Source organism: Magallana gigas, chromosome 7, assembly GCF_963853765.1.
Source record: "Magallana gigas chromosome 7, xbMagGiga1.1, whole genome shotgun sequence".
In the NCBI taxonomy this organism is placed as follows: Eukaryota; Metazoa; Mollusca; class Bivalvia; order Ostreida; family Ostreidae; genus Magallana; species Magallana gigas.
In genome coordinates this window covers 43,658,471-43,790,416 of record NC_088859.1, presented here as the reverse complement: position 1 = coordinate 43,790,416, position 131,946 = coordinate 43,658,471, and the positions used below count along the sequence as shown (strand labels likewise).

The 131,946-nt window shown below is 33.3% G+C and overlaps 8 protein-coding genes and 2 long non-coding RNA genes across 19 annotated transcripts; 6 read left to right on the top strand and 4 right to left on the bottom strand.

The window, feature by feature from the left end:
• Positions 1–15,722: 15,722 nt before the first annotated feature.
• LOC105335514 (retinal homeobox protein Rx1) lies at positions 15,723–19,912 on the top strand. The gene is made up of 4 exons (XM_011439424.4): positions 15,723–15,996; positions 16,489–16,623; positions 17,212–17,471; positions 19,520–19,912. The coding sequence occupies exons 1-4, from the start codon at positions 15,865–15,867 to the stop codon at positions 19,716–19,718; spliced, it is 726 nt and encodes a 241-aa protein (XP_011437726.3). The 5' UTR covers positions 15,723–15,864; the 3' UTR covers positions 19,719–19,912.
• Positions 19,913–24,176: 4,264 nt separating this feature from the next.
• On the top strand, positions 24,177–37,988 carry LOC105335515 (probable thiopurine S-methyltransferase). The gene is made up of 10 exons (XM_034458762.2): positions 24,177–24,334; positions 24,641–24,794; positions 31,091–31,205; positions 31,799–31,891; positions 32,090–32,219; positions 36,107–36,162; positions 36,533–36,607; positions 36,798–36,883; positions 36,966–37,010; positions 37,613–37,988. The coding sequence occupies exons 2-10, from the start codon at positions 24,776–24,778 to the stop codon at positions 37,723–37,725; spliced, it is 732 nt and encodes a 243-aa protein (XP_034314653.2). The 5' UTR covers positions 24,177–24,334; positions 24,641–24,775; the 3' UTR covers positions 37,726–37,988.
• A 1,599-nt stretch (positions 37,989–39,587) lies between these two features.
• On the bottom strand, positions 39,588–43,681 carry LOC105335516 (uncharacterized). The gene is made up of 3 exons (XM_011439426.4): positions 43,593–43,681; positions 40,484–40,726; positions 39,588–39,802 (listed from the first exon to the last, which is right to left on the bottom strand). Exons 1-3 carry the CDS (start codon positions 43,603–43,605, stop codon positions 39,594–39,596), a joined length of 465 nt encoding a protein of 154 aa, XP_011437728.1. The 5' UTR covers positions 43,606–43,681; the 3' UTR covers positions 39,588–39,593.
• Positions 43,682–50,086: 6,405 nt separating this feature from the next.
• On the top strand, positions 50,087–54,895 carry LOC105335517 (carbonic anhydrase 1). The gene is made up of 7 exons (XM_011439428.4): positions 50,087–50,250; positions 50,917–51,129; positions 51,837–51,991; positions 52,360–52,452; positions 52,599–52,665; positions 52,835–52,992; positions 53,089–54,895. The coding sequence occupies exons 1-7, from the start codon at positions 50,190–50,192 to the stop codon at positions 53,290–53,292; spliced, it is 951 nt and encodes a 316-aa protein (XP_011437730.1). The 5' UTR covers positions 50,087–50,189; the 3' UTR covers positions 53,293–54,895.
• A 7,656-nt stretch (positions 54,896–62,551) lies between these two features.
• LOC105346802 (carbonic anhydrase) lies at positions 62,552–68,977 on the top strand. The gene is made up of 7 exons (XM_011455522.4): positions 62,552–62,743; positions 65,271–65,462; positions 65,751–65,896; positions 66,005–66,097; positions 66,354–66,420; positions 66,596–66,765; positions 66,902–68,977. The coding sequence occupies exons 1-7, from the start codon at positions 62,680–62,682 to the stop codon at positions 67,094–67,096; spliced, it is 927 nt and encodes a 308-aa protein (XP_011453824.2). The 5' UTR covers positions 62,552–62,679; the 3' UTR covers positions 67,097–68,977.
• Positions 64,006–67,540, bottom strand: LOC117684881 (uncharacterized). Its single transcript, XR_004598600.2, has 2 exons — positions 67,407–67,540; positions 64,006–65,435 (listed from the first exon to the last, which is right to left on the bottom strand). It is a non-coding gene; the product is annotated as an uncharacterized lncRNA (long non-coding RNA).
• A 6,322-nt stretch (positions 68,978–75,299) lies between the features above and the next one.
• On the top strand, positions 75,300–87,424 carry LOC105335560 (extracellular signal-regulated kinase 2). Of its 4 annotated transcripts, none has more exons than XM_034458754.1 (15): positions 75,300–75,441; positions 75,978–76,076; positions 76,247–76,367; positions 76,547–76,677; positions 76,841–77,010; positions 77,202–77,341; positions 77,516–77,573; positions 77,922–78,056; positions 78,610–78,715; positions 80,481–80,706; positions 80,879–80,985; positions 81,427–81,504; positions 82,211–82,363; positions 84,014–84,178; positions 85,276–87,424. In XM_034458754.1, exons 1-15 carry the CDS (start codon positions 75,376–75,378, stop codon positions 85,465–85,467), a joined length of 1,947 nt encoding a protein of 648 aa, XP_034314645.1. In that variant the 5' UTR covers positions 75,300–75,375; the 3' UTR covers positions 85,468–87,424. The 4 variants fall into 4 exon arrangements, with proteins under 4 accessions (XP_034314645.1, XP_034314649.1, XP_034314646.1 ...); XM_034458758.2 differs by lacking the exon at positions 84,014–84,178 and adding an exon at positions 82,948–82,967 and having other exon boundaries at positions 85,276–85,414; XM_034458755.1 differs by lacking the exon at positions 81,427–81,504.
• An 858-nt stretch (positions 87,425–88,282) lies between these two features.
• LOC105340249 (protein turtle) lies at positions 88,283–104,971 on the top strand. The gene is made up of 12 exons (XM_034458753.2): positions 88,283–88,667; positions 97,265–97,387; positions 97,473–97,661; positions 97,761–98,075; positions 98,348–98,567; positions 98,649–98,731; positions 99,144–99,351; positions 99,446–99,537; positions 99,692–99,988; positions 101,613–101,749; positions 103,684–103,735; positions 103,839–104,971. The coding sequence occupies exons 1-12, from the start codon at positions 88,295–88,297 to the stop codon at positions 104,969–104,971; spliced, it is 3,222 nt and encodes a 1,073-aa protein (XP_034314644.2). The 5' UTR covers positions 88,283–88,294.
• LOC136270189 (uncharacterized) lies at positions 103,350–104,612 on the bottom strand. Its single transcript, XR_010707929.1, has 2 exons — positions 104,472–104,612; positions 103,350–104,336 (listed from the first exon to the last, which is right to left on the bottom strand). It is a non-coding gene; the product is annotated as an uncharacterized lncRNA (long non-coding RNA).
• Positions 104,972–112,684: 7,713 nt separating the features above from the next.
• On the bottom strand, positions 112,685–125,040 carry LOC105335519 (beta-1,3-galactosyltransferase 5). 7 transcript variants are annotated; one of them, XM_011439430.4, is made up of 4 exons: positions 124,774–125,040; positions 122,954–123,074; positions 120,232–120,292; positions 118,824–120,064 (listed from the first exon to the last, which is right to left on the bottom strand). In XM_011439430.4, exons 3-4 carry the CDS (start codon positions 120,261–120,263, stop codon positions 118,912–118,914), a joined length of 1,185 nt encoding a protein of 394 aa, XP_011437732.2. In that variant the 5' UTR covers positions 120,264–120,292; positions 122,954–123,074; positions 124,774–125,040; the 3' UTR covers positions 118,824–118,911. The 7 variants fall into 7 exon arrangements, with proteins under 7 accessions (XP_065921528.1, XP_034314642.1, XP_011437734.2 ...); XM_034458750.2 differs by having other exon boundaries at positions 122,954–123,057; XM_020070306.3 differs by lacking the exon at positions 122,954–123,074.
• Positions 125,041–131,946: the final 6,906 nt, after the last annotated feature.

Genomic DNA, 131,946 nt, shown 5'->3' with positions numbered 1-131,946 from the left:
TACACAGATCTATCGCCGTTCTACACAGAAACTGCAATCCATTTAAGATAATGTCTTTTTAAATTTCTGTCGGGGCTTACCAGAGCTGACCCGATGAAACAAACAAGTATACAAGATACATTTTAGTAGTACCATACTAAGTCAATATTTGAACGAACGTCTGGGTGACGACAGTGTGCCTTCACTGGAAATCCTAACTCTTCGCCTCTTTAAAAATACATTGAAACTACAGGTTTCGTTGATAAAAGCCATCGATTTCTCATTGTTCATGATAGTAACACTTGCTTATTATCAGAGATGATTTTATGACGTGCAATTATGGGGCAAAATTCAAGTTTTAGTTCAAAAGCCCTTACAAAACGTCAAATGAGAGACATTGTTTAAGATAAGTATGCTTATTCATGGCTGACCTTCGCAGACTAAAACTGCTGAATTTCACACGGTGGAATTAGGGGGACACCTTTTTCTTCTATTGGGCCAATATCGACCCTTCCGACGAATTGTGAAATTGACAACGTAGATATTGCCCACAAACATTTACAACCCACTGTTTCATTATGCATGCTGTATAGATTTATTGAGCGACGAAGTGGTGTACTCAAAACAAACATTATCACAGAGTACGTCCTGGGTTGTACCAGATACCAAAGCGTTTGATAGACTTGGTTCCAAACCATAAAATTCTGGAGTTAACGGGTGTGAAAAATTAGTTCTCCCTTCCAGAGAGTGTTGCAGATATTTGTCTCGTTAATTAACTTCCAATTCTTTATGCAAATCGAAGTTATCGCGGAATAATTTAGACGTAATTCGTCTGGGGGAAATCCAATTTCGACAAGAATGGTTGTAATCAATTTATATAACAACTTATCAAATCTATTTATCAAATGCCTTAAGAAGGTATTTTCAATCGAGTTGTCAGTCAGGAAATCGCTAGTCCCCAACCAGTGAAACGTGACGTTTTCCTTCCGTAATTCATGGAATGTATTTTTCTTGGACGGAGTTTTTTTTGCATTAAGATATTGAAAATAAAGTCAGATATTTCAATAATTTAGAAAGACTTTTATTTTGTTACACTACATCCCATTTCTTCCATTGGTGGTACTAGCACCAAAACAAATTCTAGCTTCGGTGAGAAACACTTATCTACGATGCATTGTTAAAATTTATTCTACTTCCGACAAAAGAAATATTTCTAATTGCAAATTTTTAAAAAAAATTAAATTTACAATATGGCTGTCATATGTTCAACCCTAATTACGACCAAACGTCAACCAAACCAAACGTCTATTTATTTACCGAACACGGTTTGTTCAACCATCTCTATTTGTTTGACTTGTTTACATTGTAAAAACCTCAGAAATTGTTCTCCTGAAATAAACAGCTACATCTGTATGCTAAAAGGCATACCAAGCGATTTCTTATGCCAAACAAATGTTTGTCCAACGGAATTTAAGAAGATGCCAAACATTAGTTCGTGATTTACAAAATTTATGCAATTAATTATTTATTCCTTTTATTGACTATAACACGTGTTGTGTTCACACTTTTCTAAATCAGTGCTAGCTCTTTAATATATTGAACGAAAGTTCAAAGGCAACTGTTGTGAGGTCTTCAAATATGTATCAGCTTTCAACATAGGCTAGCTTTGCATCCAATTTATAACATTTGATCATATTAGTTTAAACAATAAATTGCTTTCTTTGGACTTTTATGCAGATATACATATATTTATATCTTCAGTGTTTTTGTCTGTGATAACACAACAAATCGATTTTGTAATGTACAGTCTAATAAATTCTAATAACGTATTGCTGGAGCGCAAGCAGGGTTTGCAAAATCAAAAGAAAAGAATCACATAACTTTATGTCAATACCCCAATATCTAATCGTACAAATTGCGAAAAATTATATTAATATATATAATAAGGAATCATTCTTTGAATAATATGAGGTGATTATTTTGGTCGGGGCGTGATCAAAACTATCATAAAACCCGTTGGGCTTTATTGGATTTGACCACGCCCTGACCAATATTATCACCTCATAATATTTAAAAAATTATTTCTTATTACTTAAATAAAGATAGCGATCATTGCAGAAAAAATTAGATAGATCAAGTTTATCCCTAAAAGATAAATAACTTTATAGAAAGACTGACTTTTTAAATGAATAAAATCTGGAATTGTTGTGTCCCTTCAGTCTTTTATTTATCAAAGGCATACTCATCTACTTCCTTTTATCGCTGTATCATAAATCAACCCCCTTCCCTACCCCAAATTTTGAATTTTTACTATTTTCGACTAATGTTTGTTTCAAATGCTGTGTTTCTGCTTGTGTCTGTTTATGTTTTAGAAATATGCAGAAAAAAGCCGTCGTCATGACTCAATTCAGAAGAAGTTATGAAGAATTGATGTGTAACACAGTTTTGACAGTAAAACATTTGCGGTCGGATTCTGTTATATCCAGATCCGACTGCACTTTTACGCTATTTTACCATAAACATTTGTTTTCTTTATCAAAATATTGTTATCTAATAAAAGTCATGACATTTCTGCAAACCATTTGTTTTGTGCCCTATTAATTCTAATTAATCCTTTTTTTGGTATCTCTGTGTTTTGCTTAATAACCCGAATGAGCTAATAATGTATTTTTCTGCAATGTTTGTTACTTTTTTGCCAATACGAAACAGCAAAGAGAGCATTCAAATGTTTACATCTCTTTCTGGTTTCTTACCAAAACCCAAACAAGAAAAGTTTGATGTCGCTAGGATATAGGTTTTCAGTTTTACAAATTTAATTTGTTAATCTAATTATTGAATCTCCAAGTTTCGAATTTCGAATCTCATATTTTGAAAGATTGGGCTTTCGTCCTTTTTAAATATTTCTACCCAAAATAAAACGAGAAGAAGTACGTAAAACGTTTTATTATCGATCACCATGTTACATTGAAAGACAGTTTATGAAAATTTTACTGCCACCACCGTGAAGCCCGCGGAGAAAAAGCATAGATGAACGATGTGAACATGATTTTTGGGGGGTATTTGAATTTAAGTTGATATATAATAAGCGAAACATTGCATTTTTGAAGCAGCTTTTAAAAGTTAAAGGAACAGATTTTTTTGACTGCTTGGAACGGATCGTGTAGATATCTCTGTAAGAATCACAATATTTTATTTAAAAATAAGGGAGAAAATATTTAGATGTACATATAAAAATGTAAGTGAAGAGTGAGTGATTTTTGTAATGTTAGACAACCAAAATATTTTTTCTGTCAAATCACCCTGTCGGTTTATAGCCATACATTGTACTTATTACGATGCTCTGTGTGCAAAAAGAAACTTAAAAAAAAGTAAGTACTGTAGACTTGCGGCAGCAGTGCCAGGGTACGTACGTTTGTTTGAGCTTCAGTTTATTAGTGCTATGGTGAATCAATAAAGCTTCTTGGTCTGAGACGCCCTGTGATCAAGAGAGATTTATCGAAATATGTAAATGTATATATGTAAATATGATCGAAGATAGATTTGCGATTTGCAGTGCAAGTTGTTTGCATTTCAATGCAAGTCTCCTTCATCACCTCTTGTGTAAAACATTATATACAAAGGTTGCGGAGAAGTGCAGACCTATTATTTTTCATCCGTACAAACAAAATCACAGAGGCAAATCAAAAAACAGGAGAGATCATTCAAACTTTTTACTTAGTACGAGTAGTGTCACCTGATGAGCATTTTATCTCATCGTATCTCATAGTTATCAATAGGACAAATTGCATTAAGTAAGTAAAGTGGGTATTTAAACAAAATTGAAGAAGTGATATTCTCAAATAAATATGAGTATGTCTTATAGGTGAATTTACGTCAGAGCTAGTCTTGCCCTTCCTATTTGTACCTATTCGGTGGCTAAGAAACTACACAATGTGTATTGAATTTGTGAATTTAACGAAAGCTTTATTTTGGATTATTTTTACAGACCGTTATGATCAGCAAAAATTGTGAATTTTTACAGAGCATCGTGTTTTCTGCTTAACGCCACCAATCGCCCGTGTTCCCGGTCAAAACAACAAAAAATTGTTGTATTGTGTAGCGTTTTAACAATTACCCAACTGAATCTTTATTACTAATCCAAAAAATAATTATATACTAGTACTTACAAGGTACAAACAATATAACTTTACAAATTTATCTAACTTCACGTGAGCTTCTTTTGAAGAAAAGATAATCAGGAGCTTTGAGTAACAGTGTGTTGGAAAGATAACATCAGTTTTGACAATGGATATACCCGGGGCATATTTTGAAATTTCGACCCAGTAAATGTATATTAGGACATCGCAGGTCATGCACCGGCACAATGTCTTCTCCACTCCTTATGATATGAACGTAGTTTCGAAACAAGTTGTAGAAAAGGGTTATTCTTGAAGCCGAATGACGAAAATGAAAATTTCAATTCTTGGTGAGATTCGGTTTGGCAATGATACTTTTACACTTCTATTAAATTCACCAGGTCGTTCTATTTTAAGCCTTTCTTGAAATATGGTCTAAACTTTTCGAGGCATTTCAGTCTCGCATATCCATTTACATCTCGATGATTCGGATGTTGTTTATAAAAATATAGAATAATTCGATTGAACGGGGCAGATAAACAGACAAACTAATCAAGAAGGGTCTCCATGCATGTACAGCAATTAAAAGGAGGACAACTCTAAAAGCAAAGATTATAATCCTCAAAGGAGACGCCATCCAGAGCCTTCAATGATTGAAAAAAGCTAAGGTTTAATGCTACACATGAATCTGATATTATATATATATATATATATATATATATATATATATATATATATATATATATATATATATGATAATTTGATAAATATCTATTTCAGGTTCCTAGAGTCTTGAAAAGAAGCTGAAAAATGTGTATTTCAACATGCTATTTTATTTAATTGTACTTGATTATGTGTTATCGTTTTGATTGACGAATATTGTTATAAGTTTTGAATATGTAGAACTTAAAAATTAAAGTTTCATGTACACAATAGCAACTTAAGCAGCTAAATTCTTTCGGTTTGTTACGAATTCCTGCAAACATTATATATATACATGTGTATCGATTTCGACTGATTGATTCGATTTGGGTGTAAAATGAGATGTCCCAAAACCTTATTAATATGAAAGAGTAAATTCCATTAATTTTTAAGATATAGACCGTCAAATATCCAATTCATAGTTACTTATGTGATAAAAGTATAAAAACCAATACAATTAAATCATTTTTATAAATAGTTTGCTGTTAGCAAATTTGTGGGAAATATTTGAAAAATTAGCTTGCTTTAAGACTGTTTCGAATAATTTTGCTGTCGCCAAGGTGGTATTTTTCCAAAAGGTGGTAATTAAGGTGCAAAATTTTTCACAAACATCCATGGGGAAATAATATTTTTTAAATTTTTTTTTAGAAGATGTTACAGTTTTATATTTCTAACAGGATAAAAGTATTTCCTACAGAAAATTCATAAAGGAATTTTAAGATTCATTCAAAATCGGATCAATAGAAACGTCTGATGATATATGTAAAATATAGTTTTAAAGGAACCAAGACACGGTTCAAAATTTGTGGATTTAATTTTTCCATTTTCAAATGTATAGACTGGTTCATATGCGTTTTTATAACGCTTTGTTGTAATTATAAAAACAAATATCACGTAAGAAGCAACATACAGAGTTTGAACTAATTTTTTTTAAACAAATCTCAAGATTTGTTTCTGTTTACATATGTTTCGTATTGGTATAAGTTTCAATAAAATGTTGTTTTCTTTTGCTTATAATATTAATATTTATGAACATACCAAATCAGTTTATCTTGTTAGCAAAGAGTCATTTTTTAAAAAAAGAAATGGTAAAAAATCTTTTTTTTTTTTTTTTTTTTTTTTTTAAACCTTTTATTGTCCCATCACTTAATATAAAGCAATATATTTGGTGCCAGGGTTGGGGCCCTGGGATCACCAAGTACTAAGTTACATACAGTTATATATAAATATATAAACTTGTACACTTTCGTGAGAGGTTTTTCTCTTTAACATTTATACATCATTCATCCAAACACATGCATATGAAAATATGTAGACAACTATAATTTTACGTTAATCTTGCTTTTGCGATAGATAATTGTATTACATCATCTGTAACTGCATAAAAAATAATGATCCTTTTTCTTAAAACATTATCAGGTTCCATCGCTTGTTAAAACTTTCCATGTCACCATTTTTTTTATAAATATGTTTCTCACAGTGAAAGTAATAAACAATTTCCTCTTTAACCCTTTCAAATGAGGGTTTACAATTCTTGCTCCTACTTCTATAAATATGTTTTTTAATTATGCATATTATTAAATTAAATATATTGTAATACTTATAGTATTTTCCTAACAAAACATCAACTTTGTTTAGAGATATATCTATTCCAAACTGTTCTTTGAACCAAATCAATGCATTTTCCCAAATATTTTCAACAAATTCACATTCCCAGAAAAGATGACACAGTGTTTCTGGATATATCTTACAAAAACTACATAAATTTGTATTGGTAATGCCAATTTTACATAAGAATGTATTCGTTGCTAAGATTCTATGTATAATTCTATAATTGAACCATCTTAATTGTATATCATTGGTTATCTTAAAAAACAAAATATTTTGTTTTTTCCACCAAGAGTTGTCAACATTTAAGTTTAAAATATTTTCCCATTTGATTTCACTTTTTGGCTTTCTGTACTTCTGATTAATAAAAACATCATAGAAATCTCTACCACCTTGTTTGCTTTTTGTAATCAATTGTAAGAATTTTGGGAAAAAAGGTTGACTTCTTTGAATATTATCATAGTCATAATTCAAATGTAATTTTCTAATACAATCAATTATTCCAAAAAATAATGTAAATGGTGTTTTTAAATCAAATTTTGTACAAAATTCATGATATCCTAGCAAGGTTCCGTCCGTATTGTAAAAATCAAAAACAAACTGAATACCATTTTTTAACCATGATCTATAACAGACACTTTTGCTGTTTATACATATATCTTGATTATACCATACTGGACTTAAAACAGATGTCAGATTATCAATGCATAGCCTTAAGTCTGATAAAGCTGAGAAAACATCAATCCAAAAAGCATTCTTGACATCTTTCTTAAACTTTCTATAAAAATCTACACCATATATAGCTAGATAACTTATATCTGGAATTAAATCCTTTATTAAATCCTTCCATTGTGAACTACAGGAATTATCAAAATATCTGCGAATCCATGTGATTTTTAAACTTTTACAAAAAGAGTCAAGACATGTCATTCTCATGCCGCTGTATTCATAACTTTGGCATATAATGTTTTTAGCTACCCTTGCTGTTTTGTTATTCCATATATAATTAAACAATAAGTTCTCAATTTCTTTGAGTTTTTCTTTAGGTGGGCTTGGTAGCGTCATCAATAAATGACTGAATTTGGGTATAAGCAAAGTCTTTACTACTGTTATGCGGCCTGCAGTAGTTAAAATCCTTCTTGACCATGATGATATTAATTTCTTAACTAATTCAATTTTTGGCAAAAAATTTAAATCAAACATAGTATTTGTATCTAAGTCTATGCAATATGTAACACCTAAGACTGTAAATGGTTCCTGTGACCACATTAGGTTTTTGTATTTTTCATATAAATTATTGCCAGTATAAGCAGTAGATCCAATCTTTATACATTGTGTTTTATCATAGTTTGGTTTCAATCCAGAAAATTTGGAATACTGGTTGACTAAAGATAAAGTTGACCTGATGGAGTCCTCTGACCCATCCATGAATAAGACAGTATCATCAGCATATTGTAATAATTTGTATTCCTTATCTTCAATAACAATTCCCTTAATTAGATTATTATTTCTAATCATTATACCCATTATTTCTGCGCAAAGTAAGAACAAGTATGGTGAAATTGGGTCCCCTTGTCTACAACCTCGTCCCATATGAAAAAAATCAGAAAAAATACCATTTTGAATAACACATAATTTAGGCTCTTTAAACAAAATCTTTATCCACTTTATAAAATTTTCACCAAAATTAAAAAAATGCAATACTTTGTAAATAAATTTCCAAGAGATAGAATCAAATGCTTTTTCAAAATCGACCAGAAGAATAAGACCAGGATTATTATATTCCTTACAATAGTGCATAATGTCATACAATAATCTAGAGTTTTCTCCTATGTATCTACCAGCAAGAAAGCCCTTTTGATTTTCGTGAATTATTTTCGTTAAAGTTGGTTTCATTCGATTCGCCAAGACACTAGAAAGCAGTTTATATGTAATATTCAGTAAGGTGATTGGTCGCCAGTTTTTTAGAGATTCCCTTGGCTTATTGCCTTTTGGGAGAATAGATATAATTCCTAGCTTTTGATTATAAGATAACTGTCCCATTTCATAACTATAATTAAAAGATTTGAGAATATAAGAATCAATATCCCTCCAAAAGAATTTAAAAAATTCTGCAGTAAAGCCATCTGTTCCAGGTGTTTTGTCATTCTTAAAATTTTTGAGGGCTTGAAGCACCTCTTGTTTTGTAATTTCTGCATCTAAAATTTCTTTTATTTTATTATTTATTTTAGGGACCTCTACTTTTTGTAGTAAATCTTTTAGGTTTACATCATCAAGATCTTGATCTTTATTTGCATACAGTTGTTTATAAAACTTTTTTACTTCTTGTAATATTTCTTCTTGTTTATTTATATGTTTACCCTCGATATCCAATTTGCTAATATTTTTGTTAACATAATTTCGTTTTTCTAAAGCACAAAAATATTTTGTAGGTTTTTCTCCATCTTCTATCCACGTACAATGACTTCTTAGCAAAAGCCCCTTTAGTTCATATTTTCTTATTTCTTCCAGATCTCTCTCAAGGTCGTTTATCATATCTAAATATAGTGGCAAATGGTTATCAGAATACATATCATGTAAAATTTTTAAATTATTACTAATATTTACTTTATGTTCTCTCCTTTCTCGTGTTAATTTTGACGACATTTGTATTGCCATATCCCTTATTTTCATCAATAAAACATCTAAAAATAAGTTGTCTGGAATTTCCAGTGTTGATTCATTAATACGGTATTCATTATCAGTTTCTTTAATAATTTTTTTAACATTTGTTACAAAGTCTTTATTCTTGAGTAGTGAATTATTAAAACGCCAGAATCCCTTTCCCTTTTTAAAGTCATTTATAGTGATGTCTAATTCAATAATAGAATGGTCAGTCCTATAACCGGGTAGTATGTGTACATTATCAATAATTGATAGGAGTTCCTCTGACACAAGGAAAAAGTCAAGTCGAGCTTGCTTTACAGGATTTTTTCTACTCCATGTATATTTTCTAACATTTGGGTTTTTGATTCTCCAGGGATCTACTAGATTGAACTTTGATTTTAGTTTTTCTATTTCAATTTTATTTTTTGGATTATTTTCTCTTAGATAATTAAAACAATCTAATTGGTAATCTTGCACAACATTCCAATCCCCACACATAATTATAAAGTCAGTATCAAAAAAGTCATTTATTTTATCACTCAACTCAGAATAAAAATTAGGATTATCCCTATTGGGCCCGTATAAATTGACTAGCGTAATTGAGTACTTGTTATCTATCATTATATTTGATATAATGAAATTTCCTTCATTATTGCTAAAAACTTTTAAAATATTTATTTCATTTGTGTTATTAAATAAGGTTAATGTTCCTCTTGCATCCGATTTACCCGGGCTTATAAGCATCTCATTACCCCATTGAGCATAAACTGAGTTTTTATCTAATTCCGTACAGTGAGTGTCTTGTAAACAATAGATGGATGATTTATGACTTCTTAAAATCTTTACTCTATATTATTTGTTGATAAATATTATAAGACTTGATCTTTGTTTACATAACAATGAATTCTTACCTTTGTATCTCACTTGTAGTAGCTTGTAAACTGATTTTTTCGGTCAATGATTAAAAATGCACAAGTAAACAATTTTATACTTAAAAAAGAAATAAAATAAAACTTTGATCTTAAATCGTATCCATGTCCCTTTTAATTATAATTAAGGTCTGATTCAGTGACCAAAAGGTATACATAATAATACAACCAATATCCATTTTGTTGAATTTTCCTACTTCTTCTAGCATCAAACATTGAAAAAACAGATCATACAATGAAAGGATGAAGTGTAATGTTACAAAGTGCATGATGCACCGCATGAATTCTACCGTCATTTGTTGGGATCTACTCTATATTATTTGTAAATAATTTAATCCTGGTTGTAACGCGCTTTCTGATTGGCTTAAAAAATTATTTTATATTGTATATAGAATGGTGCCTACGTCATAGTAAAACTGACGTCAAAAACGTATTAATACGCCTGACATTACGTTTGAATTTTTTTTTTTTTTTTTTTTTTTTTTTTTTTTTTTACAATTTTACGTCATTTTAAAGGTCAAATGACCGTTTTTATCTACAATGAAGAGTAAAAAAAATTAAATTATAAGCAATGAATTCAATATCTATTAGTTTTATACGATATAAAATTGTTTGAAACAGTTTCGCTTTTTTAATAAACTGCTTTGCGGTTTATAAAGCGTAAACTGCCCCAAACCATTTTATCTCGTATAAAACAAATACATATTGAATTCATTCCTTAAATAAATATAAGACTTGAGCTTTGGTTACAAATATGTAACAATGAATTCTTACCAGTCCTCTGTATCTCGCTTGTAACTTGACAAACATTCAAATATTGGTCAATCGTTAAAATGCACAAGTAAACGACTTTACACTCAAAAGCAAAACATAAAGCTTTGATCTGAAATCGTATCCACGTCGCTTTTAATAAAGGTCTGATTGAGTTACCAAAAGTACACAAAATAATACAACCAATATCCATTTTGTTTAATCTTTTTACATTCTTCTAGCAACAAGCATTGAAATAATAGATCAATGAATGAAAGGATGAAGTGTAATAACAGAAAATTATGGTGCATGGCATCAAATATACAATCATTTGTTGGGATCTAAACACAATTTTACAACGGTATACAGAGATAAGATTTACAAAAAATATTACTGATGCTTACCTATAAATATAAAACGCCCGAAAAAGAATATAAGAGATCAGCTCAAAATACTACAAATATGGAGTGTAGGAATTTTAGATGGGGAGCATATTTCATTTATAATCCTAATTTAAGAGCACGGTTTCCTCGACCAAATAAAAATCTCAGTGGATTTCCCATCCTGTTTCGAGATTTTCATTGTCATAACCAAATGTCAGTGATAACTTCCACAAACAAATAGTATACATAAAAATTCTACTGATTGCTACATCTTAAACGTAATAATTTTTATATGACAATCGACTGAAAAGATGGATGGCCATATGTTTATATACGATCAAATTAATCGTGAAATTATGTTCACGGTTATTCTTTGGATAAATGAAATATTTTCATTTTGTTTCTTAAATGAACGCTATCGAATTAAGCAACTTTTTTCCCTCAGAACCTTTAAAATATAACGGAACCAAGACACGATTAAAAATTTTTCGATTTTTTTACTATTTTTTAAATGTCTAGAATCGTTAATATGGGTGTTTGTAACGCTTTATCAAAATTTGGAAGATCAAATAGTAAGTTACAAGCAAGATACATAATTTGAAATTCTTTGTTTTATAAACAAAACTTAACGTAGCTCGCAGGTTTGCTGACGTCACAATAGGAATCGACGTAAAGAGTTGACCGTCATAGTAAACTCATAATTTTATTTTAAAATGACAAATGAGATATTTAGAAGTATAAAAGAAAATATTTTAAAAAGCTTATATGCGGTTTATGACTGTTTATACAAAGATTTATAATATCAAGTGCTGAAAATTTAAAGATGTCAATTACATTGTCACATTTTGTTTTATAAAGATAAAGAATGAGTGTGCATTAGAAATCTTCCATTTAAAGTCATATTTTATAATAGAATGTATGCATTAACTTCGCTTTTTTTTTGTTTACAATTATAACTTCCGTAATTTGTGCTACCGATTAAATTCTTAAATTTCTTTTGGCTTGAGATAACTGTTTTATTCGATTACTTACTTATAATGTCAGTAGTTGCCTGGCATTTTATTTTTGCATTGATTGACTCAGAGTTTCATAAAAACAAAATTAGCAATTTTCTGTATCTTACAGCCTTACATTAATTGCATTTGATAACATTCACAATAATGTCTAATAAGCATTTACATGTTCTAAAATGTGTTAAACAGATAGTCTTGTCAATAAATGCATTTCAATTTTGGTGTTCTAAGAAGTAAGGAAATGATGACGTCAGGCTAACGTCGTAATGAAAATATAAGGTTTTGAGAAATCTTTTAAATCTTTAAAGTTTTTTTGACAAAAATTGGCCGAAAACACATACTGATATTTTTTTATGAATCGATTCATAATTATCTCCTCTGTTTTTGTGTTGAGTATGATTAATTTCGTCTGAATCGTTAAAAAGTTTGGAGCATAGTTTTGTAATGCATTTCTCGGTTAAAATGTGCATTTTACTATATATTTCATTGAAATGGCGTTGCTTGATTTTATTAATGACACTGTATTTGAAACACGATAAAATTATTACCACGCAGACGAATCTTAAATAAATTTTAGAAATAAAACAATATAACCTATGGATCGCGTGGACAAATTTTCAAGGTAGGTTTTCTCACAAGTAGGTAAACCCGCGAGCTACCTTAAGTCTTGTTACTGTTCACATATGTGTTGTATTGATATAGGTTTCAATTAAATGTTGCTTTCTTTTGTTGATAATATGAACAAATTAAATCAGTTTATCTTGTTAGCTACGAGTCATTGTTCAAAGAAATGGTAATTTCCTTACTTTGCATTATTTGTAAATAAAAATAAAACTCGACCTTTGTTTATCTAACAATGAGTTCTTGCCTCTGTATCTCACTTGTAGTAGCTTGTGACTTGACTTCTAACATTCAAATTTTGGTCATTCATTACAAATTCACAAGTACACGATTTTTACATTAAAAAAAAATAAAATAAAATTTTGATCTCAAATCGTGTCTAGGTCCCTTTAATTTAAATTCTGATTTAGTAACCAAAAGTACATAAAGAAATATATCAATTTTGTTTAATTTTCTTACATTCTTTTAACTAAAAGCATTACAATAACAGATTATAAATGATTAGATAGAGTGTAATACTACAAAATGATACATTGCATCAAATCTACATTAAATGTGTAGTTTTTGGATAGAAACACAATTTTACACAGCTATTATACATAGATTATATTCACACAATAAATTATTACTAATCATTCCCTACAAATATAAAACGTTCGAAAAAGGATATAAGAAATACTACAAATGTGTAGTATAAGGATTCTAGATGGGAGGCATATAATATGAATTTTTTGAATCTTCTTACATTCTTCTAGTATCAAGCATTGAAAAAACAGACCATACAATGAAAGGATGAAGCTCTAATATACTTAGACATTATTACTTTCCCATGCTTTGAAATGTTTTAAAAATTCAATGCTATCATAATGATGAGTTGATATGAATCTGTCTAAATAAAAAAAATACCTGATTTTCTAAATCAAAATTTAAATATTTTGGTAAACAACATTATTTTATTCCAGTTTTCCTTACCATCTTAAAAGATGAGTTTGAAATTTAATTAATTTTCGATAGTTTTAGCAATATTTACCGAATGTATTGAAGAGTAATGAAGACACGCTATCAACAAAAACAAGCATGTGTACCCTGAGCACACGAATTTCAACACAAGCTCAAACACTGTGTTTGAGAAATATATTGTTTGACATTATGATTTTCCCTTACTTTGAAATGTTTAAAAAATCAACGATGTGATGAGATAATTGAAAGAATCTGCCGAAACAAGAAAATATGCCTGATGTATTGTATCTAAATTTTCTTGAAGAAAGTACAAAGAATTTCGAGTTGATTTTAAAGAAAAGAACAGATACTTTGAAAGAGAAGATAGTCACTGCAGTGTGTTACTGGGTATAAAAATCCATTTTTTTTTTTGAAATGTACTGATCCTTTCAGGTAAAATTACAAATGCATGCAAAAAGTATAAATCAACGTTATTCATTAGCGGTGGATAGTACATGTATTACAAAGTTCATATCTTACTTTGGTCCCACTGTTTTCTCGGCATATCACATCTTGCACAACATAATTGAGGTTATCACGGCCACTTGTTTAAAAACATTTTCACTTGTACAATGAAAATGACAATTTCTTTATTCTCTTAGCTGCATAATTAACACTGTTGAGAAAAATACAATACACAATTTTTATAATACAAATATTACAACGCATGCGTTGAATGGCAAAATAAAGAAATAAAGAAATAAAAAGAAATCAAAGGAAAACTGACCTAGAGAGCTAACTGCAATAGAATTCTTATAAAGAATAAATAACTATAGCTTCACGCAATGTAAAATAGCCAACATAGATTAGACGTTATCTGTAAAAACGTACGTTCATTTTTCCAACTGAAGAGAGTCGGTCCTGCAAAGATCAAGTATTATTTGTTTGAACGCTGACATAAATAAACTAAATTTCTCCCTTCTTGTTCATTTAATGAAGGCTAATATTTCATTTCATTTTTCATTAATTTGAAATCTAACCTGGCTAAAAGGTTCAAGATGGCTTGTTTGACATCTCGGGCCTTCATTACAAACAGCCAGTATGATTCTAAGCGCTTTGATTATTTCTTTGTTCTCTTCAAATTAAATACAACAAACATTGATGCTGTTTCTCATTACAAACTTTTCTGTGAATTATGACCATTTGTAGTTCCTAATTGTTTATATTAAATCTTTCTCGGTTTCACAAAGTGATGCAAAATATTGAATGATGTCTACAACGTCAGTAGTTATTAGCAAACTAAAACGCACTGGTGTGCTTATCCCTAATTTCATAATTTTTCATGTGTATATCTTTATATGTATCTGTACAATTTACCTAAGCCTTATAGAAATTGACCTAACTATAATTTTTCAGTTATATTTGGTTGTAATCTTGAATACTAAAAATTACTGAATATAACAATGTCCACTACATCTACCTGTGTGCCAGGGTAACAGATTCAGCAGAAGAAAAATAATACCGGTCTAAAACGAAAGTAAACTCACTTCTTTCTCATTACTTTTCGTAATGAAAATCTGGCCTACTCTTTATCATCCAAATTAATATCAAATATTCCGGTTTTTCGTCTCCATTGTTCTTGATTACAAAGAGGTATCTTAATTTGAATGGTAACCTTTTATTAGGATTCGACAGACATCATTATTGGCTTTGACAGAGCTATCACAACCAGAGAAGTTTGTAAAATCAGGTGTTTGTTCAAATAATTCCCATTAAGTTCTAAATAAAGGGTGCATAATACCTTTAATTAAACTGATGTTGATGAACATTGGGCAGGCAATAAAATACACATATTACAATTTCCGACTACTTTCAGCAGTATTGTGGAACGTTTTTCTTTCAGATATTAGTTTCATTTCTAATAAAGATTGATGTTCTTGATGCGAAATATTTATCCGTTTTCTAATAAGCTGTAAATTTCTTTTACACGTCCTTTCCATATAAGGCGTGGGTCTCAAGCCAACGGCCAATCAAATAAGAAACCATATAGCTTCTAAAAGATATATTTAACTAATTTGTTGCAACTTTCACTAAATACCAGTCGATTTCAGAATTCGAATGATATTTGGCTTCTCAGTTCTGTCCTCAAATAAGACCCCTTGAACCTTGTTGTCTCACAATGGAACCTAAAGAAGCTTCTCTTTCATCAGAGAAACACGACTTACAAAAAGCAACGACCTGTGAACCTCCGAAAGAAGTTTCAGAAGATACAGTTTCCCTTGAACATTTCCTTATTGGTCGAAGTAGACAGGTAAGCAATTTTTACAAATTGAACAAATTGACTATTTTAAAATTTGAAAACTACAGCCCATTTAAAATGTAGTCGTGAATGTAAAATTGAACCAGAGTCGAATGAAATAGAAAAAACAACACAAAAGATTTCTGATATTGTTTCTTTATTCAAGTATAACATATTAAATAGTATCTTTTCGTTAGATGATATTAATGATTTTGAATTAAAAGATGTATAAATTAATTGTTTTCCAAATTAAAGGGATAAAAATTAAATAAATTCAAAGAATTAAAAAAAAATACTTCAAATATTGGTTTTATAAATCAAAAATTAAGTTTCTGATTTTATCAAATGATGAGGGACACATTACCTTCCAAAATGTTTTTTAAAATGCTAATTGTCTAAATATATCTTATTACTAGTATTATTATATCAATTATTTGATAAATAAACTAATGTACGAGTAAAATCACATACGAAAATCTGAAATCTTTATCTCTCTCTGCACAGAGACGACAACGAACCACTTTCACCCCCTACCAGATCACCGCCTTGGAGGACCTGTTCTCCAGGACCCACTATCCAGACATCTTTGTTAGAGAAGAACTGGCTCTCCAAATCAACCTGTGTGAAGCTAGGATTCAGGTATAACTAAAAAGGCACCGTTATTAATAAATGATGCTCTGAACTGCTTCAAAATCCAGTTTCATACTTATTCTTTTTTAAATCAGAAAAAAAAATAATTATCAAGTGTCTTTTTTGGTCCTTTATTGGCATTATTTTTATTTTTTCCCTTGAAAATATTATGGTCATTTAAGCCAGTGATAAACTTAGTTTCAGATCAAAATACTATGAAGTTCTTCAGACTTTTTTTATATTGCCAATTTTGAATGTAACGGTGGCAGTACCGTATATGCGGTAATTTTCGCGATGATTTAATTTTATTTTTATTAAATTTTTTTTTGGCGATGTCTTTCAAATCCCAAAATATTAAAAATCGCAAAAAAAAAAAAATGATCACTGACGCAAATTAAAATGCTTAACATTTTTTTCATTTCCGCAAATTTTATGATACGCTTAAAAACAGGATGTACGGTATATGCAAAATGTGCAATATGACAACTTTGAAAATATTGTAATTACTGGCACCAAGTTTAATCAATATTTAAATCATGACATTTTTGTGAGGCTTTCAACTCATGTCAAATATTACTAGAAAATCTAAAATTTCAGGTTTGGTTTCAAAATCGAAGAGCAAAGTGGCGGAAGGAGGTCAGATCTTCTGGATTAGATTCCTCCATTCGTCTTCGGAATATGATGCAGCAAATTCAGAATCAAGTTCAACCTTTTCAACCACCGATGAAAAGAGGAATTCCCCAAATATCAAATGGTATCTTCAGTTATCCGTTTATGCCTCCAAACAAGATGGATGTTCTGTCTCCTCATCAGCAGACGACATCGTGTCACCAAGAGGAACAAACAGTACAGCAGAAGTAAGTGGAGGCTGCTTTCTTACTAAAGTTTTCTCGTTAAATAAAGGGACATTTGGTACTAGTCAACCCTCTCCTTTCTTATAACAATATAATAATTTTTTTCTATATATAATGGGATTTTATTTACCGAAAATACATGTAGATTTGGATCCCCCTAGCTTATTACCCTATCTATTCAAAAGCATAATACCATCTTTTGCCCACTATTCTTCTAACGTTGATCTATGTTTCCAAATGAATTGACAAAAGTATAGTTGTATTGGTTAAATTTCGTACATGTTTCATATGAGTGAATTATTGTAGAATTCCTTAGATGTGCACAATTTTTGTCAGCAAAAGAGATTCCTTCTTTTGTATGACAAAAACTATAGCTATGTTATCCGAAACTAGTTTCGCTGTTTTTTAAAAAGGTGATGTCAAACTGTGCAAATTGTGACTCTTTTCAAATGTTCTGATCAAATAATGAAATATATGTATTCAAAAGTTGTTTCAATCAAGCTAAATCTTAAGTTGGAGAATTAGTTTTAATTTTTGTACATATTTTAATTTAGAGAAATCTTCGTCTTTTTTGTAGAAAACTAATATCAGGAACAATTATCGCATTAATTTATAAATTGAAATCAAAACAAAGTTTACTATTGTTTGAAAAATGATATCGTTTTTGCGAGGCTCAATTATGATGAAAATTGCAAGATTCAAAATTTATATGTTAGCAATATGACCAACTAGCTATTGACATTGAAGTTTGTAAAAAGTAATTAAACAATACAGGCTTGGTTAATTATCATTAGACATAAAATACAATTTGTTCCCGGATTTACAAGGGGTATCGAACATTGGGAATAGGAGATCCTAAAACAGCTAAATAAAGATCCATTGTGTTTGAAAACATTTTATACAGATGCCATGAAAGAAATCTAATTTGGACAATTTTTATGAAATATTTTCTTTGCCAAAGTCTGATATTTCAACCGCGTGATAATATAATTACAAAATTAGAATATTTCCTTATTTCCATAGTTTATTAGATTTATTATTATTCAATAAAATTCAAATTTTACGCGATAGTTCGTTACAAAATTTCCTATTACATTTTAATTAATTCATGTCTACTATTTTCAGGCAATTTTTACCCTTATAATCTAATAAAATAACTGATAGTTTTAAAAATATGTGAAACTATTTCAGAGAAGATGCTTTAACAATCCATGAAATTACATTAATGTAAACTGGGCTGCAATTTTTGCTTTAGAATTTTTTCTGGTAAAATCATACTTTCTTCTTCATTGAAAGAAATAACTATGATTTATTTACTTTTGTTATTCATATTTCTGTGGGGAAAACTATGATGAATCTCTGATTTATAAAAAAGCACATTAAGTCATTTGCCACAATTGATTTTGATAACATGCTTTATATTGCATGATAAGAAAAATTGTTATTTATTATAATGTGGATTAAAATCACCTGTACTTTCGCAATAGCAAATTTTCATCAAAGCGTAAATTATTTTACTCTATCCGCGGTCCGAAACAATGTTTTGATATTGTAGAATGAACATATAAAAAAACAACAACAAATGAATATGAATTTTCTTTAGCAAATGGGGATATTAAATCGCAATTTATATTTATCACGCCGTCGCATCGCCGTCAGGACCATACATTACAACGCGTTACCCCACAAAAGACCACTGTTGAAGCAACGACGTAAAAAACGAAGTATTTCATGAAGTTACATGTATAAAGGTTACATGTATAAAGGTTTATTAAGCATCAGTTTCTTCTTTTTTTTAAATAAATGATAACGAACTCTTACGGTAAAAATAAGCAGTTAAACCAAGTTTACGAAGTAGTTTATTCACAATTATACATACGTTTATACAGGGAATATGAATTAAACAGGTAATTGGTGTTAAATTTGCTATTGGCAACACTGCATACATTTATGATTATGTACTCTAAGATGTAAGATGAATTTACCAAAAAAAAAAAAAGCTGTTACCTGCAGATTAGCATTGGTCAGTAATTGTACAAACCCATTTTCAGGGCTGTGCATTTACTTCCGGGGTTTCGATCTCATTACGGCGCACTGTGCAATTGTTTACACCACTCCATCTCTCTGTCCACGGATCCCAATGCGCATGCGTTTTCGTTGAAGCCATTGCCATTGATGATGAAGAACCAAATCAACATCGGAAATACTCTGGAAAACATCTTAGAATGTCCAAGTAGAGAGAAAAACTGAAATCCATGAGGCGATAACTCCTCTTGTGCTTAGCCGTAATTTTGTAATTTTGTCCTTTTAATCAACTCTTTTTTTCAAACATTGATTCCGAATCTGTTTATTGTATATTTGTTTATATAGCTTTTTTATTTATGTAATTACAAGTTTCTTCGTCCTTATAATGGTTTGTATGTTGAAATGATATAACATGTTACATTGTATGTACCAGTAAATTGATATTGTTTATATTTACAATAAACTACTATACCATATTAGAAATTGTTGAACCGATCCTATGTTAATATAATAAATTTAATTTTCAAATTAGGGCCTCATGGGGCATGACAAAACAATTATGATTGTATATAAACATGATATAGGTGTAACGCAGCAAGTTTTAACGTCTTTTCAATTATCTGATATCTGCTGTTAAAAGGGAGAAGTATATATACTATAGATGTTTGTAATATGTAGCAGATAGTGGTGCAAAGAACTTCATTTACTAACCACCTCTTCCAAAATATTTCAGGTTCTTTATTTCACAAATGAAAAGGGAGAAGCTGAAGCATTAATAATACGATGCCGTCTAACTAAATAACAAACAATTATTATTCCAATATACGACAAAGTGTATTTTTCATTGACGTAAGCTGTAAGCTTTTTATCCCCCCGTCCAGCATCCATCCAACCTTGTGTAAATATTTCACACAATATTTCACACTTATTTTCTTGAGCAACAAGGCCATATTAAAGTAATTTGACAGAGGATATTCTTTAATGAAAGAAAAACATTATTTTCAAGTAGAGTTTAGATGACCACAATCTTTTCTAAGCGTTAATGATTTAAAAAAGAACTGTATTTATTTAATATTCTAAAAATTCAACAAACGGCTAATGCTATACTGGTATATTAATTTCCATTAGTCTAAAGAGAAGTTATTCTGTAATTGTGTGAAAGTCTGTGTACTTTATCAGGAGACGGACATAAACGTTATTTTTGTCGTAGTTTTTTAATCGAAATTCAAAATGCTTATTCATGTCATCTTGATATCAAACAAAACGTTATCTGAAGGGGTTTCTTTACTACTGCAACAAAATGTTTAATGGAATGTAGAAGCAAATATAATTTGCATATCTATATTAGTTTAACCCGAGCAATGATCTAGCAGTTTTATAACAAACGTTTTATTTTTAAAACTGAATTTTCTTTCATGTGCTCCATTATACTTTGGAGGTTGATATTTCAGTACAGAATATTTCAGATTTTACAAGCGTTCATGAATAGTTTGGTGAGATACCTATACCGAGTACTGATAAGAAAATTCTTCACAGGGTTTAGAATTTCCAGCTTCTGTTATAGAATGACATTGATATAAAATGGGATGTTGTAATAAAGATTTCTATCTACGCCTGGGTATAATGATGGACAAGATGTTGGTACAAAGTACCTCCCCCTCATTATTTTTATAAATACATGATCACGTGACGGACGTTGTGCTTTTTTGACACAAAATGAATTATCCCGTATTGTTCTAGATATTACTTATGACAATATGTACGAGTTTTAACATGACGCAATCACTAAGCCCTGTCACGTTTCCATTGTATCAAGTGTCCCTTTGAAGGACAATTATGACAAAATTAAAACCAAGTCGGATAATTAAGTTTCTTGCTCACGTTTTCCCTTTCTTTATATGGTATAGAAGACTTAACAACAATAAATCAAATAATGGCTAAGAGCCTATGCATTTATTAAATTACACATGGTCATTAATGATAATATAAACTCTTTGTTTATTATTGTCTTGAAATGGGTTATGTAATGTGCTCCTCATTGACTGAATGTCGGTCATGTTCATTTATGAATAAAGATGAGATTTAAAAAATAAATGAAACCACACAAACCACAAAATCTTACAGATAAGTGGAAATTAGACAAATTATTTGATTTGTTGCAGGTACGCGGTTTTGTAGTTTTTCTAAATCATTGTTTGCATAAGAGAAAGCAACACTATCAAGTATTATACTTAATGTTTTATTTTTTCACCAGTTCATATCTGCTGTTTGATAGTATTCCTATATATAGAACTGTGATTTGTAAACAACATCGCCTAGAACAGATTGTCGGTTTGATTTTCTCAGACTGATTTTGTTTTCTCGAATGCATTACAATACATTTCTTTTGATTTTTTTTTGTATTGTACTACTCAATCATGTAACAAACCTGAGAGTTGAAATGTTCATGTACAAAGGCGAAAAAAAGCAAGTTTTGAGAACCTTGTTTTTAATCATTTTTATTCTCATATACAAACAATCAAAAAACGAATGAAAATTCGATAGTTAATGATAAAAATAAATATGAGTTGTGAAAATGAAATTTACATAAATCAAGAAGGATGAATTAAATAGAGGATTTGTTTGTTTGTGTAAGCTATAAAAATATTGTTTATATTCTTCTTATATATTTACCACAAAATTACCATATCAGGTAACTTTATTTAAATGATCATTTGATATGAAAAAAAAATTTTATTCTCTAAATCAGAAACAGAAAATCGAACGTTATTTTCCCCCTTTTTTTATTCGAAATGACTTGTACCTTCATTTTAAACAAAACCTCAGTAAGGGTCGTAATATTGAAAGTTGATTGTCTTGTCTGTTTTGGATTGTGTACTTCACTTCACTTGAAGCATAATTTCAAAAACTAGTTCGACGAAAACCCTGGATTTTTTTTTTTACGAAGTAACAAGGAAATAGGAAGCATGTTTGGAGAGAGGTCGGTCCCGCCGATGTTAAGTTGTGGTGTAAGTGTGATTAAAACAGGGTCAATATTGATTGATACGTTGTCAAATATTTCCATGAAGTACTGTTCAAACACTCATTTCTTTTTGTGTTATTGCTGCATCATGACTAGGCATTTTTATCGGTATTTCTCGGGTTTGGGGGAATGTAAGCTGTCACGGTATCTATTTCAAAAGATCTGTCATGTTTTTTTTTTATATAAAAATGTCTTGGTTCAGCTTCACCGGAATGTATGCGAACTAGTACTTTGTTCTATTTTTAGAACTACATGTAATATGATTTTATTTCGTTTTGAATTAATATATCCATTTTTCACAATACATTAGTTATTCACTAGTATATCAGTAAAAAAAGTAATATATAACAAATTCATTGGGCGAATTTATGTAAATTGGCTCTAAATTACTATCGTATGTTTCAAAATAGTTATTACCATTGTCATCATTTGGTTGATTTTGGGATCGCGGCGGGTAAATGAGGAGTATAAAATCCCGCAATGGCCCGTCACACAACGATCGACTTAGTACCAAGTGTGGCAAATTGATGTGGTCTTCTGCGATTACAAATAAGTAATTGTTTTACCATCGAATTGTTAAAAGTTTATGAGTTCTTTGAAAAATTGCAGTGCGTAATAATCTGTGATAAGACATATTTTGCTAATAAATGATATTTAATTTTACCTACTCGTGGCATCACGATGAAAGAAGTGCACGCAAACGGTACTTACAAAACCCACAGAGATGGAACACAAATCAATTGGCGTTGAAACGGTATTTATAAGTTAAGCTATTTAGTTCATTTTATTTCTGTGAAAATCCCCGTAAGAATGTTTAACAATGGAGGCAATCACATTGCAGGTCATGAACCTTGCTTCTTTTCACGGATGTCCTTTGCAACTATCAAAGCGATACCGTTAAAGAAATCTCCAATCTTTGCCACAAAATTAAATTTTTTTTCAGCATAAACAGATCGCTGGTCACAACCAGTTAAGAACTACATTATAGAAATTTAATATGAAGTTTACCTTAAATTGTAGTTTAGGTCTCGAAGTTATTAGAATGCCAAATACGGTAAAATTAAATCAAACTGTAACTTCATGAAGTCATAAAAATCATCTTGCAACTGGGAAATTCTGGTAAGAGAAGAATCAAAATGTTCTGAAAAATGGTTTCAAACGAAAATTCATATTAGAAAGTCTTAATATCTTTCAGCAGGAAGCTGGTGTAACATTTCCTGAAATTCTATATGGTTTTACATATGATAATATTGAAACAAATGATTTTAACCTTCCTACATTGATACTCTGAAGAGAATATCTTTGCCAACCTAACACTGTACGAAACTTCAAGTGGCAAAGTGGATAATCTAAAATAGAACACGGCCATTTATAAGATAGGATGACAATGTAAATTAAATAAAATTGATGCATTGAAAATGTAAAATATGATGATAGATATTTCACCAAAATGACTCAGCAAGAACCCTATTTCTTTGGAAAGTGATTGGAAATAATAATAGGACCTGATCGCCTTGTGCATAAACTGCATGGAAACGTGACTAAAGTGATCGATCTCCGAAATATTTCATTCAAATCCTCTTCTGTATGAAATTAATATCCCCTACATCGACTTCTGTATAGGTAGGCAGAGCAAGGGGGAATTCTGGCAGGAATGACAAGCACATTGGGCGTGAAATGCTATTTCGTAAAGCAATTGGTCACTCGACCAATCACTGTTCATCCTGCCGTATGTTTACAAGGCAGTCGATCCTAACGGAGTTTTCATATTCAATTCGACCAAGCACTGAATTTCATTCCAGTCTGCACGTCCACGAGGGTAAGTGCATGAGGTTTATTATGTAAATCAGTTCATAAATATCTGTATAACTTTTCCAAACAAGCCTGGTATGCATAATTCGACCTTACCGGGTTCAAATTATCATCCAGTTTGAATAAAAAATTAATCCATAAACTAATCGGTATTTATTTCTCGTCACATTCAAATTAAATTGGTGGCTATCATATTAAATGGCAATCGAATAAACTTAACCGTGCTATTCAATAAGGAAGAGTTAAATCCTTACTCTCGTTTTTTTAAACAGACGTTAGATTATTTAGATAAACAGTATGCGTTCAATTGTAGAGTACATTTAGAGTGGAAAAGACAGACCGTTGAGCGACATCTTAAGGAGAGTGTTTGTACTGTCTTTGTGGCGGGTCATACCTAGGTGTAGATTGTTTACATTGTCATCACACGGATAGCAAGCATACAGCTGACATGAACGGCCACAAGCAAGGTAGGACTGCAGCTTGTTGCAGTTTATTTATTTATTGCTTTTTTCCCCAACGCATTATTCCTTACGCCGGTATGTTTTGAAATCGTGTATATGATAAGATGTGTGACTCAGCAAAACTAAGGGAAATCGCCTTACCTATTATTTATTCATGTCCGAAAGGCTTATGTCCGCTGTGGACTTTAAACAAGAGAACTGCCACGGCCTTATAAACTGATAGGACCTGTCTATGGGACTGTTCGTATTTTGACAGTTGTCTTTTGAATATCCAATATTTAATTGAAAAATGGCAAACAAAACACCATTTACATCTATTGAAAACGGATTTAAAATTCGGTTCAAAATCTGTGCAGCGTGTCTTTTTTTCATTGTGTACATCAGTATCATTTGCATTTAGAGCAATAAACAGCATGATTAATTGAATCGCTTTAAATCAACCTCCTTCCTTTATAGAAAGTAGGTGAACGTTTCATTATCATGCATCTGTCATTTAATAGAACGTTAGTTCAAGTATCCTACAATGTATATGACACTGCAGGATAACCCTTGAATGTCCAATGGTTGAATAATAAGATATAAAATCAATATACATGTATTTTCATTGCTTCACAAACTATATTTAAAAATTTAAAATAATGCGATGCTAGTACATGTATTATATTAGTGTTTTGGCATATCGTACTGAAGAGAAGGTATATCATTTCCAAATTATGTCTAATTCATGTCGTCAGAGTCCCCCCCCCCCCCCCCCCCTGCTCTCTATGTTTGTTGATTATATTGTGCACTGCAAGGTGCGCCAGCACTGACAGAATCCGCATCAAGTATGCGTTAAATAATTCATACTAAACATTTTTTGTTTAGATATATCTTGATAAGGAAGGTTTATTATCCTAAAACCATCCTCCATCAGTCATCATCAAGGTCTTAGCTTTGGATTGATAAGTAAATCGATAGTTTTAATTAAAAACATATTCCGAATTGGCCACACAAGGAATGTCATTCATAAATCTTTGTAATCAGGCTGTGGACTGATTAAGTCGCACCTTAAATGACAGAAATCAGTAACTTGGAGCTGAGAAATGTATTTCTAATCAACCCAGTGCGCATACAAGATCTATGAAGTACTGATATTGTATTTTCCTTCTGGTTTATTACTTGAAATTAAAAATTTCTATGCAAACTTTATCATTGAAAAACTTCACTACCTATTATTCATTGCACTTAGTTAAAATCAAGAAAACAACCCTCAAGCAGTTTGTGTTGGGATATAACAGGAAATAGTGAAACACAATGACAAATAATGCTCTGTATTGGGTGCAAGTACAGCAGCGTCTGTGCTATTTGTGTTTTTGTACTTTAACAGGGGTTACAATAATGGCAGTTCTGTCATTTTTTTTCATTTTATGCCCTAACACTTGTCTCTGCATCCAAAATTTCGCTTATATTATTATTATACTATGGGTAAACTTTATCGCAGACGTGATTTTAATGACCAACGTAAAATATGAAAGACAACAAACTTTTATCTGATTATGATAGTGTATAACCTGGGCTGCGTTTTACAAAAGAACTTACGACTTAAGACCAAATTAATGAATGCTAATTAATCATCAACTAATCAATAATTTATTCTTATGGCTGGAAAGTATAATTATGGGAATTGAAATATTTTTAAATAAATGGTTTTATGTCAATTTTGTTCTCTAAAGATCATTTTATAAGAACGTAAATATTTACGACTTTGTCCTAAGTTCTTTTGTAAAATGCAGTCCAGGATGTGATGACGTAAGGCACGTAACCTCATCGTTACGTCCTCTTGAAGAGCTTGGTAAATAGTTCATGAAGCACTCTATGTGTTTTCACTGAACATACTTCAGAATTAGTTTTTGGCTAATAACGTTCATAAATTCAGATAAATATTACGCGATTTTTCTAAAATAAAATCCATTTTGAAGACGATCGTGTATGCATTGACGTCACACGAAGCGTCATGTTGTAAAAAAAACACTAAAGTACTTGATTTTTTTCTCATGAATATGAATGAATGCAAAATAAACACCTTTAACTGATATGCAAACATGTAATGAGTTGATTTTGAACGTACATGTAATATTCTAAAAACATAACGAACAGCAGTAAGATGGAATATACAAGAACTAGTTATCAAAAGACTGTACTCTTCAAATTGCGTTTGTAGCAATCATCCACACCTTAATTCAAATATATAATGCAACTAATATAACACAGAACGGCGTACTTTGAAAATATATTGAAAAAAAACGGATGTAAGGTACAGGTATTTCACAATGAAAATCGAAACTCTCCCAACCTATAAAGACAAAAAATTAAAAAAAAATCGAATAATTTGTACAGTTACTCTAGATATCATTGCATGCATTGTTTATAGACATAAAATAACGACGCAGAAAGGAGAGGTAATCTGACATACTGATATTATGTGAAGAAATATTATTTCAGTTTAAAATATATTATATATATTATTTTTCTTCCTAAATAATTGTCTGAATCATAACTTTTGGGTATATGGTTATATTTGAAAACATGTATGAACAAGCATGTTTCGTCCGACATATACATGCATATTTTACATATTGTGTGCATTGATACGGTTTAATTTGAAGACTAACGAAAACCATTTGTCTGCTGAGTTAAATTCTTAAAGGCAGAAATATTATACTGACATGGTCCGCTAACGTAAAATATATTTGTAAATGTTAATTCAGGAATGCAGGAAGTCTACATTATAGATAGAGTAAGTGCAAAAGTACGACCAGGGAAAGAGTGCACCACCATCCACAGAGTTGAAATAAAACGACTTGTGTCTATTAGAGATTCGTACTTCTTCTGAAATCTTCTAATCACGTGAAAACAAAATAATTGCATGATGATTAGGATTCTTAATAAAAACCAAACAGAATTTTGGTTATCACAATAATATCACCTAATCATCTCTGAGGTCTTTGGATGATGTCAAATTTTGCACGATGTTGTTGCATAAGGATCGCTGCAACTCTCTGTCGAACAGAAGAAACCGGACTTGATCAAACTTGTAAAGCGCATGTTTTGTGATCTGCATTTGATGACTAAGTTAACACACCCTTTATTTATTCAAATTTCTTTCTAAATTAAAAAAAATCCTTTTAAAAAGAAAAATAACTGTCAATATTTTTTTTATAAAACAGGGCGTTCGATTGTTATAAATATTAATGCACCCTTTTTAAAATTCAATATGTTTTGGGATAACCGAATCTGATGTCAAACTGCAATGGAAATCGGGACGAGACAGAAAAAAGTTTATCTATTTTCCGGGCACTCTATATGCAAATGGCTTTGCATCAGGTATTAAGAATTCAGTTACATTGTTGCATTTCATTCAACGAGTGTTAAACTTCAATGGTATTTTTTCCTCTCGCGCGAAATCGCGGAAAGAGGCCAAGAGAGAAACGATCACCATACGCCATGACACAGCATTTACAGAGTTTTATATTCCCAAATAAAATTTCTACACTGTCTGTCGAAATTTCTTTCGTGACTCAGCAAAAAACATGTTTAAAACGTTAATCTTCCACTAAAACATTGTCGTTCTGTGTAGTGTGATTACAGGGGTTTAATCCAGAAAACGTCTCGACTATAGTATTGAGTGACACAGGGGGTTCTAATTTTTATTAGCTGTACTTGAAAATAGTTTTATGAGAGAAAACTAGCGCGTTTTACCCGGGTCCCTTCTTAGCAATGCAATTTCACTCCTTGTTATTGTACTTGAAATTGAGATTTATTTAATAAGATTATCGTAAAACCAATCTATTAGAGGAGTTTTAATTCAACTTTGAATTGTCAAAAAATTAAAGGGCATATCGATAATTAAGTAAGTCGGTCGGCGGTGGTTTGAGATTTGATTTATATATAACAACGAATTTCAGTGAATTTAATTTCGTTTAACATGTCGAGACTACGTGCAGTACCCCCAGCGTTGGGGGGAAATCTCCCAGGGGTATTGCTCTATCATGACGAGGCATTATCACAAGGCTAACGACAGAATTGCATGTCGGCCTTTTGAAGTCTTTGTTATTCCCCGAGACAAATCGGGAGGACAATCGTTAATAACAAATAACCATTCAACTCTCAACAGTTATAGATAAAAAAAAAAACTTTATTAAGTTTTAATATGACGATAAACGACATATCTTAAAACACGAAGAGTTTTATATTCATTTTATTTAATTTGCAGGCTTTATGATTGACAACAATGAAAGCCCCCCAAATCTTTTCTGATCTTCCGAATAATATGCCCATGATATACCCCCTCTTAAATGGACAGGAGAAGACAGTTAAATTATACTAGATGATTAATTGCAATGAAATTAACTAAATTAGATTATTTTTGTGAAACATCCAGTCACCAATCTGCTAAGACAGATTAGTTGTCCCCAAGTCTATTCAGGTTAAGAAATGGTTCTTGCTTTTAGTATATACAGACTCGTAAGCTAAAGGATCCTATATAATTAAGTGGACTTTAATTTTAGTTTAAATTAAAACTTAACATAAAATAAAATAAACAATTATCGAAAATAAAATCAAAATAATAGTACATGTATATGTGTATTGATTAACAATGGTTTGAAAACAACATTCAATGTACTTTGATACATACAATGATAATCATTGATATTTTTACGATCAAAACAAGTCCCATTAATTTTCGTGTGAAATAAAAGTTTTTCCATTGTAACATTTCATTTTGAAGCACCATCCACATCAAAAAATTTTATATTAAAAAATAAGGAATAAAGATATCAAAAGTGATTTGATTTAAAAACATTACAGTCTATTATGTTTACAGTGTAGTGTTTGTAATAATAGTAATAATTTCATTTTCAAACAACGGTAATTTATTTCGAACGAAAAGCCTGAATTGAATGGAAAAAAACCTTAAACTATTTGTCATTTTAAAGCCATTTGGAATAGAATGTATTGTTTAAAACATGTGTATGAAGAAAGAGGCCATTTTATAACCAAATTATAAAATAATTTCAAAAGGCAGGAGTATGCGCCGGCAAAATTTATTATGCTTAGAACCTTGACTTTTGGATGAAGACACTACCCATATCACATTATATTTCATAAATATGTTTGTAATGCTATTATTGGCTTTTTATTACGCAACCATGCACATTTTCCTCATCAATTCCAATTTCAAAAGCGTTTCAATCAATTTTCCGTCTGTAAAGCATATCCAAGATACTATCAGTTCACAAATCATCGATGACAAATAGAAAAGCCATTGAGGTGAGAAATAAACTCTCCTGACTTTCATAAAACTGTGTTTAAATATTTATCTAACACATAGAAGTAAGGATCAGCTGACATCTTGGTACCTGACGGGTCTACCCTGAGTCTGTAGCGTGACGGGGGTGAAAGCACTCGCTCTCTCACGATGAGTGAGCAAATTCTACTTCATACCGTATAATTATAGAGGCCATCCAGCGTGTAATGCTACTGTGGTGAAAATAAGACTTGGTCTGACGGTTACAAATAAGATGTTTATGGACATTGACATACGATAATTATACTTTACACGCACATTTTAATGAAATTATTTTCAAGTTAAAATATTTTCAAATTTGGGAAAGGTTGGAATGCTGTGTCATCCAGGTGACCAGCATTTTACTACAAATTTCACTTTTTCATTAATGTTATATTGCTATAATAAATAAAAGTCAGATATGAATAAAAGCAATATATGTCAGACTTTATGATATAAGTATTTGCTCTCTAATATTAAATGTATTCGCACTAGAAAAATCTTAATGATGGGTCTTTAACTTTTCTTTACTTCAGGTATAATACATTTTAATTGACAAGTGTGATTTTTTTTTAGCTCATAACAAAATTGTAAATCTTGAAAATTACAAAAGACTTTCGTCATAAAATTGTTATCCTTCAGAATGTTATAAAACGCATTTTTCGTACATGTCAATGAACTACATAGATTTACATAGCAACTTATATGCTAGAATTTACTTTTCTCTTTTGAAAATAATTTTTATATTTCAGTATTTGAATACATTGATGATGACAATGAATAGCAAAATAATAAAAATTAACAAAGGTTCGTTTCAGTCAGGCAGTTTTCCCAATAAACACAAAGTGGGATTTATTAGTGAAAGATAATCTTTTTTGAATTCTCTATCGATGCAAAGATAAAGGAATAGTGAGTAGCCGTTGAGACCTCCCCTGTTACATGAACATGTAATCAGTCATGGAGTCATCTGTTGTAGATCGTAAAATCAACCAGTTCGGAGACTATGAGGACACATCCAACATGAAACCGGAAGATTGGGACTACAGATGGGGGAAATCCCAGACACAATTCCACATGCCCAAGATTCACCCGTATGTATACATGATACGTGCACTTTTAAACTTTTTGTATTCTTTACTGTGTATGAAAGCAGCAACGGGCTTCTCGTTTGGTTAACTCTTTCGTCGATACAAGAAACATTAGCTATTCGTTTCGAATTTCTCGACGAGACGTTGAACAACAAACAGATTAAAGCACGACGATGACTCAGACTGACTGATCAGTTATAAAAATAAAATTTGTTTATTTGAGTATTCATTGTGCAAAGAGTGTGATATTTGAAACAAGTTTTATTTGTTTTCATACCATATTTTATCCTGTTTAGTAGTATATTTTGATGAAATGATATAAAATACGCTTGAATAATCGACAGAGAAACGTATAAAGCCATAATTGTCTCTTAGAACAGCACGTATGCAGCTTGTATCAGGGTAGCGGACCTTTAAAATTGAGACCCATAGATAATTCATAAAAAGTGGCTTTTACTCAATTGATTTCTCAAGAGCAAAGTTTCTTTATTAGAAAAAGTAATACCTTTATGTAACCTATACTTGATATTTTATATATCTGGCACTTTCGTTAATTTACTACGATGCTTTTTAGTTCGAGTTTTTTTTTGTTTCAGGATGCTTTCAAAACATTCTGATACACTAACTGGGAAAAGGAAAAATTTACGTATTTTCCTACCCCTTTGCGGAAAAGCAGTTGATCTGAAATGGTTAGTTAATGTATCAATTAAAAGTATTATAAAAATAACTACTTAACTTTTTAACGTAAAAAATATATTAAATTGTTCATTTATAGTTTTAAGCTTTAGATCAATTTCGACAACTATTTTAGCCAAAATTTACAAAAAAGCTAAATTATATATGTTTACCTTTTCTGTATATAAAACCCTCTTGTATGTGGTTGAAAGGTTAGCGGACGACGGACATGACGTGGTGGGGCTGGAGTGTGCCGAGAAGGGATGCCGGGAATTCTTTGAGGAACAGGATATGCCCTACACCACCGAAAATCTGACCGAGTGCGAGGGCAAGGTCTTTAAGGTAAGATTGATTGATTGATTGATCAATATCCCTATGAGATTGTTTGTTTTACTCAAAGCACCAAATATATAAAGACAGAGTCTCCATGATAAGATAAATGGGCTATGACATAGACAAGTTAACTATATCATGCCCTATTCACATCTCCAACATCAATGCTAACGGATGTCCAACGGATGTTAAACCAACGACCAAACACAGTCCGTTGATGGTTGTCCGTTAATGGACACCGTCCCCGCTGATGCTCGTGTTGCCGCGACCAGTGTATAATTATTGAAACATGTAAAACTGACCACAACCTTATAATTGCTGGAAACGTTTTCCGCAAGCCATGGTCAACTAACGGACTTACTATTTGAGTATCGAACAAACATAAACTACAACAAACGCGAAATCCATAGGTTTTCTTTTTTATGACCGATTATTATTGTATCTCGGGTCTAAAGGACATCTACGAAAATCACAGTAAGTTGGCTGCCAAATTCAGAAAACAAATCGAACAGTTTGCGTGCATAACGGATTCACAACGCATGTAGCCATATAGCTACTGTGCCAATGCTAAACGGGTTTTATCGTGTCATTGAATGCATCTAACGAAAATGGTGAAAATAAAAGCAAAAAAGTTTTCAGTCTATGACAAACGGATGAAAATTGTCGCCATCTGTTGGACGTCCGTTAAGCGTTTAGAAGAAATATTAATTGCGTTTCTGGCCGTTGCAACTGATTTTTTGCCTCTCATACATTTGAAGTGCTATTTATGTGCATGACCTGTCGACTCCTAAATTACCCCGAAACACGGTTAAGTGCACGTGTTTTCACGATTTTTGTATAGGTAAACTGAAAAGACCAACTGTTTAAATGTCTGCACAAAAATTAGGCATTTCCATAAAAATAATCTCGGTAAGCTTAATTGACGGGCGATGAATGAACATGATTACGTGTTGTCAATGATGTTAGTTTTCAATGAAATGTATCAAACAGGCCAATTGTGGGCACGGAGAACTCAATTACCAGAAAGTGCAGGAGTCAAGAAATGTCAATTCACCTTAAACGACTGTAATGAAATTTGTTGCACAATAACTGACCTTCATTCTAAAATCTGATGTTCTACTTTTGGAATGATGTGTATTAGTTTTTAACGAATAAAGATTGACTATTAAAGTATGTTAAAGTTCATTCAAACCGGACCAAAGACTTGCATTGCTTATAGGGTTTCTGTTTTTGCAAACGCGCTGTGATTTTAGTAATCAGAAATGACTTGGCGATTTTTTTTTTACTTTAAATACGGGTTAAGCTATCAAAAGGCGGCAAACATCACACACTTCCAAATGTAGGCTTAAAATCTATTAAGAAATACTTTAAAACGTATTTTCATGTGTTAATAATGCCCATATTTTGTCAGGCTTAAAGCAAATACACGTATATCATACGTTAATCGTATAAAAAGATACACTAGTATTCTACAACATGTAGTTCTCTGTTATATAACATACAACGACTTTTATTTCATATACTTCATGTATGTAAAAACCCCTGATTTCAAAATAAAAATACTACAAGTATCACATACGCCACTTTAATATACAACATCAAACATAATAGCTGCTTCTTCAATATAACAACACATGATTCTACAAAATATACAACTATATCAAATATAACATTATATCTGTTATTATATACAATTATGTCAAATATGAAATGTTACAATATACAATTATATCAGATATTGCATGTTACTATATACAATTACATCAGATATTACATGTTGCTTATACTAAATTATACAACTTTATTAAATATAACAAGTTACTATAATATAAAACTATTTCAAATATTACATGGTACTTTATACAGCTATATCAAATATAACAATCATGTTACTATAATATACAACTATATCAAATATAACATGTTACTATAACATGTTACTATATCAAATATTACATGTTACTATATACAACTATATCAAATATTACATGTTACTATATACAATTATATCAAATATTACATGTTACCCTATAAAAGCAGAAGTACATGTATAGATGGTTACATATATTTTATATTTTATATACTTGTATATTGTAGTAACAAATATAACATATATGTTACCATCTACATCTATCTATGCTCGTCTTTTTTTTGCCTAGTGACTTGCATTTTCACCTTCTCACTACCCGGTCTGTTTGTTTTATCCCAGGAGTCTGACCCCCCTCCTCGACTTGTACAATCAAAGGGCGATGCTTCTAGGGGTCCCCTTTTGCTCTTTTGACAGTTTAAGTACAAAAAGGTCACAGTAGGAGATCTCGCGGCGTTGAGCTCGTCCTTTGGGGGACACATAGTCAATATTGGATCAGGCAATCAGTACACAATGGCGTCATTTATCATTCATTATAACAGCTACACTGAGTACCCGTTATATTGAGTAGAGTTTTTGAAATACTCAAATTTTTAAATAAAGCCCGTGAATCTTCTTATCTCAGCTTGTCTAGGTGGGTCGTTTACTTTCCTAAGAAGGTCGGCGAAAACTAGTATTTTTATCTGGGATCGAGTGGCCAGGCTAGAGTTTATTTTTTTGGAGGTCTGATATAGAGGATGTAAGCTCTGTATTGTTTCATACTGTATATATGTGTGTGTATTTGGAGGAGATGCGGTAGGGGTGTGGAACCTATGGGGAAAATTAAAAAACTTATGAAATTCAAATTTCAAAATTCCCTAAAAGAAATAGGTATATATGAAGTCTAGGATCTGACTTTATAGTTTTGAATTCGACGATAATGTCTCGTATTTTTATTCTCTCCTCGTTAGTGAAGCTTTACAACTTTGTGCAAAGGACATTCACACTTTGAAACTCTCTTTCGTATGCTCGAAAAAAAACCCAGGTCTGGCATATGTACTATACAGTATACAAATTGCTGTATCACTCCTGAAATATTTACACAATAATTGCTAATATACCTGGCTTATCTAGCGCCCCATTTCTGCACCTATGGTTGATGCGATCAATTGTGAATGTCAACAATCTCGTTTGCCGATGTCTGTCATTTCAAAAATGTGATCGAATTAAGTGATTTTATAACGCTTTATATCATCTTTCTATAAATATCCATAAATTATGAATTCGGCAGAGTTTTTTCTTTCTGTGTCATGAATTTTTATTACTTTGATTGTATACTTCTTTAGTAAAATGTTCTGTCGGAACAAGAACTAGATGTATGAAAGCAATTCGAATTCAATATTATGAATGATTTATAAGCCTGTCCCAAGATATTGCTTCCATCACTTTTTGATGATTTTTAATAAAAATACACATACCTGTAAAAGAAATACAATTGAAATCGATGAAAGGGAATATATCCAAGATATTTTCATTGAACAATTATCCCTTTTCACTCATAAAATTTCACAAGAACGAAAACAATTTTCATACGGAGATTTATAATGGGAAATGTTTACATCTTTTCTCCATTCGGAATACACTCGGAATACATCGAGCAATTTTTTAACGCTATCATCCGGGCTTATTAATGGCTGATGCAATGCTAAATCTCCGTAGACTTTCAATTTTTTGATGTGTATTGAAACCTGAAGTGGTAGAGGGGGCGTTTCAAAACAGATAATCTGGACATTTTTCATATTAGCGGATGAACGTAGTTTGAGCACAAAGGTATTTACTATTATTGAAATATCAAGCAAAAGGTGGTGGAAGCAGAAACTGGGGACAGAGTATAAAATGTACATCGCGAACGTCGGCCATCATCAATGATATAATATGTATTTATAGTAAGTTCTTGGTGATAGAGAAATATACATAAAGCAAGTCGATGGAATAAAAAAGGAATTTATCTGTTCAAAGTTCTCTATTTTGATTTTTTTTTCAATTTCAGGCTACAACTGATAAGAAGATAGCCATATACTGTTGCGATTTCTTCAAGATTTCCAGGTAAATTAATAGTTAATAGCTAGAAAAGTTCTTTTATACAGGTATAGTCTATTCATTTATATTTCAGAATTAAAATACAATTTTATAGTAACTAGTGCACTTAATCAAGATGAAAAGAATAGACACTACATGCTAGTATTTTTTCTGAGACAATAATATATTTTTTTTTATAAAATAAAAATTCTAAGCCACTTTAATTCGATTATTTTGCATTATTTATTAAAATAATTCCTTTGCGCAAATCTCCATACATACAGTATTCAGAAACCACTACTTTTGAACTCTATTAGAAATGGCTGAAACGGCAGGAATTTTGCAGACGCGTTCGAGGTGAGTTTAATAGAATGATATTGTATGACCTCTTTTTCAGCAAAACCCTTGGCAAGTTTGATTGTATATGGGACAGGGGCAGTTTTGTTGCGATTCCAGTTACACAAAGAAAACAGTAAGATCTTTTTATGTATAAATAAAATTCTAATAAGACAAACAGCAGATTTTTTCGGTCTTAAAAGATAATTATGTACTGGACTTAAATTGACAATTGTTCATAACATAATATATTTAATAATTAAAAGTAATATTGTTATTTTTGTTGAGTTGGTAATAACTACATGTATGATAATTTAATCGTTTAGGTATAGTAATATCATCACCCCCACAATGCATAAAGACACTGTCTACCTTTTGGACAGCTTTCTGGTCGACAACACAGTGTTTGGAGGTAGGCTGTGGTGGATTAAGTATCATTCTCAGAGATTTTCTCCTATAATAACGCTTGTTATACCTATGCTTATGTATTACAGGTCCACCATTCAATTGTACAGAGGATGATATTAAAAAAGCATTTGGTAAGAACAAATTTTACACCCCCTCTCGATTTTATAATGTGAAGTATCGCGGCCAATTGGAGTTAAAAATGTGCTTATACATGTAGTATATACATTTACTTGTAAAATAAAAGTACGAAAACGGTTAAAATGTACTTTAATTTAACTCTTGTAGATCTGTTTTTTCAAAAACATAATTTAATTACTATAGTCTGAATACGCATTATTTAGAAAATTGAATCTTTTAGAACCATTTTAACAAGTAGCAGGACGAAGCTATCTATTTCTTGCGTCAAACCAAGTTAAAAATGACGCTGTTTCAAGCGAAATATACACCGATTGCGTAGTCTTAGCTCAAAAGCCAGACAAATTTTGTTGATTTCAAAGAGCCATGACTGAGAAGCCAACAATGAAACATACAAGCCTACGTCACATTGCTGTTTGACACAACTACCCAAAGTCCAAGCTCTTGTTAAAATGGTTCTAAGATAAATCAGATTCACGGAGACATATTTGTTTCCGAGTTGTCGATATAGACGGAAACACGTGTTACCTGATTGACATGATATACTTGTATTTATTTATTTATACCTGTATTTATTGGAATGTTCTACCTTTGCCAGGTTCACAGACCGACATCAAGAAAATCGACGAGAGGGACGCGTTCGGAAAGTGGCAGGAGAGCTGGGGACTCAAAACGTTTGTGGAGGAGCTGTATATGTTGAAGATGAAATGAAGCGTTTTTGTGATATTGACTATTACAAACTCTCAGAGTTCTAAACAGCATTTCGAGTCCGTCGTAACGAAGAATACGCAATAAGCTGATTGGAGGAGTATATACAGTTTTATGAACTTTTAATTTATTTATTGTGTCATTTTCATTTGTTCACAATTTTTATTATTATTGTTTCATTTTAAACACCTTTGATGCTTGATAAAGATTTGTTTTGATGTAATATACTTAATTCATTTCAATATTAAATGATTATAAATTACAAATTGACGAAAGGTGCGTGTTTGTTAGTACATGCAGTTTTCTCTGCAGGGGCTGCTCCTTCATTGCCCGTATGAAACACTAAGAAAGTTCTGTGCTGTCTATGTATATGTCTCTTAGAATAATATCTCGGAATAATTTTCCTTATTCATATCAAATAAGGAAAAGTACGCAAATTCTCAACACGTTACATTAGATGGAACAACTAATTTTTCCATATGCATGTATGTGTAAATTTATACCTCCCTCGAGCTCGTCTGACGCCAGCCTGTGAAATCAATGGGGTACTTGCTCTCAGTTCTGAAAGTTTTGATCATCACGAATTAATCTTCTCAGATTTAACCTTAAAAGTGTAAAAAAGAACGATGTATGTATTATGTTTTAAAGTTTACAATTAATAAGCAAGTTACAATTTATTAAAATGCTGTCTTTAAAAGTTAACAAAATTTGTGTAGTTATTCATAAGCGGGTTGATCGCTTTTAAATTGGATAAAACTGGATCGTGTAAAGTTTTTAGTACAAATCACAAACGATTTTTATAGGAAATAGAGAGAAAAATACTGATTGGGTAAAATATTATTTCACCATCGACCTACCATAACTTGGCTTTATTTAAAGCACGGGACTCACGCTCAGACGTCAGATTTTAAAATAATTACAGTTTATGACTGTTCTTATATGAACGGATTGGTTGTTCCTTCTACGCGACCTATTGCTCGACAGTAATAAAAAATTGAAGTACTTAAATCCCTTCCTGTAAACGTGGACAATGAGAGAGAGAGAGAGAGAGAGAGAGAGAGAGAGAGAGAGAGAGAGAGAGCTTTTTCTTAAGGTGTGCATACAATTAGATTTTTAAAGGGACTTGGACACGATTTGACTTAAAATTTTCAAATTTTATTTTTCCATTTTCAATGTTTATTCTGATAGATATAGAAGTTTTTAATGCTATGTCAAAATTTGAAAGTCAAACATCAAGTTATAAGCAAGATACAGAGTTCATAATTCTTTGTTTTGTAAACAAAGCTCGAATATTGTCATTTTTACATATATGCGTTGTATTGATGTAGGTTTCAATCAAGTGTATCTTGTTTTGGTTGATACTAGTATTTATGAAGATATTGTTTTAGTTTAAATTGTTTTTTACATGTCATTTTGTCTAAGAAATGGTAAATCTCTACATTGCATATTTTGTAAACGACTATAAGACTCGAGCTTTGTTTACAAAACAACCGATTCTTACCTCTGTATGTTGCTTGTAACTTGACTCTAACATTCAATATTTTGGTCAATCATTAAAAATGCACCAGTAAACCATTTTATACATAAAAAATAAATACAAAATTTTTGGTCTCAAATCGTGTCCATGTCTCTTTAAGGAAATAAAGAAAAAATTACTAAAACATGTAAAAGCGCTAGCGGTATTTCATCTATCAGAAGTAATACAACTCTAGTAAAATCATGCAACTGAAAACATTCAGAGTCTATGAATATCTAACATTTTAGCAAACAATTTATTTTCTTAAAAAATATGAAGATCAGTTATTTCATCGATGCAGTAAAAATGAATATGAAATGGTATGCATTCCATTGTTTTTAAATGATCGTCCCAATCAACTGCTTTTCTTTCCTTGGAAATGGCGGCAGATGCTTTGTAGGTCGGGGTTGTCGTTCATGATACTGATGGTGTTCTCCTTAATGCGCTGAGGGGCCTCAGTATCGTTAAAGGGGTGGATGTTTAAAGCACTTCTCCGGACTCTGAAGACAAGACCCACATCAGTTCTAGCTGCTGCTTTTGGAAGAGGTTTTGTTTGGAACAAATCTGCGGAAAAAAAATATAAATGATCACACCCATCGTCGGATCATCCATCGTCGGATACCCACGGGTGATCGCGTCTTTTATTTATCACCCGGTGATAAGTAAAAGACGCGATCACCCGTGGGTATCCGACGATGGATCACACCGTACACTCTTGATAACTTACGCGCGGATCTAAATAGGGGAGTGGGTGTTAGCCCCTCTTCTAAAATTTAGTTTTACACAATAGGCATTGGACCACCCCTCCCCAAACAAACAACACACTACGTGACGAATTCTGATCATTTTAAGTGTCAATTGTAGGTCAATCACTGTGGATATTTTAGTCTTGACTGATGATAATTTGGTAAAAATTTAACCTTTTGCAGAAACACTTGATTGATCGAGGAGTTAAATACACTCGCACACGTAAATTAATGAAGAAAAACGCAGTGCCTTAACATCGTCGCAAACCACAGCCATTATGTACGTTCCTCGCCCATCTGGAGACGATGAAGTCTTTATGAATAAAGTTTCTTATTGATGAGAGAAAGAGAGCAGGGTCAGTCTCCTTCCATCTTCGTTAGCCAAGTGTCCGATTCGTTAGAAAACTTGGCTAGCGAAGATGGGATCTCTCTTTCACTCGAACACATGAGGACGTTGGGCACGAATATATACCAAGAAGGGTAACTCTAATTGATTTACCATTGTACTGGGCCCCGATTCCGCGGAAGGCAGGGCGGTATCTCTGTTCGTAGAGTTTGGCGACAGAAATTTTCGCGTTCTCTGTGTCCTTATCAGATGGCTCTTTGGGTTGTTCTGTCTGGGGTGACCGCCTGTTTACCAGCGCCAGAACCCCGAAATGTGGACTAGAACGGCTGGCAGATGTGACGTCACTGTGGCGTTTTCTTGTAGACGATGAGGATCCCATCAAGTTGATAGCACCTGCTACAGAAAAGGTTTTGTGGTGCCGGTGTTAGTGAGTTTTGAAATAAACGGTATAAGTTATATGAGAAACATTTCAATTAAATGTATACTCGGGTGCCAAAAGTATATCAATTTTTTCTTTTCACTATATACTAGTATTTAATTGAAAACCAACATTTTTTCAAAGAATCGTTAAAAAGTAACCACTGAATTGATTTTTAAAAGACTTGAAGTGATAAATTCAGAATTTCTCTAGCTTCTTTTGCATAATATTTAAATATTTGTTCAAACTCCGGTCATTGAAATTTGACATTTACAATTCAAAGGAAGATTTTTCATTGCAAAAGCCAATAGATATACAGTGTATAGTAGAGCTCTTAAAATTATATTTGTGTTGTGTTTAAAATATCAAATTTTACATATGAGTTGACAAAAAAAATTCAATGTATGTCAAAAAATGCAAATTGAATCTATTTTAGTTAGTATCAATTTCTTCAAAATCGGACAAATAACAACAGAAAAACGTTTTTAAATAAATATTATTTTCAATGAAATATATAAGGAAAAAGAAAAAAAACTGACGTACCTTTGGCACGCGAGTGTATTAAATAAACGCTAATTATGGACGAAAATAATTACATGAAAAAAATAACACAATGGCCACTATATAAAAATGCATGTACATGCAATAAAATTTGGATGACATGGCAAACAACCTCTTAAATTGAACAAATGATGGCAGATACTGAATTCAAGCGCAACTTATATTTTATAGAGGTGTCGAATCGTTATTCAGAATATGATTTTCATATCTTGTGTATGACGTATAAAAGTTTTGCAATATTCATTTCGCCAATTTAATTGGAATAAAAGGAACCAACTATAAATGTTGCTTTCTTTTTATAAAATTTTTTACGAAATGATAATGCAATGATACCTTTTCTGTTACGAAGGTAATAAGAAGTTAACATTATATAAATAGTGCCTGTTTGGGAGGGTAACAGTTGAAATTGACACCCCAAGAAAACCATTGTCAACCGACGCGAAGCGGAGGTTGACAATGATTTTCGAGGGGTGTCAATTTCAACAGTTACCCTCCCAAACAGGCACAATTTATTTTATTATGCTGAATGTCCTAATTTCAAAGAAAAAATTATTGCTTTAAAACAGAAATAAAGTGAATTCTACGGCGAACCGTACGCGCATAATTTACGCGCATGTAACAATTCGTTGTGTTACCCGTTGCCAAGTGTGTTGCTAACGCTGAGGGTAATAGAACGGATTACCAACTGCGTCTAAACCAATCAGATTTCAGTATTTAACATGAAAGTATAATAAAAAAAATATGGCTTACTTTTTTTTTTTTACATCTTACGGAAACATAACTCTACAGAAACAGCCAGACTGTAACCTACACGCCCGGTTTATCGATTGTTCGAAACCTACAGCGACTGAAACTGACAGGAAACAGCCAGACTTTAATATACGTTTATCGATTGGTCAAAACCTACAGCGACCAAGGAAAAATCACAGGCTATACGAAATACATGTAATCGTGATGATGTCAGACTCAAATCCCATAGGAGACGATTAGGCTGTTTCTTTTAGCTATCTTACTGATATATTTACATCTACCGAGTATGATTCTTTCTATTTCTTACGGAAACTTATAGTTAATTCGCAGCTTTATCGAAACAGCCACACTAAAATCTACAAGTCCCGTTTATCGATTGGTCGAAATCTCCAGCGGCTGAAACTGACGACTGAAATGTACACGCCTTGTTTATCCATTGGTCGAAACCTGCAACGACCAAAGAAAAATCACGGACTGCACGAAATAATCATGATGATGCCAGACTCAAAGACTCACAGGAAAATATTTGCTTGTTTCTTTTAGCTAACGTACTGATGTACATTAACAGTAATTTAGTGAATTTTTCTTAGTTTTTATAATCAATTTATTAATTAGTTAAAAGAAAGATGTAAATATATACAATAACATGCTTTCTTTGATGGTTCATGCGGATTATGAAGGTAGCAATCATTGCAGAAAAATACTTCACAACAGCGCTCATGTAGTTCATTCCTTGGTACATTAATAAGTACATTAACAATACCTTGGTCAATACGTATATATGCATATATGATATAAACTATAATGTAACAGAGACAAATACTGCCTCCGCTGAGGTTTGAACCAGGGTCCCAGCACAAACGGTACCAATGGCCAAGCCCACTATCCAGAGTTATATAGTAGGAATGTCATAAATCTAACTCTGTCACACTATATAGTAATGTTTATGCTCATTGGGTATCAGTATATATATACAATATTTGATTAAGTATTAAAGCTTTCCAGATATAACATCCAATTTGGTAAACATATTCAAATTGAAATAATGATAATTGAAAGAAGTTGAAATTACCAATTTTCTGAAAGTGAATTAATTTTTTTTTTTAGTTATCAATTCATTTTTTAACACTGTGAAAAGAAGTTTGCGTTTTTAACTATGATTTTGAATAAATAAGAAGAGAATCAGAGCAGTCTCTCTTAAATCGTGTAGTCAGTGTGTTCTCGGCCCTTTAAAGTTGCATGATAACGATTTGATTTGATATGATGTAAAATTGATCATAGGTATTCTGATTACTATTCATTATGACTTTAAATGTTATGTCAAGAAAAGTTTGATTTCACTAAAATTATACGGAAAAAAGATCATGGTGTCATAATGTATAATTCCATTTTTTGGTCTAAACCTACAAGTAAGCCTGCTTGCTAAAAACACTTTATGTTTTGCAAGGAGTATTGATAAAGTAAAGTTTGCTAACATAAGATTTAAGTTAACGCATATTAGAAAAAATACAATAGGCCTATATAATATCTTACCATTTTTGATCATTAACAATACTTGTGACGTCACAATGATGTGACGAGGTAAGAAAGATAACTCTGACCGTCTTCATTGGCGTTGTGCTGAAATAGAGCTAGAGTAATCAATACTTTTTAATTTTGCACATATTTAAAATATATCTACAGTGTGTATACTAATAAATATTTAGGATTTTCTTTATTTTCTTTGTTTACCAAATCAATCGTTCTTTAGGGGGGTCGATATCAAATATAATTTATACGTTGCAAAAAATCAAGTCTATCAAAAAAATCAACACGTTTAACTTGATAAAGTTTTGAAAAGCTCTACGCCAATACCGTTGTTATTAAAATACTAAACGTTTTTAAATTTATTGATTTAATGCTTAAATAAAGCGCTAAGAATAAGCAATGACAACACAAACAATTACACAATGGGGAAAGTCCCTACTTCAGGACACCCAAGATGAAAGATGCCACATACTTGTAATAAATGGTTAATGGCTACAAAAACAACATTTAACTATCAACTCACTATCAAAATAATATGCTTAAAATTAAAGCTCGTTTAACAAAGGCCTAAAAAGAAAAAGACGGGCATCCACTGTAGGGGACGGTTTGTGTTCTCAAGATTGACTGAACAAATTAATTAAATAGATACTTCTTACGGGAAAATAAAATCGGGGGGGGGGGGGGGGGGGTTAAAAGAAAAAACAGACTGTGTAAGAAAACCTTTTTTAGTGTAAAAGTAAAATGTTGATGATGAGCAAAATAGATATATAAAAGCAAATACATACATGTATAACAAAATAGTAAGCTCATTGTTCTCGAACAATCTCATTATTTCTAATGTTTTACGCATTTTTGTCTCGGTTAAATCAATACAATCTATTCCCTTAATTCTCCCTTATTAAAGAAATTTGATGTTAAAATATATAGGTGTTTAAAATTTTCTATTTGACCTTGACCTTTGACCGCTTTGCTTATTTTGATCGGCCAAAGTGGTCCGGAGCCTCTACAAAGTATGATTCAAAAGATGTGTGTTTTTTTATTTAAATTTTTTAGGGGGAAATCACTGCCGAAAGGAAACATGGATTTATTTTGCATGAAAACAATTCAGATTTAAAATTTTCATAAGTGAACTGATAAGATTGTTAATGTTTTAGACTCTATCTCTAATGGTTTTATAAAAGCGTTTCATTCAATATTGCAAAGCGACAATAATCTTTAACTACTTCAAGGTGGGAACTGAAGGGCTAAATTTTGTAACGTCTTTAAAAGAAGTACCACTATATTCGTAATAAAGTCTATCTGTATCATCCAAAATAAAGCGATACAAAAACTCAATAATACGTGGATTGTTTTAATGACCTTGACCTTGCAAAGGACCATTTGATGCCATTTTAACTTTAATTTCCAATTATGTAAAGAAAAAGAAAATGTTTCAATAAAAGCTGTCTCAGCAAGAAGAAGAAGATACATAAAAAATACAGAAGGTCACCTTAGAGGTTGAAAAACCTATAAAGTACAAGTAACACGCGATGGCTTGAAATTCGATCGCTCGAAGTTCTTGATTTCTCGAAGTAAAATGCCGGTCCCGCTTCCTTTCTCTGTAGATATAACTCTATGTAACTTAAAACGGATACGAAAGATGATAGTTCACTGAACATAGATATGAATTGAATAGTGTCAAGGTCATTTTTAATAAAAGTGTATAGGTGCTCTACTGGGAATTCATCTTAGTACAGTCATTTAGCTAAATCATGCGAATAGAGCGGAATAACTTCGACCCATGAATTCTCTTTGTACTTTGTTCTTCTGTCAGTAACCACTATCACCATATCTTCCCATTTGTGGTCACTTAAGTTAAAATGTTGCCGATGGGTTCTTTTATTTTTCTTGATTTCGATGTTGGAACGATAGTTTATCTGAATCTTTAAGACCTGACACTTACAGATACTTATTGTTTCTGGCTTTTCAGTCCGTTATACGCTGTATATATATATATTTACAACAATAAAAACACCCAAGGCAACCTCAGTTTTCTATTGGCGGATGTAGAGGGAGGAAATTCTTTTGTTTGTTTGCAATTATTGCATATTAATCTTAACAAATATAAATAATTAGGTATAGTCATGTCCTCCTGTTGCTCATTCAAAGAAGCAACATCTGATCTAAAGATAATAAAGCTCTCAAGGTCTCTTTAATTTCAAACTATTTAAAGACCTAAACTCTACTCAACCTCCTCTCAAAACATTTCTACATCTCTTTGATCATATGACAAAACCTATTGCATTATATGCATGGTGGTGAAATTTGGGGAACCCTTAAATCATGCATACAAGAAAGAGACAATCATTTATATGATATCTTTAAAACTTGAGAAATGGAAAACCTAAATTTGAAATTTTGTTAATATCTCTTGGGAGCTGGGATGTATTTTTCATTAATTCAAAGCATCTTATTATAATTGCATAGATTGGAATTATGTGATGAATCTTCCCTGTTTCACAATGCGAATAAAGAAAATATTAATCTTATTCTATCCAGTGTTAACTGTTGGTACAAAAGTGTAGTCTATTTTAGCAAGAAAATAAATATTTCACTATCTGAATGTAAAAAGTACAAAAGCACATGTTTTAAACATAAAGTTAAGAAATATTTATGAAAACATTTCTTAAACTACTGGACAGTAAAAGGTAAAGAGGGACACAATTCTGGAAAACTTGATACTTATATTTGTATAAAGAAAATTTTACAATGGAAACATTGTTTATTCAATCTCATGAAAAAAAGAAAACACTTTGTAGATTCAGAATAAGTGCACACGGCTTATGAGTTAAAAGAGGTAGATATGAACTTGTAAAAAAAAATAATACTGGTAAAAGAATTCATTTAGAAAGAAACAAAAGGACATGTTTATTAAGTAACAAAATTGTGTAGAAGATAAATGTCACTTTCCTACTGACTGTCCATATATATATAGATGGAAGAAATTCCATTATGTCTCAATACTTAACAAAAAATTAATACTTTTATCAATTAATGTCCAATGAAGACAAAACAATACGTACAAAGTTCAGTGAATTTCTAATTGATGCTTTCAAAAAAAGACAGAATACTTTGAGATCTAAGTGAACTAATGAAATACTTATACAGACCATGATACCACCATTGTATATGTAATTAGCTACTTTTCTGACTACATAGATATGTATATTAATATGTTATGACATACTGATGTACATTTGCCCAGCTGTTACATGTTCATGCATGTGTATGGATTATTTTGTAGCTAGAGTCTCTTAGAAATTTCTCTCTAATAATTGCAATTGTGTATGCCCTCTGGGCCAAAAATTGGAAATAAAACTATTACTATTAAACTTTAAAACAAACTCAGCTTCTTCCATACCGAGACCCCACCTTTGAAAAGATCCGCACTTGGCTGTTGGATCTTGGATCTGAAAAAAAAACTCTGCCCCTTCCCATTTTGAAAAAAAAACCCAAAAATACTATGCCCCAGCTTGCTTCATGACCTTGGATCAGGTCATAGTAGTTACATACATACATAATAACATAAAATTACCCACCCGATGAGAAAGCAATTTCAAGTTTAAAAAATCATTCTCTACTGTATATATACATTGTAATAAGGCCAATTCAGAAAAATCACAAGTTTGAATTTATTCCGGTTCAAATTCCGGTTTGAACCAAAGGAATTTTAGTCCCGATTTGGTAAATTTGGCTTTGTACACTGTTACATTTATTTGAAACCATTGACGCCTTTTCCAGATACACAAGCTAGAAACCAAGCACTAAGAAACAGAAATTTGATTTATATATCTATTATACAGCAGAAATTAATCTTGGTCAACGTAATACAGGCCATTAACCAAAATTCCGACGGATTTAAAGTTGGAATAATGGTTTCTATTGCAACAGATTATTCTTTTCATATTGAAATGTATTCTAGTAAACCGTGTTAATATATCAGTATCTATAACGACTTCTAACCTTCTTGTATTACATGTATAACACAAAAAATAACGAGGATAATCGTCCCATAAATTGATATACCTGGGGTATCACGTAGCAAGTAAACAAATTTGTAAACACGCATCTGATCTTATCACATATATTTTGGCAGGAGTGCACCAAGACCTTCAAATAACACCAAACGATCACACCACCTCTAAACGCGCCAATTAAGGAGCAAATTAAACGTGTATGTGTTAGACCACACAAAACGTTGAACGTAATTTTCAAACATTGATTCGAAGTAACGAGTAAGTGACAAACTGGAATAGAAATGGAAACTGTTTACATTATCGGCTCCTGGTCTATCTATATCTAATTTTAAGATAAATATGCCTCTCCGCCAAAAGCGTTTCGTCATTGTGATTTGGAATAAAAGTGAAATGTCATGTTGACATTGTAGATAAATACATCACAAATAAAAGTAATTTAAAGTATTGTAACTTTCCATTAAGTTTACATACAGACTTTTTATATAATGCAATATAATTTTGGGTCGTGTATCGACCATAAGGAATCGATGTTTGAAGAAATAGAGCATTTGTGTAGTCATCCATAAAAAGCTACATTTATGTGACCAGGGCAAACGGAACACCCCGGTAGTGGTATTGTCCAGACCGTTTACTAGCGTTTTTCCTGTGGGAAATAAAGAAGAATATCTTTTTCTTGTTCCCAGCTAGTTATAATACAAGTCCATTGTACAACTGTAAATAACAGGTCTTGGAATAACTGATACACGAGTTTTAAAAAAAATTGTATTCAGAACGATAGCATATTTACATAAACTGTCAACACCGATTACATTATTCTGTATTTTCAAGTTAAAAACAGTGTAAGTGTGTCCATAGCGACATACGACTCCCTTTGTATATTGACCAACGCGTATTTCAAACCAATGCCTGGAACTCGGTCAAATCAGAAAATAAAATTGATTTTTAAAAAATTTCACTTAATTATGATTTAGGGTGGTGGAAACTTGATAAACACACAAAATGCCATTTATAAAGAATATATCAGACGTGTGGAATTTTTCTTCTTATTTGGTCTGAAAAATCCTTTAATATAAGTAAATTTTCTGTATTAAGAAAGTTTCGAATATGAATAGTATTCACTCAAAGGCCAAATATTTAGAATTTTAGGGCTACGCGTGAAAATTACAATTTTTTTTTGCATTATAAGCCTAAAAAAATGTTAGAATCTGATATTATAGATTACTTACTCTCACTAAAGACTGCAAAATAGTGCAATCCTATACTGCAATGGAAAGGTTTTTTTTCAATTTACTGACCCTTTATAAATTGGAAAGAAGTTTTTTAACATACCGTGAGAGACTAAAGATTTAATTAATTTGTTAGATACAATGACACCAAGTTCTATGAACATTTGTCGATTTCAAACTTCAAAAATATAAAACATAATGAAAATACAGGTGTACATGTATTTATGACGTAATGACATAAAATTTACTCCAACCTTTCTGTACTAAACGTGTTAGAAAAAAGTATCCTGCTTCGTCTGTCCATAAATATGTACATCTTCCGTTCGATCTATCTCTTGAAAGGATTTTACAGACTGTTTTTCACCTAATTTACAACTTTTCGTGGAGCTAGTAAACTGGTTTAAGTTTTGATTAGAATTTTAATTCAAATCTTTTTCTACTTTTTTACTCTTTCGTTAAGTTTTTTTATGACAATATGACAGGGAGTGGGAACATTTTTAAGCATCAATTTACCTGGGAGTGATTTTCTTTTACAATAGTACACAGCTTCATTGAACATGACATCTTTGCAGCAGAATTGTCCAGCGTTTGACACATCAATTATTTCTTGACCTCGGCATAATCATTATCGGATCAACTTACCTAGACGCAAGTTAGCTGATTTTTTTCTCATCAAAGAGGTTGAACGGTAATTTAGACTTTTGTTAGAGAAATGAAATATGTGCTTTGTTCATTTACACGTACCGAAAAGGTAGGTGAAACATGTTCCATATAAAATCAGAAATAACATCATTGGCATTGAAAAAAAAATTGACTAAATTATTCACATTGGTATTTATTTTCGATAAATTTACTTTGAGATATCAATAATTTTAATTTTCTAGAATTTCCACCCCTCCAATATCTGCGCATGGACTGCATCAACACATGCCAGGCTTTTGTTTCAGTAGTGTACTATATGATGATAATTGATGATAATGTATTTTGAAATAATATCTCCTGCGCGGTCATCATAGGTGTTAGAGGGGGTGGTGGAGGTAGGTAGATGTATTGACCCCCCCCCCCTTTCACAAATTCCTTGTCCCCCTATACTTGATGGGGAAAACTTCCATCACAGAAAGGTAGACACAAGTGCATGTGGATGTGTATTGCATATTGAAGGCAGCACTGGGCTGTCGTATCAAAGTCAGAGCTGGATAAGCTTCTCCAATACCCCATGCAAGCGAAGCATGGAAAACCACCAACCGTTACCATTACACCATTCACCCGATTAAGGTTAATACATATCAAGGTTGTCTTTTCTTTTCAGCTTATATACTAAAACTTTGTTTTTAATAGAAGACAATATAGAGTTAGGAAAAATGGCGCACACCTTTTTTCAATTCGTAGTGTTTTTATTTGGAAAACTGCACTTTGAAAGAGGTAGGAATTCAATATATAGATATACATGTACATATCTTTAAAATTATACATACATATATTACTTTTGTCTGTACTTAACTTATGTACAAATAGATATATTTAGATTACTTTTGTGATGACGGCATTGTAATTTACCTAAATCAATGAGGTTTTTTTTAAATATATGTAGACTTGGGAAAACAAATCGAATTTTCAGGTTTCGCTTGCTTGACGTTCTAAATCAAACTGTTACTAGGCTATCAATTCGTCGTACGTAGAGTGTTTGATATAAATTAATAAATCGCTGTGCATTATGCATACGTTGTTTGTTCAGACAAAATAAAATGTCGTTTTACGTCTCAGTTTCCTTATATAATTTTAATGTTTCTTGAACTCTTTGAAGTTCAAGACTTTTTTGCATTATACCCCGTCGTAAAGTTTTCCTTGACCCCTCTAAAACACCATCGTCAAAAGCTTTTTGCATAAAACTCAGCCATAAATTTACACTTGAACCACTTACAACATCCATCCATCTCTCTCTCTCTCTCTCTCTCTCTCTCTCTCTCTCTCTCTCTCTCTCTCTCTCTCTCTCTCTCTCTCTCTCTCTGTGTGTGTTAAAAACACATATCTACTTTTAAAAAAGGAACGCTGATAGAAATGATTAATAATCATAACTCTTATACACAGTATCAGGTGCTAGCTGGTCATACGAGGGGACAAATGGTCCTTCTTATTGGAAGGATAACAACCCAATATGTAACGGTCAGTCGCAGTCCCCGATCAATCTACCACCCTTGGCCGAGGTAAAATATGACAGGAAACTCACTCCTTTCCGGCTGCACGACTTCGACAAGCCGGGCTCTGTGTACAACCTAACCATGAAGAACAACAAACATACTGGTAAGTGTGGACGTGCCACGCCCACCAGTGCACAAACAACAAGTACACTGGTAAGTGTCGCCAAGTACACTGGTAAGTGTCGACGTGCCTTGCCCAAGAGGCTGTGCACAAACAACAGTACACTGCTAAGTGTCGACGTGCCACGCCCACCAGTCTGTGCATAAACGACAAGTACACTGATAAGTGTCGCCGAGTACACTGGTAAGTGTCACTGTTTCACGCCCACCAGGCTGTACACAAACACCAATACACTGGTAGGTGTCGACGTGCCACGCCCACCAGACTATGCGCAAATACCATACACTGATAGTGTCACTGTGTCACGCCCACCAGGCTGTGCACAAACACCAATAAAATGTACTGGTAAGTGTTACCGTGTCACGCCCACCAGGCTGTACACAAACACCTATACATTAGTAAGTGTCGACGTGCCACGCCCACCAGACGTTGCACAAACATAATGCACTGGTAGGTGTCGACGTGCCACGCCCACCAGACTGTGCACAAACATAATGCATTGGTAAGTGTGTAATGTGTCACGCCCACCTTTTTCACTAATAGGAATTTACTTTTAAAAAAAGGACACAGGAAAGAGACACTAAAGAAGTTTCGATTAAGTATATACTAGATTAACATGCAATATACTTGGTTTCAAAATATGCAATTTGATACAATGTATTCATACGTGCGTGTATTTTCATCAAAAGTTCAGGTGGACGTTGAGGGCGGATCCACTTTGATGGTGTCGGGTGGAGGGTTGATTCACTCCACATACAAAGTGGCGCAGTTCCACTTCCACTGGGGCAGCGACAACACCAAAGGATCTGAGCACACTTACAATGGAATCTCTTATCCCATGGAGGTATTCGGCAACCACTCTTAATGCAGTCACTTGGTAGCTTGTAATAAATGGTGGTACATGTAAACACCGAAATGGCCGTTTGAATTTTCATTCCCACATGATTAACAGTCACCCTTGAAAAAAAATTTCTCAAAACATTCCGAGAAAATTGGAATTAAAACAGTGTATAAATTTGATTACAGTGTATTTGATTTTTTTTATCCATTGAATTAAACACAATACCTTTGTACTATAACACCCATGCACAAAGTTTAATTTATATATGATTTCAAAAAAAAAACCCTGGTTCGAGAAACGTAATGTTGTAAGAAGTTGAGAGGGGGCATTAAGGGTGTTTACAGAACGTGTTTTCTCTCCGTTTCCTGTAGCTTCACATTGTGACCTTTGACAGTCGTTACAGCTCGATCTCAGAAGCTGCAGACAAAAGCTCCGGACTAGCCGTCTTGGGTTTCTTTTTTGAGGCAAGTGGTTCTATAAATTGCACATAAAACAACCTGATATATGGCAACATTGCCTGTAAAGTCTTCTCTTTTGTTGAGCAATGTTTGCTCTTTTGGTAATTACGGCGTACTTAAACATCTCGTTTTGATCCGGACATTTTTATTAGATTAACGACGACAAAAACTGTAACTACTCTCCCTTGGTGGATCTTATGATGAACGTAGCAGCAGGAGGTAAGTTCAAACAGGCAAACAGGTGTCGGAACACCTCGGGTATCTATGATGCATGTACTTAAAATGTGCAAAGGACCTGAGAATCTCGACTGTTTCGTTAAATCTTTTAAATGCATAAAATGTTCTCATCTATGTATGCATTAAATGTTTTTTGTTCTTTAACAAAAAGGGACAACTGTTTCTCTCCCTGATTTTAAATTGCGCCATCTGATGCCTATGATGTTTGGCGACTACTTCCGGTATGATGGCAGTCTAACCACGCCTCCCTGCTATCAATCGGTGCAATGGACAGTGTTTTGGCAGAAAATTCATATTTCCTCCGCCCAGGTGTGTTTAGATGTTAACAAATATACTATTTGGGATTCAAACAAAATCTAATTTCTTTTAGTATCCTATTCTACTTCATTTGTTTGTTGCTTGCAGATGGCTAAGTTCAGGCAGTTGTATGGAGATACGCAGTCTTATAGCTTATCCAATAACTACCGCCCAGTTCAGCCTCTTAATGGTCGCTCAGTCAGGACTAACGTCAACATTCTAGAAACTGCATCCGGTTCCGGTCATGTGTTCCAAAACAATGTGATAGTTTTCTTTATGATTATGTTTCCTTTTATCATGTCTTGCTTTTAAATTTACCGGGGTTTTGTTTATCTACATAATCGAAATATTTTAAATTCTCATTATTTTTGTACAATCTATGTTGACATATCATTTAACTTTGTTGCACTAGTGTTTTAAAAGATGAAATCAGTTAGTGTGTCACAAAAAACATTGATTATGGACGCAATGGCCCAAATGACATGCCAGTATTGTGTGTGCCGTTGTCTGTATAGATACTTTGAAACCTGAACATGTATTGTGTTCAACGCGTATTATGCCTTAAGTTTCAAGTGTCAAACATTCATAAAAAACAATAGAAAAAGAAACAAGTATCGTGTAGCCGTGTAATCTCAAGATAATAGAACTGGAACGATAATTAAGGGGGGGCTTAGCCCCCTCCCCCCCCCCCCCCCTACGGATTAGGAATTTCGTGATTTTTGAAGGAAAAAAAATTTGGTAGGTAATATTTTTGGGAGTTGATTTTAATCAACTCTCCTATGCAGTTACTCTGGCAAACCGAAAGTGAAACAGTGTTTGGACCTAAGCACAAATCATCACCGCTGACAAGACTTAGTTCTTGAAAATAATAGAAAAATTCGATGTAATGTATGCTGAAACATTGTTTTTTTTAAGGAAACTTAACTATAAATACTTTGAAAATAGTCAGATTTTATATAATACGAACAGTTTAGATATTTTTGTAGTCCTACGCCAGAGTTTAATAAACAACCAGACGCTCGCGATCGGCTGTCTCCATAAATCTCTGACAAGCAGAGAGGCTCTCTTGCAAATCGCAACTTCTCGGGCCTTTCCGGCAATCTCGGAGACAATGTGTTTTTTCGAGCTTGCCGGAAAGGTCCGAGAAGCTGCGATTGGCTCTCTTGCTTGTCGGAGATTAACGGAGACAGCTGAGCGTCTGGTTGAACGAGACTAGAGTTCGATATCAATAGTGCCTGGATCCATACGATTCTTAGAATTGGTTCAATTACTAATACATACATGTAGTTTGAAATCTATCTTCAAATATTACACAACATGATTCATATGGGGTTTCTTGAAATTCTTGTCGGTAAAGTCTGAAAATTCATAATAAAAAAGGCAATTCAAGTACAGACTAGAAACTAATTGCCATGCAAGATAAGTTGATTTTAAAATAAATTATAATCGATAAAATCAACTCCCGTCAGTACTTCAGTACTTTGATTTTTTACTGGAGCTACAGGAATACTCCCCCCCCCCCCCGGATTAGGATTTTCAATTTGTTTCCGACGCCAGTGCAAAGTATACATACTTGAATATAAGTCACAAATTTTGGTTAATTCTTTAGTTTTTTTTGTGAAGATATCATTACGCAAGTATGTTATTTTATTTGTACGACACATTTATTCCAGGATTGTTTATGATACTAAAACATTCTGACGTGTGTTGTTAATAATAAATCAAAACTCAAACACAACACTGTCTATATACTGTCTATATAACATGTATAACAAGATGAAAGTAACATTTTGAAAGGAAGATGAGATTTTGAATTTCCCCACAGATATCTTCAGTTTAATTTGTAGGATATCAAATTATAATAATAAAATAATGATTATAATAATTTTTTTTATTAAAAACTTTTATATTGATATCTTGAAGTTTTCTTTTATTCTTGAAAAAGCGTAGAATCCCAAAATGGCAGTATTGATGTTTAAGAGTTTCTTCCTAGTTCAGCACGCGATTTGCGACTGTTCTTTCCAGCCATGTGTGAAGGTCGACGTTTTGGTATCTGCCATTGCTAACAATAGCACGTTAACAATTGATTTAGCCTAGAGATTCAGATAATTAGGCTACTGGTACATGGAAATATACCAAGCATAAAGGCCATCTACCTCCTGTTACAAAAAAACGACTGATTTGTGACAGCTTCAAAGTATTTGTTTTGAAATGCCTCTTGCGTTTAAACACATTAAAAGTAATCCAAGTCTGTGCCAGTTTAGTTAAAGAGAATTATATGCGCATGCACCTTCTAGTTATCAATTTCAGAATCTGGACTATAAAAGGGACAACATTCGAAACGAATTGTCACCTTGACCTAAATTGGGGATAAAATGACTTTGCATTTACATGCAATAAGGATGCTTAAAAGATGATAAAACTACCGTGATCCGAGATAAGATAGATTTGAAGACTTGAGGCCTAGTTATTTGAAATGTACGTTAACCTTTTCAGAAGTTTTAGACAAATATTAGACGGACAGACAGAGGGAAGGACGTACAGACGAACAGACATAATGCCCCATACAAATATTCGACCATTGAAGCATTTGAATCAGTGGAACTATAATTGCATTTATCTAATTAATTTCAAATTATTTAAAATCTTTATGACTACTAGAGCCTTCACTATGTTTTTTGATAACTGCTTATCAGGAGTTGGTGATAGTCTCAATGAGTTTGAATCACAGGGATAAAAAACATTTCAAAGAATCGAGCTTTGACCTTCACCCATGACTCAGAAATTGTCTTGTTTAAGGGTCACTTTACAACCCTTAACTACAAGCACGCATTTACCATAGTATAAAGTCTGAACCAAAATGGTCATGGAAAGGGGAAGGTCAAGGCCGTAACTGAAACTTGGATGATGTCACAACATGCCCCTTACCCACCAGCACTTTTTATGTGAAGTAATCAGAGGGGGCTAAAATGGTCCGGACAAGGATTTTAAACGATCTAGAATTCGAAAAAGGCGTGGTTTGGAGTCATTGCACAGCATTTACCTAAAAACTTTCTGTGAGTTAAGCATGAGCCAGTTTTAGTCAATGAAAATATATATTAAATATTAACATTTTGACAAACCGTTCAATTGATATTCGCTATTGATTCTTTTAGGACAATGCAAAAACAAAGTATTGAAGTACTGACGGGAGTTGATTTTATTGATAATCATGATAATTTATTTTAAAATCAATGATATGTTATTTCGCATGGCAATGGTTGAATAATTTCGCATATTTCCGTCCAAATATTCCGGGCTAGACGGAAAACCCATAAGAATCATGATGTGTAATATTTAAAATTAGATTTACCCCTCGAACTCAATAATGCATTAAAATTTGACTATTTTCGCACTTAGTGTTGTTAGCGGTGATGGTTTGTGCTTAGGTCCATACACCGTTTACTTCCAGTTTGCCAGAGTAACTGCATAGGAGAGTTGATTAAAATCAACTCCCAAAGAGGGCATTTTTATGCCGACAGTTTCAAAAGTTTAAGAAAGGAAGTATCTCTGCCCCCCCCCCCCCCACCCCCAATTAAAATATGAAGATTCAGCAAAGTGATTTTTTTCGGGTAGGTCTGCCTCTTCCTCTCCCAACTTAACCCCCCCCCACCCCCCAAAGCTATGTGCCTGTCCTCCTCTTGTAAAAGACATTCAATGGGCGTAGTATTAAGTGTATTGTATCAGGGGGTAATACGTTCCGGACAAGTGCCGTTGGACAGGCAGACAGGTTAGACTAAGTGTGTAGCATCGTTGAGGTTCGGGAAAGTATCTTGTAAGACAGTTTATTTTAGATCATACAATCATGTATATACATCTTCCTTTCCATTGTCAGCGAAATATGTTCATAAAAACTAGACAAAGGAATGATCACCGCTGTGACAATACCCGCTGTCAAGGTGATGGTAAAGATACACGCGATTAACATCGGTCATCAACCTATCTGCCTCGGCAGTGCCTAAAGGTTGTACCCAGCATATCATTTACAGTAACCTCTCGTCCTTCAGAGATTTGTATGAATCGTTCATCCGTAACCTCTTTGGTATATCAGAATTCAATCATTCATATTTCACATCCCAAATAACCGGTTTTCAGATATATTTAATTACTGACATTATTAGTGTGCATATAATCTTTTACGCCGATCCTTTTTTTCAGGTATTCTTTGACATTAAGGATCACATTGCCTCAAAATAGATAAATTGCACGACCGAACCCAGATCGTCTTTAAACCCCGCTTTAAAGTCTTAAAATGAAGTATTTTACAATGTTTAAGGGGATTTTTCCCACGCCGGTGGTTTTTGTCGTTGAAATGAATTCATTTTATGTCCATTTGAATTCTTAATCCACGGGTATAGTTCTGCTTTTAAATCATTTACTTTTTGGTCATATTTATGTTTTCATTTAAAGTCCATTAAACTTAAAGGACCATGTAAAAATTTGTATTCACTCGCCAGTAAGACGGAGAATGAATTGGAGACAGCTAAACTCTCGACTGCCAAAGTATGCGTGGAAGGGGGTTGTTAGAAATAACCTTATTTCGATAAAATGCCCTAACGTCACCTTTACTCGGAAGATGAAAAAAAGTTCAGAGTGATAAGCGCAGATAGCATCATAATAAATATAAGAACCTTTGAATGATGCAAGCCGTAAAAACACCTCACACTGAATTGTTATCATCACATTTCAGAAATGAATGGCAAATTATTATCATATTATGCAAAAGAAACGCAAACCATTTTTTATCTTTTGAGTATAAGTCAAAAATTGAATTTGTAATCATTTTTTCGGGGTCGTGAAAAATGTTGGTTTTTCAATGAAACGTTTATTGAAAAGGCGAAATTTGAGATCATACCTCTTGCCTAAGTAACTTTAGATGTATTGATTTAATTACTTTCATGATACAGTCTGCACGCGTGTGTTTGATTGACAGATTTTAGATACTAAGCAGCTTAAGGTGTTTACTCATATGCAAGATTTTAAAGTAAAAAAGAAAAAAAAGAAACCGCCATCCCTCTATCTCGAACGTATATTTTCAAATTTCATGTTATAAAATATATTCTTCAAAACTGCGACAACGTTTCTCTTTTGGCTAAACTATGTTACGAACACATCACAGTTTAGCGAAAAAGAAAAAAAACCCCCAGTCTTTACTATGAGGGGTGCTTTGGCGGATCCAGAGGGGGGGGGGGGGTTCCGGGGGTCGGAACCCCCCCTTTCTCTGGGACAAATGAATTTTTTTTTAAACTTTTAATGCCTATTTAAAGACAATTTCCCCATTTATAATATAAATACTCTAAAAATCTCAAATAAATGCTTATAAAATTGCTTATTTATAGAATTTCGTACAACGTACCGTAATTTTGTTCCTATATGAAAAAAACCTATCGATATTTTTTTATCGAAATAAAGTACTCTCCTTCAGCAACCGGTGTTTACTACACCGAATAAACACGTGGGTTATGCTATTTTTCTGGAATGCTAGCTACCCTCATACCCACATGAGACACAAAAAAGCCGTTTTTGTTGTTGTTTTTTTGTTTCCAACAATCGGAAATTCTGTTACAAAACTACCGTGTAAAAAGGTTATATATGTAAACCATTATGAAAATGCAGAACTTTTCAAAACTTTCCTAAATACATGTATGATCGCATCTGTACTACTGCCGGATTATGTAGCGCACCCATTACAGAAGTACCCTGGGACAACAATTGCTTGTACCATTGTATTACACATGTACCATATACATGTATTCAGCAGATAAATTATCCCCATTCTTTTGTCATATCGGATCATTTAGACCTTTATTTAAGAAGGCAATCGATAGAAATCAAAATCGATAAATAATTCAGAATTTAAACATCAAAGACATAAAAAATTACCAACAAAATCCATTTTTATAATAACTTGTCGTAATTAGTTCGTTCGAATTATTTTTTGTTCTTTAATGTTTCTTTTCTATTAAGCATAGACGCACGTTCTTATTGCTGGATACTTGTTTTTTTTTTTAAGGCTAGAAATTATGCAAATCTTCTTTACCTAAACCAAAACAGCAAAACGCTCAATAATGCAGGGCGCTCTGCTGTTGAAATAGATGTGATATAGATAGTGACTTGATAAATGTTTATTAAATTTACGCACGGAAAACTTTCAAAAAGTCATTGTTTATTGACAAGTAATGAATTTTGCACGTATTGATTTTCATCAATTGGAACCCCCCCCTTTTCCAAATTGCTGGATCCGCCTCTGGGATGAGTCAGCTCTTGGTATGGAGCAAAGAAGGCAAATTATTGTGTCGCCAGATCCCATGCTGCTTCTAAATACACGATATGGAGAGCTCACTGCTGTGTGACATCGTTTAATGAGGCGAATACATGCTGGAAGTCGTGAAATCCATGGGCGTTCTATTCAATAATTTATTTTAAATGTGATTTGATTTTCCAGAAAATAGCATTGTGTGATTTTTTGACCCCGGGAGTTTAAAGCATGGACAGACCACTTTTATTGTTAGTAAAATGATAATATTTATAGACTGGACAAAGCCTGAATAAAGTGCTAACTATGCAAAAAAAGGAACTTGTGCTATTTAGTTCAATGGCTAGTTGATACATGTTTATGTACTTAAATGACCAGCTGACATGACCTGGTGATTGGGCTGTTAATATCAAAGTGAACATCTTTTGCGACAAATCCATCTAGACTAGCATTTCCAATATAACCCCCTCTCTCTCCTTTCTATCTATCTATGTATCTCTCTATCTATGTATCTATCTATCTATCTATCTATCTATCGATCGAATAGATGCACACGACAAAAGTATCCTTCACTAATTTTCACAATTGTTAGTGAATACATGTTTAAGATAAAGCTACATATTCATGAACAATAATAAGAATTGTTAATTGGTGTAAAACAAAAGTATCTACATTTTCTGTTGACTATTTTAACTGCTTAAAAATTATAAATATACATAAGAATAGGATAATAAACTTACATAGCTATTTGTTTAAATTGTCGAAAAAATCGTCTAAATATTTTACACTTTCTTGTGCATGACGCTGAGCACTTAATGAAAAGAATTACGATGCACAAAGTATTACAGCAAGAGCTTTTGGGGTAAGGTGATCAAATAATCTTAAAGCGATGGATGGTTAAATTGCAAAGAGTTTGGGTATAATCTTTTCATAACTGCTTGGGAAAGTTGTTTCGAGGATAAAAAAAGAGATGAGTGGGTCCAAATTAAAAATCCAAACAACGCTCCCTTCTTTTAAATATTTTTTCAGAGAGGTGTCACCTTGTAAATTTCTTGGATAGGTTGTCTATTTCAAATGGAAATATGGAGTAGATATTCGTTTTTTATTGAAAATTTTAGAAAAGCGTTCATTACCAATGCATTTAATCCGATCGTCGTTTTATCTCCTCTCTTTAAAGACTTTCAAAAACCAGTTTTATATTACCCAGTTAAGTTTAACGCTCTATGGCCTACTTATTCCCGAATTGACTAACAAATGTATTACAGAAAATCGTTTATAAAAAGCTTTAATTTTTGCAATGGAATGTATCGCTGTGAACCATGGGTACATGCAGTTACAACCTGTTCAGTTTACTGCACAATAATAAACAGTGAAGATGCAAACTCACCGATGTAATCAACATTTCTTATCAAGAACATTGGTATAAGTTTATGAAGCGCCCTTTTGGTATTTTTGTCATTTAGCAATATTTCCTTTTCAAATAGGTGATATATCACTAATTTAAACTGAATAGGTGATACTAAGTATTACTTATTCAAAAAGGTGATTATTTATTCAAATAAAGAAAAATCACTTTTTTCGAATAAGTAACATTACATATTTTGAAGAGGTGATATCACCTTTCCTTTTTTGGATTGGTGATATCACCTATTCAAATAGATCACTGATGATATTACTAAATTAACAATAAATACGGAAAGAGCGCGTCACAGATATCACTTCATCGCCAAATCGAATATTTGTTATAATAGGTGATATCACCTATTCTAATATGTGATATCTCTCATTTGCATTTCTCACTGCTTCTTTTAAATAATAACCTTGAATCAAATATGGCTGCCGCTGAAGCAAATGTTGTTATTTCAAACATTTAGTTTTTACACGCAACATTGTCTCCTGGGCTGTTTTTCAGTAATAATGACATTAATAGTGATACTAATTCATAAAATGGATGGAATATATTAATCGCTGAATTTGACAGCAAAATCTGTTGAACTGGCTTAACTTTCCATTCATCCGGTCGTATACAATATTATTTCGGCATTTATATAAGGAATAAGGAATCATTCTTTGAGTATTATGAAGGGCTTTATGATAGATTTGATCACGCCCCGACCGAAATTATCACCTCATAATATTGAAAGAATGATTCCATATTACGTATATCTATATTATTTTAAACTATCGTACGATTAAATATCTAAATACAAGTAAGCAAACCCCGCTGGCGCCTCAATTTGGCGTCATTTGTACAAAATACGTAGTGTTATCACAGGCAAAGACACTGGGAAATGTAAATATCGTTAAAAACAGGCGATCCAATAGCTGTAACCTCTCATCGTGACACCAAAGGGAAACGGTGATGGCAAGATAAGACACAAAAATAGTTAAAAATGTGACATTAGAATCAACTATTCGATTATTATATTATATTATTTGAATAGGTGATACTACAATTTACAATCGAATCCATGATATCGCCGATTCGGATAAACAGTTTCACTTATTGGAATAGGTGATATAAGCAGTTTAAACTGAATAGTTGATGCCGCTTATTCGAACAGCATTCTTCTATCTGTTCCTGGATGATGGAACGTTGCGATGCACTTGAATTCTATTTTGCAGAAAAGCAGTGAATTTCAATTGAAAAATCTTACCAAAAAAAACACGTCCTCGACTTTATAGGTAGATAATGCAAATAAAATAGAAAGACGAGGCGGTAAACTTTGGTTGCAAACACAATGTATGTAGCATCGAAGGGAGGGGGTGGTGGGAGGAGAGTCTGTCCCATTCCCCGCACTCTTTCTCGCTACAAACATTTTTCTTAAATCACCACAATAAAAAAGGAGGAGCCACCACCCAACACATTTTAGATGCAGATAAAAATAAACTAATAATAGAGATAACGAAATTTATCAAAAAAATTGAAGTGTTACTTGTAGGTAGTTATCGCTCCTCGCTAAACACCCCCACCCACCCAAAACCCCCAGATTGGAGTTTTGAAGATTTTTGGGAAAAGTTTATTGCTTTTTGATATTTGTTTCTCTTAGATTTTTTTTTACCTTCAGATATATCTGATAAGCATTGGCACCAACTTTCAAAAGCTGAAGTCTCCCGATTAACCTTCCTGGGATTAATTATTAGCCACGAAAAAAACTTTCAATTATATCCCAAACAGGCTTCCATTCCAGAAATGGCAACAGCTTATTATTTCTGTTTGTGTTTTAAAAACTCTAGACCTTTGACCTTTAGAGTCATACATGCACGCATGACTGGGACATTTTTTAACCCTAAATACCCTTGCTTACCCTGTTATTAATCTCAATACACATTCCCATTGAATTGTTTATATCAGCTGATATACTACTTGATTTTATTCTGCTTTTGGATCATCTCCCCCAAAAATGAAATATTTACTAGCAGTTTTCGTAATCTTGGAGAGTTTTTTGTCAATTGAGGCAGCAGCAGGTAAGACATTATATTTCAGAAGTTTCAATCATTTGTGAAAAATTTAAATATCAGTTTTAAAAAATTTATACACAGATATCTTCATATATGCTCGTTATATGTATTTTGACGAAAATTTCAATCAGGTTCATTTTCGGACTTTTTACATTTCTGGTCGATTTTTAAAAAAAAAAATTCATTTACCGTTGAATTTTGCTTTATCAGCTGTTTACAAGTTAAACAGGATATTATTGACATCCTCTGTATTTTTTTTTTCACCCAAACCGTATTGAGAAAAAAAATATTGAATATAGAATTTGTCAACTTTTTGCGCCTAAGATTTATTGAATAAAAAAGAAATAGTTAATAAAATATCTAAGATCAGCAACTTAAAAAACTGTGCGTTTTTTATATTTTTAAGATTAAAAGATTGTAGGACAAAGTATATAGTACACATCTTCAACAACATTAATATTGTTTTAAACAAATGACCTTCCATTTTGAAAGAATAAAAAGATTATAGACCCTATTGTAAACAATAATTAACGAAGAAGATTTAGCGGGTGTTTTTTTTTATGAGACATGTACTTATTAGTGGAACGATTTAAGATCGCGATGGTGGGATAAGATTAGTCACGGCAGTCTTTTGTGTATTGTCCAGAACTGGTCTTACACTGACCTCAAATACTGGTCTTTTCGCACTGTTTCAACAACGCCCAGGTCCTGGACTGATGAACAACAACTTTTTAAAGTGCCGCGCACTCAAACCTACAAAATACTGAGATGTGAAGAGAAAGCGGTGTAAAATTGAGGATAGAAATTCTTATTAATGCATTTATTTATAAATATGCGTCAACGCGTCTTTTATGAAAACTCAATTGAATAAAATGCATTGGCCATTTTGAAAATTATCTACTCGATAATCATTCAATTGACATGGAATTTAGGTAAACCAACTTCAACTACATCTAAAGCTATAATGCGCAAGCATTTAATTTAATGATCTTGACGTCAACAGTCTTTTGATCGAAGATCTTTATTGAATTTATGTAATAAAAATATGTTTATGCTAGATCACCAAACATATTTTGTGATTTTAACTAAATACAAATAATGTAGAAGAATTACAAAACAGTCAAACATTTTCTTTCAATGTCAGATCAAAATATGATAAAGGTTTTGACTCAAGTTCAAAATAATAATTGACTTCGGAATATTAAACCATACTTTCATTTGTAAGGAGTTATTTGAAATTTTTTTGGTGTTACAAACTAAAAAGCATACAATGTTAGTTTTTCTTTATTTGCTCAATTAAATTAGAACATAAAAAACCTAACCACCACATGTTCACATATTTAAAACCCACATGTTCGATGCATCTAAACTAAAAATTTACGGATCAGTGATCTAACCCGGATTAGCCTGAATACAAAACGTTATGACGATCTTTTTTTTCTTTCTTTCATTTTGTTCTTCTCTGGTCAGTTGTCCGAAACGTGGGGGTCCTCCATGACCAAGCAGTTCTCCCCAAAATCCACTCAAGTACAGACCCTTCATCCTCTGTTGAATTAAGTTCTACTCTATGCGAAAATAAATATCTAGATCTTACGTTTGTTTTAAAAGGGAATATCAGCAAAATCCAACTCACAAGGTTAACTTTTGTTATTTTTGAAGATTAGTTTGGATTAGCTTTATTCTTATCGTTATTGTTAATAAAATTGTTCATTGATGCGTTGTGGATTTTTTTTCTCTGACATTCTTATACTTATCAGGTCATCAAATTCTAGGGTGTGGTGTAAAGGGAAGAAATCGTTGAAATGAGAGAGAGAGAGAGAGAGAGAGAGAGAGAGAGAGAGAGAGAGAGAGAGAGAGAGAGAGAGAGAGAGAGAGGGGGGGTATTTGAAATTTAAACATTTATACAGTTCCAGAATAATTTAAATCATTTTTGATTTTCTTTACATACTTAAGACTTTCGTTTGGAAGTACACTTCGCCAACTAAACGTAAAGAATTTTGTTCCTTACTCTATTGGAAAGCAACAAAATTACACGATTTATCCTGTTGAAACAATGCATGTTAAACTATCGGCGTAACATAGAAAAATACAATGCTGACAACTGATATCACATGCCGATCATTCCTTCAAAAGGAAAACTTGTTTCGAGCTCAGTTTTTCAGTAACATAGGCGATATCACAGGCACTTGTTTCTGAGAAAAAAATTAACCCTATAGTATAATAATGTGTTAGTATTATTCTATAGGGTAAGTTTTTTTCTCAGAAACAAGTGCCTGTGGGCGATATACAGGAACCAGAATGAAACGAAATTTGCCGAATTATTCCAAAAAGCATGTCTCTTAAATTGGTGTGAATCTCGTTGCATATAAAAAGCATACAAAGGCAGACATTGACATTGACCTTTAAGTTTAAAAAATAATTGACTGGCAATGATGTTCTTTTTTAACATAAGATACCAATGAGAGAGAGTATCTTAATATCGAAAAAGCGATAACTCGAAAGTATTAAAAGAGCGATAACTCTTATTTTGCAGACAAATGGAACTATACTGATCAGGCCTCATGGAGCAAGATGACGGGATCTCAGTGCAGTGGGACCAGCCAGTCCCCCATCAATCTGCCTCCCATGGTAGAAATGGAGTACAGTAAAAATCTGAAACCGTTCCAGTTTTCTGGCTATGAGGTGGTGGTGACAGACCCTGTGGTTCACAACAATGGACATACAAGTATTAGTCTCATGCATTTAAAAACTATCAAAGATAAAAATTTCATAACATCACTACGAGGTCTTTTGCTTTGAACAACATTTTCTTTAACTACTTTTAATGAAATATCAAATGAGTTTTAAAAAATATACATCAAATGAAAATATGCTGAACTGATGTTACGATATATTTGGTTAATATTTCCTTTTTGAAATGCTACTGTATATATATATGCTTAATTAAGCAGCTATATGTTTTAAAAATTTCTTACTTCTGAAATATTATAACCTCATATTACGTCAATTTTAGTTCAAGTCGGATTTACAAATGACGCTTCGATATCAGGGGGAGATTTAGGTCAAACATTCAAAGCGGCCCAGTTCCATTTCCACTGGGGCAGTGACAACACCAAGGGGTCGGAACATACCTACAACGGCAAGTCCTACCCTGCAGAGGTACGGTACCACCAGATTTCATTTCTCAGAACTGTAAAGTTCATTTTACGCGCACGTTAATTAAAGTAATCAATTAAAGTACAACACTCTATCATTTTTTTCTTTCAGCTTCATATTGTCCACTACAACACAAAGTACCCAAGCCTAACGGAGGCGGTAGACAAAGTAGATGGGCTCGCAGTATTGGGATTTTTCATCGAGGTGAGTGAATTTCTGCGTATAATAAATAAATTTTAGAGTCCATTGTGCCGTTCACGTTAATTATAAAGGCAGAGGTTGTCACGTAAATTTGACTTCAAATGCAATTTTTGTGCATATTTTTGGTGCAAGTATGTATAGGCCTATACATATAGTACTTTCACAGGAATATCGATCTGATACATTTGTGACCACCTGTAGAGCTCGTTATACTGTGTCACGCTATGTTATTTACATTAATACTTATTTCAATTTGCAGGTTGGTCCAATTCATAACTGCAATTTCGGACCAGTTGTAGATGCCTTAACAAATGTCCAACCTGGGGGTATTTTTCAGCATTTGAAAATGTCGTCAATAATTTTCACAAATGATCTTTCACATCTATTTTTTTTAAAAAAAGAGCATAAACTTAAAGCATATGAAAACCCAAAATGAAAATTGGAGGAACTTTTGAATCGGTTTCCTTTGAATATAATAATACAATGCATCGTACGTTTCAGTTTCTCAGTACAGCATCAACACGACAGCTAACCCCTTCAAACTCCGCCACGTGCTCCCCATGCAGCTAACCGACTACTACAGGTACATGGGCAGCCTGACCACACCCACCTGCTTGGAGACCGTCAAATGGACCGTGTTCAGAGACCTCCTGTACATGTCCGAAGAACAGGTACGCAAAGACTGTGATGTCATTAGGATAATCGCATAGACATATGGTGTTATTAGGATAATCATACAGACATATGATGTCATTAGGATAATCGAGTTGTAATTTGTTTCATGCATTAAAATATTTTTTCTTCCAGTTACAAAAGCTGAGAAGTGTATACTTCGACTCATCTAAAACGATGCAGATGGTGGACAACTGGCGGCCCCCTCAGCCCCTGAATGGGAGAAAGGTCTACATTAGTTTCGATGTGAAGGCAAACTCCTCCCCTACTCCTGTGTTCAGCTCCGCCCTGTTCCTCGTTCTTCTGTGTTTACATCGCGTGTTTATATAAAAACAGTTCAATATTGTGTATAATATAATTATATCTACTGCAGAATGACACTAATGTAGCCCCGTGATAGATATATCACCCGTGATAGATAAGTGATAGTTAGTACCGACGATAGATGATCACCGCCTATAGGGCTAATCCTGGGCTTCTCACACTAAAACCTAGCTGCAATAATGTAGCCCTCTCCCGATTTTTTTTTGGGGGGGGTGGGGGGGGGGGAGAGGGCTACAACTCCATAGGATCTCATTCACTCCCGCAACGATTTAGTCTCAAATCGTATATAAATGACAATAACATCTGCATTTCTTACCTGAACTCAAACATTGTAGATGTCTATGGCATAAATTAATCCAAAAATATCAGATATAGTCCATATATCGGTTATTTTCGTATATGTCAACAACGCAAGTTGAATTTGTCTGCCATGTTTACTGACCTTGACCGGTTTTATTTTGGGACAGCCAATGAGGATCTTGAACTGAATGTAGGAATTCCCCTATTTTAAACATAATTAACGCGGTAAATATGAATTTTCCATTATATACCATTTCCTTAAATGATGTTTTAGTGATAGAACGAGGTAAGATCGATTATTTACACTGACATTCACGTTATCAAGCCAATCAAAACTCCAAGCATAAATCCCATAAAATCACGCGAGAACTGTCATGGCTGCTGAAAAAGACGACTGGTAAACATGCTGATGTGTTTTATCTGGTTTTGATTTATATACGGTTAGTTTGTTCAATCTGAATTAAAAAATTAATTTTGCACCATTACGGAGATCCTATGGAATTGTAGCCCTCTCCAGTAAACATGAGATATAAAAAATCGGAGAGGGCTACATTATTGTGCAGCTAACTAACACCCAGTAACACCAAACATCAGAGACTTCAGAGACCAGTGTTAGCGTTTGTGTGTGAGTCTTGGATTAGCTAGAAACATGTACGTTGTATAGTCTAGTTATATAGTCGCTATAGCATTAAGATAGCTGGATGGTCGTGGCCATTTTTTAGACCATGTTAATCTCCTTGAGAAGAAGAGCTTCATATAAGATATGAGGGAAAATCAAATTTTAAAGCTAAAATAGTTAGGGTTTTATTCACTTCATGATAGTTTAAGGCCAAAATATCATATATAAAATTTGAAGAAAACAGTGTTCTGTGACGTCACACTTTTTTGTAAAACTTTGAATTCTTTAAAAATTGTGCAAGATAGTTTTATTTATTTTATGTGAATATAATCACATGGATGTAATTAGAAATATTGGTAGGTTCAAGATATTTTCGTACTTAATTTTATACTAAATTTCAAAATTTTTATATATTTTATCTATGCAAAGGGGAAATAACTCTTTTTCTGACTTTTCTTTCAGTTGTATGTCTAAATGCTATAGTTTTTCTTATTCCAACGATTAATTTTAAAATATTTTTGTAATTTTAGTTTTCTGATAAAGTTGACATTAAAATTAAACAAGAAAAACAAATTTCTGCCTACAAGATTTTACTTTTAACAGAAAAAAATACAATTTTCTAATGCTAAAATATGCTTTAGTTTATGTTTATCTGGCATCTCAAAAAGTGTGATGACATGTATATTTTTTCTAACAATTGATGACATTTAAGTCTATTAAGTCGAAATCAGTTCGGTTTTTCAACTTTCCTCAGAGAATTTTACGAGTATGGAGCTACCTTAAAAGTCGCAAAATGTTTTACACAATCATGTATATACGTTGTAGCTAGCATTGACAAATACTAGTTAGATGTAGTCTATTTGTAAAAGGTGATTCAGGTGAATGGGTTTTATTTTCATTCAAAACATGTATTTGTTGTTATTCAATAACCGTTCAATTATTGCAATAAAATTTATATTTATAATTAATATGTGTTTATCATTGCACGAAAAAGTGTTCTTCCAGTTAAGGTCATGAACATTGGCCTAAACCTAATGCATCAGAATCTTCTATAAGTGAAACAAATTTGCTGTGTCCTCTAAACAATACAGGCCAAAATTCTTAGGTTTCTAGAAAATTTATTTCACAATTTTTTCCATGTTAAAAAGAAACTTAAACAATCGAGGTCCACACATGCTTTCAAAAGGTTGCCCTACTTGGACGAAACCCATTTTCTCAAAGAAAGCGACGGCCCTTTCGGCGCTCTGTACACGAATTGGTCTTCTGGTCACTGACAACATGGACAACACAGCTCTGTCCAAAAGTTGTCTCCCGACGCCCTGACACTGAAAATCTCCTTTCACAAACAGAAAAGCTATGACGTGGTAATAATCCGAATCAAACGTCGAGTCCGGTTCGGTCAAACGAGAGTCCGCGGTTTTGTAGCATATAGCGCCTATCAGCGTACTCTTCCCATGCAATGTCTCATAAGCGAAGATGACTTGATGCTCCTCTGGAATATCGAACACTTCCCCGCTGACATCACGTGACAGCTGTCTAAATTTAGGTCTTGAGCGATTCCTTGGTTCCTCTCTAAACGTAACCTTACCTAAATTAGAAACAAAGGACAAAAAAAAATAGTAGAAATCTCCAAGAATTGAGAAAGGTGAATAGAAAGATGTTGGTGCACCACTATAATCTGTCAATTAGACTGACAAAATTGCTTCTATATATCTATTATTTCATATTACAAAAATTAATTATTTACGCAGTTGATTAAACAATGGATACTTTTTCTTTGAGAACATGCTGTTTCTTTGAGAGCACACATGTACGGGTATAACACATAACACGGGTTATATTTTCTCCCAACAACTCTCGAGACCTTTAGTGGACCCATTTCCAAACTTAAACGACATTCCATATTTATTATTGCTATACCTGTGTGTATTTTCACTTTGCAAAATAAAGACAAATTTAAGAAATAAACAACGTTATTTAGTGAACATGGCGTTATGAATAGCAACTGCTCTGCTGGCATATTCCATGATGCGCGATAATAACGCAATGTTCACTAAATAATCGTTGTTTATTACTTATATTTGCATTTTACCACTTGCATATACCCTGTATTAGCCTAGACCTTGTCATTTAGCTATTGCATCAAATATAAACATTCAGACTGTAATGTATCTTTTTAATTCACATAGATTTGTTAACAGTATCAATGATATGTTATAACAATAATTCCTTTAAAATGTTATTATAAGGCATGTTTTAATTAAATACATCAATTTTATGGAGAAAAACACATGATGTTACGTATCGTATAGTGGTTTATTATAGCATTGAATCATGATTTTTTGAAGTATACACTCTCATAACTGCCGCGGTGTGTGCATACAAATTGAGTAACGCGCGTTAGCGCGTTATGAAAATTTGTATGCACACACCGCGGCAGTTATGAGAGTGTATACTTCAAAAAATCATGATTTAATGCTTATATTTACATTTTTTAACTTCTTGCCTTGTCTGCAAATGTGAATTATACATTAAAATTCCGATCTTATCCTAAGGGTAAGTTAACATTAATGGAAGAGCCACAGTAACAGCCACAAGCGTGAACTTTGATTTTCGCTTGTGACGTTGCAGTTTACAGCGTTCAACGTTTGTGACGTCATAATAAAACTCGTCAATTTGACCTTTGACTACTTGTTGCATTTAGAGGCATTTAAACATCACGGAATTTAATGGAAAAACACAGTAGAATGTAAATATAAATCTATAACGTCATGGAAAAGTATATGACGTCACACCTTTATGACGTCATAGTATACAGACACAGCAATTGCGATTATAGAAAAATAATTGCAGTTCCTCCGTATGGGCTTACAGTGGGAAAGAACAATGAATATGCAAATTAAATAAACATGCTATTCTATCTAACTGTGAAATAGCCTTCGTGCTATCTGGCAGTCTCTGCCCATGGTGAATTGTCACTTCAAGAAAATCAGCATCGCCAACAAATAAAAATTTCTTAGGTATAATAAAATACTATTTACTGACAATTCGGACAATAGTAAGCTAATTGTCCATCTCGACAGCAACTACATGTATTTCCCTCGGCTTCGTCTCGGGAAATAGTTTCTGTCTCGGGAGACACTAAACTTGCACATTCTGTTGATCCATGTATTATGCAAAATTCATTCGCTGTTAAAAACACAGTGTACAGACGTCGAGTGAGACTGTATATAACTACCCGTGTGACCCCTCCCCCGCTCCCTGCCAAGATTGTGGATGAATTCAATGTTATCGAAAACCAAAGAAGACTTTAAATTTCAATAGACTGGTTGGATTGTTTGTTTTTAACATAACCCTAGTGATTAATTATTTTAAAAAGACTTGTTTCAGAGGATTAAATTAAAATATTTACATTTGCAAATATGTTTCCTTATATCTGAACCTATAGAATAACGAAAACGTTCAATATCTGTATGAACTTTTTCATGACGTCACAATGATCACAGCACGCGCTTATCGCTTGTCTTATTGTAAACTTAAAATCTTGGTAATAATTTTAACAGTTCTGGACGATTTGTTTTTTTCAAACGTAAATATAAGTAATAAACAGCAATGTTAAAAAGTTCACCGGGATATGAAGTTGGTTGGTACGTGATCAAATCTACCGAGAAGCAATTCGGGCTTCACAGGATTTGATCACGTCACCAACCAACTTCATATCCAGGTGAACTTTTTAAATTGTTGTTTATTTCTTAAATAAACTTGATTGTCTTTTTAATATTACCATCCATAACAGTCTAAAAATTGAAATGGACAACTAAATAGATAAATACTATACGAGTATGGTTTTTTTTCACGGACGTCACCGCGGATTTATCCGCCTGTATAAACTGCATGTACATGTATATCTTTAATTAATAGCGCAATGGGTAGAGCATCGATCTATTGACCAGCAGGTGGAGAAGAGCCTTAAATAACCAAACGACATGGACAGCCAGTAACAAATGTAGTGTTTTGTTTGGACATTCATTAAAAAAAGTGTTTTGTTTGGTGGAGGACCAAAATCGTTTTTTTTTTCTTACAAGTATTTATTGCAAAAAAAAATCATTAAAAAAGCGTTCTGTTCATCTGATAGTTTGTCATGGATTGTCATCCAAACGTTACGTAGACAGCGTTTACGTGACGCGTTTTATTCAATGCCAGAGCGTCCTTCTTGTCAAAGGCAAAACAAAATGTGACTAACAAATCTTTATGACAAAAAATATGATGACGCATTTGATGGTAAACATGCAAAGGGAAATAACAAGAAGAGTCATTAATTATTACTTTGGGTTTAAACAAATCAAGTGTGAAAATTTTCATACATTTCATATATTGTGCCAAATTTTTTTTTAAAATCCTTAATCGGATTGTTAATCCTATCTTGGTCATGCCATTGATATAAAAGTCTGTCCCAAAATATTTTTGCCACACATTTTCTTAAATAGTTCTATATTCATGAATACCTCTGGGTTTAAACGATGTTTATTCAAAAGTGTAAAAAAAAATCCAAAGGGCCCCCTCTAGCTAGTCAGATTTCAATACACGGCTGAAAATAAAAAGTCTACGGGGATTTTTCATAGCAAAGGAGATGAATGTACGTAGAGGATAACGTTGAAAAATTTTGCGAGGTATTCCAAATCAGTAACTTCTGAATGAAGAAAAAAGTGTAAAAATCTCCGTAAAAATAGGTTTTTGTTTCTGTTTCGAGTGAAAACGATGTGTCATTGACGATATCTTGGAAATTTTCCCTTTCATTGATTTCAATTGCACTTCTTTCACAGGTATTGTATTTTTATTAAAAATCGTCCAAATATGTGGTATAAATATCTTGGGACAGACTATATCAAATTATTTGACGGTTGTAGGAACATTGTAATTTTATTTTTTTTTAACAATTTCAAACATACTTTGACTCTGTAATCATGGTATTCAACAATTTTAAAACGAATTATAGCATGAAATCAGAATCCATAATAAACAAACTACTATGATCACCGTTGTCAAAAATCCAGAGACTGCAAAATATCAATATTAATTAATAGCGAGCGCAGCGAGGCGGCGCGAAGCGCCGCTCGCGTAGCGAGCTCCATAGACAACGTGTACGAACGGAGGAAATTCGAGTTGAAATCTGCACATTGTTCAAAGAAAATTTTGTGGACCCGCGTGAAAACGTTCTACTATCCCAGTGATCCTTTGCGGTGCATAGCAACTTGGCGGAACAGGAAGCGTTTCTAAGGAAAATTCTTACCTGTAAATCGCATACATCATTTTCATTTAACAATAAAAAATCCTTTTAAAAACATTAAAGTAAACAACACATATGCTTACGTAAAAAACTGTACCTATGACGTCATTTCCTTCCCCGAATTTGTCCGACAATTTACGAAAACTGTCGAGCGCAAAAAGTTAAGTATGACGTCACAGTGATCTCGCGTTTTATATTCCCGCGATACATTTAGAGGTGGATCAAGCATCTGTACTGAATGTAACGTGTAGGAAGTACACAGTAGGGAGTCACCGTTAATACTGATACTGCGCTCACTATTAACGGTGACTCTTTGGCTGATTAGTTTTGTTTTGATGTTTTTTTTGCTCAGTAAATACACATGCAAGTTCCATGCTAAAAAGAAAAAAATTAAACTGTTAAAATATCTACATGTATTTGTTATAGTTGCATATGTGGTCAAACCTTTCAATAATATTGGATATCACACACTAAAAAAAGGGGGAGGGCACATGTCTACAACGCTTATATAGCGTACAAAAATTAAAAACATTAAAAACAAAATTGATGTCACAGGAAAATTAAAACACCGGTAACAACAAGGAACAAAATGAGAAATAACACAGACACACAATTTATTGATTTTAATGATCATTATTAAAAGGTAAAGAAGAGATAAAAAATAAAAAAATAAACTTCCGGTTCCTTGCGGTGGTAAAAGTTTTCGAGACAAAGCCAAAGTTTTTTGGTTTGGTTAAGTCCACGGGTTGCATTTAACAATGATGACAGATGTGTGACTCCTTCTGCGCTCGCCCCAACGGTCACAGCGTAAAACATATTATTTTTAAAGTGTCTCTTATCACAGGCACGTAGCATCAGGGGGGGCCAGGGGGGCCTGGCCCCCCCCCCCCCCCCACTTTTTTTTGAAGCAACAAATTTTTTAAAAATTTACATATAAAAAAATGATATATAATGGAGTTGGCCCCCCCACTTTTTTGGAAGCAAGTAAAAAATTGATATGAAAATAAGGATATGAGGAGTCAAATTGAAGTTACCCCCCCCCCCCCCCCCCAACAACGGATTAGGTATTTTCATGATTTGGAAGGAAAAAAATTTTGGTAGGTAAGAATTTTTTTTGGAAGTATAGTTTACTCCCCCCCCCCCCCCCGGATTAGGATTTTGAAGATTTTTGGAAACTTTAAATTTCCTTTTTTTTTTTTTTTTTTTTTTTTTGCTTGTCAAGATTTTTTGGATGGGTCTGCCCCCCCCCCCCCCCCCACTTTCAAAAACGATGCTACGTGCCTGTATCAATCATTAAAATAAAAAGATAACACTAGCTGTGTTTGAATTCAAAATTTGATAATAACATGTATTTGAAAATATCGCAAGGAAATTAACATGATTGTACGAAACCACCAAATAAAAAATATAAAATTGAGAAAAAACCACCAAATAAAAAATATAAAATTGAGAAAAAAAAAATTATTGTACATATTTGGGATCCGCCCCATAACAAAAAGACAAGATGGCTGCGATTCTGTGCATGGCTTCCAAGAAATAACGATTATGGTTCTAATCCTCAAATTGCTCAAAATTTGCTTACTGTAAATGCACGAGAACTGTGTTGCATAACTTAAGAAACGCGCATATTTACACAAACCGGGTCTATGAAGAAAATCGTACCTTTAGATAGATACGTCATTTTCCCGCCATCTCCGTCTTCACGGTTTTCATCGGTAATCATCGGCCTATCTGACGGAAAAGCCCGAATATTCCCCCTTTCCATAACAACAACACAAAACTTCGCAGAAGCGCTTACGTCACTTAAATCTGCGTATCGGGCACTTTTCTGTGCAATATTCATTCGCGGGGTAAATTGTATTAAAATTATTAGCATTTTTAAATATATATACTTCATTTTTATATATAATAATAGTTTTAAAATGTTATTTTATACTGTTTCACAAATTATTGCTATGAATTTTAAACCTTTTACAAACTCTCGTTTGGACTCTTTTTTGTAGCGTAAGAATTCTTCAAGGTGATTTACGTCCAATAATGGTGGCCAAGTAAGTCGAAGTAGACATTTAAGAAATAGCCATGAGTTCAGAAATAGAGCCCCACATTACGAAAAAATATGAAATCAAGAAACGTCTAGGAAAAGGGGTAAGAGGATTTGTAATTGTTGGTATTATTTTGCAACAGATTCGTAAATTTTTTTAGTTGTAAGTTGGTAACGAGGTACGCTTTCTTTGCCATAAAAGAATGTGTCAGTACATGCCTTATAAACTGTCAGCTTTTTATATGTAATTACATTATAACATTTTTACTAGATTTTCCCCATCTTTGTAACTTACATCATTTCGGTCTATTTGTTCAAAGATATATAAACTATGTTTTTATTACTTGTAACAATATTTATATAATATATACGTATAAATATGAATAAATACGTACATGTAATGCATTTACTGTTTATTTCGATATAATACTTATAGTAAATTACTGTTGCATCAAGAACGCTATATATTTAACAACTGAAGCTAGACATAAATTATAGTGATAAAATACTTTTACAGTTGTTGATGTTTTGTTGATTTACTTTTAATTTGATAGCTCATCACAACTAACTAAAATATATAATGTGTTGTTAATACAGTATATCAAGTGAAGCATGATTCAATAGTGAATTATCTCTACAGGCTTATGGAATAGTATGGAAAGCAGTTGACAGAAGAACAGGAGAGGTTGTTGCTGTAAAGAAAATTTTTGATGCCTTCAGAAATCAAACAGATGCACAGGTACCTTAAATAGATCTATCTAAGAGATTTGACCGATTAATAGATAAAAAGATTTTTGTAAGAATTTCATTGTTGTAAGTTCTTGACAAAACTCTTCCAACTCATCAGAAGTATACTTTTCATTTTCCATGAATTAATTTCATTATTTTTTCTTCGTTACTAATCTCCAGAGAACATTCAGAGAGATTATGTTTCTCCAAGAATTTGGAGATCATAACAACATTATTAAGCTGCACAATGTGATCAAAGCAGAAAATGACAAAGACATCTACCTCGTTTTTGAATTTATGGGTAAGAAAACAATGCTATAGTGTTTTCATACAAATTAATAATGCCATTTTTTCTCTCAGTACAACGGGAAAAAAAACTTCAGAATGTCAGTAATTATTGAATATTTGAAAATGTATTACCTCATTAATCTTATCATATCATTATCAAAAAAATTTATTACATTGTGAAATAAATTACAGAGACAGATCTGCATAACGTTATAAAGAGAGGGAGCATTCTCAAGGATGTACATAAACGTTACATCATGTATCAGCTGTTCAAAGCCACCAAGTACCTTCACTCAGGCAATGTCATACATAGAGACCAGAAGGTACATGTAACACCATGCTTCTGTATACAGAAATGTGTCAAACATTAAATCTTAGTACCGTACATTGAAATTATTTTCAACATAGTTATAATTTGATAGAATTGGAGACATGCATCAACTTGGAATTGTACAAAGTTGTGAGTGCACTGTTGGTTTTTTGCAGCCCTCTAATATTTTACTGGACAGTGAATGTGTTGTAAAAGTCTGTGACTTTGGGCTTGCTCGGTCCTTGACACAGATTGGGGTGGATGCCGAGACTGGAGACCCAAACTTGACAGAATATGTAGCTACTCGCTGGTACAGAGCCCCAGAAATCCTGCTAGCATCTCACAGGTACACAACATCAAGAGAGACTCAAAAATTTTATAGCTTCACAGTAACATGCTCGTCTTAAAAGAAATAATAAAATTTACATAGAATAATAATTATGTGCAAGTTTGGTAAAAATAAATTATAGTTTGAGAGCACAAAGACAATGATACTAAGACATTAAGTAATGTAAACTGTTTATGATTTATACCCAGGTACACAAAAGGTGTTGACATGTGGTCCCTGGGATGTATCCTTGGGGAGATGCTTGGAGGAAAGCCTTTGTTTCCAGGATCATCTACCCTTAACCAGATAGAGAAAATCATGAGCACTATTCCATTGCCATCCAAAGAAGGTAAAGCATTCTCATTCTGTAACACTGGGATTTTTTTTTTTGCCATTTTGGAACAGAATTATTTTCTATGTGTCTTTTAAAAACATCTTTGTAAAAGCATTTTTATAAACTTTTCAGTTTCATTATCTGAATAGTCTTTCATTTTGAAATGTGAAATGGTTTTGATATTTTCAGACATTGACAGTATCAAATCTGCTTATGGTGCATCTATATTGGAAAAGGCAACATTAAAGTAAGTTGTTTGTTTGTTGTACTTGATAAAAAGTTACACAGAATCATTCATTGTAAATAGAGCCATTTTGTAGTTGGTTTGATTCTATAAACTGTTGGTTGGAATAATATACACAGAAAAGACACCACTGCATTACCATTACTTCTCTTTAAAACATACAGAAGCCAATAACATATAATTACTTTTAATGAGTTTGAACATGTAAGATTTCAACTTCAAATGATTGAAATGAATGTACAGTACAGACCATTTGCTAGATATTTTTCAGTTGGTTGCAGTGTTGAATGAATAATTTCAGCAGTAGACGTATTTGGCATCCATGTAATTAAGTGTGTTACTGTAATACAGATCAAAGAAATCAATAGAAGAACTATTACCGGACGCTCCAAAAGACGGCATAGACTTACTGAAAAAACTGTTGTTGTTTAATCCGGACAAGAGGATCACTGCTGATGAGGCACTCCGACATCCATACATCTCCAGGTAAACCAGGCTACTACTGTGATTTCATCATCTTTTATCTATAAACTAGGATGCAATAGTCAAATTTTTCCTCCTTTTTTTTAAGATCAGAAATATGTATTTAAGGGATTATTTGAAAAAGTATTTAAGGGATTATTTGAAAAAAAAAAAAAAACTTAAGGAGGCCGATTTGGTTTTTTTTAGCGTAAAAACCAGAATAGAAAAACTCGCAATTTTTTTAACCATATGTAATATATACCAACCTTAGTTTATTTGCAAAGTTTTAAAAAAATCTACCATCTGGTTCTTTTTAGAAGCCATATCAAAATACAGATTTACTGTTTTACTAGAATGTCCAAAAATATTTGCAATGAAAACTTAAGTCGTCCTTCTTAAAAAACCCAGGAAGTCATTATAAAAGGGGAAGGGGAGTACTAACCCAAAGTACCTGTATTTTTTTGTTGTTGAAAATTTAGATTAAAAAACTCTACTGAAAAATGAAATGGAAATTTGGTATGATATTCACAAAAGATTGAACATGTATTACAATTTGTAATGTATTTATTTTCCATAGATTTCACAATGCTGCTGAGGAGGTATCCCTGAATTACGATGTTGTTCCACCTCTCAGTGATGATGTTCAGCTGACTGTGGAGGAGTACAGGAATAAGTTGTATGAGGTGAGATACTGAGACTATGACGTGAGTGTCTGGGAATGAAGTGAAAATACTGAGACTAAAGACTTGAGAGTTAGTGAGTGAAGGGAGATACTGAGACTAAGACTTGAGAGTTTGTGAGTTAGTGAGATACTGAGATGTAGAATTCAGTCTGTTTACATGATGCTGAGACAGGGTTGGCCGGGAAATACCAGTGCTGGGAATTACCGGTGGTAAATACCGGTATTTCCCGTCCCGGTAAATACTACTGTTTTCCACTAAACTGGGAAATACTGGGAAATACAAATTTATAATCTTTATTTCTTTAGTTTTTTCAATGTAAAACTTATGTTTATGATAAAAGATATTAACAGTAAGCATCAAAAACCAATTTATTATACTTTCTTATTTCACTGTCAGTTTATAAATCTTAAATTCACCAGATCACCTATTCCAAAAGATTTCTATAGCTGCTAATGTACAAATTTTAGTCCAGTTCTTTTTTAAATCAAGTTTTGTGTTTCACAGATTTATAATTCAAAGCAAAATAAACTGTTATAATTAGTGTAGGTGTTGCAAGTAAAATCCAATAATCACACATGTTGTTTTAATAAATAATTACACTTGACAGTTTTGTGCTCCTGTTTTGGGGAGATATATACTATGAGTGGGGCTAATTGGCTTCTTCTTAGGTGTGTTGCATACTGAGGTAGTGACACAGTCACACTTTATTTTTCACAATTTTCTTGCCCCATTTTCATATTTACCAAATAACCAGAAAATGGAACCTTTGATATCATGTTTATGATAACTGTGTAGATGCACCTATACCTGATTAAAGCCTTAAAAACAAATTACAATGGTATATGAATGAACCATGTTTTGAGTATTCATAAGAGATAACCAATGCATTACTGACCAGTCAAAACTTGTTAAAATCAAAGAACATTATAAAATGTCATTGCTGACAAGGTGCACTATTGTCTACATCCCTACAGATTTAATTAAGACTAATGTCTTAAGTATGAAGTACTATAATATGTAGTTGTACTTTATTTCCCAGTATTTCCCGGGAATTACCAGTAATTCCCGGGAATTACCAGTATTTCCCACCGTCCTGGGAAATATGAGTATTTCCCGCTTTTTTGCCAACCCTGTGCTGAGATTATGACTTGAGAGTTTGAGTGCAAGATGAAATACATATGAGTTGAGAGAGTGAGATTAAGACTTTAGGGTCTGTATGATGTTAAGAACAAAACTAAGAATTTGTGAATGTGTTGATTGTGTTGATTGTGAGATAAAAATACCCAGAGACTCTGTGTTTGAGGTGAAATATTGAGACTAAAACTATGTAATAGGTGTATGAGGCGAGATATTGAGATTGAACTTGGAACTGTGTGTGTATGCAGTAAAGTAGGAGACTAGATTGAACCCATGATTTTGAGGTGAAGAAGTATGAGGTGCTTGTATGAGGTGAGAAGCTGTAACTCTCTTACAGCGAGATGTCCAGATTACAACTAAAACCCAGTGGTTTCTTTTTCTGGGGCTAGATGGTATTATTAGGAGTACTGAGACAACTTCACACGTCCATCACATTCAGATATATTGTTATTAAAATTTAAAGTGCATAGATTTGCTATTAGTACTCAGACTTGAAGCAAGGTATGGATTCGAGGAGAGTTGATGACATTTGGGCCGGATCAATATTCCTTTTATAAGTATTGAAGCATGATGTATACCTTGACAAAAGCATTCAACATTGCATTCATAGAGTGTAATTTTGTTACAGATGATAATACAGAAGAAACAAGAGAGGAGGAGAAAACGTCATGAGATTAGAAGTGCCCAACAGCTGAGGGAGTCCAGCCCTGAAGAAAACCCCCCACCCAGTGAACCTTACCAGAAAGAAAACACTATGCCAGCTAAATTCTCATCAGCATCCTCCAAATACAACAAGCCAGTAGCCGAGGTGCACCCTCACTCGGCCCCTCATCACCAGTCCTCCTTCACTTCAGGTCTGTGTCCAAGGATCAAGAACTTCTGTTTCCTCATTTATCTTGTCATTCTATGACATAGGATGTTGGGAGAAGGCATGCTTTAAAGTGAACATTGATAGTGTTAGTGTCTTAAATTGCTGTGTAATATCAAATTGATGCTTCATTGCTGATGTTATTTTAATCATTGCAGCCTTTGGAAGAACGACACACACAGAACCCAAGGACATGAGAGCCAGACAGCACAGTCGACAGAGGATGAATGACCAGATCCCCCCTTCCTACTCCAGCAGTGCTGCGGTGAGTAGACGCCCAGTGGACAGACATGTCTACAGGTGTCTCAGTATGGATAAATGTAGTTAGGCCATGACTCAACATTCAACAACACATTCTCTACAGCTGTATCCCTGTCAGATCCCATTTCTCCTGTAGACAAATCAATATCACTCTGTCCTTCCAGTCAGTTGCGTTTGATTAATATACAGCAGACTTAAGAACCTTGCTGTTCGTTTCCAGATGTGTCTTACACATGTTATCCTGACTGAAAAAAATTCGGATCTGCGGTTATTCAGAGACTAATTAAATTTTACTTACGCATTAACTGTCTCTGATATTGAATTGTTGTACAAAGTTTTCTCCTTTTGAAGTTTGATTTTCTTGATTTTATTTACCGTTCTAAGTGACTGTGAAAAAAATGGGATTTAGAGTTTTGGGGTAAATTATACATATGTATTGACACAGATGCAGTTGTATGACATTTTTGTTCGAGCACAAAATCCGAGGCTTCAAATGAACCCATTCCTTCTGGGTAGAAACCAGGTGAGATGGGACCTTTGATTGGCTGGTTTGAGGCAGAGCTTTCTCATACATAACCAGCATGGATGTTAGCTAGTTCTCACACTTCCTGTCTTGTGTACTAGTACCCTGTCCTTACTGTATTCTAACTACTTTTTGACCAGTCTTATTTTCTTTTGAAACAGTTATCTGGCAGTTTTTATTTTCCATCCTTTTAAATCTGTATATTATTTAGATGAAAAAAAATCAAACATTATTAATTTTGTGTTATGTAATTTTGTAAAATAATGAAGTCCTTCCATAGATAGTGCTTTGAAACAACAAGACTGCTTTACAATTGGACAGTATCAGTTAAATTTATATTTGAGAAGACTTGAGCTGAAAAATCAATGTGTGTTGACCTCTAATATTTTTGTTGTGATCCTTTGCTATAGACGGAATAATTATATAATTTAATTATATTCATTACTTGTATGTATTTTACTTATAGGTAGATAAATAATATACACTTATCTAGTAGAAATTTATTTAGTAGAGTATGCTATAGCTACATTACAGTTTCATTTAATCTATTGCATTTCTATTGGCAATACAAACCCTGCAGTTAATATCTTTGGAAATAAAAGACTATTAGAAGTTATGTATGTATAAACACAGAGAGATTATATGATATCTTAAATATCTAAAACGTCTTCTCAAATGTGTTCATCCTTATCATTTTGACTTTCAGATGCAAGACCCTTATCCTCCTATTTCAAAAAATAGACAGACATCTGCACCAGCAGCTACTAGAGCAGGGTCACGACCCAGCTCAAAATACGGCAGTCAGCCGGGCTCAACAAAAGAGGACAGGGGAGGCTTATCTGTAACCAGTTCACGCCTGGTAAGTTATTACAGACTGGCAGATTTGTGGTCCTCGGAGGAATTACAGATTGTTTTTAGAATATTGCACATCTTTACAGTGTCAATGTAGGCTTTTGCTTCATATCTAATAGTTATTCTTGACAGAAGTTGAGTTTGTCAGTACTGAGTCATAACTCCACATGTGATCAGCAATCCTGAAAACAAACTGACTGGAATGTTTTACATGAGATATTTAAATCCAATGATTTTTTCCCCCTGTATTTCTATAAAAAAAGAGACTTGCTTTCATGGAGCTGTCATTACAATAAGAACTATTAAGAAACTGAAGTTGCAAGTTTGTCTAGAACCAAAAATGTTACATGTACCTACTTGACAAGCTGGATTTTATTTTATTTTATTCTTGTCAAGGTTAAAGTATGAGTTATATAAGCATTAAGCCTTGACATTGTGAAGATGGTATTTTCAGAGGTCCTTGTCCTTATTTTCTTTAATGTTCTGTAAATGCTTTGCTTTTTAATTTTAAGAAAATTGCACTGGTTTTCCAAGGAAATCTCTCCATTTGAAATGCTGCTTTTTTAACCCTCAGCTATTGTTTTCTTTCAGTCTGGTAGTAAAAAATAAACGTATGTTGACCTTTAAGTTCACATATACACACTGTGTTTCCTTTGATTGCCAGTGATTTTTAAAGCTGATTATTTTTTTTAATAATGAATTTTTATTTTTTTTTATGTTGAAGAGTATCAGGATGTGTTGTATCATTAATCAATGTTTCATTTTCCTTAATTGTTTATCTCTGAAAACTTCAAGAAAATGACTGCATGTACATCAGAAAATTTTCATGTATATATATTCAATTCTGCTATGTTGTACCCCTAGTCATGGGAACAAATCTGTAAGAATTTAGGTTTTATATTCAACATGAGAAAGACTTTTTGACAAGTAATTTGCTTATCTTAAATACCTACTACACAAATTTAAGTTGCAATCCACAGAAAAGTCATGACTTAAAAAAATCTTCTATGGTAGTTCAATGTTGTATTAGGTATGAATTCTTTATAGAGATGTACACTGATGCAACATCACATCCTGGTTTCTTCTGTAAATTTACACTTGTGTATGCAGTGTTCAGGCTAGATATTAATACACATCTAACTTTTCTGTCCTGTTTTCTTATTTGAAGTGTGTGTGCATCAAAATACACCTGAACATATCATATCTAATTAGATTTCTTGTCTCTCATCTTTCTTTTAAATCTATCTCTCTCTTTTCTTTTTTTGGGTGGATCCTGGTTTCAGGGTCATTTTATCAACCAAAAATTATATATAATGATGAAAATGACCTATTAAAAAAGACTTGAAAAAAGATCCTTCTGGCCTGAATGCTGTTTTGGTATAAATGAAACATGGAATACTCCTATTTTTCAGTACTTTATACATATTTTTCAGTTGTTTTAACCAGTGTTTCATTGTTAGAATGCACACTGGTACATATTCTGTATTTTTTATGGTTCCCTGAAAAGAGGAAAGTAACAAAAAGTTGAAAAGTAATAGAATTCTATCTTTAGGCTGTATTTGATTTTGGACAAGAACCCTTATATTAAAGACACGAGTTTGAAGGTGTTCCATTATAGAGATAGGGAGTGTATTATGATGTAAAATTTTCTCTACAGTTAGGCATTGGTCGGTTGATAAAATGTGCAATGGATCCACCACTTCCACCTATAAGATCTTCCTATCAAGCATATTGCGACTCGTACCATGACACATACCATCCCGTCAGTGTGCATGGTAACACGTACCACAATACGTTCTACGATTCGTATCAAGACGGTGATGTAAGTGCTGGTGTGGCTGATTCTTTGCAGTTTTTCTAATCACAGAGATGTACTTAATCTCATCGTAGTTAGTAGCTTCTTGTACTTCATCAGTACATGTACAAGCAATTGGCACTGCACACATACATCCATTGTCCGCTAATACTGAGACCCCCTCATCAAGAAATACCGTTACATGTAGTATTTTCCATTTTTTGCTGTAAATCCATTATTATCGATCATTCTCAGAGTGAACTTTTACATCTGAATTTTTTGCTTTGCAGATTTTAAGCTTATTTTAAGCATGCTCCTTTACCTGATGCCTAATTTTATATTATTGAAAATATTTTTATTCCATTTGCTGTTCTCACAGATTGTTCTTAAGCAATATTCATTTTGCTGTGTTAAGACATCTACATTATTTATTTACTACATACATCTTAGTTTTGATTCATAAAATAAGAGATCATTGTTTAAAAATTTTATCATCTTTAGATTTTGATGTTCCCTAGCTTTACTCCTAAAAACTTTAGGTGTAGATTCTTTTTGATATATCATATTTGACACAACTATTAGTCCATCAACTTGAGGACTCAAGTCTTGCTAACCAATCAACTGTTTTTCAAGTGTAAACATCCATGTTTGATTTACTGTAAATTAATGCTACTAAAATGACTCAAAATTGCACTTTAAAATTCATATATGTGCATTTCAAACAATGAATTGGTGTGTTTTAATTGTGCTTCACATTTGTGTATTTGATGAGAACTGTATTTTCTGGTGTGTACTTTGAGCACCATAGCTAGGTTGTAGCTTTGGTCTGATGCACTCAATTAGAGATCACGCCAGCAGACTTTGCAGTGTAGTGTATGATCAAGTGAAGTAAGGAGAATGTAGTGATTAGAGCCAGAGATTTCTGTGTTTTGTGTCATGTTTTCTACATGTATATTGAGAGTTATTCAAGTAGAAAATTTTCAATATAAGATGAAGTTTCAAAACAGTTTTGAAAGCAAAGCATGTTCTCAATATTTTACAGGTTCTGGATATTGTGATTATTTATGTATAGGAAATACATCATGTACAGAGCAATTTCACTGTGTATTTTTTGCCTATTTTAGGTTCCTGGCCAGAGACCAGTATCAGCCACGACCCAGAAACAGAAACCAATCTATGGAAAGAAGCAGTTCAGTAATGCAATCAACAACCCCTCCCATGGGGCCCCAAAGGCATACTTTGGAAGTTACAACCAGAATATTGGAACCATCTCTGCCTCAGGTCTGGCTGCCATACAGGGGGGCAAAAAATCCTGATGACTGACTGACAGAAGATTCACAGTACCTTCCCATGGACGCCATTTGGCCATACAGACTTTAATTTCATATCTGATCAAGATATATGTGGAGGTTATTTTTGTGGACTAAATGGTGAAAATTTTACACTCAATGACAGGGTCTACGTATACATTGTATAAAAACAAAACATAGCATTATTTGACTTTGTATAAGTGCATTACCAATCCCAAGTTATGTTTATTAATAGCTATTGATAAACAGAAGAGGATAGATAATATAGCCATGGCCATACTTAAGTTGCCATAAAAGATTTTCCTAATGGGATTATATAAATTAATGTGATCATTACCTGCTATCTATAAATATAGAGTGATCTCTAGAATTGGAAAATTGCAAAACATAATATGTATTCATGTCTTTGTAATTCACACCTACATAGTTCCCTGTCTTTTACTTAGAGAATGGAGGATTTCATTATTTATACATTAACTTAGTTGGTGCACAATTAGCTTTTAAAAGTTTAAAGGTTATTTGTACTTGGTGTGCTAAGATCTAGCATTCATAATTACTCAGTGGGATTATTTCTTTTTAATCTCAGCATTAGATCAATAAAAGTAAGATTAAGTAGGTAATATGCTTTACAAATTTTTCTAAATTAATGTTTAATGAATGAGTGGGTGGGGCTGTTAAAATATCGTACCAGTAATTAAGGAAACTTTCCCCTGATTTCTTAGGTTAATGAGAAATACATCCCTAGTTATAATGTGTTCATTGTCTGTAAATATTAGCATTTGTCATTGTACAGCCAATCACAAATCCTTGTCATACCACAGTATTATTCCATCCACAAACCAAACATTCCACTAGTGTAGGGCTGTAACAGGGGTGGCTAGCGAGCCAATCAGGTGTAGGAGTACTAACTATGATCTACTTGTAGCAGCTCCAGTTGATGAGATCCCAGGGGGGCTAGGGGTCCATTGTTTACTACTGTCCCTGTGGGGATGGTGTGGACACACCATTACTTAAATCTCTTATGACTATTGTTACACAGTGTATTGTATAAAATTGTTATTATTATGTAAGTTATAAAAAAAATCATTAATATATGACAGATGTGTGTATTTTTATTATCATATTTATTGAACATGTATTGTTCATAATGCATGGCTTAATTTTATTTGGAAGTATGACTGAATGTTTGCCTGTGCATGAAAGAATTATTTTATCACATTTTTGTTTTATATTTTTATTTTGTCTCTATGTATATTGTAAAAAAAAAAAGAAAGATAGAAATGTTATCTTCTTGTCAAGACTGATACTTGGTGAATAGTGAAAGGAAACCTTAAAAACTTAACAAACTAAGGTGAACAGTGATCAAATACTATTCTTATTACAAGTATGTTTTGATACTGTATGCATCCATTTAGCTGATAGAAAGAAATCACAATAAAATGATGCTGGTTTTTGTACCAAAATTGCTGTATGAGGTAATCCTAAAACCACTAGTACTGAGTGCAAGATTTGATTTTGTGATGATGCAAGGGGTCTCAGTGATAAGTATGTGTGAATGAAGCTGTCTAAATAATCAGAAAAGTCCAATGGACTTTATTTCATAGTGAGTTTGTTTTGAGGAATTCTGTATTTCTCAGATTGTTGAAGTATTTGATTGCCTATTTTTGTGTTTTTATTGCTAATTCCATACAGATGTGATATTTGATTCATTTTATACCAGATGACCGTTTATATGTATATATAGAGTCTAATCACCCAGTGTCCGTCCTAAACAATGTGATTGTAGATCTTTTATTTGACCTTTTTTATTATCATTGATTTTTAGCATTTTTCTGTTTAGTTGTACTATGACACATCAGCTGCCTTTTTTACCAGTTGGTTCACGTTGATTCGTGTCAGCCTAGAAGTCTAGAATACCAGCTACATATAAAAAGAAATTGATAATAAAGGTGGATGAAATCTATGACATGTTTGTGTGTTTTGTTTGAGTTTCAGAAAGGCTCCTCTTGTTGGTGATAAATTCCCTGCAAGCTTGAATCTTGACAGTGTCAGAGCTGCTCTAGTCCTCCGTGATGGAGTATGAAACTTGGACCAGCTTTTCTTTATGATGATGTCTTAAATGTCTAGCGCAAAGCTTCTGTAAAACACCAGTTTTGAACAAGAATAGGGATGGAAATAAAATTCTAAAGGAAAATTCGAAAATTGCATTTTAGTACCAGCAAAACCTAACTGAACACGACCAATCATTTAAATTGCTTTTTTAAAATTTAGTTTTGGACAATTATAGTAAAGCATTGTATTAATGGAACTATCGGTCGATTTTATATGACATTTTTTACGACATTGTTGTCTTTCTCGTTATCAGCCGCATAAAGGCGCTATATTGACATTATGATTGTAAGTAAATATTTAGGGCTTTTCGTTTATACGGGGTATCGCCATTTGCTGCAATAATAAGCTCATTGGGGTAATTATTGTCAAAATCCGAGCAAATAAATAAACATAACTTTATCGCCCAAATTTGTTATAATTCCACGGCGCTGACCGTTAAACTTTTGTAGAGGCCCCTTCAGAAGGGTGTTTTCAATTTTACATTCAATTAATACAATAATAATTACCCAAAGGTCCAAATATGATTTCTGTGGATATTAAAAGGGAAAGCTGTTCCATCGTTTTCCCATTTCCCAGAAAATTAAGGGATTTAATAAACTTACTATAACTGTTGGTCATTCATCCCATTTCCCCATTCCCCCCCCCCCCCCCCCTGCGTACTAAACATGAGTAACATGAAAGAACTTCCCCACCCATATTGAGGTCCAAATCAGATTGTGTGATGCAGTTGTTTTATTTTGTGAGAAGAATGCTGTGTAAAATGGAAGTGAGTTTTCTTGTTCTCTCCGTTCTCTTTGTCTTTCCCGCAACCGCTGATGATGACGTCATTTTGGCTGTTCTGGGGAGCACCGTAGTTTTGGACTGTAAGATTCCTCAGACTGACACTTTGATCTGGGACCGGCCTGACGGCACGGTGCTCGCCATCAAGGGCGCTGTTCATCAGACCGTGAACGCCAGCAGGTTCATACTGCGGAACGCCTCGGCGCTGCAGTCACTCAGCATCCACGACCTGTTCCTGTCCGATGACGGACAGTACAGGTGCTACGACTTGGCGGACGCCGGCAGGAAACAAAACTTCACAGTCAACATCTTTGGTAGGTCTTGTTAGTCCAGTAAAACACTTGTGTCTGCCGTGTCCGAGAATTACTTGGGGATACAGGCATATCGTATTTAGCATTTGCTTTTAGATGTGAATGCAAAACAAATTATTTACTTAGTTTGCATTTTGAGATCATGTATTTAATAAGCACAAATGAGGCAAACTTATGGAACGCCTCAACTGTCTTATGTAGATAATCTTCATAATATGATGATACTTCAACATTACATGCTGATACTTTAACATTACGTGATGGTACTTTAACATTACGTGCTGATACTTCAACATTACATGCTGATACTTTAACATTACATGCTGATACTTCAACATTACATGCTGATACTTCATTATATGATGGTACTTCACTATGCGGTAGTTCTAAAAATAGGGTTTGGGAAGCGTCGCCTAGGGATCGAAATACACTAAAACTCAGAACACGTGGATGCCTGTAAAGTTTTTAACACTGTGCTGTTTCTCTATTTCAGAGATTGATCAGATTGGACTAAGGTCCACTTAAACTAGTTTAGATCGAGATACTTAACAAATGCTACTATTTGATTAAGTGTTGTCTTTTAAATGGGTCATTTTAAATTTTAAAGAATGGCTGCATTGTGAGTCCATTGGGGCTCAGCGCATAAAAATCAGGGAGTACGAAAAGTCCTTCAGGGAATTTTGTCTAAAAAAGTGCATTCAGAACCCAATCTTTTGGCGCTTAGTCAGAGCGGACAGCTAATTTTTTTTTTAAAAAAGCACCTAAACAAAGACTTCTGTCATTCATGTTACATGTAGATTGGACTTATTGGGATAAATGGGTTCTCCCTGGAGATCCACGTGAAAGAGTGGGCAATGAAAGCACTCAGTCTTATTTGTTCAACAATACAGTCACTGCTAAAATCAGATTCAACAGCAATGCAATCCTTTATCCTTTGCATGATCTTATAAGTTGCATGTGTGGTTGTCGTTTGCCTAAATACATTGCACCAACACAAATCGTATGTTTCGACAATATTTTTATTCCGTAAAGATCCTCTCTCATGAGCTGTAGTGTATTGTGTACTTCTTCAGTTCCAGCTTTTTTTTTTTTTTTTAATTTTTTTCATATTTTTGTTTACACATAAATCCACATACACACATATTTCATACATTTCAAGATTCTAGATATTGTAATATCTTATTAATCTAATGAATAGATTATCCGTGTAGTGTAAACGTGTTTTCTTGTAAAAAAAAAAATAAATAAATAAATAATAGCAGTAAATGAAAAGAGAAAAAGGAAGATATAGAAGATAAAAAAAAATACAATAAAAAAAGGGGGTACATGTATCAAAATATTTGTTCACAAGTCAATATAATTAAAAAAAAAAAAAGAGAATAGTTTAAGCAATCACATATGTCTTAAAACTTGGTAAAATTTCTCACAAATTGTTTGCCAGTGGTTTTCATAATCTGAGTATCTACAGTTTTTCAATAACATATATTTTTCAAGCAGAATCCTGTTTTTTATTATTTGTAGTTCCAGCTTTTTGAGAGTTGATTTTAATCAACTCTCCTATGCAGTCACTCTGGCAAACCGAAAGTGAAACAGTGTTTGGACCTAAGTACAAATCATCACCGCTGACAAGACGTAGATCTTGTAAATAATAGATAAATTCGGTGTACTGTATGTTGTGCCATTGTTTTTCAAAAGAAAAGTATCTATAAATACCTTGAAAATAGTTAGAATTTATATAGTACGAACAATTCAATTGTTTTTTGTAGTTGCATGTATTCCTACGCTAGAGTTAAATATAGTCTCGTTCAGCCAGACGCTCGGCTGTCTCCGTAAATCTCCGACAAGCAGAAAGTCTCTCTTGGTAGTCGGGGTTAAACGGAGACAGCCGAGCATCTGGTTGAAGGAGACTAGAGTTCAATATTGCTTGGATCTAGACGTGTACAATTTTTAGAAACATTTCGATTACTGATGGAATTACAGTTTGATGGAATTATTTTTATCTTTAAATATTACACAACATGATTCATATGGGGTTTTCTCGAAATTCTTGTCGGAAAAGTTCGAGAATTCATATTATAAAATGTTTTATAACATATCGTTGATTTTAAAATTGATAATAATCAATAAAATCCACTCCCGACAGTACTTCAGTACTTTGATTTACATGATCCAAACTAGTCTCAGTGGACCTCAGTCCTATGTGATCAATCTCTGAAACAGAGAAACAGCCCAATGTTAAAACTTCCCTATTTTTAGAACCACCGCATAGTGAAGTACCATCATATAATGAAGTATCAGCATGTAATGTTGAAGTATCAGCATGTAATGTTAAAGTACCATCATATAATGTTAAAGTATCAGCATGTAATGTTAAAGTATCAGCACGTAATGTTAAAGTACCATCACGTAATGTTAAAGTACCATCACGTAATGTTGAAGTATCAGCATGTAATGTTAAAGTACCATCATGTAATGTTGAAGTATCAGCACGTAATGTTGAAGTACCATCATGTAATGTTAAAGTACCATCACGTAATGTTAAAGTATCAGCATGTAATGTTGAAGTATCATCATATTATGAAGATTACCTACATAAGGCAACTGAGGCGTTCCATACAAACTTACGTTGCATGTTCACTCAGCCAATGCTTTCTTGAAAGTGTTTTATTGTACCTAACCACAACGAAAATTGTATTGCTAAATGAATTGGTTCAAGAACACTCTCGCAACGCAAACTCAAACGCATGTGCATTATGCGGTGGGGTTTTTTTTTGTTTGTTTGTTTTTTAAAATATAAATTAACGATGGTTTTGGGTATATCAATTGTCATAAAATTTGATATGTATGTTAGGAACAATTTGATAATCAGTGCACATACGGGTGGTAAGATATCCCTGGTTATGGTTCTTAGAGCACAAGTATAACAACATCGGTATACAGCGTACTGGAGTTACCGAAGAACTCCGACAGGACGATTTATCATCTAACTAGATTGTACAACGACTAGAGACTAGTCTGCCCTGGCTCCAGGGTTTAACAGGTCAAGATCTAGTTAATGGAAGGTGTCTACAGGTTTACGAAATTCAGGACGTAAATTCTTAAATTCTGCTTCATAACAATAGTTTAGTTTGATTGGGTGTACCAAGGCTTAAAAATCATGTTTTAAACTGACATTTTCCGTAAGATATGAAGGAAATAAGTAACAAATCCCCAAATTTTGTTCTTTGTTTTTACCAATGATGTATATATCTAAAACGCCTGCATTCTCTAAAATAAAAAAGGCATTAAACAAGCTTTGAGCTCCTTTTTAAAGTGATGTCAAATCAAAATATAGATTACATGATTATTTTTCTCATAATTGCTTACAGAATGTCAAAAAATTGTTTCATTTTCTACATAATTCCTTTAAAGCTGTAAAATACGAGAAAAAGATTCCTCAAATCAGTTATGATTTTATAATGATTCTAGCACCAAAAAAAGATAACAGTTTTAGCCTATATAATAGCCGTGATTTTTTTATGTTTGCTTTGAATGATAGATATGTTGATACTTGTAAGAGTGATTCTTCTACTGAAGGAATGATATGTACATGTTATATCAAGATACTTTTGATAGCATTTCAATTTTGACAGTGGTTTTAAACAAGAAACATTAATACAGTGTACAATTTCTGACGCAAGTCTAAGATTGCTTCATGATCCACCTGGGGCCTAGGCTTTGGTAATTTAATATTCGCCGTCCAATTTTTTGAGATTTTTCTCAACACTGTAATTTATGCAGTTCAGAGAATAAAGAAATTGTCATTGTCATTGTCAGCACGTAGCTAGCTTTTATAACAAGTCTTTATCACTTTTTGGAATTTCAAAAAACACGAATTCAATATACATTGTCAACTTTTCCGAAGTTGGGTTTTACGAGATTGTGGTAATCCATTGATTTGATGTCCTTATCTTTAGATCATGAGGTCACGTGTGGTGTTTGTCACCATCATTATCCCTATTTTGATCATTAATGACCAAACCTCAATATCGAAGGCAGGTTTAATGTCTTAGCATCTATTGCGAGGTGCATTGATTTTATGCGTCTTTAAAGATTTATTTTGACTAAGATTGCCAATTATCGACTAGTGTTCCCTAATTACACGGTAAACCGTATCGATCGTTACAGAGTTTCCTAGATGAAAATGCTCTGCACCTGCGCATCTATACCCCCGTTGTCATTAACGAGATATCAAATCTTTTTTCAAAGGAAACCCTTTTCACTAATTAGCAGTAGCGGTGTTTCTTTGGCGACTTTTTCAACTCAGAGTGCAATGTTATTGTACCACATAAGTTCTTTACATCTTTCCCTCAAAGAACAAGGAATATTTGCTATTGATTTGAACAACAAAAGCAACTTTTAAAAACTGTTAACTTAAATGATATCAGTGTCGTTTAAAAGTGCAAGAGAGTTAACAGATTTGGTTACATGTAAAAGCGTAGCGTCTGGAACTGCCCAATTTCGGTTAAAACTTGCTGAATTAATGACAGAAAAAAGTAAATATGATGGCGCCATACTAAAAAAAGAATTCAAGGATTTCAATTTATTATTACTCAAACCATAGAATGGTAACGTTATGCAACACTTATATAGGTAATTCAATACTAGTAGTTCCTTGTATTCAAATATAACAAAAGTCGCCAGCGACCCGTCCTGAAATTTGCAAAGTCTTTCACCGAATAGGATATTGTGTCCCATTGGCATTATATGGAAGTTCAGAATTTGAATTTCATTTAAAAAAAATCTGTTTAAATATCTTTGAATTAATTAATATGATTATCATTTTTACTAGTGAATACAATGGTTGAACCAGATATTGAGTGCGGCTAATCAAGCCGTTCCGTGAGGTGTAGAATTACCTCCCCGGATAGAGCTACTCCAAATACCTGTTATCAGGAAAAAACAATCGATAAGAGATGAGCATTTGCGTCAAAAACTGATGATTTGATGAACAATACAATATTTGTGTCGACTTGTTATTGTTTTTAAACTCGATTTTAGTGAAGAATTCACTAAGAATACAAAGTCAATTAATGATCCTCTTTTTATGATGTGTAGTCTTATAAGGTCTCTTGGAGGCGACATTAATATTATTTAGTAGAAAAGCAGAGAATATCAGATCAATATATTATCATACACGGACTTCTTTCACAAGACATTACCAATCAAAGGAAGTATGGGACACCTCCATTTTGTGATGGGCTTTCATTGAGATTTACTTTATCAAACTTGATATATTTTGAATCAAACTTTACTATTATATTTTTTCTTATTGCAAAGCATTAAAAATTACTGCTAAATTTCCTTTATCATTAATTTTGTTATACTTTCACGTTAAATACTGAAATCTGATTGGTTAAGACGCAGTTCATAATCCGTTCTATTACCCTCAGCGTTAGCAACGCACTTAGCAACGGGTAACATTACAAATTGTTTCATGCGCGAAAATTATGCGCGTACGGTTCGCTGTAGAATTCACGTTATTCCTATATAAAAGCAGTAAAATTTTCTTAGAAATTTAGACATTCAGTATAACAAAATAAATAGTGCCTGTTTGGGAGGATAACAGTTGAAATTGACACCCCTCGAAAACCATTGTCAACCTCCGCTTCGCGTCGGCTGACAATGGTTTTCTCGGGGTGTCAATTTCAACTGTTACCCTCCCAAACAGGCACTATTTATATAATGTACACAGTACGAAGAACAGATACATGCGCATTGTGTTTGACAGTGGCAACACTGGTTGGGGATCAGGCAAGCTTACTATGGAAAGCCGTAGGGAACCCCAACTCATACCTTACACTACTTGGTGAAAAGTTCCATATATACGCAGTAGTTTGTCTCCAAACTCATTAAAGTAATCCACACGTATTACATGCTTTTTCGCTTTAACATGGCAGGTTTTATGCCCCCGATATCGAAGACAGGAGTAAACACGTGTCCTGGTTTTGCTTTGTCCTTCCGTATGTCCGTTTTCTGTCTAATTTAGCCAGGCTTATCTTAAGATTAACTGTAACTACCTATTTTGACACTTCAGGGGTTTACAATTACATTATCAACTGTCTTCGTCCATTATAACAAATCGAATCAATTTTAAACCCTAAAAACCAATAACTTCATAACACATGAGTGACACAAAACGGGCGTGTCTTTTAACATAACCGAAAAACGGTATTGGCTGCGCCGCGTATAGCTATGTATTAATGCTGGAGAAAACGTACCCAGGAGAAAACGTACCCAGGAGAAAACTTACCCATTTCCTAGGGTACGTTTTCTCCAAGAGAGAACTTACCCATGTACATTTTTTCTTGGAGAAAACGTACCCTGTAAAAATTATAAATAACAGTTTTAATAAATATTCTGGGATGCAATCAAATAAATTATATACAATAAACATTTGTATCATTTGTTGCTTTTGTTTTTATAATATATACTGTACATAATCACGTACATTAATTAATTAGACAATAATTGTGTTATATACAAATGCACAGACTTCGCCTGAGCAGTTTAATTAATTAGTCGGCAATTAAGCCATCAATATAGATGAAATCGATAAAAAAAAAATTGATCGACATAATAGTTTTGATTGCAATATAATCTGGAGAACTTAATTATTAGTATCTCAAAAAATCGACAGAGCGTTTTTGTGTGTTTTTTTTTTTGGATAATTATAAGTTATCTATATGAATAGTTTTTCTTTTCATCGCTAAAATGTCCCTAGAATTGAACTTTGAAAGTCTCAAAGGTTTAAGGTCGAATAACATAGAAATTACTAATACTTAAAGCAGCGTACTTATTACAAAAAAGGCAAATTTATCAACTATTTAGAACTCATTTATGAAAATAAAGTCGAAAATTTTGAACTCAAATCATGTCCAGGTCTTTACAATATTCAATCGATACAAATATAAGTAAGGGCTCTATATTATTATTTATCAAATTTATACATGTATATATTCCTCCATATTTATGCATTAGTGGTTTTAAAATAATGTTGTTGCGAAAATGATTTGACAGCGGGTTAATGTTGATTTTTTGTGATATATGGATGCAATAAAGTTTAAAATGTAGAAATAATAGGTTTGTTACGAAAATTCAAGGAAACTGGAGTCGTCACATTGGTCAAAGCGTAGACCGTCTTCGGTTCCGACATTTACTCGTTTTCCAGAATAAAATATAAGGGTTTGCGAAGAGAAATGGATGTACGCTGTGCCTGTCCACTTCTCAAAAGAGATAACAATGTAAAGCTGTACATGTACAGTTCGTCTGGAATACTGGTATACATGTACGTGAAACCATAAATCATAAAAAATCTGTATGAATTAAAAAATAACATCCGAATTTTATCGCCCAATTTATCTTTAATGTATGTAGACACCAATGATATGCATTTGACAAAACAACGGAAATAAAGAAGTACTTTGCCATCCTATAAACTTCCGCCTTATTATGAGAATGTTTCCTGGTTTTAAAATGAGAATGGGTTTTAATGATCATAACTAATGTATTGACCTAGGTGTCTTTAAAATAATTTCCGAATTCTTATAAATAAAAGTGTTGAATTACAAAACGTTTATTCTAAAAACCGAATTTAATAGTTTCAATTGTATATCGTTGAAAGGCCACAGGCAATATAAGAATAGATTTATCCTTCCCAAAGTATCGCCCGGGTCATCCTAGGATCAAAAAAATCTGAATAGACTTATGAGGAAACCTTCTTTATATACATGTACAATGAATAAATGAATATACACGTAATTCAACAAATAATAAAAATAGTTCACATTACTAAAATATAAGGAAATCAGAAAGTCTTTTTTTTTTTTTATCTGTGTAAATATCATAGCCCACCTTTTCTGACATTATTGCAAAATCTTGCGAAATTCAAACAACGTGTTATGTATAAGAATCATAATTCTTAACTACATACATGTATATAGTTTAAAGCCATAGTGATGGCTTTTTTAAAACATATTTTATCCTTAATTTACTAGCAAGTTGTAACTTAAATTAGCTCTGAATTTTCCTTTGTTTTTCCGCTGTTATTATAGCAACAGTGTCAAAACAATAAATGTGTGTCTTTTTCTCTATTTGCAAAATTATCTAGCTATACCGCGAAGAAAATCAATGTTTTCTGCGTCGCAAAAGAATTAATCTTTAAAGATATACCTTTATATACCTTTATCCATATATGAATGTAAGAATATGGCTCCGATTTGGAAAAAAGGTTATTTACAGTTCAGTTCTAACATATAATGTCATATATATATATATATATATATATATATATATATATATATATATATATATATATATATATATATATATATATATATATATATATATATATATATATATATATATATATATATATATATATATATATTGTCCTTTTATCAGTAAGACCCACCCTGTTTACTATATATATATATATATATATATATATATATATATATATATATATATATATATATATATATATATATATATATATATATATATATATATATATATATATATATATATATATATATATATATATATTGTCCTTTTATCAGTAAGACCCACCCTGTTTACTGTGAACGGACCAGACACTGTTATAGATGAGGGATCTGTACAGACCCTAACATGTACAGCGGACGGCGGAAAACCTCCACCCCTAGTACAGTGGCATCTACTGGGTAAGCCAAACGGCAGATCGATCATAAAACTAGTATCACTGGATCCCGTGTTCTTGCTGTACTGACTGTAATTAGTATACTGTAGGTCCGAACACGAACGGAACCACTTACGTCGGACACGACGTGGACACGGTTCACGCCAACGGCACCATTTCTCGGGTGAACACCCTTAGGTTGACGCTCGACAGGACGATGTATAAGGGGTCTGTGATATGTGACGCCAGCATACAGTATTTCTACCAAGTTCAACAAACAGTGGTTCTGAACGTTAACCGTAAGTGATCGTAATTAAAAGACAGCCCGAAAACCAAAAGAAGTTGTTCTGACGTTTCAGGCTTATGGTTTCTTCTTTCTTTGTTTTCCTCTGTTACAGTTGCTCCCCTGGCTCCGGTCTTTGATAGCTTCACCGGATTGTTTGATGATGGGGAGTTACGATCCATCACGTGTCATAGTAACGGAAGTAGACCTGCAGCAAAAATCTTCTGGATGCTGAATGGCGTACGAGTTAACAGCACCTCTGTACAAGTAATCAGAAACTCGGACGATACTTACTTGGTCAGAGGAACGTTGATTCGACACCTTACCAGAAACATGGAGAACCAGGCTCTCTCCTGTGTAGTTACAAACCCAGTTTTACAGAAGACGTTTATACATAGTCTCAACCGCTCAGTTGTCCTTCTACCTAATTGTAAGTCATTAAATATTCCCTCTGACGACCGAAACCACTTTTCATCTACCGTGATTTAAATTAATATTATCCCCTATGCTAGTAATATTATAGAATATTAGGCCTTTCAACGCTTCAACGTTTATCACATAATATCCTATTTAGAAATTTTGCAAAACAATTTCTTTGTTAAAGCAAACCTTCATTTTCTTCCCAGACTCCCCCTCAATATCCTATTTAGAAATTTTGGAAGACAATTTCCTTGTTAAAGCGAACCTTCATTTTCTTCCCAGACTCCCCCTCAATATCGGCAGATAATGGAACTAAAACTGTTACAGAGGGGTCACTCCTGGTTCTTCATTGTGATATAGAGGCGCGTCCATTACCAAATCCAAGCCAAACTCTGTGGTTCTTCAATGGATCTCCTATATCGGACTCCAGCTTCAACATCACACGTGTGGACAAATCTGTGTCTAGACTTTCTACAAGTCTGCATGTGCAGCATTTTCATCGGTTTGCACTTTTTTACTTATTATTCTGAAAGTTTTGAACGTTGTGTTTTGACAGACATTTACATGTGTATTTTGTTTACAGTGACCAAAGTGGGCAGTATAGTTGCCAGGGTTACAATCATCTGGGAGCAGCTAAAAGTCCTCCTTTGAATGTTCAGGCTCTATGTAAGTTTTACACTCTTTACCATTAAACTGCACTTATCAGGCACGTAGTATCGGCCTGCCCCCCCCCCCCCACACACTTTTTCTCACAGCAAAAAATTTCTGAAATTTACATAGTAAAAATTGAATTATCATGGAGTTCCCCCCCCCCCCCTTCCCCACTTTTTGGGAGTATGTAAAAAATTGGAATGGAAAGTGAGAGAAATCGAAGTTATAAATATATGGAAAGTGAGAAAAATCGAAGTTATAAATATATACTATGCCAGCGACCCGCGTACCCCCTACGATTTTGAAGATTTTGGGAAATTGACTTTTCCCTTCTTTTTTTTTTTATTGCTTATCAAGATTTTTTGGATGAGTCTGGCCCCTGCTAATTAACTGAGGAACATTCAAATAAACTTTTCTCTCTCTCCAGATAGTCCCATCTGCTCGTTCTCTGGTGTTCAGAAACATGCCGTTCGCATTGGTGATGACGTTGCACTCACGTGTCGAGTTACAGCCAGTCCAAACAACGTTACCATGCGATGGCGGTATATTCAAAGTAATGCGCCAATAAAAACTGGGCTTTTAGGAGACGTGGAATCCCAGGCCGTGTCCTCAACTACCATCCGCATAGATGTTGCGTGAGTTCATTTTGTGTTCATATATAGCTTTGGCTAGCAGTTTTATTTGTTGGAAATCACAAAAAAATATTTCATATTCATTTTATTTCTGTAGATCGAACAACCAATATTCGGACATTGTTTGCATTGCTACGAATATTGTTGGTGATATGATGTTTCCATGCATGTATCGTATTGTCGAACCCAGTAAGTTTACATGTCATATCCTCAAAATTAGCCATCAGGTGGCAAAAAATCTAGATCGCCCCTGATCTTTATGAGTCTCTCTCTCTCTCTCTCTCCCCCCTCTCTCTCTCTCTTTCTCTCTCTCTCTCTCTCTCATGATCGAGTTTCATTGTAGGTCCACCCGAAATTCCTTTCAATTGTTCCACCAAAGCAGTGAGCGACACATCCGTGCAGGTAGAGTGTAATCCGGGGTTCAATGGCGGCTCTCCGCAGCACTTCCTGTTACAGATGCTGGACATCTCCACGGAGAGACAGAGCTTCAACACCATCTCTAACCGGTCCTCGCCGTTATTCACAGTCTCTGGGTTAACACCCGGCTTCAACTACACGTTCAGAATGTGTTCTGGATCCAGTGCTTTTGCGCGCACTATCAGTTGCGGTAGACCATTGAAAGTTATTACATCAGCAGCAGGTAAGTAACCGATAAGTCACCCATTTCTGATAACAGTGTTAAAATTTTGTTTTAATTTTTAAATTTTTTAATATCCATTTCTCTCATTTGAATTAATATTACGCATGTATTTATTTCCGCTATTCCGCCGTTTTATATAATATATAAAATTGCAATCACTGAACTTTTGTTATAATTTCATCAAATAAGCCACGATTGTCAAAAATAGTATTCTATAGTATTCTAAATCTGAGAGGGGTGCTTCTCTTAATTTTAGGTAAACATTAATTTTCGTAATTTAATTATACATATGTACTGCTATAACATTCAAAGGTTTAGCGTCACAACATTAATATTGTCTCCGGCCCTGTACCCCAGGATTTTTGTATTTATCCCCAAAAATTAGTGTCTGACAGATCTGATAGATCTATAATAAATACGTGCTTGGTACCTGGTAACTTAAAGCGACCTCGATCCACCAAACTGAATAGAATTTTGGGAACTTTAATAATGTCAATGTTCTTCGAAGATTAACCGTGATACATTCATTGGCTGTAAGACACGTCTCACGGATATAATCTTCGAGTTTCATGTGTCCCCGACACAGGTTACGTCATTAACTGTCATTTCTAAAACCTTTGGGACGATATCTTCTCATTATTTTACAGACAAACTGAGGAATGTCATGAGACCAAATTGTAATTTCTGAATACACCGATCATTTGTCAAGTAGTATGGGGTCTGGTCTAAGTAGTATGGGGTCTGGGTATATGGTACTTATTCTCTTGTGTGTCGAACGTGTACACTGTATACATGTAGTTCGTAGGATGATACACTAGTAGTGATATGACACGCGCATCTTACATGTATATACTTATGATAGGGTCTATTTCTAATTTGATTAGTTCTACATTCAGTATAGTATACACTATTTTGTCTTCAATAAATACAACACATACCGGTATATGCCGTAAGCGATGCTGGGGTTGATTGGCAATGCAACTAAACGCATACAACAGCCAACTGTTATATAAAAGTGTACCTATCATTGACGACGTTTAAAACCGGCTATAAAAAAAACCATATACGACAAACTGGAAATCTGTGCCCGATGCTGTGTATTTAACTAAGGAGCGCCGGACGTTCATTAAATGCAGTATTTGACCATGAAAAAGCACGACATCAAGTGAATACATGTGTTTATAAATACTTATATAAATACATATTCATTATTATTAGATTTTTTAAAATGTGTACTCTATAGAGCGCTGCCTTAGAATGATTTTAAAACCCCAATTTAATCTTTTATTCTCATCGGTTCCTATGGCCACGCCCATTTAAGACAGGCATACCAATCGAATACCTCCCAATTATACCTTTTCCTGCTAATCTACATGTACGAAACGCAGGGAAACCCAATTATCGCATACGAGTAGTGTAAATTTGTATCAAGTTTAATTATGTACTTTGAGAAAAAACTTTTTAAACCAGGAAAATGGTAATTTGACACAGATTATTTTAGATTTCACAGGACTACACGGTGCGTTTCGTGTCCTAAGGGTTGCACTTGTATTATTTGTCTGAAAACACACGTTGTAAATCGATCTTTTGAGATTTGACGAACACTTCTTCAATTACGTTGTAGGGGCAGTCAACAAAAAACGAGTTTCGTCGCCGTCCGAGACCAGTACTACGCCCTACATTATCGGGGGCGTCGTTGGATTTCTTGTGCTGTTGATACTGATATCTGTCTTAGCTTATTGTCTTCACAAGAAGCGAAAGGTTCGTAAAGATGAAAATGATCCTCACAAATCTCAGCCTCAAAATCAACTAAGCATGCCTTCTATGCCCTCTATCACCGACTGTTTCACGCATGCTCAATTCCAAAGTGTCGTCAATTTTCCAAAGAACAATAGTCCATTTCAACGCCAAAGGTCAGTAAGATTTAACTACAATGTCGTCATGTATGGCTATGATCCACAACAAAAAGTTCGTAAATCGTTGAAAATCAAGAAAAAAAATCACTCAATTGCCGGTCTGGGTCAATACTAGTTCTAGCTACTAGTAATTTTTTTGTTTGGCCTATAATATAACCCCCAGGCCCTTACAAATGTCTTCTGGGACAGGACGTGCTTTTCATTGCAGTGATACAGACGAACCCTCCCTTATTCGAGTAGCTAAGATAAACCTTGGACATCCAGACCCAGCGCAGACTCGGAATAGCAATGAATTTCAGATAGTGGGCTGTTATTTCTAACAAAAGCTGATACAGGACGGAGGCCGTTAAGAAAACGGAAGAAATTAACCAATCTCAGCTTGCATTCATTGTCGCTATCATTTAGATCTTGAGCGATCAGACAAGTCTTTTTCTGTTTCTAGATAGCTCTTTACCCACGGCAGGGCAGAGTGAAAAGAACAATCAGAACTATAAAGAAAACCTAACTTTGGATTTCCCTGTACACAATCGGCTATCAGCACGACAATCACTGCACGTCTCTCAGATATGAATTACGCATTGCATGACTATGAACATTTACTTCACGTCACTTTTTTTTGTTCTTTGTGTTCTTTTTTTAAAAACATAATGTTCTATTCATAGTTCACAGAAGTCACGTAAAAAGTTGTTCAATTCTTTAGGAGTTTCAATCAAGTTGCTGAAGTTGTACCGCCCAAATTGAGCTATCACCTACGGTCATCATTCGTATATTTATGTATTTTTATGAACTGTTTATTCTACGATGTCATTATTGATTGTTTATTGTTGTTTTGTGTTGAATATTTAAATTTTATAATTGAAGAATAAAATCCTACTTTTGACTTTTATCTCGTTTTATGCACGAATGTGAATGCATTGCACGTGAGCTCAGCACGTTTCTGGTAAGTGCACTACTAATTTGTGATTTTTTTATTCTGTGTTGCATGTTCTTCAGATATCAGTTAATCTTAAAAGATAGGCATGAATTCACTGGAACAAGAGACAAATTTACCAGTAATTAACAATGATTTGGCGTTTTCGTCATTTGAAGATAAAAATTGGATGAATTTTCCCTCTCAATAATATGATCAGTATACGTACACGCATTTCGAAAATGAAACTATATTTATACAAATTTTAATTAAGGTAAAAAACGGTGAGGCGAAAAGTCAACCTTGTGTGCAAACAATTTTTGTGCTTGGGCTACTCCAGTAATGAAACACACTCGAGACCAGTTTAACAGAGCGAGCTCTTGCAAGAACTAAAAAAAAAAAATATTTCCCTACACCACATATTGTTGCACGCCTCTGTTGGCCTCTCCCAGTTGTTGCTACAAAAGGCAGAGACGACTCAAAATTTTCAATGAAAACTTTTTATGTGTTGATTTAAAAAAAACATTTCAGGGTATTCATTTGGTTCATGTCTTTATTCTATACTGTTATTTGAAGAAATATAAACAAATTCTGATACACCTTTTCGAGTTCTGATTATTAAATCGCATTTTAAATTGTGAATCGCCTTGTCATGATAAAATATTGGTTCAGGTTATTCGATATGATAATTGAGACTTAGACTTGGATAATGACCGGCCCTTCCTTAACATCTATGAAACATCTGAAGCATGAACATATGTATCAGAGAAGAGTACATGTCTTTGTGTTAAAGGATAAACGTGATCAAGTGGGCATGCCATGACATTTATACACAATAAGATGTTTCTTTTTTATTTTTATAAAAACAGAGGGGCGGAAATGTGATGCGCTCCAACCAAATACCTTGGAGAACAAATGATTGTGAGTAGTTACTTTGGTTTCATCCTTAAATACAGTCCCACTAATTGAATTAAATGATTAGGCCTTATCCTTTGTTGGTTTGTTGATACATTTTTATTTGTAGGGTTGAAACACAGAAATGGGACGTCCACGGGTATTAGTGTTATTCCTGGAGCTCACAATGAGGCTTTTGAAGAAGACATTGTCAACGCCGAGAGCAATAAACCAGAGAATGCAGAAAATAAACAAAAATCGATACATAACCATGGCAACGAAAAGCTTCGCAAACTAGAGGAAGGAGACTCTATCAGGATTTCTAAACTGACAGCTCTGACCCTTTTAGCTTTGTCAAAAGAACACTCTTCCCATGAATCCGAGAAAATAGTTGATTTAGATTTTCTTGATGAGCAAGTTACTGATCTTGATGAGTTATCTAATCCTAGAAGTCCTGGCTTAGTATTAACTTCCGGTAGCCCGCGTCGTGACTTCTCATACAGCGAAACTCGGTTAGACACAATACACCCCGGTAATAAAGCAATAGAAACAGAGCTGAACACGCAACTGTCAGAAACTAGGCAAATGTCGAGATCTTCGCACGTACTTAACGAGGTCACACCGAGTTCTGTAAAAAGTATAAATGATTATATAAATTTGTCCTATCCTGATCGGAACCTCAAAAACACAGTAAATGAAAATGAATCTACCATAGAAGACATGGAGGCCATAAAGAAAACATTTGTTTCTAGATATAGCTTACAATTTCTAACGAAAAATGACGATAGCCCTTCTTTAATTCAGAATAGCCCTGCATCATCTACAAGTTCCGTATCTGGTGCGGGAAGCCTTCGCGGCGCACCGCGAAGACAGAGTTACACGCTAGCGATCAGTAGCGATGAAGAGGGTACCACTTTGGCAAGAGAAGTCTTGTCTGCATCATCCATCTGTGAATCTTCCATCTACGACGTCCCGAGGAACAGCGGCGGGTTTGAGGTGGACGAGTTTAAGACGGAGTCAAAGGAGACTGATTCGGAGGATCGCGCCCCAGTGAACGCTGATCACGAGATAACTGATATATTTACTTCAGTGGAATCGGGTCAGGGAGATCAGCTAGACAATTCTGCTCTTTCTTTAAGGTTAAACGGGGGAGTCGAGAGGGGTAATATTACCCCAGAAAAAGAGAATTCTGGCCTAAATCACGATGAAACCAAGTCAGACTCGAGCAACGAGCAGAGAGATTCCATCGGTGCTTATTTCTGAAGACATTCTAATAATGCGAAAGAGATACTTTCTTGATTCCAGGGTCATTTCACTTCAATCAATATTAGATCATTTTACATAAGCTGCTTCAACAGATTAAGTAACTTTATATTTCACAGTATTAGGTTTACTTTTGATGTATGAAGATCAACCATACAGAGTCGCCCTGATATCGTTGATCATCGTAAAAAAACAGAGCTTTACAGGTTGAAAACTCAAAGCTTTGTCTTTAACTTAATTGCGTTTCTGTTTAGATCAAATTACAAGGATCTTTTGAATTACATCATTAATTACACATGCCTTGGAATGGCAAGAAATTAATTAATTTTGGTATAGTTGTTTATATTGTTTATGAGTTTATTGACGGATTTTCTTGGGCCTCTCACTCCTTAATGTGGCTGTATCAAGAATTTCTTGAAAAGTATTTCATTGAAATCTGTAGATAGATTTAATTCCCTTTAACTATGTGTCATATTTTAAACTTGGACTTTACTGGGTGGATGTAACGACAAAATTAAAAGATGTCATATTGTTAATTTTGAACTTGCAACCATCCAGCAAAATTATAAATTTGACGCATTTTATTTGACTATTTCATTAAAAAAAATATCTACCCAATTGAAATATGCCGCCGATATTTTTATAACAGTTGTGCAGTTATGAAATAATAGTATTTATGCGATGATTAGAAAATACATACATGTAATTACTAAATAAGAAAATAATGATCATGTGCGCTATAACCTTAAAACAGAATAAGATACATTAAGATCGATAAATTTTAAAGACCTCTGTTCTTCCTGAACAATTCACATTTTCAAGTTAATACATTAATATTGTACTTGCATTTTTATCATTGTGTTTGTATGTACTTGATCCATGCTTCTAATCTACCTGTGATCTAGTTTTCAGTGAATAAAGAATTGAGAAATAGAGTTAGTTGAAGAGACAATTCTCCATTATTATTTTTTTTATTAACTATGTAGCCCAAATCAAACAATTGTTTTACGCTTACCATGCATGCTCTGCAATCAGATCAATAAATTTTGATTATTTTCATAAAGAATGTACACTAACCTTTAAAAGCTAAAGGATCAAGACTGAAATTTGATGCCAAAACCAACAAATTTATGCCAGATTTCCTAGATTTCAGAAAGCACTTTAAAGGGTAATTGATATCCTTCATCCCAAGGATCCCCGGACCAGAGCGCTACGACGATATTCACAAAAACCTAACTTCGCCTTACATCCATGGCATAGAATTGGCATAAATTTGGCCTGACCATTAATTGGGCATCGTCTTAAAGTTTGTCTCAACAAGGTTTTTTTTTTGTTTATTTTTTTGTTTTCTTAAAAAAGAGAACTTTAATCAACAAATAAAATAGACAAGTCAGAATTTAGGTACATACCAAAACTGATGTTAGGCCAATTTAGAGGTTGTGTTAGGTTTTAAGTTATATGCCAAAATTCCAGCCGTCTCGTTTTCAAGTTTCTGAAAGATATATCAAGTTTTGTGGATTGTGTTTGATGATCCTACCTTTAATATCATTGTTACCGATCAACTTTAGAAAACCGATCTATTTTGTATCTTCTATACCATAAACATTGCGTAAGATACACGCAAGACAGTAGAGACAAGTAGAATAGAAATAACGCACTTAGGAAATGTGAGAGGTTGTGTGCCCAGGGTTTCTTTATTCTGTCACTTTTTAAAATAATGACCCTTATCTTTATATATGTCCTTTACAAACATAACTAAATATATTTCATATTCTTATTTTTTTTAACCCCCCCCCCCAACCTTTCTTTTCATAAAATCATTTTTGAAAATAAATGTTGAATTATACATAAACTTAAGGAAGTTGTTTACTCAGGGTTTGAGTTCTCAGATTTGGATTGTTATTAAGTTCAATGTCATGAGTAAAATGTGTTATAAACACAAAAAGTATTAATGAAATGAATTATTATTGATATAACATTCGATATTTCTACTATATGATGGAATTAGGCTTGAACAAAGTGGAATTTTAGCAAAACAGAAGAAATTCGGACTACATTTTTCAGATTTCGTTTTTCACTGGAATATTTTTGGTAGTACTGTAATATTGAATGTTAAAATTTTTATGTGTTGGTCAACATAATTTTGCATACGTTCGGTTTGTTTTATCTCTTTTTACATTTAGATAATCATATGGCACACACTACAAAAATATTGTTAAAAATTTTGTTAAATGGAATAAAAAATAGGTAAGGATTTGAAAACTGACAGAGGAAATTCGGACTTATATATATATATATATATAAATTGTGAATGAAAACTTAATGCTTTGTATCGTCACTGCCATTCAGAAATTGTATTTCATTTTTATAAGAGCTTAGCAAGTTGTATTATTTTTTACAATTAATAAAATCTCAATCATGGTGTAAAAGTTTTTGGGATTTTTCTTAAATCAAAAAATATCCAATGGCCATTAACTCAAAAAGTAGGTCATTGACATACTTTTTTGAAAGTGAAAAATAACACTACCATTAAAAGGTCTATAACACACTATAGAAAGTTTGTCATTATCATCAGTGGAATTTTTTTCATTCATTTTTTCATTTTCATTCTGATTAAAAGTATAATACCTTAAGCAATACAATGTAGTCATTTCAAAGAAAAGAATTGATTACCAGAAGTGTGAGAACAAGACATATGTGAGCCAATGCTCACTAGTAATACCCCCGCTATTATGTGAATATGCAAAATAAGCAAAGTCGACATTTAACAGAAAGTTAACGCCCGATTGGTACAAAAATAGATCCCACCATATGGCATGCCTGAACAGAGAGTGTGTTAAAGTCTCAAGCATCTGAGATAAATAGTTGCTGAGAAATCTTTGACGATTTGTATAAATTTGTATAGAAATTTAGGCTAAAAATAAACAAAGTCGTCATTTAACCGAGGGTTGACGCCCAATTGGTACAAAAAATATATCCCACCATATTGCATGCCAAAACAAAGAGTGTGTAAAAAAATTTGGCACTTGCGATGAATAGTCGCTGAGAAATCTTTGACCAATATATATATAAAAATTTAGGCAAAAAATGTACAAAGTCGTCATTGAACAGGAAGTTGACTTTCGATTGGTTCAAAGGTACATTCCACCATCTGACTTGCAAAACAAATGGTGTGTAACAATTTCAAGCATCTGCAATAAATGTTTGCTGAAAAATCTTTGATAAAAATATGTTTGAAAATTTAGGCTAAAAAAAAACAAAGTCGTCATTTAACCAGAAGTTGACGTCCGATTGGTACAAAAAATAGATCCCACCATATGGCATGTCTAAACAAAGAGTGTGTTAAAATTTCAAGCAACTGCGATAAATAGTTGATAAGAAATCTTTGACGAAAATTTATAAAAAATCTAGGCTAAAAATAAACAAAGTCGTCATTTAACAGGAAGTTGACACTAGCGGTGTGTTTCGCGTGATTGAAATTAATCAGGACTATGTACTAGGGTCCTATAGCAAAAAAAACCCCCACTATTGATGCTTTTTACACACATCCATAATTCAGGACCAACGCTGCAGTACAGATAATCTAATTCTGTGCAGATTAGAACGAGTGTATTTAAGTGTTTTAACAATGAACAATCTGAAGAGCAACTTGTTTGTTCCACTGTATCTAATCATTCTGGGAAAATCCAACATATATTACCCGTAAGTTAATTTATTTAAAACGACCTGAACGATTTTAGATCAAAATTTTCTTTTTCCTATTGAATGTATAAAATGCATATGCTTTACTTGCTCATTTTGAATGATTGATCAAAATCTGAATGTGAGAAGTCAAGTTTTAAGAGAGATACAGAGGTAAAAAGTCATTGTTATGTAAACAAAGCTCAAGTCTTATATTTGTTTACAAATAATGTAAAGTATGGAATTACCATTTCTTTGACCAAATGACTCGTGGGAAACCAGGTAAACTGATTCAAACTGTTCATAGATAATATGATAAACAGAAAAAAAAACATTTGATAGAGACTTATACCAATGTAACACATATGTAAACCATAACAAAGCTCGAGCTTAACAAAACAAAGATTTTCAAACTCTGTATCTTGCTGATAACTCAATATTTGACTTTCAAATTTTGGTAAAGCATTAAAAGTACCCATATTAACCATTGTAAACATTAAAATTGGAAAAATAAGATTTTAAAGCAATATGAGCTGTATTTCTTAGAATTTTATTTTGCTGCAAAAACCTGCTAGTATGATAAATCTGCATGTAACTTAAACTTTTATGATAAATAAGATTTGAAAAAATCTTTTATTTTGGTCAGAAGAAAGATTTCTCTTCTAAGGAATATAAAACAGTTCAATTTTTGTACTGGACGACAATAATTCAATTTTGCTTCAATTAAGGCTTTTAAAGAGCTTTTCCCACAAAAATAAGGCTAACAGAAATTAATAAACCATGATTTTTTTGTCAGTTTTAGTAGAAAATAACATTTTTGTGAAAAAAAAAATTCAACGTGAAAATTGCAGCTCATATTGCTTTAAGTTTTGAGCTTAAATCGTGTCCAAGTCCCTTTAAACCACATGTTCAGCAACTTGACGTAGCCGTTCCTATTCTTGAACTCGGAAAACTCGAGAAATTATATAACCGGTCGCATCAGGAACACAGTGTGTGTCTCTACCAGGCCTCAAAGAATTGGTTGCACAAAAGGCACTGGGTAAAAAAAGAGCTGCGTACGTGAAAGATTCGGGGGATCTGTGTAACTAGATAGACCAACCAAGGTCTTGTTGTCTTGGCTGGAAAATCAAATAATTATGCAATGTTCGTACTGGTGATATTATCAAATAATGTTTGTTAGTTTCTTTACGATCTTAATTGTTCAAAACTTGCCAATTATCAAGAAAAAAATCTAAGAATCATGGATACTGTGAAAAATCAATTGTTAGAAAGAAATATGAATTTGCAGTTGGATACATCGCAAAGCTAGACAATTGATATGTTGTCTTGTATCGCTAGACTTATTAACCTCAAAACACACAAAAATAGCACTACTGTACCCTTTTCTAAATTTGGAAATAGATAAGATTAAATTTGAAGGAAAAAACCACGTCGACCAACTTAATTACAAGGTGACATCCAACAAGTCCAGGTAAATTTTGGAATTTAGCGACGTAGTTTTCCCATCCTCTCTGTAAACAGCTGGATATTTTATGGGTTACCGGGAGCATTATCTCCCATATCAATTATACATTTGTTACAGTAAACGTTTAAAATACATCCATGATCAAACCCATCTATAACAGTTTAACTGTTTTAGAAAAGTCTGAATTAATAAATCTAAATCTGTTAATCAGCACACTGGCTGTTCACGAAGTTATTAGTACGTCCATCTTTTTGTCTATTAATTAAATCCATAACCCCTCGTCCCATCCCGAATTCAAAAGAAACCAAATGTGAATGTTTATCAGCATATTTTGTTCTTATGAAATGATGACCCTTGAAATATGTTAATCAAGGAGCCACATCGCTCACACAAGGAACAATGGCCAACTGATATATCGCTGATTCAATCAGTTTTACAATATAAACATGATAGAAAGCTAATGTTTAAGTTTGGATGTTATAAACTATTTGGTCATTGGGGAAATGTCTCTAACATCCTCTCCTATTTTCATTTTTTCCCCATTATCTCCTCCTCTAAAGGGCGTCTTGCCTTTAATTTGAGCAAACTTAAAAACGCTTTACCTATTAAGCATACCATTTGCCAAGTTTGGTTGAAATTGACTCAGTTCTTCTGCTGAAGATGAAAATGTGAAGAGTTTACGACGACAACGACGGCCACAGACAAAGTTGGTGAAAAATCAGCTTGAATGTTTGTCTCAGGTGAACTAAATGTATTTGTTTTTGCGATGACTCTAAGGCATATAATGTCATAATACGTATTTCAGTGTGTAAAACGGACAACTAGAATTTTTCACGGTCAAATCGATTTTGATTTACAAAAATTCTTCATAATATGATCTAAATCGTGAAAAAGGATAGCAGAAATTTGTCTAATTAATATTTAATTCTTATATATTATGTAATATGAGTTATTATGTAATGTGGACTTGGTAGAATTTATCGACGCATTTTCAGTAGATTCAATTTGTACCATAACCCACCGAGGTATGAATGGCCTTTTTTGATTAACTGTATAAAAAATCAATACTCTAATATTCATTAACGTTAACAGGTAATTTTACCTGTACCAAATACCAAGACGATATCAAGGACGGGAATTACAGTGTGTGTCCTTATAGTAACCTTGACTTATCATTGACAAAAGAAGAGCGTGAGAAATGTAATAATTTGGCACACCTAAAAACATGTAGTTCCTTTTTATTTTAGTTTTAAACCTCATTACTCACAGTTAAAGGTGTATGTGGCGTATTTTTAGTTAATAATATTAGTCAGATAGGACTTTTACATAAATTACGCTGTCTAAGTTCATCGCATAAAAAAGATACGAGAAATGAAAAATATAATATATATTTTATTTTTTATTTTATTTTTTTACGTGCCGTAAAAAAATACAAAGATTTGAATAAACCCGCCTTAAATGGGGGTATTTATTCCATTTACCGTGACAATTACGCTAAAATCGTGTTTCACCTAAATATGCCACGTACACCTTTGACAGAGGACATCTAGCCCGTATGAAAAATCCCAAGGATAAGCATGCGATGTTTTAGGATTTTATCGATTATCTCAACATTTTTTATCCTTTTTTATCAGAAAACTAATTATTCGAATTATTGAAAAACGATAAATTGACATAGAAAAACCTGGGTTGTTTTTTTTTTGTAAGAAAACGACGTTTTTGCTTAAAAAGGATCTGGTGTATTCTATATTATCACCTGTGGTTCGGCATAATAAATAATTTATAGATAAATATATGAAGATTTATTCCCCGAGAAAAATCACATTTCTCATGGGCGTTGACCTCGGGAAATCCTCCTTTTTCCCTCAACATCATGGGATAAATATATAATTATATTGACTTTTTTATCTTATATTTTCTGATGGTGTGAAACTAGTGGTGTATATGTTAATTATTGATATTGCTAAATTTTATTATTCGTAAGGGAAGTACTGAAGGAATAAATTATTTTGTCAACGTCATGAAAGTATTCTTATGCGAATAAATTCGGTAAGCAAACTTGTTTTCATGCCTCTTTCTCCATGCCATTTATCTGATTAATTTTACTGCGCACGCGCAATTTCACAAAAACGTGAATCGCTTATAAATATGTTTCAAAAAATATCCCTTAATATTATCTGTCGCTTCCTTTTATACAGCTCATCACATTGCCAACAACGGGTCTAGTTTCTAATATCGCAAAATTAGCATTATATACGACAAAGAAATAAATAAGCTTTCATTAAGTGGGCAGTTATAGTTTAGTCATTACTTAGAAAATGTTGACTTCATTTTACATGTACATATATATGTAAACTATAATGACGTTGTCTATGTTGAAAACATTATGTACATACATGTATATAATTAACACATTTATCGATTTCGTTTATTTGTGAACTTTCGTTTCATGTCGCCTCATACAATGTATTTTAGTATATAAGCCATAATAATTCATTACTTTATCCAATCGCATGTTCTCGAAAGGATGCGTCTCCAAGGGACTGAATATGAAACAGTCGACTTCACATCCACACATATATATGTATTATCATAATCATCATCTGTTGCAGCACGCTACACAATATCATAGATTGAACGACTAGCTAACGATCCTCAACAGCCAGCTTCTGTCGGGTGAATCATTTGTACCAAACATGTCCAAAATCCGTAGAAAACTAAACACTTCTTTGAAAATACAAATCAAACTCAAAAATATGTATACAGTGCTAAAGTTTTATTGACCATTTATTTGAATTTTTTTTTCAAAATAGATCAGTTTCGGCATTTGATTCAAAATGAATGTACATGTACATGTATACCATTTAAGAACACATCCTGTGACAATTCTCAAGAAGAGAAACAGTCAGACCTTGGCATGAGAGGTTTGAAAGTAACACAATGATGTAAACATTTTGATTTTCACGGAAAGCTACCAAATATTGAACACAAAACAATACGTCCTTCCTAAGGAATCAGATGTAAAATTTGGATAAAACTCGCTTCACGTACATTTTCCACGCCGAAAACACCTCTTTATGCGACGTATATCCCCTACAGGCAATCACTTTGGAGTCTAAATCTTTGCAGTCCTTGAAAGAAAACAAACTATCGTTCATCTGCGGAAGAACATTTAGCTTCATTGCGACGATTCCAAGGTAAGAATCGTCCACTGCAATGTACTTGACATAAGGGAATGCCACTACAAACCTCTTGGCGACGTCCATACTAACCACGTAGGCACCTCCAGCTAAATATGGCGGATATTTATTATTTGAATAATCTTCTTTCTTCACAAAATGTGGACTAGCCTGATGACGCATCACGGGGGCCTTTTCTACTCTGTACCCCACCAGTAACGACTGCGGATGTTCGTGATTTGACAGAAATTTCAGTAGATTTTTCACGTTAAAATGGAAATCATCATCTTTGTAAAGTATGTGAGTAGCATTCGAGCAATACTCCACTGCCCAGTTATATCCCATGACGGTTTTAATGGTCAGATTTTTATAAGAATCCACAAAGTTTTGCTGTACAATGTCTCCATATAATGCATTTTCTATCAAAATGTTCTTATTATGTTCTTTCTTTGACGTTCCCATCAAGAAAACGATTCGAACATAGCCCTGCTCAATTGGGTTCTTCTCCATTGACATTCGAAGAGTCTGTCTTAAATGGAAGTTATCCGGCGCACTTTTGATGAGTATTAGTACAAATATTGACCCATTTTGGGGAGGGGGGTCGTTACAAACATTGGATGGATTCAAAATATATTTATACGGGTGCGAATTTAGAGGTACTAATGGAATCTCCTGTCCGCTGTCTTTCATCACAAGTAACTCCTCAAAGTTGACATCATACGGATGGGATATGTTGTAAGGATTTTTTGTGTAGTTTGTGAGTAGTGTAGGTTTTTCGGGGGTTCTTCTCTGTTGAACAGATATCTGGCCGTCTGACGGTTGGTGTAAAAGTAAAGTAAAGAAGAACACTACAAATATCGGGGATAGGCATGTAGCCACCAATTTCCACCGACACAGAGCGGATTTCCACCGGTATCGCATGATCTAATCTACAACGAAAGAAGAACATCTACTTTAATACTTAGTATTTTATAAGGAAGTCTAAATAAGTTGCAAGTGGAATTTGGTAGACTTTTCGGTAAAATACTTCAAATACTCTTCAACTCACACACACACTCTCTCTCTCTTTCTCTCTCTCTCTCTCTCTCGTGCGATATAATTAGTGACCGTACTAGTATGTGTTTCTTTTAGTAAGTATAGTCAATATTGTCTACAGCTACATGTAATTCTACTCAAGTTGGAATTTTGTGAATATTTGTCTGAATTCAATTGATTATTGAACAGAGCCGATTGGATTACATGTGCTTGCTGTATTGACCATTTTTTTCTTGTTTTCGACTATAAATGTTTGCAGCATAGCGTGTCATACGAGCTTATCAATTTACTCCCTTTGCTCCAGAACATCATGCAATATTGACTACCGAGTATTCTTCATTCTAAATACATAACCTTCAATGTTTATTCAATTCTATGTATGCATTGACGTATCGCAGCAAACGATGCTACTACTCTGTGTAAAACTAAAATACCCGATACGAGCATAACAAATCAGCAAAAATATGAAGGTTCTATGAAAACAAAATAGAGAAACATTCCAAAGATTAATTTTAACAATATCAAACATGAGAGATGAGTGTGCCGAGACAACTATGTTATACCATCCGAACACAGCGGAGGTTATTTTGGCCCTTCAGTGTCGCGTACCATCTCAACACAATGGTGGTCTGTGTTATTTTGGTTCTTGTAGCATATCATCACATTTGAGCAGCTGTTTTTCAAATCTATCACGCTATTGCAACTCTAGCTGACTGCACGTATTAAGCGTGAGGTGATCTTCACACAATAGAAACGGTGCATATTTCGATGAATGATTTAATTAAGCGAGTAATATGAAAAAATTATACATACGTGTATATCTACCAAATTCTGCTCTGGCATGAATAATGACAAATACCAAAAACAATCCTCGAACGTGTTAAAAATGTAAAAATGTCATCCTAACGGATACATTGTATAATACTCCAAGTGATGGCTTTGCTAGAGCACTTGTGGTGCCACGCACACCGATAAATACACTGTATGTCTGATATACAATGGGTAATTGTATGTTCGCTTAAAAGATAAACCGTTTTACAGTAACCCAGTTTTTTTATATTCATCGAAAATGACAAAACAGCCACTGTTTTGTGACCTGCAGCTAGTTTTTTGTTTGCCTAAAAGTCGTTTCAATGGACTAGGACATTTTAAAGCAATATAACGCAACTTTTTATACGATTTTATTTACATTTTCTAGTGCCTTTATCTGTGATAACACTAAGAATCGATTTTGGAACGAATAGTCCAATAATTTCATCAATGTTTATACATATAATTGCTGAAAATCACGTAAATATAAGTAATGAGGAATCATTTTTGAAATATTATGAGGTGATATACTACGACCAGGCGTGATCAAATCTTTTACATATAGGCTGTCATCGCCCTTCGGGTTTTTTTGGATTTGATCCCCCCGACCGTATTTGATCACCTCATGATACTCAAAGAATGGTTCCTTATTCCCTAGATAAAATTGTTAATATTGTTATATTAATATAGATCTGTAATTCGTTCATTAATTCAGAATCGTATGACCTCCACGATAGAAAACGTTCTATTAATTGTCCTCTACAATTCATTACTTCCAATAAGTTACTGTAATAACTTTGAGATGGTATAGGACAATCCCTGTTGTGATGTACTTCCTATCGAAATAAACAATGAAATTAAGCATAATTTTACATTCTTTTCTGTCCTATATAATTGTTACCTAACAGCGTAGCACAACGAGTTAAAGCGTAACTAAGAATCTGTAAGTCGAGTTCGAATACCGCTGGGACTCTTATAATTTTTACCTTTCCAAAAAATTTTAAAACAATTTTTTGGTCAAATAATGTAAAATTTTAATAAATTTAAACGGTGGAAGCATTTATCCACATTAACATCGACAGGTGCCCCATACTACCTTAACACTTTATTCATCCATCGGTCATTGACGATAACAATACGCGAGAAGATCTTGAATTAACACAGAATACACGGTTTACAGCATCCCCATCATATCAAAGAAATTGTATTAACTACGAGTAATGGTTCACACTTAGTGTTTTTGATAAAGTGGTCGTGCAAAACGACAATAGCAAGAATTCGTGCAATCGCGTGCCTTTCACTTCCGTTGCACTACAGACATCGCGGTCGGTCGGGTCAGCCAATCACGTAATTAGCATTGTCACGCAAAAGCACTAATGATATGCAAGCTGATAAAATTTCAACAAGTTCTTTGTTCCAATACTTTTATAGCATTTTTTTTCATGATCGCTATTAGACCTCAAGAATTTGAGATCAACCCTTTCAATTAAGCATAGTTACTGGATGACATCACTTTGAGTTAATGCTAGAAAATAAAACTTCATTGGCAATGAAGAAAATATGGTTGTTCAGAAAGCAATTACACAAAATAAATATAAAACCTTATATCTTTGAGATGAACTCCCATTAGAATCCATGTATATTTTTAAAAAATGAAAAGAAAATGGAAGAAAAGAGATTTTGGATTTTTTGAAATTTCAATTTGGATAGGATTTAGATCCATTTTCACAAGACCTTGGACTTTCAGTAGAAGGTTACTATCTATTTCTTGTCAAAACAAGCTGAAGTGACGCTGGTTTCAAGTGAAATACATGTATACACCGGTTGCGTAGTCTTAGCCCAAAAGCCAGACAAATCTTGTTGATTTCAAAGAGCCATGGTCGAGCGGCCACCATTGAAATAGACAGGCCCACGTCAGATTGCTCTTTGACACCAAGCTCTTGTTAAAATGGTTCAAAGTAAAAACGGGAATCTTATTAGATATTCCACATGTGTTCGTGACGTTTTAAATATCAAAATCTTATTTAAATCAAATAACACATTTAATTTTTTTTATAACAAATGATCCCTGTATTATTACGACAACTCTATCATCCGTTGTGATCTTTCAACTCTCATTCTTTGAAATTCATGTTCGGCTGTATGTGTTTAAGCTTGCAAACATTTATTTGCATTAGGTAATAAGGCGATTCTTGTCACTGAGTAACATGATCATAAGTAAAGAAATTCGTTGTGCCAGTGATTGCTTTATATACAATTCATTTTGTTACTGATAACAAATGCTCTGTCTATCACTTTGTGAACTTTTATTGCTATAAAATCTGTAGAAGAATACATTAGGAAAAAGTTTTCAATTCCGGTAGGCAAGCTGTAGATTTATTGAAATTGAGGCGTTAAATTTTAGAATAAATGTTTACTAGTTTAATAATATAATCTTGTTATATTTCGAAAAAATGATCTAGTTTTGCATATGTAGAGGAACATATGTATACATGTTGAAAGGTACACTTCCGGTTGAATGCAAGTGGTGTAATTATATAATATCTTGAATCGTTAAATCATTACTGCATAGACGCAAGGCAAAGCATATGAATCAAAATGCGAACAGATAAATAAAAGAAAATGTATACAAACCCTGAAACGTGCTACTACACCTCTAAAACGAACAGTGCCGTTCCGTGCAAGAAACGAACCGTACCGTACACAAAGTGTACCGAACCGAACTGTGCAACCGGTGTAGTAGCACGTTTTAGGGTCTGTATGTATTCTGTTGTTAATATACTCGGTTTCATTTTTGGCATTTCATAAACATGAAGCTTTCAAAAAATTTTAACATATTTTGAAAATGGCTCCTTTCATTTAACTACCCTCGCTTTTGATCTAAAATGTACTTTTTAAATGAAATATGAATTGAGAGCCCATTGGATGAACAACAAATTGGCGAAGCTGTTTATGTAAATGTTCTGTCCATGCAAAAACTTTTATTACGTTGTGATGTGAATATCATACCGTAATTTAGCTTCGATTCCCTCGAAGAAAACTATGTACAACCCAATTTCAAATCATTAAATTTTAGAATTAAAATTGCAGCACAGATAATTATTTGAATGTCATATTGAAAATTTTGAATTGACGAGGTGGGTGTAAGTATTACAATCGTCTTAAAAAGTAAGTACGTGTATCAGTAATTGTTTTGTTACATGAATTTTGTCTAAAATGAACTGCATGTGCGAGGTTCAAAACCTCGAAATGCGAGTCTAGTGGTGATGCATTGACATAATTATTGCTTTTGCAGCTTGAGGCTCTAATTACCACGCACAGCGCAAGTAAATAACTATCATATTTTTACAATATTGTTGAAAACGGAATTCAGACAATTACATAACATATAATTCACATTTATATAATGAAGTGGATGTCAGCCGATCAATTTGTCAATTATAAAATGAACGATACTACGTGTTTCTGAAACATGGCTTGGTCATAATCTAGGATAGGTTCTAGATCAAATGCCAATTACAGCTAGTTGAAGTAAACTCCATCCATCAAATGCTGAATCAAATCAATGAATTAGAGAGATTTAACGGGCTGATAAAAAAATACAGAATATTTGGAGTTGAATTCATGGATTGTTTATCACACCCCTAGCTAGCCCCCGAGACACGATAAACAAAAAAGTAACTGAGATTTTAAGATTTAATTATAACAATATTGATTATGAAAGATAACATAAATCATTTAAAAATTGTAAAAATGACACATGATGTACACTAAATGTTGACCTTTAAGATTGCTCTATTGACAAAATTCTTCCAGTCTTTTAGAATTTCTTTTGTTGATGTATAACCTCGACAAGATATCACTTTCTGAAAATCATTACAGTTCTTTATGGTGAAGTCTTTCTCATTTTTTAGAGATATATTGAGTTTCATCGCCAACATGCCGATATATGTATCTGCCATTGGGATGCTTTTTACATAGGGGATAATCATTGCAATTTGTTTCGCATAGCGCATGCTCAAAATGTAACTGTTTCCGACTAGAAAAGGAGGATAAATATCGTGAGCGTACTCCTGGTTGGATACGTAATATTTACTAGTTGGTCTTCGCACCGTGGGCGACTTTAGCCGGAGAACTCCTGCAAAAATCGAATCCGGGGATTTATATCTTTTTATATAAGCAGCCAAATTCTTCACATTGAAGTGGTAATCATCATCTTGCATTAGTACGTGCGTGGCCTCAGAACAATATTGCTCAGTCCATTTGTAGCCCATCACCGTTTTCAGTGTCAAGTTTCTATATTTGTCTATAAAGTTCTGTTGCACGATGTCATTATAGCGCGCATGCTCCACCAAAACATCCGTATTTTTATCTTCCGGGTCCGGAGAAATTCCTAGGAGAAATACGATTCTGACGTAGTCGTGATACGCAGTAAAAGATTCCCAGGTCCAACGGATTGTCTGTCGTAGATGGAAATTGTCTGGTTCACTCTTGATCAGAATTAAAATACTTATGTTGGCATTATTTTTGAGGGGTGGGTTTGAACATTTGGTGGTCGGGTTTGTAATATACACATATGGGTTCACATTAATAGGCTTCAGATCAAATCGTTTACCATTGTTGACACCTGACACAAAGCGCACAAAGTCAATATCATATTCATGGGTTAGAGTTCTAGTGTTATTATAGGATGAAATGTTGACGTATCGGATTACTTCTTCCTCAGTCGTGGGTACCACGGTGGTAGTTGGTTTTACCGTGGTGGTAGCCACTGATGTTGTGACGGTTGTCAATGTCCATTCAAACGAGAATTGTGGCCGTTGCATTTGTAGAACAAAAATAATTACTGTAGTCAATACAAAGTACACGAATAGCTTCCATATTGGTATCTGCAATCTTCTTGTAAGACATGATGTGTGATTCCTGAAAAGTACAATTGGTGTTATAAAACAACAGTCAAAAAGCAATCTTCTCTTCCATCAATAATTCACAAGTAACTTTAAGATTAATCAATCTTGGAACTTTTAGCGGTTTTTTTTTCTTGCCTTCATATTTTAAAAATTAATTCACTGTAATTAACATTTCCATACCTTGAGTTGTACTTGACCTTCTTGTAAATCATTCTGGCTGCAGACACCGAGGGGGCGTGACCTAAAACCGAACCGGTCAACAATGAGAGTAGTCATAGCTAGAGCCCAAGTAGCACCCTGTTGTCAAACGGATTAAGCCCCCAAATTTTAACACTAGTACACAATTATCTTTTCATTGAGGAATCCCTATTTTTCATCAGGGCAGATTGTGACTCATTGAACGAGACTTTATAAAGCCAAACAATGCTTCTTTTCATTATTTCCCGTACTTTGATACTCAGGGAAGGAAATAGAAAAACGAAAAGGTTTTGCACTTTTTGAATTCTAACTGAATATCATTTATGCAGTCTTGAATGCAAGATATTGTGGATTTTGATAAAATAATTACAGCTTAAAGCTTTTGTTAACAATCACAAATAATAATTTAAACTTGCATACACGTACAAGTACATGTTTCTGCCTAGTTCTCTATTTTCTCTTCTTCTTTTTTATTTTTTTTTTGGTCGATTGCATTTCTCTCACTAGCTATGATGATTAAACCTTGCAACTTGTATGCTGTATGCACAACATTATTATTAATATGGAATAGGAACTTGGAGCATGTGTCCTGTATGTAAGTTTCGAATGAGTTTCCGGTGAACATTTTTCTGCACAAGATGTCGATCTTATGTTCCATAAAATACGAACTTCCTCCATCTAGAAGAGGATGATGTACATTTAAATTTTGAAGAAAAAAACCCCACACACACTCAGTTTGATCCCTGTCTTCGATATAACGGGCTTCAAAATCAAGATGCATAAAGAGGCATGCTATAGCTGTGTTTAATTGGTGCCATGGTAACATACTCATATACATGTCAGAAAGCCTTTATTAGGGACGGCTGGGCTTTGCACGGAGATACAATCTGGGTGTTATTACATACCTTGCATCAATAAACACATACCTTTTAGGGCACTTATGTTGTTAAGTGACCAGTTACGATAAAGTATCACACTTCAGGTCAAGTTATGCTATGTACTGAACTAAATTCTGAAGGTGGTAGTTAATGGGCACACTGTATACATGTTCATTACGTTACCCTTAATGCTCTACCAAAATTGTATCAATTTCTACAGGTAAAATGACGTTTTGACGTTTTATTGAATAGGTCTGCGATTTCAAACATCCCTTGTCTTTTTTCTTCGAATTGGTCCCATAACACAACCTACTACAGCAATTCATATCCCAAAAACGCTATGGATTTCAACTTTCAAAAGGCAAAAATAAAATCGTGGTACCAAACACCCTTATGCAATCTGGTCTCCAGACTACATATTAGGAAAACACTTCAGTCAATAATTGAAATTTTTATTACTGATAACCTAGTTGTCGCAGCGCTTGGACCCCAAATTGTGGTTTTTGATCCAGGAGATTAGACCATTGTCCTCACCATGAAGCTTCTTTAGCAGACAATGACGTGATCGATAGAGCCTTTGTTAGGTCAACATCTGGTCAGTGGTTCATACTTAACAATTCTTTCATTAAGGAGAGAATATTATGCGATTTTGAGTTATAACGCCAAGTGCAAAACATAGATTTTTCCCCCCGAAACAAGAATTTTTTTGTCACTTGGCATTGGTAATGGAAAAGACAACAGATCTGTTCATTTTCATTTTACGTAATCAATCGGACCTTTTTGTTCAAGCATGTGCAATTTTTTGTCTTTTGAATCTAAAATTGGTACACTGATTTTTATCAAACTATTCATGCACATGGTGACCCAAATTCTAAATACGGGAAATATTTTATCTTACACAATTTTTTCTTCACCCGATGATACCTAGGAAAAAAAAGCAAATATAGCACCTGTCGGAAAAAATTAAATATGCGATATTTAAAGATAAGACACTTTGTGCAAACTCCCAGCAATCAGCTGATCCTCAGCATTAAGACTGAAAAGCGTGGCCATGGCAACAAATCAAACCAGAGTTGGGTTTCCTTGGCAACTAATGATTTTCAGTGTAATACTATGTGTTATACTATATACACAGACTAATTATTGAACCAATCATATGTGTGGGAACAATATTTGCAGAGCGACGCGTTATAGCTATTCTATCCCATCACACATCTAACAATTCGTGGTAATTATATATGGAACAGCCATTTGTGAAGCTCTAATTACAAGTGTGATTCCTAGTAGTTTATTGCTACAGGCACTGTAACAGAATAATTATCCAACAACTAGTCTATCAAAGGGCTTCTTTGTTAATTATTTACGTAAAAAAAAACGATGCTATATTTTATTCTGATTACCATCTGCTAGATTATTTTAGTAACTTGCATTCCAAATTTCTTGAATGAAATATCAGTTAGAATGAACTAAGGACATATATCATGTAATGGTTCCAGTACAATACACAAGGACTCTCGACCTTATCCCACTGGAAAGCTTTTGTCACTTGTACGACAACAATGGAGTTCAACTGAACTGTTGTATAGCGCTCTCAATTTTACCCAATCCTTCGCATTCCGTAGGAATTAGTAATAAGTATTTCAAATGAAAGCAAGATAATTTAGAAAACCGAATCTTACAATAACACGATCTCCAATTGAAAAGGGTATTCAAGAAGTTATCCAAAAGATTGGCATCTCATACAATTCAATGGAAACTGGCCCTCTACTACTCCGCGGCGAAAGATTTAAATGGATGCACAAAATTTGTCCCGAAGAAAGGCTTACCTTTTGTTGCACTTTCTGAATTTGAAATCCCACGCCCGTTAAATGATCATCCCGAGACTACGTGTGGTTGACAGTTCGATTATCCTGAATCCGTGTCCGATTCCCTATATATTTGACATAACTGAGTTGATAATATAAGATACTTATTTATGACATCTTAATAGGATATTGTCCTTTACGTAATTCAGAGATGGATGATGAATATTATTTTATATTGAAATGTCCCTTTTATTGCAATTTAAGAGAAAAAAAAAGCCTTAAGAAGTTTTACTATACCAAACCCTCTTATTTAAATTAATTAACTATTGTCATCACAAAATGTAAAAGAATTGTGCAATTTAGGTTAATATATTAAGAATGCTTTTGTCATCAGAACCTTGCCTTTTTTCAAATGATCCGTTTATATTTATGTTTATATCAAATCAATACATCACAAGGTGGGCCCTGCACGACGTGGCAGCTCGGACTCGGACGTTGATTCAAAATCAGAACTCATTGTTTTTTTACCTAATATACTCAGGGAAAAAAGAGTTCATTTTGGATTTTTTGTGTGTGTATTGGTCTAAGTTTATTATCAATCATATCTTTCTTTACACACATATATATGAAAATACCTTCCCTAAAAAACAAACAGAAAAAGCCACTATCAAAAGGTTTTTGATTACGAATGAAAGACCAGTGTGTAGTAGAACTACTGGGGACTGATAAAGTTCTGTGGACTCGGCTCACCCTACTACCGTACCCAAATACTTGGATATCTGGGTTGATTAGTTTACACAGTATTTCAGGGAGAAAGGTCCATTTCTTTAACAGATAAGAACACGCGACTTACAATGCGTCGTCATTAATTACCTTAGAAAAGAGAGGGAATACGTATGTTAAACACGTTGGTGCAAAGATGTATTTGCCCATCCCTTTAATTAGTGTTAAGGGTACATTTAAAACTTAAAGGTCTCATGCCACACCTTCATTTAAACAGGACAAACGAGGTACAAAGATTTGATCAACGCGTTGTTGAACTAACAACTAAATTAAATACACGAACAATTTTAACATGGTAAGTTTAAGTGGTTCACTGCAAGTATTACATACAATCCCATTTCCACTACCGACAATTAACAGTCTACAGTGAACCTGACGCCGCCCTGCAGTACATACGATGACAGTCGGTAAAATAAGGAGAAGAAATGCAGTAAACTCTTGTTCAAATATGTCAAAATGACACAAGGTTAATTCAAACCGCTAGACTGAAAATGTCTTTTTAAAAATGTTCTTCATCACTACAATTTTGTATTCTATCTATCCTTAATCAATGATATCTTTGTCAACGTGTCAGGCTAAGCAATGAGCAGATATACTGCCGGTTTAGTTTTTCTTTATAACATCCATGCCGTTATTTTCAGACCTAATTTAATCATTTGTTTAATTAAAATCCGACCAACAACAGACAGAATTCATAAAACAAGTGTACAAATTACAATCTGCGTTATAAAATGACCAACTCACAATTTAATGGCACCAAAAGGCACCTCATGGAACCCATTGAAAAAACAGCGCATTAAAGTCGGTTCGGAATATTTTTTCCGCTGTTCATTAAACCGAAATGCGTACATGAATACATAAATAAAAATAGCATTAACAAAAACAACAATGACACTTATAAGGATGATCTCGAAACGGACGCAATATCCACTTAATATGACTACCACACCGGGAAAGTGTAATAATATTATAATCATGTATAAATTGCGGAAATTTTCATTTCAAACAATTAAATACTTATAAAAATTTAAAAAGCTATGAAGAGATGTTTCACTTACATGAACTTGAATTCTACATCCGAAGTCCAAAATATAGTGTAGATCAACGAGCGCTACATACCACAGTCATCTATGAATTAAAATACCCGATACAGGGTGTTCTGAATCAATCCAGGTCGAGTCTCTCCTAGTGCGCATGCGTCTGATAAATGGGTACACAGTATGTGCTATATTTCATCGACATACATCGTACTTTCTACATTTATGTATAAAATCTTTTCTTGGTGTTGGCGGAAATACACTCTCTTCGGTTGCGCATGTAGTAAAAAAGGAAGTTATGTAAAGTATCCGGGTTTTTCCCCAAACAAATTACTATTGTGTTATTGATTTTCCTCGTGATAGACATTTTCACAGTCTTGTAAGAAGACGGTTTGGAGTTTCGTTATACCTGTGATTATTAAGCAGAAAATGCAGAACGTTTAGCAAAGGATAGGGTAGTCTCTGTACAGCTGAAATTTTTTTTTTAATGAAATACATTTAACAATTCTTTTTTTTTTTCATTACTGAGATAAACTGTTGAGGGACAAAATTTATGCTGCTTTAAATTTTCATAGATTTGAAACTGTCACAGTGTGTGCTCTTATTGTTAGCTCGAAGCTGCGATGTTAAACAGATAATTATACATTCGGATTAAATGGAGCTGGTATCAACGTATACATAAACTAATCCCAATATTGAAATATCTGGAATAAATTATCAAATAGATGAAAGTAAACTTAAATCATCGCTAAACAAACGCAAAACAATCCTCTTGGTCAGCGATTTCAATTTCTCTTTCGCTTTTTCAAAGAACCGAACTCATATATAAAAATCCCTGTGTAATCAAACTAAGTTTATATGTTGAATACTGTCAGGTTATAAATAGTTTTAAAAGGATTTATTATCAAATTTAGAATAAAATGAAATGCATCATTCATTCAACTTCAAAGCTTTTCATTTAAATTTGGATTTCATATTTTCTAACATGATTCTTCCAGCTCATCTTCTCATTCTATTCGCTAATACATCCTCTTACAATTCCTTTGTGTCGAAAGCAAAACTGAACACAATCAAGACTGATTTAATCAGTTATTCGCAAACAACTGGCATGCACGCCACTTTTGGATAACATTTATCCTTGTCCTTCTGAAAATTCACCCAATAACCGGTAGATATAAATGTAATTTTGTTTCATTTGGTATATTTCTGTGTCTATCGTATCTTGAATATTCTTTGTTTATCTATGTTATTTTATGTGTTCGGTATGATATGCTTATCCCTGTCTCAGATACACTTTTAATTTATCATGACTTTTAAACTTGTTAGTCTTCATCTGATTCAGATTTCTTTGAATACACCTTATTTATAATATATGCAAAGGAAACAGAACATTCGATTAATAGGAAAAAAACAACAGATATTGATATCTATATATATTATATCCATGATATTGCATGGATCCATAATTGTTTTTCCAAAAAGGATCACCCCTCACACCCCATTAATTTTTTTCAGGGGCGAAAACACCCCTAATACTTTTTAAACATCAACTACTCTAATACGAGCGTGTGAGAATTAAATGCGTTCTTTTTGTGTCTACTTGCGTCATTGATAATTTAACAGCTGGTCTTACGGAAACTTATACTTAATTCATAGCTCTATAGAAACAGCTGTAGAAACTGACAGCACTGAAGTATACATGCCCCATTTATTGATTGATCAAAATCTACAGCGACCTAAAAAAAAATCACGGACTGCACGAAATAATCATGATGATGTCAAACTCCAATTCCCATAGAGACGAGTTGGCTATTTCTTTTAGCTAACGTACTTATGAACATAAACAGTAATTTAGTGAATTTTACTTACTTTCTACAATCGATTTATTGAAAAATTGTTATTAGAAAGATGTAAATATAAACAATGAAATGCTTTCTTCGGTGATTCATGGGAGTTATGAAGGTAGCGATCATTGCAGAAACAATTTACATAAACCCGCTAACTCAGGTTATGAATTTTTTCTGCAATGTCGCCACCTTCATATCTGGCATGAATCAACAAAGAAAGCATTTTGTTGTTTAAATAAACGCGTTGAACGTGTTCGAATGGAGAACATCTTGAGAACATCTTGAATGCTGACTGTCTTGTTAAAATAACTACTACAACTATGACTGAGCATATCAAATAAAATAAATATATAAACAAATCAATAACTGCTCGTCTTCCATTTTTTCCGTTCTTACAGCGCCTGCAATTTAAGGTCTGACATCCGGTAGCGTAATAAAAAAATCCTACCCGGTAGATGTATAAATATAACATTTTGAACCGTCGTTACCGAGATCGGCCTGATCAATCAGTTGACGTTACTAAGCAGAAACACTTCTATTCTGATTAAAGTTCTGCAAGTAGAGTTCAAGCTGTTATTCTAATAAACGGTGGACGTTATTTGATATTAAATTCGAACTGTTCCTTACAAAGAAATAACGTGGTATCTTTTAAATTTCCAGTTAAGTGTAAAGGTGAAAACGATTATCTATGCTGATTAGCAAAAAAACAATCAAACAAACAAACAAAAAACAAAAACAAAAAAAATGCTCAGTAATTTATTGTTAACTATATAATTATTGTACCACAACAGTATTAACATGATTTGATAATTTACCGTCTCATATATTTTTTCTACTCCTTACTGAGAGATATATTCGCCAGTATAACGTTTCAGTTTCGTTCAAAAAAAACATTTACATACAGATATTGTCCTAATTATGCTTTGTCAAATTTTGTCTTAAATAACACATTTTTTCTCTCTATTCCCCATATCTCTTTCAGTCCATAGAACTTATACATGTATTTGCCTTTGTTCGTTCAAATGTAACCTAATCGTGGCTCGCATTTTCTAATTTTCGACACAATACGTCCTGTTTTTTGCGTACCCCAATTGTTCAAAACCTAGTTTATTTGTATTTTATACATAAGATACATAACATTTACTCTTTTTAATTGTACTTACTTACCATAGTTATAAATCAAAGGCCGGAACGGCCACAAAGGCGTCGAGCTGACATTTTCTTTTATATAGATAACATTAATTTGAATTTCTGTACTAATAGCCGTATATCAAATAATACTACAATAAAAAAGTGAATGAATTATGTTCTGGCTGCTTAAAAAAACTTAGTATACTCAATCGATAAACTAAGTTTTTATACAAAATAGACATGCACTATTTTTTAAAGCATGGTATTGCACACAAAAAGCATCAAACATGGCTATGATTTTACTAAGCAACCCAACACGAACAAAAACTCTGTTTTGAATAGCATCGTTTAGTTTGAATAATTGCTAGATAATGAAATAGGACATATATCTTAAAAGATTTTCATGTCTTAACATAAATCAAAGTAGGATATGATATGAAAATCGACCAGTATTTACATGTTTTGAGAATTCTTATACTTCCGCTCGAAATTTTACAGGAACTGAACAAATCTCGGGGAAGTCAAAACTAAGTCTTTCATTCGAGCACCTCTAGATTTATTACACACTTTACACTGTCTACTGTAATTTGAACTTCATTGAATAATCAGCTTTTCTGTATGCCTCAATTCTTAAAGTTTGATGAAATTATATGCAATGGAAGGCATTTGGTTTTTTATCATCTGATACAATGTATGTATGTTTGATTGTTGGTTTTTTTGGTCCACTTGGCTAACTTTTAGTTTTGTTCAGAGGATATTAAGAATGAGAAAATAAAACTACTTAAATAAAATAAAATATACTAAACGTCAGGAAGGAACAAGTATAATCAGTACTTGTGAAGCCTCTTGGTCGTCACTTCTGTGCAGCTGTTGTAGCATATGACTACAAATTTATTACAGCTCTTCTGAATCGATCAGAATAATCATTTATCACGAAAAATCCATGGCATCGATTGCCTTCACTTAAACCTCGGACAAATAGGTGTGGTCCTGACCAAACAAAGTTTAATTATTAACATCAGCTGTGTCTGGCCTGTTATCAATTCATTTCACAAGCAAACACTTATCAGGATCCCGGAAGCAAACCAGGGTTCCCCGAAATGATAACGATATCAATTGTGCAAAGGAATTATATAAGATATGATACTAAGTCCTCCACTTACTTTGTACGTTCAATCAGATGACGAAAGTGATTAACTCAGGAAGCTTAAAACAAAATTCCGCTTATGACGCCGTAACTTATGCAAAAGGAGTGAACTCATATCTCATTGGTCGTAAGCGGTAGTGTCCTTTACGATATATTTCATTTTATCAAATAAAATATACAACATGACCATTTTAAAGTAGTCACGTTGTATAATTTATTTGATAAAATGTAATATATCGGAAAGGACAGTAGGCCAGTAACTCGTAGGTTAAAATTCAGATTTACTTGTAGATAATTACCACGGGTTTTCAGTGCAACGAATAAAGTCTTAAAATAGGAATCGTGTACTATTGAGGAACCGTATTGCTTCCATTCAGGTGATGTTAATTTTGACTTAAATGATAGTGTTCACAGAAGAAACAAGTCAACACGCCCCGATCAAAGATTCAATTAGAAATTATGATTTATTGATGAAATCAAAACCGGAATTAAGAAACGTTAGAACACTGCACTCAAAAGAGTCATTTCTATGATTACTTTTACATTTAGAGTTCTTTAACTCTTATATAGCAAAGCATTAATTAATAATTAATACATGGCCAATTCATACGTTTGCTTATTTAATTTTGAAACCATACTTAATTAATTTCGGATCCAATTTTTTAAATTGCATACAAGCACATGCTCTTGCATTGCATGAAAATGTACATTATCAAGTTTGACAGTTGTTTTTCTTCATTAAAACCATAGAATCTAAAAATACCTGTCCATGGTCTATTTTCTTGCCACTACTTCGGATACCGGTACATTTTTCAAATCTTAATACTAAATTAATTTCACTTTTGTAAAGTGCCTCATATCTTAAAAATTTATTAAATCGCCCTAGAAAACTCATCTATTTTTTATCCCATTATATGCGAACAGAAAATAAACTGAATGGGATTTCAACTTACTACGGGCTTAGAATATTAGCCCAGTCGTTGTAGATCTAATGATTAGGGTTGACAGAGAGTTCGACCGAGAATGTCTGGAAGCAAATAATTGAAGATAGGATCAGTAAGAACTAACGCCCACGAGCTGGACAGGGGTCTCAAATAATGACATTATTCATACTTTCAATCCCTTTCTTAGTGAATTGCACTTTCGTGAATACAACAATATATCTGAACCAGCCTTCGTGTTCTCCGTGTATTATTCTATTGATTTGATAACCTAATTTGTACCCTGTCTGTTTTGACTATAAGAACATCATGGGGTCAGGCAAGGTCCAGAGATCACAGGACCTTACCATCCGTAGCTATACAGTGGTCAGTTTTACTCCAGCCTATTCAAATCTAATTCGGCGGGTCTGGGACATCATTTAAGAATTTTTTTAAAATGTCAACACTAAACAATCCTAGGTGCAGCGGTATTGCTCAATTGTCATCTATGCTTACCATTTAATGTGGCTAGCAGTTAATAAAGGGGCATAATACGATTTTGGTCAAAAAATTATTTTTCTGCTCTCCTATGCAGTTAATCAGACAAACCGAAAGTGAAACAGTGTTTGGACCTCAGCACAAATCATTGCTGCTGACAAGACATAGTTCTTGGAAATAATTGATAAATTCGATGTAATGTATGCTAAAGCATTATTTTTCAAGGAAACTTATGTATCAATACCTCGAAAATAGTCAGATTTTAAATGGTACGAACAATTTAAATATTTTTTGTAGTCGTATGTATTCCTACGCCAGAGTTCAATATAGTCTCGTTCAACTCGACGCTCGCCTGTCTCCGTAAATCCTTGTCGGAGATTTACGGTGTCAGCCGAGCGTTTGGTTGACTAGACTAGAGTTTAATATTGCTTGGATCCATACAATTTTCAAGAAATATTTCTATTACTGATACATAGTTTGATTGAATTAATTTTATCTCTAAATATTATTTAACATGATTCATATGGGGGTTTCTCGACATTCTTGTCGAAAAAGTCCACACACAAAAAATGTGAGTAATTCAAATTAGAAACTACATGTACTTGTCATGCAAAATAGCATATCATTGATTTTAAAATAAATAAACATCGACAAAATCAACTCCCGTCAGTTCTTCAGTACTTTGATTAATGTTTACAATGCTTCAGAAAGGCGTTTGTAATGGTCAACCATAATTTGAGTGTAAGTTGTAGACTTATAAACGAGATACAGAGCTTACAACTCTTTCTCATGTAAACAAAGCTTTGTTTATGTTTTGAATGTAAAAGCGAAAATTCCAGTTTTAGACCCAAAATGAATGTGATATACACTAGGTATTATTTATTTATGCTTAAAACGAATTGGAAAAGAAAGAAATCAGCTTGAAAATGAACGTTTACCGGAATGTTGAACCAATGTAAACAAAAACAGGGCACGAGCCTTGTTTACATGACAAAGAATTGTGAGTTCTGTATCTTGCTTATAACTTGACGACTGACACTCAAATTTTGGTTGACCATTAGAAATGCATTTCTAAAGCATTATAAACACTAAAAATAGAAAAATGAAATCTCACCAAAATTATGACCATGACCCTTAAACAACAACAAAAGTTACAACTAAAATATTAGACAAAAAAATCACCACCATCGTCGATGAACATTTTTCCCAAAGTAAGCTTAATTGCATTACATACTGCTCTTATTTGTTAATGAAGTCACTCTCTAAAACGAATTTGGTGAGCTTTCTAAAAAAATGTAAATTGACCTTATCAGCAGTCAAATAATGAGATTTGATGGCCTACATATTCAAATATTTCTGCATGAATTGTGGAGTTACTACACGCCTACACGAAGCCAAGGACTTTTGATGACATGGTTTGTGTGTGTGTTTTTCGTTTTTTTTTTTAATTTTTTTTTTGTTTTTTTTTAATTGGGATAGGGGATTGGTAAATCTAATGGTTTTTGATGTTATATCTCTTTAACACAGGCGCTTGACGTTAAAATATTTCTCTTTGTAATAAGACGATTCCCTGAACTCAGTCTAATTAAAATTAGAAGTTCTGAACCCACTGCCGCTTCTCAAGTCTCTTCTTTGAGAAGCAGTGGCGAAT

Excerpts from the sequence above, each read along its gene's own strand:
- LOC105335514 (XM_011439424.4), top strand. The coding sequence starts at position 15,865 with ATGGAACCTAAAGAAGCTTCTCTTTCATCAGAGAAACACGACTTACAA. Across the intron at positions 15,997-16,488 it reads TTATTGGTCGAAGTAGACAG|AGACGACAACGAACCACTTT; the intron begins GTAAGCAATTTT and ends CTCTCTGCACAG. Across the intron at positions 16,624-17,211 it reads TGTGTGAAGCTAGGATTCAG|GTTTGGTTTCAAAATCGAAG; the intron begins GTATAACTAAAA and ends CTAAAATTTCAG.
- LOC105335515 (XM_034458762.2), top strand. Across the intron at positions 31,206-31,798 it reads CACATGCCCAAGATTCACCC|GATGCTTTCAAAACATTCTG; the intron begins GTATGTATACAT and ends TTTTTGTTTCAG. Across the intron at positions 31,892-32,089 it reads AAAGCAGTTGATCTGAAATG|GTTAGCGGACGACGGACATG; the intron begins GTTAGTTAATGT and ends TGTGGTTGAAAG.
- LOC105335516 (XM_011439426.4), bottom strand. Across the intron at positions 39,803-40,483 it reads AATCGGGGCCCAGTACAATG|ATTTGTTCCAAACAAAACCT; the intron begins GTAAATCAATTA and ends TTTTTTCCGCAG.
- LOC105335517 (XM_011439428.4), top strand. The coding sequence starts at position 50,190 with ATGGCGCACACCTTTTTTCAATTCGTAGTGTTTTTATTTGGAAAACTG. Across the intron at positions 52,453-52,598 it reads TCTTGGGTTTCTTTTTTGAG|ATTAACGACGACAAAAACTG; the intron begins GCAAGTGGTTCT and ends CATTTTTATTAG. Across the intron at positions 52,666-52,834 it reads GATGAACGTAGCAGCAGGAG|GGACAACTGTTTCTCTCCCT; the intron begins GTAAGTTCAAAC and ends TTTAACAAAAAG.
- LOC105346802 (XM_011455522.4), top strand. The coding sequence starts at position 62,680 with ATGAAATATTTACTAGCAGTTTTCGTAATCTTGGAGAGTTTTTTGTCA. Across the intron at positions 66,098-66,353 it reads TATTGGGATTTTTCATCGAG|GTTGGTCCAATTCATAACTG; the intron begins GTGAGTGAATTT and ends TTCAATTTGCAG. Across the intron at positions 66,766-66,901 it reads TGTACATGTCCGAAGAACAG|TTACAAAAGCTGAGAAGTGT; the intron begins GTACGCAAAGAC and ends TTTTTCTTCCAG.
- LOC105335560 (XM_034458754.1), top strand. The coding sequence starts at position 75,376 with ATGAGTTCAGAAATAGAGCCCCACATTACGAAAAAATATGAAATCAAG. Across the intron at positions 80,707-80,878 it reads CCAGTCCTCCTTCACTTCAG|CCTTTGGAAGAACGACACAC; the intron begins GTCTGTGTCCAA and ends TAATCATTGCAG. Across the intron at positions 81,505-82,210 it reads TCCTTCTGGGTAGAAACCAG|ATGCAAGACCCTTATCCTCC; the intron begins GTGAGATGGGAC and ends TTTGACTTTCAG.
- LOC105340249 (XM_034458753.2), top strand. The coding sequence starts at position 88,295 with ATGCAGTTGTTTTATTTTGTGAGAAGAATGCTGTGTAAAATGGAAGTG. Across the intron at positions 97,388-97,472 it reads AGTACAGTGGCATCTACTGG|GTCCGAACACGAACGGAACC; the intron begins GTAAGCCAAACG and ends AGTATACTGTAG. Across the intron at positions 101,750-103,683 it reads GTCTTCACAAGAAGCGAAAG|AGGGGCGGAAATGTGATGCG; the intron begins GTTCGTAAAGAT and ends TTATAAAAACAG.
- LOC105335519 (XM_066065455.1), bottom strand. The coding sequence starts at position 124,496 with ATGGGTTCCATGAGGTGCCTTTTGGTGCCATTAAATT. Across the intron at positions 120,293-124,459 it reads CCTTTTGGTGCCATTAAATT|GTCACGCCCCCTCGGTGTCT; the intron begins GTGAGTTGGTCA and ends GTTCGGTTTTAG. Across the intron at positions 120,065-120,231 it reads AAGGTCAAGTACAACTCAAG|GAATCACACATCATGTCTTA; the intron begins GTATGGAAATGT and ends TGTACTTTTCAG.